The following is a 120785-nucleotide window of genomic DNA, read 5'->3' on the forward strand; positions in this document are numbered from 1 at the left end:
CTGTAGAGAGCAATTAGATCTTCCCTGAACCTCCTCTTCTCCAGGCTAAAAATTCCAGTTCCTTCAGCCACTCCTTATAAGTCTTGTGCTCCAGATCCCTCACAGCTTTGTTGCTCTTTGAGGTACATGCTCCATAGTGTCAATATCTTTCTTGGTGAGAGGGGCCCAAATGTGAACACATTACTTAAGTTACAGCCTCCCTAGGGCTGAGCACACAGGAATGATCTCTTCCATGCTCCCGTGGGCAATGTTACTTCTAATACAATCCAGGATGCCATTAGCCTTCTCAGCCACGTGGGCACACTACTGCCTCATGTCCAGCTAAGTGTCATCCAATATCCTCAGATCCATGTTGTCTACACAGTCTTACAGCCACTCTGCCTCAAGTCTGTTTCACTGCCTGTGATTGTTGTGCCCCAAGTGCAAAACCCAGCACTCGATCGTGTTGAACTTCATCCCATTGGCCTCAGCAGTCAGTCTGACCAGGACCCTCTGAAGGGCCTCCCATATCCCAGACAAATCAACACATAATTCAAGCATGGGAATGAAGGCATCTGGGAGTATGGGAGGGTAGAAGCTACACTACTCTGAGGCAATTAGCTACTGAGTGCACCCTAAGTGAAAGGAAAGTAAGAAGTGAGTGAGAATAAAGTAAAGATAGCCTCAGTAAATCAGACCTTGTCTTTCCTACTACTTATGGCATGGCTTGGTCATTGCAGTTGATGTCACTCTGAATGCTGACACGGCTCACCCCAGACTGGAAGTATCTGAAGACGGAAAGAGTGTGAAGGATACCGGTGAGATCAGACAGGTACCCAACAGAAAGGAGAGATTTGATTCCCACATTTTTGTGTTGGCAAAGGAAGGATACACATCTGGGAGATGTTTCTGGGAAGTGAATGTTGGAAAGAGAAGAAACTGGATCTTGGGTGTTGCCTCTGAATCTGTGGCTCGTAAAGGGACTCTGACTCTGTCCCCAAAGAATGGTTTCTGGGTCATAGAGTTGGTAAATGGGCAAGAGTATTGGGCACACACAGATCCTTGGACTCGTTTGACTGTGAGTGGTAGACCACAGAAGATTGGAATCTTCCTGGACATCTCTGCCAACAAACTCTCCTTCTACAATGTCAGTAAGAAAAAAGATTTCCATACTTTTACCACTATTGGTGACAGCAGGCAGGGAACAAAATTTGTTCCCTTCTTCTCAACAGGTTCTGGTGGTGTTTCCGTGCTTGACACTGAGCCATTGAATATAGTACAGGGGTTTGATGATGATGACTGATCATGTAATTAAATAGACTTGGAGATCACGCTTATATGTTTCCAAAAAATTTCCAACACCACTGTCCCTGCCCTGTGACAGCAGAAAGAAGCCCTAGAGATCATGTAGATAAATGCAGCATGACACTCAGTATCCATGGACAGCCTTCAGTTTTTGTAAAGACTCGTGTAGAGAACTGAAATGTCAATTCAGAGCAGGTGGCCCAAGAAGTACCTTGCAACTTGGCTCCCCCCAGCTATGTTTTTTCTTGTCTCAATCACACAGAACCAAATTCTATATCCAGGAGGTGTCCAAAAGCAAATCACATCAGACTCATGTATTTGAATTTGCACTGGTCACATCATGCTCCTTTTCTTCAGTTCAGTTCATATGTATCTTCCATGCCTGTTCTGCAGGTGTGAAGGTCAGTTGTGATTGAAGTTCCTGGTACACTCCAGAGGCATCAAAGCATAGCAAGGGTTAATCAGTCATTCCTAAGAGTCTAAAATGTCCAAGATTAAAATTTATCCACAGATGCCAAAAAGAGAGATATTAGGATTTTTCTATTTCTCCTAATAAAGCTCAACTAACTGGTCTAATGACCCTTTAAAAACAGTGTGGAAATCAGACCTATGATCTTTTCTAGAGAGAAATCTGAAGCATGTGTGAGGGATATTATAGTGTTTCATTTCCCAACTGGTGATGAATGACCTATTTCACTTATCAGTATTAAGGTGCCAAAACTTCCTGCTTCACTTTGGGCACCGTAGGCCACTCCAGCCTTCCTGCTAATTACAATTGCACACAGTCAGTCAGTTAAGGCTTCCCTTTCTGAATCTTCATGGAGTGTCTTTCTCAAAAAGGATTACAAGTCCCAGTAGTTCCATGAAATTGAAAGCTCGTTTTTCAGTCACTTTTTACCTATTTTAGAAAGTAGTCTAAATTCTGTCATCGGAATTGTTTTAATTCAGATTTGATGAGACTTTGAACAACCTTCTATAAAGGAAAAGATGTCCATTCCTATGACATGGGGTTTAAACTAGACAATCTTTAAAGGTCCCTTCCTACTCAAACCATTCCAAGAGTCTATGAAATGAAAGCCTGTAAAATATAATAGGAAGCAGAGAACCAAACACTATATGAAGGAAGATCACAACAAGTATTCGATGAAAGTTTTCAACAAAAGAATAACAGTAGTTTTGGGAAAGTTAGGAGATAGAGATATTAGGCCAAACAGAAAAAAAAGTTCTGTTGTATTGTAACTTCTGGTTAGTATCTATAAGTATCTACATAAAACCAAGTATAAAAAGTCTACCCTGTAATTCAGTGTAATCACAGTTTAAATAGAAATAAATCATTTCCTTTCTGCTGTTGTTTGTCCACATCTTACTATTTTCCACTTATATTTATTTATGTCTTCATCATCCATGGGGTTTACCAAATGACTGAAGTTGTTAAGGAACCCCCACTGCTCAGTCAGAGATATCCAGAGCAGGGAAGTCCATTAGCCTTGCATAGGTGAACAAGAATCTCCCAGGAAAACTCAAAAAGGAAAAAAGATCAGTTTTTAAATAGGTAGGACATAATGTGATACTTGTCACACAGCATGGTTCTGGGGTTAGACAGAGGCAGTAAACCCTCTGAGTTGAAATAGTTTACGGATTTATTTCATAATCAAACTCACTGATGGATCAGAGGGGAGGCTGCTTTCTTTTATTGACTGCACCATCTGATGTCCTTGAAGGTGGACACAATTGTAAGCATCAGCAAAGTGAGTTCTTTGTCTCTGTTGGTGCTCATTCTGAAGATGCTGTTTAAAGCCTGCTCATCAAAGTCATACTAGGATACAGAGACAGAAATTCACAGCTATATCAGATGGGTATCCACAGGACATTATATTCTTTTACATATGGATATCATACAAAATATAGAAGCAACATTAAAGAGAGAATTAAATCCATAGTTTATTCCTTTGTAATTGTAACGTATTCCTAGTACCTTAAAAATGGGCTGACCTCTGTTGTAAAGCCTTTGGTGGGGCAGAAAGTAAAATTATTAAAGACATATCCTCTTACATTTTCTAGATGTCCAGTTTCCTGCAGCCTAGTCCACGTTTTCTCTCCAACCCAAAAAATCTCTTTCCCAGATGATATTTCATCTGACTCAGCTGATTTCACTTGGTTCATATGGTTCAATTGATTCACTAGTTGTATGCCTGCTAGAACTCCTTGCTTTTCAAATTCATAGTCAAGATTTGGTCTGAGACAGGTCACAACATTGGCAACTGCCTTAATCTGTGTTTTGAAGTCTGAAAAAGGATGTGGCGTTGTGCTTCAAAGAATCATTGGATACTTATAAACTTTTCATCCAGTAAATTCTCCATTTCCTCTTGTCTGGCTCTAATCTCAGCCATCAGGCATTCTTCCATCCTTTTTCCTAAAAGTACCAAAACACACTTGACAATTCCAGGTGATAAGAAACATATGTTGTAAATTAATGAGTGTGTTGGACACTCCTTCCAGCTTTGTCTCATCAGCAAACATGCTGAGGATGGACACTGTCTCTTCACTCAGGTGATTGATTGTCAACAGTTTGCGGGCCAGTTTGGCCTGGTTCTGTGACTAATGGGATGGGGGACCCGCAGACCCATCCCTGGGAAAGGGGAAGGGGGGAAAGGGAGAGGGTAGGGAGATCGGCCTAAGAAAATCTTCTCAACTTGGAGAATTTCCCCTTTGGCTCAAATCTCATCTTGGAAACTCTCTCTACAAAATAATATTATTAAGAGCTTGGTAAACACTAGCCAAGTCCCAGATAAATCATACTTCCTCACGTCTATCTAAGCTGCAGCATCACTGACTCAAATATTTGCTTGGTTTCTCGGGATTCCACAGGTGTCAAGAGTGAAATCCCATGATGCTGGGGGTCCCCATGCTTCTAACATTTTTCCTAAACCTCTCTATATTCCCTGCTACTCAACATTCTCTGGTTTTGGATGAAACTTCTTCCAGAGAAGGTAAATAATGAAGAGGAATGCATTCAGAGAGATTAATAACATGATCACTAATTTGGCATTCCAAAAACACATAAGGAACTGAAAAGAGAACCTGAGAACAGGTCTGAACATGGTGCTGTTTCTAAAATTAGCTACCCCCTCTGGGCTGTGACTGTCAAAATTCTAACCACACAGAATTGTATATAAGTATCAGGCAGGTGTCTCCATCAGTGCCTTTTATTGGTTGTATACATATACAACTCCAAAACAGAACATGATGAACTTAATAATAAAAAATAATATGTTCCACAAAACCCACAATGTTTTGTAATCCTTTATACAGTGCTCCAAAAATGCAGAACAAATTCAAAGCTGGCAGTTGCTAACAGAAGGAAAAAAAAACCAACACAAACAACTCAGTAGAGTGTCCAGAGTCTGGAAGATCACCCGGAATATAATCTAATCTATGAAGTTCAAAGCAAGCTACAGTGCTCTGCAACTCTCCGACTTTAAGAATTCCTTCCTTCTGCTAAAAGTAAAATAAAAATTCAGATTCAGACAGCCCGCATTCTCCACCAAAAATGTCAGTGGCTTATGGGCCAGTTTGAAAGAGTGCATCAAAATTTACCCCCCAAGTGTTTGACTGGCTGGGCTAATTATTTGCATGAAATCTGGTGTATGCTCTGATTGCATCCTGTAGTCTGATTATTTACAGAGACTGGTGTGTCTTTCTTTTTAACACATGTACAAGAGTGGCTAATTTCTTTTTAACACATGTACAAGAGTGGCTAAACAGCATTACTTCATTCTTCCTTTCCCCCTCTCAGAGCACGGACAGAGATTTAAGCCGGTGTGCTAATTCACATGTCCATCAAATTTTGCAGCAAGCAGTAGGGAATTTTTCTCCCTTGCATACTCCATCATAACTTCATGGGATTATGTTCTTCTTAGGTCATTCAGATGGAATAGTTAAGGAACTGTTTTCTTTGTCTGGACAGTTTTACCAGTGTTTTATCATTATTATTATTATTAATAATAATATTTATTTATTTATTTATTTATTTATCGTGTGTGTGTGTATGTCTTTGTGTGTGATGGTTTATGCGTGACTTAGAATTCACACCCAACCTTGAGAATAGTCTCAACCAAAGTGCAGTTAATAGAGACTGTTCATATTCTCACGTGTGAGAGTAAATAATATAAAAGCTTTTTCACTTCAAACTGAACATTTTTTTCTTACTTCAAGACACTGAAACTTTGTTCCATTTGTCTTTCTCTCTCCCATGTTTTTCTTTTTATTCTTCACTCCTACTTTTCATATTTGATAATTATTGATATCCTATGATGTAGTTACCTCTCATCCCCACCTCCCTGAACACTTTAAAAGAAAAAAAAAATCAGAGAACTTTGATTTCACAAGCCATTTAATTCAAAATTTCCTTTTACAGTGGCTCCAAAGGGGCAGGGGTTAGTACCACCCGGATAACTGGTGTGTCCACCTCTCCCAGTTTGGATAAAAATGGAAAAAACATTTCTGTAGGTTCCTTTCCAAGTCTTATTGGAATTTTTATCATGGTGGTCATTAGGTGAGCTTCGTAAAAGTTGATTCGTGCTTCCTCCAAGTCCAGAAGCACACCAATCACTGAGTAATTCATTTTCTTCTTCTCAAGCCTGATGTTCCCCTTGCTAGAGAAGATCTCCCCCTGGGATCTGTGTAGAGACCAGACGTCCTCCCCAGCAAGTGTCCCTTGCTCCTCTTGTTTCCCTTTCTGCCTCATGACCCCCAGCACCCAATCCTGTTGCTGGCCAACCTCCACTTCCCAGTAGTGCTTCCCAGCTGCAAATCCCTCCTTTGCCACCAGGACAGGGACTGTGGAGGGGCTGCTCAGTCCATCAGGTTCCTCAGAATCTGGAGCCCCTGGCACTTGGAGCTCGAGAAGCTGGCATTCAGCATTCACAGTAATGGGAACTGATGGGGAAAACAAAAATGATCCACTGAGTAGAGTACTTATGGGACCTCAGTGTTCACAGGAAGAAGCATTGAAGCATTCGAGCATCTGAGAAGTCCTGGCATGATTTGTCAAAGAATTGAAGCATTTTTCCCCAAATAGGGCATGAAAAAATCATGTAAGAACCTACATGACCTTGGAGATCTCATAGCTATGTTGTCTCTCTTGTAGGCAATTCCAGGTGAATTGCCTCCCTTCCTCCCCGCACCCTTTACAATTAAATAATCCAGTAGCCAAATCCAAGCCTCATTCCCTTTTAACCAAGCTAGGTGAAGGCTTACTCCTATGATTCCAGCTCAGCTGGTCAATTTCTAAGATCAAAGTGTTGTCATTTCATGGTAACTTGGAGAGAGAAATATATCATTTTGCACTCTCCTTCCTTTCACTTTTACCTGCATGGCTCCGGGCTTCCCAGAAATCTGCAGAAAGGAAAGAGATGATAGGGTTTTATTAATCCATTAGGCAGTTTAATATTTCTGAAACTAACACATTACTGTACAATTCTTGTCATCTCTGATTCTCTGTCAGTTTTTGGCTTTCCTCCTCTTAACTCATCAATTTTTTTCTACTAATTATCATTTTTAAATGACTTACCCAGCTGAGCTTTGAGTTTACCTGCAAGGGAAGATATTTCAATCAATTACACTTGCTTCTTTCTATATTTTCATTACAGTTTTATAAAGCAGAACAACCTAAGGCATGGAAGAGGAGAGAATTCTGGAAGTTGTAGTGATGAACATTTTTATTCATGCTATTTAAATACCAATATCAGTGCTCCAAGGGGAGGGACACAGAGCTTGTCTTCCACACTCCATCAGCTCTGCATTTACACAGCATACCTCAGATATGGCTTGAAAAACTGTTTAATAAAGTAGATAAGGCACAGCTGAAAGAAAACTCAGATGGGATCATCCCAGGAAAATTCTGATTTTATCTTTGTGCTTCACTGTGCTCTTCAAAAGATACATTCTTGTCCCCTGTCTGATCTGAATGTGTCTGTGTGTCCTAGCTGCTCTCATGATAAGGGTGTCTGATTTTCTGGGAAGGTCAAACAGATCTGGGGCATTCTTAGAAGGGTTAATCTACTTTGTGCTGAGTGGTCAGGTTATTTTTGTGGGCATTCTGGAAGTAGCAGAACCCCAGAAAAGCTCACTAACAGGCTTTGGATTTTCATACAATCCTGAAATATATTATTCAGAAGAGAGAAGGCCAAAAGGTGGGATCCTCTCATAAAAAGTGATTTGGGCTAGTTTTCTTCTCTGCTACTTCACCAGAAAAGGTTGGAACTGATCTTTTTGGCTCTCCAGGAAATGGATTAGCCCCCCAGCAGTGAAGCACCTACTCGCTTTTCATGAGCTTTCTGGAACACATTCAAATCAAAGGGCTGTTATAGCTGACAGGGAGAAACTGTTGTCTAACTTGCAGCACTCCCTGCTATCAAAACCTTGGCATGTCATACCAGTGTAGTTTCTAACTGGAATGTGACCAATTTGACTGAAGCAGATCTAAATATTTTTCATGGCAAATGGTTCAAAGACTAAATAAAAGACTCACTGTCTCCTTAACCTGTGAAGACAGGTGCAAAAAATATGAAATAAAGTGAAAAACAAATGCAGGTAGTATGGAGATCAGCTTATTTATAATATATATTTTATGAGGACTTCTCTGAAGGTAACATCCCCTATTTTATTCTGTTGGCCCACGATGTCATAGGCCGATGTTGGTGAGATGGCAATAGAGGTTGAACCTTCCCAACAATTCATTTTGTTGCTGTGTGACAGATGGCAGTAGAGGGTCACTCTTACAAAATGGAGTCTGACATGGAAGTGTGTGTGAACCAAAGGTGTGTAATTGAATTCCACCCTACCAACCTACACTGGCTCTTGCTGAATGTTTGTTGAGACCAAATGGTGGATGTGAGTGTGGTCAGGTGGTGGGTGGTTCATTTCAACAAATAGTGACCGTGGGTCACCTCTACTGGTACTAGGATTAAACCCATTAGATAATAGTGGTATCTAAAGCTTTGTTTTGAAGTTAGGTATGGATAACTTGTGGCCAAGCAAAGGTAGTCTAGGCTAGTCATACAGTAAAGCAGCAGGACAGAGACCCTGGTGAGATATTTTCTGATGAAAAGAGCAAGACCTTGTAGGTGGATATTTCACCATATTTGTTCAATTTCGCAATCAAGGATGGCATTGACAAACTCACCAGAAGACTTGTATTATTGTTTCTAAGCTTGACAGGATTGTAAGATGCATATAAAATGTGTTGTCTTACCAAAGTGGTCTTTGAGTTTGGATTTTTCTGAAAAATAAGAACATAAATGAGTGATACAAAAACTCAAGAGGGAAAAACAACAAAACAAAACAACAGAAATCATTTGTGGTAAATACATTATAGTTACATGCCTGCTCATTTCTTTTGAGAACAGGCAGAGCATTCCCTCCAGTTGCAAGTAGAGTGGTAAGTATCATCAATCTTTTGGCCATCTAATCATCTCTACTAACATCTCCGAGAAGTCATTTAAGCTAAAACCAAGTTAATTAAATAAAGCAGTTTATTTCATTTTATCTAAACCACATCCATCCTCAGTTATTTAAGAAAATGAGATTTACCTCTATGATTCATGGCTTTCTCTTGATCTAATCAGCACAGAGAATGAGAGGAAAAAAAACCAAAAAATGTAAATGGGGTAGTTATTGGATATAAACTGAAAGCTTAAAGTTACTAAGTGGACTATTACATTTTATACATATGGACTTTCCATAAAGCTTCACTTTTAAATCCGTGTAAATATCTAGAAAAAACCACTCTTTCTGTTAGACTGTTTTACAACTAAGCACACCTGCACACACCCAGAATCTGCAGTGCTTAGACCTTCCTTAATATCTCTGAAGATTTTCACATGAAAATAATAACAATTCACTTGAATCTTGAGTTTATATTAAAGAGTGCTATCAAGGCTAGTAATCATACTACAACCAATCAACAAACAAAAAAAAAACCAACAAAAAATTCTCTAAATGTTCACAACTTCAAAGCAAAGGCACAATATGTAATGAACAACAACGTCTTACCTAACATTGACTTCAGTTGTTCATTTTCTAGAAAAGACAGTACACAGACACCAATGAATCCTCTGTGACAGAATAGTTCAAAAATAAAAATATGCAAACTGCAGAATTGTGTAGTATCTGTTTCCTTGGAGTTTGTCTGCTTTCATTGTGCTGTTAACTGCATTAACTAAGTGTAAATCCAGAGGAAACCCAATAAAGCGACCCCTGAATAAATCACAATATTTTAACTTTATTATTTGTAGGTAACTGATTAAGCTTGAGTGAGGTGGAAAGACATCTTATTTGTACTATTGATAGATGGAACACCTCCCTATGAGGACTGAGCTGTACAGTCTGGAGAAGGCTCCAGCGAGAGCTAAGATTGGCCTGTATTTATCTAAAGGAGGATATAAAAATGAACGGGGCAGATTCTTTAGCAGGGTGTGCTGTGACACAACTAGGGAAAATCATCTCAAACCATAAGAGCATTAGATCTAGGGAAGAAGTTATTTACAGTAAAGCTGGTGAGGCACTGGAACAACTTACAATCATTTCAAATGCAAAGGGATTTTACCTTTTTCCATTTTTGTCTTCAGTTTTACTAAAAAAAAAAAAAAAACAAACCAAGGAAAAATGGATCATCATGTTATCTGTGCTTGTAAACACCATTTATCCTACAACTGTGAACTCTATGTGTGAATAGAAATAAATCGGATTAAAACTTAAATTTAACCCAGTATATTTTCCAACGCTCCTTGTTAGCTCAGAGAATTCCCACTTTTCCAAACCAAGAGGTATCTCAAATCTAATCGAGTTCACACACACACACACAAAAGGGAAGACTTATGAGAAGCTGCTAAAATCATCTGGTTTGTTTAGACTAGAGAAGTGGAGCCTGAGGGAAGACATCATCACTCTCTCGTTATTTCCCTTTCAAAGACTCAGAGGAATGCTTCTGATCCCTTAATTAACTCTCGCATGATTAGACAGGAAGTTTGAATAGGAATGGTAGAAACTGTCAGTCAGCATATAGTAATGGCTACAGCTCAACAAAAGCAGGAAAAAGTGTTTATAAAATACAGATGAAAAAAAACTCATGCAGGATATTGTTACAGTGTGGGGTACAAAACTATAGGGAAAACTGTAAGACAATTTTGCTATAAGTAGAGTTGCTAAATAGTCCATAAATATTTATTTTATTTAAATATAAATAACCTATATACTTTACAAACTGTCATACTCATCATCTTCATCATCTCTTACCTGAATTAATTGCTTTCTTGTGGTTACCTGGTTAACAACAACAAGGCAAGCAAAGAAGAACAAAATGACTTGTAGTGTAATATTGCAAAATATCATTTCTCTGATTTGTCTCTAGTGTCATGGGTAACTCACAGGAATTACATCCCTAATGAATATAGAGAGGGTCTTAAACAAGTAGTTAAGCTCATAGAGCCCCTCCTGTCAGACCTGAAGTTGTCTGAGGTGAGAATATTCAATTTCTCTACTTGTTCACCCTATGTACTTCCCCACGCTTTTTTTTTTTGCTGTTCCACTTCCTGAATTCAGTCATGAAATAATCACTGGTCATTTTGATTGTAAGCTTTTGTTGCAATCATGAATTTCAAGATGATCTGTTACAATAGTTCTATATACTAGTTGACAGAATATATGAAGAAGTACTTACTTCTCAGCTTAAAAAATACAGCACAAATTACGATTGTGATAACACATAATAATATCAGATGGATAATCATCCATTTTGAAATGGAGGGAAAGAAAGTATCTGTAAAAGTGAACAAAAAGTATTGTTTTATGTTAATGAGTTAAATAGAAAGACAATTGTAACCCAGGATGTAGTCAAGAAGATGGTGAATTCGTATTTCTCTTTAATTTTCCTCGCAATATTGAAAAAGGGTTGATCTAGCACATGGGCAGCAGTAAAACAAGGAGGTTATTTCTGTGGGTACCAGATCTCTAATGTCAAAAATGATGCATGTGATATGTAGAAAGGTTTGCATAGTTCACAGATCTTAAGAAAGGCAGACAGCAGTACTATGTCTTATTTTTCCCCACAAGTATGTTACCTTTCATAATAAACTGACTATAAAGATGTAAAGAAGAAAGATCATCTTGCTCATCAATGCTGAGCAAGAGAAAAACATTCACTCTTAATGTATTTGACAAAAGAAATATCTGACTCATGCTGCAGGGTATGGTGCTTAAGCCTGGAAGAGCAATAGTATTTCAGACATTTCCCACTTTCGTTTATTCTTATTGTCTCTTTCCAAGTCTCTTCACATTCAGTTTTCTGGGATCTCTACATGCCATCCTGAAAGGGAGCTTACTTGCACATTTCTTCAAGAGCACTACCCTTCACTCTGGTTCCCATTCCAGACTGCACATTGGCTTTGTGGTAGTGAATTTCTTCTTGGGGTCCAGCCCTGGGAGGCTTGCTTGAAACTACCTAACGCCTGTCTATTTGCCCAACAGAGAGATGTGTGAAGTGCTACAGACCATAGGAAAACATAACATGATCCACCTTATCATTATTTAACAGTAAGGTATCTATATAAAAGAGTAAAGGTAAAAAACTAGAGTAAAAATACTTGCAAGCTTTTGAAACTATTACATTAACTCTTCTGAACACTTTATTTTTCAGGTGTTGATTTTTTTTTTTCCCACTGTGAAACCCATCTGTATATATCTTATTAAATGTTCTGGTATATAGGCTAGATAATAAAATCTTGTAGAATGTTCAGCCATAATTAAGGAAATATGTCATTGTCAAATACAGTTGTATTTTTTATGTGTTGTAATTCAGCTCCAACCATAAGTTCATAAGTTCATAAGTTCATAAGGTTGGAAAGGACCTATAAGATCATCTAGTCCAACCATCCTCCTATCACTATCTCTACCCAACTACTAAATTAAGTCCTTTAGCACCTCATCTAAACGCTTCTTGAACAGCGCTAGGGATGGTGCCTCAACCACCTCCCTAGGCAGGCCATTCCAGTGCCTGACCACTCTTTCAGAAAAGAAATGCTTCCTCAGGTCTAATCTAAATCTTCCCTGGCGCAACTTGTGGCCATTCCCTCTCGTCCTGTCATTACTTATCAGGGAGAAGAGGCCTACCCCCTCCTCACCACAACCCCCCTTCAGGAAGTGGTAGAGTGCAATAAGGTCTCCTCTGAGCCTCCTCTTCTCCAGACTGAACAATCCCAGCTCCCTCAGCCGCTCCTCATAAGACTTGTGCTCCAGGCCCCTCACCAGTTTTGTTGCCCTTCTCTGAACACGCTCCAGGGCCTCAATGTCCTTCTTGTAGTGAGGGGCCCAAAACTGAACACAGTACTCGAGGTGCGGCCGTACCAGAGCTGAGTACAGGGGGATGATCACCTCCCTGCTCCTGCTGGCTACACTATTTCTAATACAGGCCAGGATGCTGTTGGCCTTCTTAGCCACCTGGGCACACTGCCGGCTCATGTTGAGCCGAGCATCAACCAACACCCCCAGGTCCTTTTCCTCTCTACATTCTTCAAGCCATTCTGCCCCAAGCCTATAGCATTGCATGGGGTTATTGTGGCCAAAGTGCAGGACCCGGCACTTGGTCTTATTGAACCTCATCCCATTTAGCTCAGCCCAGCTGTTCAGCCTATCCAAATCCCTCTGAAGGGCCTCCCTACCCTCAGGCAGTTTGACACATCCTCCCAGCTTTGTGTCATCTGCAAACTTACTGAGCATACACTCAATTCCCTCGTCTAGGTCATCAATAAAGATATTAAACAAGATGGGCCCCAAAACTGACCCTTGGGGGACACCACTCGTTACAGGACGCCAGCTGGACTTAACTCCATTAACCACTACCCTCTGGGCACGGCCCTCCAGCCAGTTCTCCACCCAGAGAAGAGTGAACCTGTCCACACCACGGGCTGCCAGTTTCCTTAGGAGAATACTGTGGGAGACCGTGTCAAAGGCCTTGCTGAAGTCCAGGTAGACTACATCAACAGCCTTTCCCTCATCTACCTGTCTGGTCACCCAGTCATAGAAGAAGATGAGGTTGGACAAGCACGACCTGCCCCTGGTGAACCCGTACTGGCTGGGTCTGATCCCTTTATTGCCATGCACGTGTCGTGTGATCTCCCTCAATATCATCTGTTCCATAACTTTCCCTGATACCGAGGTCAGGCTGACAGGCCTGTAGTTCCCCGGGTCTTCCTTACGGCCTTTCTTGAAGATGGGAGTCACATCGGCAAGCCTCCAATCTTGTGGGACCTCTCCAGATAACCAGGAATGCTGATAGATGGCAGAAAGTGGCTCGGCAATCACCTCTGCTAGCTCCCTCAGCACCCTTGGGTGGATCCCATCTGGCCCCATGGACTTGTGGCAGTTCAGATGGAGGAGAAGATCTCTGACCGTCTCTGCTTGAATCACAGGGGGTGCATTATGCACCCCGTCCCGGACTTCCAGGTCAGGGCAAGTACCATGTGGATAACTGTCCTGTCTATTAAAGACAGATGTGAAGAAGGCATTGAGAACCTCAGCCTTTTCCTTATCATCTGTGGTTATATTGCCTGCCTCGTTGAGTAAAGGAGGGAAATTTTCCTTAGTTTTTCTCCTGCTGTTAATATATTTGTAAAAGGGTTTCCTGTTCTCCTTTACAGCAGTAGCCAGCCTAATTTCAAGCTGGGCTTTAGCATTTCTAATTTTCTGCCTGCAGATCTTGGCCAGTTCTCTGTAGTCACCCCAAGTAGCCTGACCCATCTTCCAGAGGACATAGACTCTCTTTTTCTCTCGGAGTCTCAACAAAAGATCCCGGTTCATCCACACTGGTCTTTTGCTCCTCCGGCTTGAAACCATTGAACCATTGACTTCTCTAAATGTGAATCAGGGAACACACAAAGTTTTGCTACTATCTGACTATTTAAAGGAGAAAATGATTCACTGGATACTACCAGGGACTGTCTATTGCACCAACAGTGGTTCTGGGACTACATGGGTCAGCCCATGACATAAAGATGGGACCGATATCATTTTTCCTTTCATTTTAATCTTAAAAGCAGGTGACTGCTCACTCACCTGAAATCAGTACTCGGGATTCACTCATTGTCTTTAGCAGATTGTTAACTATCCTGCAGGAGACTTCCATGTCAGCTCCTGGCATTAGGTTCATGGAACTTTGAACACTGTATAGGCCTGAAGGCATCATCATCACTTTTGTGGCTGGTTGTTCCTTCCTGATCTGTCCTTGGCCATTCAACCAAATCACCTCAGGTTCAGGAAACCACCCATCTGCATGGCAGGTGAGTCCAATGCCCTGTTTCTTGGGTCTCCTCAGGAAAATGGAAGGCACACCACCTTTAGCTAAGAAGAAAACACACTTAATTCTCCATTTCAATCAGTACTGATAATAGGAAATTTTCTGGTTTATAAGGACATCATACGAATTCAACACTTAATATAAATATATTCTTATATATTACATGATGTATTATATATATATATAAATATATATGTGTCTAGAACTATGAAAGTACATGGAAAGACTTTTCTCTCTTTTCTCTCTTTGACAGAGACTTGGAACCTGAAATTAAGTTCTTCATGGTCATCAATTCAGTGTCTTTTAGACTAAGAGTAAAGAAAGACTTAATGGAGATAACAGCATACAGGACTATCTGGGGACTGCAGGTCCTGAATGATGTTGCCAGTGGAATTGCCCAGTAATTGGTGAAAAATATAAATACCTCATAAATTAAGATAATTAAGTACGTACAGGAAGCCTGTAAACAACTAGTGCGATCTGTCCATGAAAAATATATATATATTAGTCTCCAGTTAGTTATTTCAAGTAAAATTCTTACTGACGGAAAAAAAATTATATTGTTTATATTCAAGAAGTCAGATCACTAAATTTCCATCTGTGTTACACAGATGATGATCCTTTTCTTCATCTAGAATTAACTATGAAGACATCTTTCAGTAAAATCTGACTGTAATGTGGGAAGACACTATGCCTATTTAAGAGAAATAGGAGCCAGTGTAGCAAAGAAAGAAAGAAGAAATGTGCCCAGTTCTAAGCCAACCACATTAATTAAGGCTACCTGTGAAGTTGGTGTATACTAATATACTGAAATGGAAATAGGTGTATTGTCCACTTCTTTGTTTTCCTGCTAAGGGCAAACAGAAAGGGAAGTGAGGTGTTGGGATGAAACCAGTTGATCATACCAATCCCAGTTGATATAACCATAGAGAGAGACTGGAAAATAGGTTCAGTAATGGTTTACTGCAGAGTAGAAACCTAAATTTAGCTGAATTAGAACAGAGTTTTCTAATCTTGCTGTTCAGGCTTCCACTGAACTTGAAGGGAGATTGTGCTTCGAGGTCATATAAAAATACATGGTTTTGGTACCTAAATATACGTATCTCAAGATAAATCTGTCCTCACATAGTCGTATACAGGCATTCATTTAGAGAAAGTAAACACAAATCAAATATTCTTCCACAAAGATGGTTCATCAACCCAAAAATCTTAAAATTGCATTTCCCTCAGTCAGTGGTGGATATACATTTTTCTTTTCATCTCATCTTTGAATAACATGAGAGAATGGCCACTGACCTGCTACTTCAAGTTCAATCAACACATCATGGTACTCATCATTGAAAGAGACCATACAAGTATATAGTCCTTTGTCAGAACTCCGGATGTTCTTCAAGTGCAGAGACATGTTTCCAGCTTTAAACTCACTTTGGAAGAGCTCTGTTCTGCCTTGATATCTCTCATCTTGTTTTTCCTTTTTATTTTTTCCATTGTGTGAGCTCACTGTTATTTTCTGGGACTGACCATTAAATATCCACTGGACAAAGAATATCTCAGGAATGTTCTCTGCTACCACATAACAAGGCAAAACGACCCCTTGTCCAATGACTCCAGTGATGGTACTACTAGGAGGATAGCTAGTAAATTGACCTGTGAAGAGATAAAATGCCAGCTGTTTTCATTTGTCCATTTCACATTTTACTTGGCAGTACATCAGACAATGAACTAAACTAATATCATTATCAACAGGAGAAGGATCCAGTAGAAGAGTAGAAAGAGTAGCATGGCAGAGTGCTTAGATGAACGATATTCCCATTCATCAGTTTTTTGAAGATGAGCTTAAGAAAGTACATGAACATTAAGTGATAGAAATTTGGAAGTCACAGAAAAGAGATGAAAATTGAGAAGACTGTAAAAGGTCCAACATAGGATGCACAATCTATAAAGCAGAAAAATATAGGTAGAATTCAATTTTTCAGACGATGGTACTTGGTATCATTTAGAAAGTGATAGTGTATGCATCTGATCTGCCTTTTCCACATCAGTCAATTGAATTCCTTGTTCTTGGAGATCTAGCTCATGGTTCCATTCATTCTACAGTCAGCAGTGAATCTGTTCATTGGATGCAGCAGATTTTCTTGAATACCCATATTTCATGACCTGAGACATTGGGACTGGTAGAAGTGACTCAGGATACATGTTGGTTGTATAGAGATACACAGATCATGGCCTGAGTGGGTGACTAGCACAGAGAAAGATCTTGTATTATCTTGGGCACACAAGTAAACTGCCTCAGCCTGCACTTCAATGTGTAGCTATAAGAAACTTGATTATGAGAAACTGCTCCATAACTAAGAATCCCTGCTTTCAGTAAATGACCTTGCTTATCCTGTTGCGTGCTGCTTTATTGTCTCCCACTGTTATATATACGGCCATGGCACTAAGGTGTGTGTGGACATGTTGCTGATTGACCACCACATGTATCTGCTGGAGGAAATCCCGGGGTAGACACTCTACCAGCCAGCCACCCCCAGTGATGAGTACTTGGTGGAGACTGCACCATTTGACTCCCTCCGTGTGACTACCTCTCTATTAAACTGATGAATATCAACTTGCTTCTGTGTACTTTCTTCAGGATTAATAAACACTACAAAGAAGAGCTGGAATTTTTCCATTATATTGAATCTATTTTCATTTGGAGCATCAGAGCTCAAGAAGAGGAGCCTGCAGTATGCAGAATGTCAGTAGATGCCAATGGATGGGTAAATGAATGGAATCCTGTATGTTGAGCTTGCATGCACACATCTGCTTTTAGAGAGTTACAGGCTGATGTTATCTTCCAATCTTGGATGCCTTAGCAGAAATCAGACTGCACCATGGTGTTTTAAGCATCTGAAGTTAACCAAGTTAAAAATAAATGAAATGTGTGTTGATTATTTATTACTTGTGTGTGAACCTAGGCATAATTAATCTATTTTATTAAAATATATTTAAGATTGAACTATTTTACCTGTAATCGAGAATGATAAGTGTTGAAAAGTCAATACATGAATAAGTGTCAACCTCCAAGAGGGGGAACCCAACATTATCCAGGTTTCTTAACCATCAACAGGACCAGAAGTAAATCTTCCAGATGAAATTTCTGTGGGGCTCCTTTTGTCTCTTCACATGTTCAATGTAAAATAACAAGCATACATGTAAATGTAATGTAATGAGGAAAAACATTAACAAATGTTAAAACACTGTGACAGAAGTGGTCAAAGGCAAATTTGAAAAACATTTGTCTTCCTTTACACATCTCCCTATGAAATTTAACTACTTATTGTAAATTGTTCAAAAGAAATATGGTCTCTGTCTGCTCAGTTCAATTGTCCATGCTTACCTTTGTCTTCCAGATGCTCTGTTACCTTCTTCAGCAATATTTTCTTCTCACTGAGGTGTTAAGAGTATTTCATTTTTACTTTTGTTTTTAGCAAAAAAAGCTCTTTTTTATTTCTTAATAAAAACAAAACAAAACAACCCTCATGGATACATTCCTAAGCAAAGCGTTACTATACAAATCTCCCTGTTGACTTCCATGAGCATTTTAAGGAGAAATTTGTGATTCAACAAAGCTTTCCAACTTCCTGAAAAGAACTTGTTTTCAAAGTCATTGCTGAACGAATCCAAACTCAAAATATGCTCACAATAAAGAGCAAGTGGTATTGTGTCCTTATAGCTCACTAATTAGAGACAAAACATTTCCTGCTCTTCTCTTTTCTGTGTTTTTTTTTTTTTCTTCTTACATCTCCAGTAACTAATGAAAGCAAGTGCTGTCAGAGGGGGACATTCCCACCCAAATAACACTGCATCTACATCAAGCAAGTTCTTTCCTGTCAGTGCAATCCATTAAATCTACAGCAATTAATTCCAGTATCATTGTAAATGCAGGGGATTTTCTTTATGGTTTTAGAAAAAGTGTAATTCCTTACCTGAATAGAACAAACCTTAAGACTCCTGTAAGGGGTATGATTGTTTTGAACCTTTGTCCTTACACCTTTACTACCAGAGAAACTAGTGATTGCATTTTTAACATCCAATAGGATAGAGAGACTTGATCAGTGTGATTGTGAAAGATGTAAATGTGAAAAATCACACTGTGATACAGAAATATATCTTGCTTCCCCATATATTTCCATACACTAGGGTGAACAAGGTGGAGATATTCCTTCTCATGCTCTATGCAAACTTTCTGTCTCTTCAACCAGCATTTAGCCAGAAAGCATACAATAAAATTTACAAGTGTGTTATGAACATATTATTTCATTATTATTTCATTCCTTGTATGTTGTATTTTGTTTTCCTATCACACATTTGAGTGATGCCCTCCCTCTGCAGACATGATGATATCTTGGTAGTATGTTTTCTCATATAACTATTTTCATGTTCTATTCAAGATCTGCAAACAATTGCATATGAACTTTATTCATTTCTGGACTTCAGTTTTTCAGACTTTGAGGTTTTTGTTTTTGTTTTAATTTCTTTACTCATTCTTCAAGCAGAAGCATGGCTGTGGAAATCAAGATTCTGAACATAAAGTGCGTTGGTTTCCGTCATCTTTCTGGCTTTCTAATCCTTGATCAATATTAACCAAATCAGATCTAGCAGCAGAATTTTTCAGAAATTTATCCAAATCTGGATTTGAATAAAGCTGGTTTAATCAAATCACTGCATGTCTAGCATACTTTCGTTTCCTACCTGTCTCAGACTTCTGCATTCATATTTCTGATTACAAATCACTCTAAAGGATAACGGACTTAGGCAACCATTTACTCTAGTTTCTTTGTCTCCTGTTGATGCTGTTCCATTTTAATGCAGCAGTTGTCAGAAAACTACAATGGAATATAAATTGCACTGCACAGGTACTAAAGTGTTTGAAACACAAACCTATTGCTGCACTTTGGATCTAGGTGTGTAGGGAAATCAGATCTTCAGGTATCTTCTACAGTCCCTTGGACCCAAGGGCAATAATATGCAAGGGGTGAAAGTTCAGCCTATAATATTTGTTGATTTCAGACAGCAAACTCTTGAAATCTACTCTCTGTATAGGGAGAGAAAATGAAAGTCCATACGTTCAGGGACTACAAGACAACTGCGAAGTGACAAGGACTCCTCTGTTCTGCAATGCATACTGAATTTAAAATGGATAACTTGGATCTTGCTATCCAGGTAAGGAATGAATGACTGGCTGAAACAGTGCTGAGCACATAGGTGCTTCTGGAATATTGAGGCAGCTGTTTGCTCTTTACAGTCTCCAGGAAATGATTTCAGCCCAGGATTAAAATGGCTTCTTTCTTGGGTGGATCCCTGGGAACCCATTTTGTTCTTCTGTGTGTGGTGTTTTAAACAATTTGCTAAAGGTTCTTTCAGGTCCTTTCTTTCCACTACCTTAATGCAAAGACTAAGAAAATCTGCTTTCTTAAGAATGGATGAGGCATAACTCTAATCTGTAATGGTAGTAGTTCTACATCAGAAACTACCTGCTAGCAACCTTTACTAAAGTGCTTACTCTCCAAAATGCTCATTTATTTGCTGAGTTGATCAAAAGAGAGTTTTGTTAAATTCATCTTATGATCGGGGCGGCATTGAAGTCTGAAACATGCTGATTCTTAAACGTATTTCCATGTATGGGATAAATTTAATTAGTTCTTTTTGTGTCAGAAATATAGACTTGGTTGGTGTTTTTATGGTAGACATACACAAATATGATTCATTATACAGAGCATGACCTAGATTATCTTAGTTAATGAAATAGAATCTTTTCTGATTATTTTTCTGGATGCTAAGTGGTCCCATTCAGTGATAGTTTTTCTTTTTCTTTCTTTTTCTTCTTCTTTTTCTTTTCCTTTTTCTTTTTCTTTTTCTTTTTCTTTTTCTTTTTCTTTTTCTTTTCCTTTTCCTTTTTCTTTTTCTTTTTCTTTTTCTTTTTCTTTTTCTTTTTCTTTTTCTTTTTCTTTTTCTTTTTTTCTTTTTCTTTTTCTTTTTCTTTTTCTTTTCCTTTTCCTTTTTCTTTTTTCTCTTTTTCTTTTTCTTTTTCTTTTTCTTTTTCTTTTCCTTTTCCTTTTCCTTTTCCTTTTCCTTTTTCTTTTTCTTTTTCTTTTTCTTTTTCTTTTTTTCTTTTTCTTTTTCTTTTTCTTTTTCTTTTTCTTTTTCTTTTCCTTTTCCTTTTTCTTTTTTCTCTTTTTCTTTTTCTTTTTCTTTTTCTTTTTCTTTTTCTTTTTCTTTTTCTTTTTCTTTTTCTTTTTCTTTTTCTTTTTTCTCTTTTTCTTTTCCTTTTCCTTTTCCTTTTCCTTTTCCTTTTCCTTTTCCTTTTCCTTTTCCTTTTCCTTTTCCTTTTCCTTTTCCTTTTCCTTTTCCTTTATCTTTTTTTTTCCTTTTATTTCTTTTTCTTTTTCTTTTACATATTCACTCCTTCCTCCATGAAGAGAAAAAAATGGGTCACATTATTTTTCACGAAGTAGGAATGAGTTAAGAGAATCCACATAAGGAATATCAGTGCAGACTAGGTATTTTCTAGATGGATTTAGAATTGAAGGGATGCTTTGTGTGATATCTGTCATCCTTAAAGTGCCCCCTGCCAACGGTGACAGTCATACATCCTCCAGGGTTTATATTTATACTCCCTTCATCTGTAAAAAATGACTCAGAGTGTCATATGGAATCATAGAACCATAGAATCACGAAGGTTGGAAAAGACCTACAAGTTCATCCAGTTAAACCTTTCACCTACCACCAATAGTTCTCTCTAAACCATGTCCCTAGATCCTCCAGGCCCAGGCCTGTAAAACACTCTTCAGATCCATCCTAATGTCCTTCTAAGTCTGTAAGAAATACCTCTCTCTTTTACACACTTCAAGTGTACCTCTTAGAAACTTAACATAATTCATAGACTTCCACCCTGAAATATATATTAATTTGTTTTATTTAATTTCCTTCAAAGAAACATAAACACTTTTAAGAATTTATCCTTTTGTCACTCCGTTAACAGTGTTATCTTTATAAACATATGCATTTAATTCTCAATTCAGTCTTCTAATTTTCTGTTCCATACTTGAAAAGGTTACCGGAGTATGGTAAGATTTGTTCTTGGTTATTGAAGATTTCCAAACCTGCATGGTAATGGCTTCCAGATTTCAGCACATGATGATTCTTCACATTATACTTTTCCTACAGATAGTTCATTTGGTCAAAGGTAAGTCTGGGTTTTGTTTTAACCCTAATTTGATTTAAATCATATTATAATTTCCAGAGCTGCTGGATTGACCTAGAATTTAAAGAAAAAAAAGGAAAAAAGGAAAAAAGAAAAAAAGAAAGAACAAAACCAATAGATTAATGTATTTTCGTATGGGATTATATAGATTTGCTGACTTCCATGATTATTCTTCAAGGATCTTTCTTTGCTTTGGCTTCTTTTCTCAGGTCAGCTGGCCCTGTCACTTTTGCAGGCTCAGAAACCCAGATTTCATTGAGTAATGCCCAATTCTGAGTGATGGAGTATGGCAGTGAGATCTGTAAAGGTCCATTAGCATTTTTTTTACCACTAAAAATCAAAATGAAGTATGACTATTTTTCATGAATGACCCTGTTTCAACAAATAGATTACATTTGAAATGAAATCTGCTTGCTGCAGTGTGTTTCATCTCAAAATGCAGCTACCCAAGTGAAAATACAATGGGCACTGGATATTAGGTAGGCATAGTCTTGCTTTTTGAGTTAAAGCTTTACAAAATGAGCTTATCTTTCTGCACGGTAGGTGTGCCATTTCTATCTATGAACCTGTCTACAAAATATGCTCCATATTTTCAATAACAATTTCCTAAGGTTACACTGCCTTCTGAGTAGATAAGCACTGGTGCTGAAGAGTGGCAGAGGATAGAAGAGTTTTTAAGTTGCAAAATTAATATGGAATTATAGAATCATGGAATGGTATAGGATGAAAGGGACCTGAAACCCCATCCAGTTACTACACCCTGCCATGTGCTGGTTGTCACCTACTAGATTGGGATGGCCATCCAAACTGTCCTTAGGTAACTCCACTATTTCTGTTGGCAGCCAATTCCAGCACCTCATCACCCTCTCAGTGAAAAATTTTCCCTTGACATCTAACATCTTTTAGTTTAAAGACATTCTCCATTGTCCTATCACTACCAGACTATATTCAAAATTCAATCTCCCTTCTGTTTATAAGCTTCTTTTAAGTGCTGAAAGGTTGGAATGTAGTCACCAAGGAGTTTTTTCTTTTCCAGGCTGAAGAAACCCATCTCACTCAGCCTGTCTTTTTATAAGATGTGCTCCAGCCCTCTTCTATACTCACCCCAACAGCTCCACTTCTTTCTCATGCTGGGGATCCCAGGCTTGAATGCAGCACTCCATATAAGACCACACAGGGGAAAAGTAGAAGGGGGACAATGCCCTCCCTCTCCCTGCTTCCACCTCTCAGTTGATGCCATTTAAGATGCTGTTGGCCTTCTACTGCTAAAAGATCATACTGCTAACTTCCTGTCCACCAGAACCCCCAAGACCTTATTGTATTTCAATTTTTTTTCTCTCCCTCTGTCTATTCACAATGATCCCTGATTTTACAGTAGCGAATTACGGAACTCTTGATATAGCAGTCTGATCCACAGCATTTTTTGATGCACTGATTTTATCAGAGCAGGAGACCCACATTCACAAATCTGACATTACTACTGCTTCCTATACAAAGTGCTAATGAAAACATCTGTCTCTTTAAATCTATTTACATCTATCTCTTCTTGCAGGCCAGGTTCACATTATACCTCCTAACAATCCTGTGGTTGGAGTCTTTGGAAAAGGAGTTGTCTTACCCTGCCAGCTGGAAGCTAAGACAATTTCAGATGGATTATTTGTTCAGTGGATATTCACTGGAAAATCCCCAAACATTGATGTGACTAGCTATGATGGAAAAAACACACTAAATCCAGTCAAGGAAGATAAGACATACCAGGGCCGGGCAAATTTCTTTCAGACTGAAATTAATAAGGGAAATTTATCCCTTCACTTGAAAAATGTCATGATCTCTGATAAGGGGAAGTACATTTGCAGTGTCACTTTGGAAAACTGGTATGATGAAGTGGTGGTTGACCTGGATGTGGCAGGTGAGTGGAATGTCGGGTGTTCTTCTTACTCAGAGCAGTTGCATCTCGTTGGTAAGGACTGTGGGGCACTGTCAGTCATGTGGAAGACCAGCCTCCACTCTGTTAGGCCATCTTTATTGCCATCTGAGCCTCTAAAAATATCTTTATAACATTGCCTTACTCGTGAGTATGAAAATGTGTAAAAGGAGCAGAGTTGAGTGTCACTACAAAGCAAAGCCTATTTATATGAAAGTGATGTGTCAGTAGACTAACTAAGAGGGTATTTTGTATTTCAACCCTTTTTTTTTTGTCTAGCTTAAACATCATTACTTTTGTTCAGTATTCCAACTTCAATTGCTTAATGGTGTCATCAAAACCTACTTTAGCAGCAAGTATTCTGTCAGTGCAAAGTTATGATTTTTTTTTCATTATTTCAAATTACTTACTGATATTTCAAAAATCTCCTGAAAGCCTTGTCTTTGTCAAGACTTGCTGCATACAAGCATCCATATCTGCTCAACTAACACAGTGTATTTATAGACAAATCTGAGAAAGATCTTCCTGATGTGCACTGTCCAGTCAGTAAATATCTCATAGTCTGTTTCCTTCCTTTTCTATAGCTCAAGGTGATGAGTCTGCAGTTTTCCTGGATGGTCCCATGGGTCAGGGCATTGGCCTCAATTGCAAGTCACAGGGATGGTTTCCACAGCCTGAGGTCGTTTGGCTGGACAGCAAAGAACAGACACGGAAGGAGAATGTGGTCACACAAAACACAAAGACTTCTTTGGGCCTTTTTGATGTTGTCAGTTCCATGACCTTAGAACCAGGATCTGACATGGAAGTCTCCTGCAGAATAGTCAATGATCTCCTCAACACAGCATCTGAATCCCGAGTCCTGATTTCAGGTAAGTGACCTCCAGGGCTGATATTTGTAAGAACCAGTTTTTAGGCTGCTGTCCTACATCTCTCCATTTTCCCAGGGGAGATTCTGGATATCCAGCAAAGGCAAAAATGGCAAGTACTATGATGAATAATGTTTGCCAGCAAAAATTCATATTATTTGTTAAGTTCAAGATGCATCTCAGTGAGAAATATCAGTCAGTTTTCATTAACCATTGCCTCAGATCACTGAAACAACTTGGAAAGGGAATGATTTCATGTGCCTGTGGGAAATGATGAATGGCAGCTCCCATCTCCTTTCTCTTCCTGACAGCAAAAATGCTTACTCTGTGCTTCAGCAAGCTCCTCCCTCCCATTTGGAGCTTAATTTCAAAAGTAAAGCAGAGGAATCCTTCTTTTCTCCATCTGAAGTAGCACTACAGATGATTCTTCTTCCCCAAAAACTTCATCTATGAGGACAATAGTTAAAATAATGTGTCCTCAGATGGAAAACTCAACAATTTTTTTTTCATGTTGGCTTCTCCAACATCTGTCCATTTCTCTGTCTGGCAAAGCAATACAGGGAACTGAAGGACATTTATAACTGTCATAAGTGGGAAGAAGATGTTGAAAGTTAAATATTGCAACAAAAATGATGGCATTAAATCCACATGCTTAAGACACAGAACATGGCCTATCTCTTCCACAAACATTCATTGAAAGGAACACTGCTTATATTTTACAGATGCCTTCTTTCCATCCACTTCACCTTGGATGATTGCCTTCCTTGTAATTCTATGTTGCACCATGGCTGTTATTGCTGCTACAGTCTACAAGATGAAGAGTGAGTATTCCCACACACAATGCTGATATGGAAGTTATAATCACACCACAAAACACAGTTAATAAAATCTTAAGTGTTTCAACACCAGTATCAGAAAGAAACAGTTAGAATGAGATGGAGAGAGGAAAAAAATGATGGATGCGTGAGGGTGGTATGCGTGTGAATGTACAATATGTTCTTAAAGAGGAGGTCATTGGTGAGATAGAATTTTATGTGGTCACAAATGTTAAGCAGGCACCAAACATGTGTTTTAAGAAGAGTGGATTTTTGAAAGAAAACTCATATTGAAATTATATAAATGGGCTCTTGGGTAAAATATTAAAAATTGTTCTTCCTTTTCCAGTTAATTTTACAAGAAGACAAAAAGAAGGTGAGTAATGAGGAAACTAAATAAACCCAAAGATACCTAATTTGGGAGAACAGTCTGTACTTTTGAGCTGGCATCACTCTCAAAAGTGTTTTCCTGAATTATGGTTTTGATGATAATGCAGTAACAATCAACACTGAGGCATTTCATTTTTGTTATTCACCAACGTGAAGCGTTTCTCTTTTTCATCATCTACAAGTACTGCCACTGATTCTTCAGCAGGTAGTTTTGCTTCCATCACTCAGGCAGATCTGTTTGTCAGCACTGATATACTGTTCTCTCTAGTATCACAATGATGTGACTCTGCAGCTCCAGAGACAAGAGCAAACTGTGTTCATTCAACTGGTCCCAGAAACAAGAATTAGTTACATACTGATGTGTCAACATCAGCTAATGAGAACAGTACAAAGAATTTGCATTAACCAGCCTGCTTACTTGTGTAAGGAAGTTCACCCTGCCACTAATATTTCTCCAGATAGGAGGTAATAGAATGGCTTCTTTGGTAAATGTTTGGCAAGATTCTTGTTCCAGTAGATCATGTTACTTCAGGTATTTGAAAGATGCTCCACTACTGAAACAATCGCCTGTTTAAATGACTTTGTTCTTCTGCAGAACTCATATGTTCAACTTGCAGCATCCATTTTAGATACTTCAAGTCACTTGTATTGTTTTCAGATGGTGAATGTTTAAGTGAATTATGTCACAATTTTTTCTTTTCTGCTGTTCTCAGAAAGAAAGAAGGACAAGCTCAAAAATGGTAAATACTCCTTCTCTTCTATAATTAGATGTGTTCAAAGAGTGAATAGATTAAAGCTACGTGAGAAAATTATTGCAGGTGAAAAGAGCTGGTGGGAGGAAGAGTCCGTGGATTTTCTACTTGTAATCTAAGGGACATGCAAGAGAACTAGATGAGATTGAGATGTTCAGTGGGTCGGTGCCTTAAAGGGGCCATATGAATGTCAGTTCATCTCTCTAACTGAATATGAAATTATGTGTTGAGTTATTATTTGGCTTCTTAATTGGCAAGCAGCTTCCCTCTTTTCCTCACTGGATAGATTAGACTAATCACAGTCGGTCCTGTGGAAAATTAGAAAGGAAAAATCAGCATTCAAGTACAAAGAGGAATATTTTTATTATTTCATACTGTAGCAGATTCAATAATAATCATATGATTATTTCTTTCATCATTTCTTTCAGACAAAGATGCTTTGGAAAAGGACTTAGGTAAGAATATGGTACTGATGATTCTTTGAATCCTTATAGAATCCAGGCTTTGTACACCTCCAGAAGAGCAAATGAGACATAGAACATTGTGATATGAAGTTCTTCATGGTGTATCTGGTCCTTTAATCAAATGTTATTGTGTCTTTTGTTGATGTTTGATTCTAAATTCAAAGATTCAAAATATCCATATGATCCATTTTCCATGAATATTTTGGAGCATGTTATTGAGGACAATGGCATAATTTTAAAGAATTTCTGTTAATCCTTTGAACTTCTAGAAAAAAAAAAACTGTTCAGATCAGTAATATTTGCTTTTTCTTTTCTTTTTCCTTTGTTATTTGTTGCCTGTTCAACAAATTAGACACACAAGGGAAGACATTCCATGCAGGTAAATAAATACGGCAAGACAGAGAATTTTTACGCAAACTTAGATGTAAATGAGAATGAATATGACTTATTACATTAAAAATCATGATAATACATTCGTAGTTAAATGCTTAATACTTCCATTTCATGGTTATTACTTCTATTTCATTTTCAGTCACTGCTGGGATTATTAGATAGCATGGCTGTACTTGTAAGAATCCTGTGCTATTTTCCTTCCTCTCTGTAATCCTTAGGCCTTGAGTATTGGAGGCCAAATGAGAGATTCTTGAAGTCCTATCTTACAGCTCCTGTGCTTTCTCACTTCCTGGTCTAATCTTTAAAATATGATGGACAATATTTGCATAACAAATTTTATAGGAAACTTCATTGCACTGTTTTCACATTGCCTGAATTATTTGTGTCATACCTAAACTCAAAACGATTGCCTCCTTGAGATTCCTTTTCACTTATTAATACCATTCTTTTGCAGACAATTCAGAAATGAAACGTCGTCTTGGTAAGAGAATGTCTTCTGTAAATCTTACTCCTGAGAGGATTTATATCAGTGTTATGGAGCTGTGCATCAAGAAGTAGGGATTGCACAGACCTCAGGATGGTCCAGTTCTCTTTCCTCCTTCAATACAGATGTCAAGAGTCATGTGGTAAAACTAACCTGTCCTTTGAACAGTCGTCCTTGCCAGAAGCTGCTATACCTAAAACTAGAACAGATGTACAGGCACCCATAACATCTTAAGAGTTGCTTCATTGCAAATGATAACTTCCTGAATCATGGGAATGACTGAAATGAAGGAATTCATTTCCTTTTCTCAGCACAGTTGGCCTACATAACATCCTCTGAAATCCTCTCTAAATGTAATCAAGTAGCGACCTGATCTAGAGGCTGCTATGTGACCTTGACCTTGCAAAAAAGCCTCCAACATTCATTTTGCTCTAATTCAATAATTCCTTGTATTTGTTTATTATGTAACTTGATGTTCTATGTTATGGGTTTATCCAGCATTGAAAATATGAACCATAACAGAGAAAACTCTCAAAAAATTATTTTTGTGATTATTGCCTAGAATATCCTTTCAACAAAATAAATTTTAATAATTACAATATCCTCTTCTTTCAGGTGTCCTAGAACTTGAGTTGGGTAAGTAGTTTGAAAGGTTTTTTTTTCTTGGAATATATTGTGCTGCTTTAGGTAAAGTTGGGCCTTGGGCAGAAACTCAGTGGTGTCGGTAACTGAGGATCAGAAGGCAAGAGAAGACAGGCTGACAAGTACCTAACAGCACAGGAGATTCACAAAACCCTTCCCTCTCTTTCCCTTCTGCAGGTTTCTGGAAAGCCCGGGACAAGGCAGGTAAGCAGTCAGGAGAATGAGTAGGAAAATGGTGTTTTCCTCTGTCCAAACTCTCCTGAAATAATAATGCCACGATCTTAGAGATCAGCCAGCTGAGCTGGAGTCACAGGTATAAGCTTCACCCAGCTTGCATAAAGCAAAATGAAGTTTAGATGTAGCTATTGGAAATAGTGAGAAAAGGGGTTGCTGAACAATGTTAATGTAAGGGGTATAGATCCTTGAGAAGATGGATAGAGAAATGGAAAAGGGAGCGAGAGTAATGATTGTAAAGGATGTGGGGTGGGAAGAATCACCTGCATTTGCCTGCAAGAGAAACAACATAGTTATGACAGCTCCAAGGATACTGAACATTACTACATGACCGTTGCTTGCACTGTTGGGGGAAATGTTTTAATACACTGTCAATTCAAGTCAGGATTACTGAAACTCTGAAATGCTCCAACCCACCTTTCCCTGCAGAGAGAGGTTCCTGAAGCTCTCTACTCATTGGATCATTCTCATTTTCTCCTCCAGTTCCTATGACTGTGAGCCCCAAATGCCGTCTCCTCGAGCTCCAAGTGCCAGGCTCTCCAGATGCTGAGAACAACACATGTGAACCTGCTGGAGTAAGCAGCCTCACCACAGTCCCTGTCCTGGTAGCAAAGGAGGGGTTTTCAGCTGGGAAACACTACTGGGAAGTGGAGGTTGGGCAGCAGAAGGACTGGGTACTGGGTGTCATGAGGCAGAAAGGGGAACAAGAGGAGCAAGGGACACTTGCTAGGGAGGACTTCTGGGCTCTGCACAGATCCCGGGGAGAGATTTTCTCTATCAAGGGAAAAGTCAGGCTTGAGAAGACTCAAATGAGTTACTCAGTGATTGGTGTTCTTCTGGATTTGGAGACAGCAGAAATCTACTTTAACAATACAGAGCAGAACACCCCCCCTTTCAGAATCCCTATGAGCCATGAAAAAGAATCTGCTGCAGAGTTTTACCCTTTCATTTCAAAAGGGGAGGGGAGGTTCAAGCCTGTTTGCTATCAAAATATTCCTGTTCCATTTAAGGACCCATAAGAAGAAAAGAAAATTGAATTGGAAAAGACAGTCCTTTCAAATGTAGAAGGGAAAAATTATGAACAAACATCTGCATATGATGAGAAATAAGAGAGAAAGATGTAACTGGGAAAGGCAGAAAATTTAGAATGGCATAAAAGTACCAGCTACTGTAAGTAAGACTGTGGAGAGATTCTGAAAACCCTGGTTATTTGTTTGAGTTCTCACTGCAGAACGAGTAACACTCAAGTTTACAACAGATTTGCTTGCCTAAAGAAACAACAGTAATTTAGGAGGTGCTACATGACCCCTCTTTCCTCCACTTTGCCTCAAGAGGAGTTGCATCATTGCTTATTTTTGTGACATAGCTCTAGCTGAATTTAGCTTAAAGAACCTATTTCTTTAGACAATGTATACTTCCTGCTTATGTTTGAGTACAAAGCAATCTATTCAGTCACACAAGTCAAACACCTCTGTATTTGTATCAAGAAAAGAAATAAACGGGTTTTGAAGAAAAAACAACAACATTTAAAATATCTGTTATTTCTATCTTAAGATCATTAGAATATTTACAGTCAGATACATTGATGTATAAAATGTGATGACTGACATTGGACTCAGAAAGGGTCCTACTGTCAACATGTGGAGGGCTTCATCGACTCTAAGCCAAGAATGCTTGCTACTGGGATTGTTGTGAGTGGACTGGGTCCAGCTACTGGGGTTGGTGTGAATGGACTGGGTTCAGCCTCTGAGTTAAGCCAAGAGTGTAGGCTACAGATGTGAGGTCTTCTGCAGGAGCGGGTAAGGTCCTAGTGATGGTGGTTGAAGAGCTGTCACAAGGAATTGAGAGGGCCACGTGGTCTCTAAGCCCAGTGCCAGCAGCTCTGGAGATCCATGTGTGGACTGGGAGTCTGTACTGGAGTCATGCTGAAGCTGTAGGCTGCAGACCGCAGCACAACTACTGGAGTGAGTGGGGCCCTAGTCTCAAGTACTGAAGCAAGAGGGATCTTAAACTCACAGCTATGGGATAGGACTGGTATGCTTTGCCAAACGGAATATTGATCGGACAGGTGTGAGTGAGGCAAGTGCCTACACACCAGAGGCAGGAGTAGGGCACTGGGCCACAGTCCATGGGACAAGTAGCAGCCGCTGAGGACACAAAGTGTACGCCCTCTCCCCCAAAATACTGTGCATGCAATGTGTGTGAATATTGACTAGGGAAGTTTAAGATGGAGCAACCAGTAAGTAGTGGGGACCGCAGGTCCCGACAAAGATATTGGGTGATTGGTTTGTGTGTGCTGGTACACCCAGGGAAATGTGTAAACTTGGTATGCTTGAGGGAGAAGTGTGGGTGTGCACATTTTAAGTGAATTTCAAGATGGGCTAGGTCACAAAGCAGGCAACCCTTAATTCCCACAACATATGGGATTCAAATCTCTTCTACTTTCTGGATACCCTTTTGATGTTTCCTGGCAGTGGGATTGGGTGCTGGGCGTCATGAGGCAGAAAGGGAAACAAGAGGAGCAAGGGACACTTACTGCGGAGGACTTCTGGGCTTTGCACAGATCCCAGGGAGAGATTTTCTCTATCACGGGAAACATCAGGCTTGAGAAGACTCAAATGAGTTACTCAGTGATTGGTGTTCTTCTGGATTTGGAGACAGCAGAAATCTACTTTTACAATACAGAAAACATTCCTCCTTTGATAATCCCTATGAGCTTTGAAAAAGAATCTGCTGAAGAGTTTTACTCTTTCCTATCAAAAGGAGATGGGAGATTCAAGCCTGTTTGCTATCAAAATATTCCTGTTCCATTTAATTACCCATAGAAGAAAAGAAAATTGAATTGGAAAAGACACTCCTTTCAAAGGTAGAAGGGAAAATTATGAACTAACATCTGCCTAAGATGAGAAATAAGAGAGAAAGACGTAATTGGGAAAGGCAGAAATTTCAGGATGGCAAGAAAGTACCAGCTACTGTAAATAAGACTGTGGTCAACCCTGTTTATTTGAGTTCTCACTACAGAAGAAGTAGGTCTTTCATGGTGTCATATCCGCGACGGTGACAGAAGGAAAACCAAGAAGGGAGAGAGAGAAAGGAAAGGAAAAAAAGACTACACCTTCAGTGGCCGCGCAGCTGCCTGAGCAGAGCTGTGCACTCTGAGGGGGAGGGGGAAACAGAGGGAATAGATGGGTCTACCAAAAAAAACCAAAAAACAACGGCACGACTTGAGAAGGAATGGTAACTTTACTAAATCTAATAAAATTGAACAATTGAGAGAGAGACAAAGTTTCCAAACCAAAAACTGGGAGCTTACCTTAGGGAGGAACTGCAAGGGAAGCACACGTGCTGAACTTCCATGGCAGCTCAGAGAGCGTGCCCAGAGAGAGCGGGCCTGGCATCCGGTGCGGAGCTCCGCCCCTCTGCTGCTCCCCGACAGCATTAACTCCTTAACTGCCTGCATGATGTTCTGATGTGGAATACCGGCATCAAAACCACAAAACCACAACAGATGTATGAGCTGTGGTACCTGCCAGCAGATTGAACGAGGGTCCTAGTGGCAGCAGGTGGACTCGTAGCCCAGAGTGCTAGCTACTGGTTTTGGTGTGACTGGACTAAGTGCAGCGACCAGAGTTAGGCCAGGGGTGTGGGCTGCAGATGTGGAATTCAGATACAAGAATTGGTATAGGTCCAGTGGTTGGAGAGCTGTCTCTAGGACTAGGGAAATCCCCATCGTCTCTGATCCCAGAGTGCCATCTTCTGGGAGATCGATGAGTGGACTGAGGGTCTGCTACTGGAGTCAGGCTGAGGTTGTAGGCTGCAGTACCTAGTCTGCAGTGTCACTACTGGAGTGAATGGGGCCCTAGTGTGAGGTAGTTGAACAAGTGGGGGTCTTCTACTATCAGTCATGAGATAAGACTGGAATGTTTTTCCCAAAACAGGTACTGGGGGGACTGGTGTGAATGAAGCAAGTATCTCGACCACAGAGGCAGGAGAAGGGCACGGAGTCACAGCCCACAGGCCTGGTCTCAACTGCTGAGGTTCCCAGCTGCATCGCTCAGTGTTTAAGTAAAGCTGCCCTCAGCCCCTCTGATATTTGTGGACAACCTGGAATTTGTAGAGAGAAGTAAAGACATTCCTGCTCTGCCAGATGCTATTCTGAAAACTGTGCAAAGAAGACTGTGTTCTAAAATGACAGTGTACTTGAGGATGTATTCATTCTCTCCTGAGGAGAGAAAAAGACTAAATGTGTGTATCTAGAAATAGCAGGAAGGGCAGAAGAGGTCAACAACAAACTCATTGACAAGGAAGCTTAGCTATCTTCATGTGTGAATTCTGCCCCAACCCCCCCCCCCCCCCCCCCCAAAAAAAAAAAAAAAAAAAAAAAGAAAAGAGGATATTAGTACCTTGCAAATTCTCCTGAATATTTTTAGACCACACACCAAAATTAGGAAGGCTGGCCCATATTCCACACCATTTCAAGTGAGATTTTCTGTCTCTACACAACAAACACCAATGGCAAGTCAGTCAAGTTGCCTTCAGTAGACACCTCATTTTTGTAACTGACATAGAAGGATCTGCCATGACTGGTGACCATCTAGTAACAGAAGTCAGGGGAAATTTTAAGTGGCGTGATTTCAGCTCTTAAGAAAGCTCCCATGCTAGCACAGTAGCTCACTTTTGCACAAAGGTGTCATTAATGTTTCCTGTGATGATCAGTGCATAGAAAATTAAAAAAAAAAACATGCTCTTTTTCACACCTGATGGAATGACTTATACACATACATACACACAAAACAACAGTTAACAGTTCCTGGGCTTAGAAAACATTTGTTTGTGTAGGTTCATAGAAACACCTCGAGGGTCTCTCCACAAATTGACTAGAGGCCTGAACTCAGATTTCCTATAGAAATGGCTCATGGAAGGCTTAGAAATAATCGTTAAAGAATTTTATATGAATTAACTGCTTAGTTTCAATTTGGTGGCACAAAGCATGAGGTTCAGTATAGTGTAGTCTGACCTCAGGCTCTGAATTTCTGTCATAAATTAACCATGCATTCTCACTTCAGCCATTCACTTATCATCCAAATCCAAAGGAATTCTGAGAGGCTCAGTGTCAGACTTGGTTGCAGATGAACCTGATGAGAAGAAGGGAAATAGCTTCACATTCTGGCTGTGATGATTAACAAAGGTAAAAGTGTACAACATTTTTTTCTGATGAACACTGAAAAATGAGAGCTTGTTGGCAGAGATGTCCAGGAAGATCCCAATCTTCTGTGGTCTACCACTCACAGTCAAGCGGGTCCAAGGATCTGTGTGGGCCCAATACTCTTGCCCATCTGCTAACCCTATGACCCAAAAACCATTCTTAGGGGACAGAGCCACTGTCTCTTTTCGTGTCACAGTCTCCTGGGCAACACCCAAGTTCCAGTTTCTCTTCTTTCCAACATCCACTTCCCAGTAATACATCCCGGATGTGTAACCTTCTTTTGCCAACAGAAAAGTGTGGGAATCAAATCTCTCCTCCTTGCTGGGCACCTTCCTTATCACACCAGTGTCTGTTACACTCTTCCCATCTTCAGACACTTCCAGTCTAGGATGAGCTGTGTCAGCATCAAGGGTGACATTAACTGCAATAACAAGGTAATTTCTTAAGTACTCGATAACAAGTGGTCTCTTTCTTTCAGACTTTTAATTGCTTTATCCTATAAATTAATACCCCTGCCTTGCCTTGATCTCCACTATGATAGGCCCTAGGAAATTTCTTTGCACAGGATACCTCCAACTTTTGACAGTCCAAGTCATCTCCCTTCTCCTTTGTGTCTCATCTCTGGCATACTGAGAGACACCAGCATGCAACAATAGCATGCAAAACTAAGGAAAAATGTGAGGAGATTACAAGCTTTCAATTAAGGAGTCATTCAACTGTAAGGAAGTGACCAGAGAATAAGAGCCATGCTTTGGAACACAACTCCTCTTCAAACAAAAACAGAATCACAAAATCTTCTTGCAAGAAAATGGGGAATAATTCCACTTACCAAAACTGCATGATAAATTCAGCAGATTTGTTGTACACTTAGTAGTAGTATTGCTCTATCTGAACACCCTGAAACAAACTTCTCTGTCTTATAAGACCAAACCTTTACTTTTGAAAATGAAACTATTCTGTTTTATATTCTGGAAGAAGAAAATGCTCTTGAGGTATTCCTAGGTCAGCAAATGGATAATTGAAGAGTTCAAAATAAGTTCTTGCTGTTGTGAACAGAGCAAGAGGCCTGAGGACAAATTACAGAACAAGAGGCCTGAGGACAAATGGTTACTCAATAACTATATTTATGTTTTAAGAGGTGGGATTCAAAATGGTGTTTTTCTTACCTTTGAATCTTTGTGCGTACCGCAACTCTAAGAAAGCAAACAGAACAAAAAAAAAAAAAAAAAAAGAGGAAGAAAATAGTGTTTTCAGAAGATCAAGAGTCCAGTGACCTAACAGCCCATGCTGCTAACAGAGGGTCAAGCACCTGTGTTATTGCTTGCCTGTTCTGCAGGTAGGAAAGCTATGCTATGATGATTATCTTCCATGACAAAGGACAAGAAAAACTGAAACCAGGAAAACATCAGCTGATTACATAGAAGTGTGCTATACTTAAATAGTAAGTACAAAACCACCATGAGAATCCCAAACACCTAAAAGGAAGAGGCGAAAGCTGTTGTGGACAGAGCCCAGAGAATCTAATTCTCTGGAGATATTCACGTGTTAAAACATCCCAGTAATTCTGCAAATTAGAAATGTGAGAGAGAACAGTGCAGGAAAGCACAAGAAGCAAATCCTTCACATATTTCTCCTTCACATAGGCACTCATGGACATTCAGCATACCACAATTCCAAAATGCAATTAACAATATAACACAGAGATTGGGTTGAAAGAAAAGAAAAACAGAAAAAGTACTGTAACTGTTGGATTGGCGGGTCAAAGATTCAAGAAGCAGAAGTCAAAAGCATCATGAAAGGGACCCAAGGAATCACCTAAACCATGCCAAAACTGAAAAGTACCGTCTGGAACACTGAGACTAAGGTAGAAGCAGAATCACACAGAGAAATCTCTGGGGGTAGTTGTCGATGCTGGAATAGCCCTCCTCACCAGCATTAACTTAGGAATTTCACACTGGAATATGAAATGTACCAAGATTTAAACCAAGATTTTCTATATAGTCAAGGACATGGCATTCATTTTCCTTGAAGCTATCTGTTGCAATGGGCATTGAATTTATGTCTTGACTCCTCAGCAGAAACATACAACATTCACACTGGAGTCCACAAAGCAATGAAGACCAAAATGGTAAGAGAACATGTCTGAGGCAAAACTAAGAATCTTGAGATCAAACCATGAGATGACAAGGACAAGCTGAAACAATGACACTGGTATAGTAGACAGTTCACTCACAGACCAATCTGAGGACAAATTGAATTGTTGCAATAGCCCTCCTCATAATCCACAAGGCCTTATCCAAACAGGAAATGCCAGATGGCAAGCAGAAAGACTCACCACACTCTGTACGGAGTTCCTCTGCCCGGACAATGCAGACAACACAGAAAAAGACACAAAGTCAGAAATCTAAAGGTCAAGCCCCATTGCCCTCCATGATACTCATTACATTTTAGGGACAAGGCACTAAAAGGGTCTGAGAGAGAAAGAAATCATTAATAGAATATCCACAGTCATACTGCTGAGCCTACCCTCCAATGTAGAAGTGGTCACAGCTTTGTGCAACTGGTAAGGAGCCCTAGCTTCCCCATGGATGGCATTTCCTTTATTTTAAAAAATAGATTTTTTACGAGGACCACTCAAAATTCAGAATTCTTTTCCAAAGAAAAAAAACGACATGCTCTAGCATGTTTCTGAGTTTTTCACTGGGGATGGCATTCCTTTCCCACGTGGATACTTGTTTCCTCTAGCTACTGATTTAAGTTTTGACTGGAAATTTGACATTGGCAGCTCCTCAGCATTAGCAATCCAAAGGCTAAAAGAACATCCCGGTAGTTCTGGTCATTCATAGTTGTGTCCAGGAACAGCCCATGAGACCAAGATTAGTAAACCCCAAGAAAATTCCTCCTCCTCATACAGTACTGCCAGCACAGCCAACAATGACATCATACCATAAAGGCACACTTACCAATCTGCTTCTGAAGTTGTGCTGCAAGGGAAGGAAATCATTAATAGAATATCCACAGTCAGATTGCTGGGCCTACCCTCCAATTTAGAAGTGGTCACGGCTTTGTGCATGTGGCAGGGTGCGCTAGCTTCCCCATAGATGGCATTTCCTTACTTTTGGGATTCAGCTTATCATGAGGAAACACCCCAAATTCAAAATTCCTTCCACATGAGAACACGGACTCAAAACATAAGAAAACATTATATCAGTTCAGCTATTTGTAACACGTTGCTGACAACAGCTGAGGTGAAGCAAGGTTTTGGCCAAGACTTTCCTCAACAGTCTGTGTCACTACGTGAGCGCTCAAGGATATGACATAATTAACATTCACTTACCAGTCTCAATTAGTAAGTGTTCGGATAGGTAAAGAAACTATTATTAGGAGATACGCAGCTGCTCTGAGGAGCCAGCAAGTGAAAACAAAGAACACAATTGCATTGTAGCAGAGGCCTTAGGAGATAACATTTTCTAAGCCAAAGCTGGAGTGCACCTGCTGGAGCACTCAGGATGGGGTAGTGGCTATTTCACTCAGGGACCTCTCTAGGGACACTTGACTTGTCTGGAATCTTTGCTATCTCCAAGGCCGTAACCCAGGAGGAAACGCAAGAGGGCAAGCAGAAGGACTCACCATTCTTTGCACGGAGCTCCTCTGCCCAGTCAGTGCAGGAAACACGGAAAAAAACATGAAGTCAGTGAGAAATCCAAACATCCCAGAGCACTGCCCGCTTAGACTTCCCAAGAAAGCATGGATTGACAAATGCTTTGGGAGGTGCCTTGGCTCATGCCACACCATGTTGCTCCACAATACCCCTCGCGAGAGAGCCAGAATAGTTCCACCAGTCCATGCCACATCGTCCCAGCTGTAGCCATCCCATATCAGCCTTCCCTCCACACTCCCATATGTACTCTCGCCTACTCCAAAGACTCCTCCACACACATCATCAGCTCCAGCACAACTACCTCACCCAAAATCCTGTCTATCGCTGACATGGTTGGTCAGCAGTGAGACAGCTCCACTCACCATTCTCCTTCTCCAGGGATTCTGCCAGAAGAAAGGGAGAAAGAAGGACACTTTGCTTAGCTCCCCGTCCTCCATAACAAATAAAGTATGGTAGGCCTTCTGCCAGGCACATTCACACTACACCTACATCTCATACATGAGCTTCCTCAAGCACAGTGGCCATGGGGAAATGTCCAGCAGGCACTCACCTTTCCCTCCATCCTCCACTGCTCTTTCCTGCCCCTGGAGCTCCTCTGAAAAAGATGTGTGGCAACAAGAGTGAGACATCACGATCTGGGCCGAACAGGAGGTGTTGCCCACATTGTGGACAAGCAGTAAGTGGGCTCGGGGCACAGGAGCACCCAGCATTCTGTGCTGCGTGAGCCCCTATGCCCTTCATACTGCTCACTACTGCATGGGGACAGAGGCCTACAAGGGTCCCACAGCCACAGCCATTATTAGACGTGAGCAGCTCACATACACGGCATCTCCTCCCGACCAGCACAGCACAAGCCAGAAGATGCAGGAATTTGCAGGCCACTCCCACAGTTATCTCAGGACATTTCTCATGGCTGGAATAGCACTCCTCACCATCCACAAGTCCTTACCCCCATACAATATGCTTGTGGACAAGCACAAGGACTCCCCAGACTTTGCACACAGCTCGTCTGATTGTTCACCACAGGCAACAAAAAGGAAGGCAATCAGTCAGGACCAAGAACCACAGGTCCCAGGGCACTGCCAACAGGGATTTCCCATCCCTGCCAGTAGCAAATGGTTTCCGTGGAGGGACATTGGATCATGCCCTGACACACTGTCACCCACATCCACCTCCATCTAGCTAGCATCACAGGGAACACTATGGGAGGCATTCAACAACAGCCCAAAGTGAGAAGCGGGGTCCCTCAGCTCTGGTCTCATCAGCACGCAGATGCAGAGCTGGAACACAGTATACCCTCCATGCAGCATCTCGTCTCTTAGGTATTATATCCATGTACTACCAAGCTCGGAATAGCCCTCCCCCAACAGAAATACACTTACACCTGCTTTCCTAGATCACACCAGCAGCTCTAGCATGTTTCTGAGTTCTTCACTGGGGATGGCATACCTTTCTCACGTGGATACTTGTTTTCCCTAGCTACTGATTTAAGTTTCGACTGGAAATTTGACAATCGCCACCCCTCAGCATTAGGAATCCAAAGGCTAAAAGAACATTCCAGTAGTTCTAGTCATTCATAGCTGTGCCCGGGAACAGCCCATGAGGCCAAGATTAGTAAACCCCAAGAAAATTCCTCCTCCTCCTACAGTCCTGGAAGCACGGTCACACAGCGACATCATACCATAAAGGCACACTTACCAATCTGCTTCTGAAGTTGTGCTGCAAGGGAAGGAAATCTTTAATACAGTATCCACAATCAGATTGCTGAGCCTATCCTCCAATTTAGAAGTGGTCACGGCTTTTTGCACATGGCAAGGAGCCCTAGGTTCCCCATGGATGGCATTTCCTTACTTTTGGGATTCAGCTTATGATGAGGGAACACCCAAAATTCAAAACTCCTTCCGCATGAGAATGCGGACTTAAAACTTAAGAAAACATTCCATCAATTCTCCTCTTTGTAACTGGTTGCTGACAACAGTTGAGGTGAATGAAGCATGTCTTTGGCCAAGACTTTCCTTCAACCGGGAAGCAGAAGGACTCACCACTCCCTACACGGAGCTCCTCTGCCCAATCAACGTAGACATCAGAAAAGAAGAAACCAAGTCACATCCAGACTCACAGGTCCCCAAGCACTGCCCATTGGAGCTTCCCACCCCAGCCAAGATCACCAAAGGCCTCTAGGAGTGACTTGGCTCCCATCCATTCATACTCCCCCTCTCAGCCCTCAGGTTCTGGATGAGATCACTGCTAGCTGCCCCAATCACAACTTCCCCATCATAACACAGGACTAATCAAGACCTAGGCCAACACCATCTCCAGCACAACTGCACCACCCAAAAACCTGCCTATTGGTGACAGAGGTGACCAGCAGTAGTAAAGTTCCACTCACCTTTCTCCTTCATCAGAGTCTCTGCAAGAAGAGAGGGAGAAAGGAAGGACACCATGCTTAGAACCCCATTCTCCTTAAAGAACAGGGAAATAGTATGGGAAGCCTTTAACAAGGCACACTCACACTACAACTACACCTTTATTACACTTGAGATTCCAAGATTAGTAAACCCTAAGAAAATTGCTCCTTCTCCTACTGTCTTAGCAGCATGGTCACACAATGACATCATACCACGAAGAAAGACTTACCAAGCTGCTTATGAAGTTGTGCTGCAAGGGAAGGAAATCATTAATAGGAAATCCACAGTCAGATTGCTGAGCCTACCCTCCAATTTAGAAGTGGTCACAGCTTTGTGGAAGTGGCAAGGAGCACTAGCTTCCCCACAGATGGCATTTCATTTTCTTTTAGGATTCAGCTTATCACGATGAAACACCCCAAATTCAAAATTCCTTCCACATGAGAACACGGACTCAAAACTTAAGAAAACATTCCATCAATTCAGCTATTTGTAACACGTTGCTGACAACAGCTGAGGTGAAGCAAGGTTTTGGCCAAGACTTTCCTCAACAGTCTGTGTCACTACGTGAGCGCTCAAGGATATGACATAATTAACATTCACTTACCAGTCTCAATTAGTAAGTGTTCAGATAGGTAAAGAAACTATTATTAGGAGATACGCAGCTGCTCTGAGGAGCCAGCAAGTGAAAACAAAGAACACAATTGCATTGTAGCAGAGGCCTTAGGACATAGCCTTTGCAAAACAAAAGCTGGAGTACACCAGCTGGAGCACTGAGACTGGGGTAGTGGCTATCTCACTCAGGGACCTCTCTAGGGACACTTGACATGTCTGGAATCTTTCCTATCTCCAAGGCCTTAACCCAGGAGGAAACGCAAGAGGGCAAGCAGAACACTCACCATTCTTTGCACGGAGTTCATCTGGCCAGTCAATGCAGGAAACACGGAAAAAAACACAAAGTCAGTGAGAAATCCAAACATCCCAGAGCAGTGCCTGCCTAGACTTCTCAAGAAAGCATGGATTGACAAAGGCTTTGGGAGGTGCCTTGGCTCATGCCACACCATGCGGCTCCACAATACCCCTCGCGAGAGAGTCAGAATAGTTCCACCAGTCCATGCCACATCGTCTCAGCTGCAGCCATCCCATATCAGCCTTCCCTCCACACTCCCATATGTACTCTCACCTACTCCAAAGACTCCTCCACACACATCATCAGCTCCAGCACAACTATCTCACCCAAAATCCTGTCTATCGCTGACATGGTTGGTCAGCAGTGAGACAGCTCCACTCACCATTCTCCTTCTCCAGGGATTCTGCCAGAAGAAAGGGAGAAAAAAGGACACTTTGCTTAGCTCCCCATCCTCCATAACAAAAAGAGAAAAAATATGGTAGGCCTTCTGCCAGGTACACTCACACTACACCTACATCTCAATTACGCTTGAGTTTCATCAAGCACAGTGGCCGTGGGGAACTGTCCAGCAGGCACTCACCTTTCCCTCCATCCTCCACTGCTCTTTGCTCCCCCTGGAGCTCCTCTGAAAAAGATGTGTGGCAACAAGAGTGAGACATCACGATCTGCGCCAAACAGGAGGTGTTGCCCACATGGTGGACAAGCAGTAAGTGGGCTTGGGACACAACAGCACCCAGCATTCTGTGCTGCGTGAGCCCCTATGCCCTTCATACTGCTCACTACTGCATGGGAACAGGGGCCTACAAGGGTCCCACAGCACAGCCATTATTAGACGTGAGCAGCTCACATACACGGCATCTCCTCCCGACCAGCACAGCACAAGCCAGAAGATGCAGAAATTTGCAGGCCACTCCCACAGTTATTTCAGGACATTTCTCATGGCTGGAATAGCACTCCTCACCATCCACAAGTCCTTACCCCCACACAATATGCTTGCGGACAAGCACAAGGACTCCCCAGACTTTGCACACAGCTCATCGGCCTGTTCACCACAGGCAACAAAAAGGAAGGCAAACAGTCAGGACCAAGAACCACAGGTCCCAGGGCACTGCCAACAGGGATTTCCCATCCCTGCCAGTAGCAAATGGTTTCCCTGGAGGGACTTTGGATCATGCCCTGACACACTGTCACCCACATCCACCTCCATCTAGCTAGCATCATAGGGAACACTATGGGAGGTGTTCAACAGCAGCTCAAAGTGAGAAGCGGGGTCCCTCAGCTCTGGTCTCATCAGCACGCAGATACAGAGCTGGAACACAATATACCCTCCATGCTGCATCTCGTCTCTAGGTATTATGTCCATGTACTACCAAACTCAGAATAGTCCTCCCCCAACAGAAACACACATGCACCTGCTTTCCTAGATCACACCAGGAGCTCTAGCATATTTCTGAGTTCTTCACTGGGGATGGCATACCATTCCCACGTGGATAATTGTTTCCTCTAGCTACTGATTTAAGTTTTGACTGGAAATTTGACAATAGCCACTCCTCAGCATTAGGAATCCAAAGGCTAAAAGAACATCCTGGTAGTTCTTGTCATTCATAGCTGTGTCCGGGAACAGCCCATGAGACCAAGATTAGTAAACCCCAAGAAAATTCCTCCTCCTCCTACAGTCCTGGAAGCATGGTCACACAGCGACATCATACCATAAAGGCACACTTACCAATCTGCTTCTGAAGTTGTGCTGCAAGGGAAGGAAATCTTTAATACAGTATCCACAATCAGATTGCTGAGCCTACCCTCCAATTTAGAAGTGGTCACGGCTTTTTGCACGTGGCAAGGAGCCCTAGCTTCCCCACAGATGGCATTTCCTTACTTTTGGGATTCAGCTTATCACGAGGGAACACCCAAAATTCAAAACTCCTTCCGCATGAGAATGCGGACTTAAAACTTAAGAAAACATTCCATCAATTCTCCTCTTTATAACTGGTTGCTGACAACAGTTGAGGTGAATGAAGCATGTCTTTGGCCAAGACTTTCTTTCAACCGGGAAGCAGAAGGACTCACCACTCCCTGCACGGAGCTCCTCTGCCCAATCAACGTAGACATCAGAAAAGAAGAAACCAAGTCACATCCAGACTCACAGGTCCCCAAGCACTGCCCATTGGAGCTTCCCACCCCAGCCAAGATCACCAAAGGCCTCTAGGAGTGACTTGGCTCCCATCCATTCATACTCCCCCTCTCAGCCCTCAGGTTCTGGATGAGATCACTGCTAGCTGCCCCAATTACAACTTCCCCATCATAACACAGGACTAATCAAGACCTAGGCCAACACCATCTCCAGCACAACTGCACCACCCAAAAACCTGCCTATTGGTGACAGAGGTGACCAGCAGTAGTAAAGTTCCACTCACCTTTCTCCTTCATCAGAGTCTCTGCAAGAAGAGAGGGAGAAAGGAAGGACACCATGCTTAGAACCCCATTCTCCTTAAAGAACAGGGAAATAGTATGGGAAGCCTTTAACAAGGCACACTCACACTACAACTACACCTTTATTACACTTGAGATTCCAAGATTAGTAAACCCTAAGAAAATTGCTCCTTCTCCTACTGTCTTAGCAGCATGGTCACACAATGACATCATACCACGAAGAAAGACTTACCAAGCTGCTTATGAAGTTGTGCTGCAAGGGAAGGAAATCATTAATAGGAAATCCACAGTCAGATTGCTGAGCCTACCCTCCAATTTAGAAGTGGTCACAGCTTTGTGGAAGTGGCAAGGAGCACTAGCTTCCCCACAGATGGCATTTCATTTTCTTTTAGGATTCAGCTTATCACGATGAAACACCCCAAATTCAAAATTCCTTCCACATGAGAACACGGACTCAAAACTTAAGAAAACATTCCATCAGTTCAGCTATTTATAACACGTTGCTGACAGCACCTGAGGTGAAGCGAGGTTTTGGCCAAGGCTTTCCTCAACAGTCTGTGTCATTACGTGAGCGCTCAAGGATATGACATAATTAACATTCACTTACCAATCTCAATTAGAAATTGTGCTGAAAGGCAGAGAAACCATTATTAGAAGATAGGCAGTTGCTCTGAGGAGCCAGCAAGTGAAAACAAAGAACACAATTGCATTGTAGCAGAGGCCTTAGGACATAGCCTTTGCAAAACCAAAGCTGGAGTACACCAGCTGGAGCACTGAGACTGGGGTAGTGGCTATCTCACTCAGGGACCTCTCTAGGGACACTTGACATGTCTGGAATCTTTCCTATCTCCAAGGCCTTAACCCAGGAGGAAACGCAAGAGGGCAAGCAGAACACTCACCATTCTTTGCACGGAGTTCATCTGGCCAGTCAATGCAGGAAACACGGAAAAAAACACAAAGTCAGTGAGAAATCCAAACATCCCAGAGCAGTGCCTGCCTAGACTTCCCAAGAAAGCATGGATTGACAAAGGCTTTGGGAGGTGCCTTGGCTCATGCCACACCATGTTGCTCCACAATACCCCTCGCGAGAGAGTCAGAATAGTTCCACCAGTCCATGCCACATCGTCTCAGCTGCAGCCATCCCATATCAGCCTTCCCTCCACACTCCCATATGTACTCTCACCTACTCCAAAGACTCCTCCACACACATCATCAGCTCCAGCACAACTACCTCACCCAAAATCCTGTCTATCGCTGACATGGTTGGTCAGCAGTGAGACAGCTCCACTCACCATTCTCCTTCTCCAGGGATTCTGCCAGAAGAAAGGGAGAAAGAAGGACACTTTGCTTAGCTCCCCATCCTCCATAACAAATAAAGTATGGTAGGCCTTCTGCCAGGCACACTCACTCTACACCTACATCTCAATTACGCTTGAGCTTCCTCAAGCACAGTGGCCGTGGGGAACTGTCCAGCATGCACTCACCTTTCCCTCCATCCTCCACTGCTCTTCGCTGCCCCTGGAGCTCCTCTGAAAAAGATGTGTGGCAACAAGAGTGAGACATCACGATCTGCGCCGAACAGGAGGTGTTGCCCACATGGTGGACAAGCAGTAAGTGGGCTCGGGACACAACAGCACCCAGCATTCTGTGCTGCATGAGCCCCTATGCCCTTCATACTGCTCACTACTGCATGGGGACAGAGGCCTACAAGGGTCCCACAGCCACAGCCATTATTAGACGTGAGCAGCTCACATACACGGCATCTCCTCCCGACCAGCACAGCACAAGCCAGAAGATGCAGAAATTTGCAGGCCACTCCCACAGTTATTTCAGGACATTTCTCATGGCTGGAATAGCACTCCTCACCATCCACAAGTCCTTACCCCCATACAATATGCTTGCGGTCAAGCACAAGGACTCCCCAGACTTTGCACACAGCTCATCGGCCTGTTCACCACAGGCAACAAAAAGGAAGGCAATCAGTCAGGACCAAGAACCACAGGTCCCAGGGCACTGCCAACAGGGATTTCCCATCCCTGCCAGTAGCAAATGGTTTCCCTGGAGGGACTTTGGATCATGCCCTGACACACTGTCACCCACATCCACCTCCATCTAGCTAGCATCATAGGGAACACTATGGGAGGCGTTCAACAGCAGCTCAAAGTGAGAAGCGGGGTCCCTCAGCTCTGGTCTCGTCAGCACGCAGATACAGAGCTGGAACACAATATACCCTCCATGCTGCATCTCGTCTCTAGGTATTATATCCATGTACTACCAAGCTCGGAATAGCCCTCCCCCAACAGAAACACACATGCACCTGCTTTTCTAGATCACACCAGGAGCTCTAGCATGTTTCTGAGTTCTTCACTGGGGATGATATTCCTTTCTCACGTGGATACTTGTTTTCCCTAGCAACTGATTTAAGTTTTGACTGGAAATTTGACAAAAGCCACCCCTCAGCATTAGGAATCCAAAGGCTAAAAGAACATCCCAGTAGTTCTGGTCATTCATAGCTGTGTCTGGGAACAGCCCATGAGACCAAGATTAGTAAACCCCAAGAAAGTTCCTCCTCCTCATACATTCCTGCCAGCACAGCCACACAATGACATCATACTATGAAGACACACTTACCAAGCTGCTTATGAAGTTGTGCTGTAAGGGAAGGAAATCATTAATAGAATATCGACAGTCAGATTGCTGGGCCTACCCTCCAATTTAGAAGTGGTCACGGCTTTGTGCACGTGGCAAGGAGCCCTAGCTTCCCCACAGATGGCATTTCCTTACTTTTGGGATTCAGCTTATCATGAGGAAACACCCAAAATTCAAAACTCCTTCCACATGAGAACACGGACTCAAAACTTAAGAAAACATTCCATCAATTCAGCTATTTGTAACATGTTGCTGACAACACCTGAGGTGAAACAAGGTTTTGGCCAAGGCTTTCCTCAACAGTCTGTGTCACTACGTGAGCGCTCACGGATATGACATAATTAACATTCACTTACCAATCTCAATTAGACATTGTCCTGAAAGGCAGAGACACCATTATTAGAAGATAGGCAGCTGCTCTGAGGAGCCAGCAAGTGAAAACAAAGAACACAATTTCATTGTAGCAGAGGCCTTAGGACATAGCCTTTGCAAAACCAAAGCTGGAGTACACCAGCTGGAGCACTGAGACTGGGGTAGTGGCTATCTCACTCAGGGACCTCTCTAGGGACACTTGACTTGTCTGGAATCTTTGCTATCCCCAAGGCCTTATCCCAGAATTAAACACAGAAGGTTACGCAGAAGGACTCACCATTCTTTGCACGGAGCTCCTCTGCCCAGTCAATGCAGGAAACACAGAATAAGACATGAAGTCAGTGAGAAATCCAAACATCCCAGAGCACTGCCCGCTTGGACTTCCCAAGAAAGCATGGATTGACATAGGCTCTGGGAGGTGCCTTGTCTCATGCCATGCCATGCCATGCTGCTCCACATATCTATCACATGATAGCCAGAATACATCCACCAGTCATAGCCAAATTTTCCCAAGCAGGAGACCATGTTGCTCGGGGCACTGCTATCTGCGGCCATCCCATATCAACCTTCCCTCCACAGATCCCTCTGCACTCTCATTGGCTCCAAAGACTCCTCCATACACATCACTACCTCCAAAAGAACAACAGCACCAAAAGCCAGCCTATCACTGACATGGTTCCTTACTTCTCAGGGAATTATACTCTATTTCCTTCGAGTTTTCTCAATAGTTGTTCTACCTCACCAGTTAGTTCAGCATTAATTACAGTGTTAATTCTGAAGTCCTACAGGCCCTGACAAATGCATATTTTGGCAGGAGAACAGCCTTTCCTCAGAAATGAGGACAACCATTCAGAGATCTCGCTTTGGTCCATCAAGTAAAGATACTTCCTACATACTCAATAAACCAATCCACTCACTCCAATTGAACTCTTCCTTCTTAGTTTTGCGATACCTTACACTCATCAGGACCACTCCCAGCCAAGGATTGGGCATTTTCTGGAAGAAGGGAAATCTGTGTGCAGATGTAAACCTGCCTATCTTATTGTACTTTGGAACTCTCTCCCTCAAGATGATCTTCTGGGACAGTGGTTTGAAAGGAAAGCAGCAAAAGTTTTTCTCAAAAATCTCTCTCAGCATTGTGGTTGCATTACTATTCAAGATTTCTTCTCAGAAAAATCCATCTTAAGAGCATACTGCTTAAAACTTTGATATATATCAAACTTTTGTATCAAACTGGCAGTTTGACAGAAACTGCAATATCACTTCCAAGTGCTATAAATTCTTTCACACCTAAATGTGAACTACACGTCCGCACTTAAAAGGCATAAAATGAAACAAGAAAACTCACCTGTGTCACTGAATGGATGCCAGATGATACTGTTGAAAATCTGTAGTACAATTCCTAAAAATGGAACAACACGATTTAAAAAAGCATGGAATGCTATGGTACAAAGGAAGTCAGATTTCCATTCATTTTCTCCATATTTATACAAAATTATCCAGATCTCACTTCATGAAGAAATGCCCTAGAGGCTTTCTTAGGGTTCTCCAGAGTCATTGGCATTCTCAATATGCAGAAGCAGATTCTTTCTTCTGCTGCATATGGGAGACAAGTTTTCTTCTTTTCTCCAGGTAATATTAAGCTTGCAAAACTATATAATTTCAATTTCTTTAGAATATTTAAGCATGTAAATTGATTTTGGTGAATTGAATATATTGTGAAGGAAAAGTAAGAGAGTGAAAAGACACCCAATTCATAATATCTTAACAGATAGATGCCAAGTTAACAATGTTTCTGTAGTTCATTTACTAAGACAGAAAAGAATAAATAAATAATAATGGTATGAAAAGGAATGATGAGAATGAAAAAGGTACTATCATTTAAGAAAATCAACGTCAAAATGTCTAGGTGCTAAAAACACAAAGGTCTGGAAAGGCAAAGGAGAATATTGTGTGTATTGGGGGGGGTTCTTGGTCAGGTTTTCTATCATATTCAATCTGTCTTGAAAACCCTGGCAAAAATATTGTTGCTCATAATTTACTCTGGGAGTAGCAGTGAAGTGGGAAGATGTTTACAATCGTGACTTTGTTTTTTTGTCTGAATATGAGGGAGGATGTTGATTGTGGAGGATGAAGAGTTCTGGAGTATATTTGGAAGGCTGGAACCGTTCTTGAGAGAATTAATTAACAAAAGGATTCTCTTGAAGAAATCTAGAGCTGTGTGTTTCTTGGAAAGAATGAGTTATCTCCAACATAGAGTGTCTATGCCACTTGGGAGGACAATACATGGTTGGAAATTCTGGATGACAAGGATATTGGAATCTCTCTGCAAAGAAAAATTGCAAACGGGGGACTCTGGCATGGAGGAACAGCTTACCTATTACAATAATGAAGCAAAAGAGATAAAGAATCCAGACCCAGTCATGGTTTCCTGAAAAAAAAAAAGGGAGAAAAAGCAATTTAAAAAGAATGACAAATTATTTCCTGCAATATAATACAGATAAAAAGTGGCAGTGGAGGTCATATAATGCATACCATTTGGACATGGTTAACAGAAGAATATTTTTTAAAATAATTACTCATCTGGAAGAGTGATAATGAGTGCAATATATTTTAAAGAAAGCTTAGACATAGCACTGATGTTTTTGTATTATATCACTACTTAAAAACCTTGGAGATGAACTAGGAAGCATGATTTTTTTTTTCCTGGTAATTCTTAAATAAATATTTATCTTGCACTTGTATCTACATTATTATTCACGAGCCTGCCTATTTCACAGACTATTTCTGAATATAGTAATGTTACTGTAAGAGATACCATAAAATCACTTTATCTTAAATTGAATTTCAAAGCTATGACTAAATAGAAGTTACAGAAGATGACCTGAGTGATCTTTTTCAGTCTTAATGATACCATAGTTTTATGATGGTAAGGGATATCATCTCTAGCCTTGCTGCTCAATATCATCTTTCAGTCAGAATAATTCTTTAAGTGTTTAATACAAAAGATCTGTCATCACTGAAAAATAGATGTTCATGCTGGGAAATGGGATTGAAGTACTTAGCTAGAAAACCCACTGTCTTCCTGGCTTTCCTGGCATCCCCAGGTGCTCTTCTCTTCTCAGACAGAAGTTGGGTAGTAGGATACCATTGCTACAGAGTCACTGATTTTCTCAAAATATTGAACAATATTTGTCTGAATTGATCCAGCTGTTGAGTGTTGTTGGAAACAGGCTGAAATAATTCATAGTATTAGGCCTATTCTTCTTAGTAGGGTAAGATAATGTGAAAAGAAGGCATTTTCTCCATCAGAAAAGGTTTAAGTACAAGAAATAAATCTTAATTGCTGCATACCTGACTGCTGAGCAAAATGTAAGTAGGTTTCCCAATTAGCTGTCAAGCCAGAAGGTGGTGGTTGTCCACAAAGCATCTCAAGAGAGAACTCTATTGCAAAATTATTGTCTTTCTCCTCTAGAATGCTTGTCTTGGCCAGTGAATATAGACCTTGTACTTCAGAAATAGCCAAAATAACTTTGGGATTTACATAGTCACCTCTTATTCGGCTCCTGTATGTACAAGTATGTGCAGTGCTTGGCTTTTGCACAATCATTTCATTCAAGGAACCTGTAACAGAAGCAAGTGATCACACTTGCATTAGGCCCAACACAAAAATAGCAAGTACACCACAAAAGAGATTTCACAGGTTACCCACAGCTTTGTTGCTGCTTCATCTGCCATCAAAATCATCTGGCTTTTGAGCATTTAGTTCTAAAAGTTTCAGAAGCGACAGGAAGACTTTTCATTTTTCTCACTTGAAAATGTGTAAATTCCTGCCTAAACCAAGATGTATTTTCCCAAAAAGCTCTCTAATAAATTCAGTACAGAAGACAAATTAATGGATAGGTATTAGGAAAGCAGCATTTGTCATTGATCACCATGACTGAGGTGGCATTTACAAAAAAAGAAAGACTCATCTGGAATCAAACTCTTTATCTTTTCCCCAGTTTCCTGAGTTCGAGAACCTTGCACTCACAAAACAACACACTCATTCACACTATTAATCATGAGGGAAATCTCTGAAACCCCTAATCTGTGGGTGGCAGCCCTGCCCACAGCAGAGTTGTTGGAAATACACGGTCTTTAAGGTCCCATCCAACCCAAGTCATTCATGATTCTATGAACCTACCAGTTTGGTTTATCTTTTCTTTGGTGAGTGTAACGATACATTTCACATCTACATCATCACAAGGAACTGTCATGATGCTTTTTACTACAAAAAGATCTGCCTCACTCCAGGTGACACTGCTCTTGATCTCCATGTTTTTTTTGCCTCCTCCATAGGTTGTCCAAATGACTTGAGGCTTTGGGTACCATCCTTTTGAATTACATGTGTAGCGACACAAGCTCTCCTCCTGCTGATCCTTTACCAAAGCTGGCTTATTCCCTATTGCTGTAATGGAGTTATTCCAATGAGGGAGAGAATAAGTAAGCTCTATAAAAACAAAACCAAACTGAAACAAACAACGAAACAGATCTGAAAGTATCAATACACTGCTCTAAATATTCATGGCACATAGAAACTACCATACATGGCCAGAACAAAGGGCTATTTACTGTGACTCTTACAAGGAAAAATGTGGTGGCCTCATATCATGCATAGACAGTGAACCATAGTGAGATGGAATGGTGAAAAGTCAGGAAGGCTACGTGGGAATTTGAGAAAACAGATAAGAATCTCCATATTACTGAGAGGCAATGAAATACAGACCAATTCAAAAAGAACAGTGGGGAGAGAACAAATAATAAGATGTTCCCTGTCTTGTCTAGTAACAAAATAGCATATGGTAGGATTATAAATAAAATATTTATAAATACCTTCACATATAAATACATACACACATAAATACATACATACATAAAAAGAAAGAAAGGAAAGAAGGAAGGAAGAAAAAGGAGAATGAAAAGAAGTAGAAAAGGAAAAAGAAAAAGCTTCACAAATTCCACAGATAATGTGGAATGTGAAATACACTAATGACAGATGTGTGGATGCTAGAATGCTAGATGTTTACATGCAGTCAAACTAAGCTCTGGTGTTACTTGTCCAACAGGAGTTTGGATCCAATAAAATGCTTTCTGGAAATACTTTGAGGTTTATAAGTGGGATAGGTCTTCTATGATGGAGGATTTCTAATGAAGAGAGAAAACAAGCCCTTAGCAGACCATTATGTTCACTGCATATTGGTAAGTACCCTTTCAGGTAGCTCTGATTGTTATTCAGTTTATAAAGTCAAACTGCCACAAGTGCAGAGGCTGAACATTCATAATCCCAGAGCAGAAAATAAATAGATAAATAAATAAATAACCTATCAGTACTGATACAGGAATACTCAGCATTGTAATGCTGTTCTCTGTTGCACTGTTTTCCCACATGACAAGTCACAACACTTTGCCCCTTCTGTACTCAGCTTTTAGATAGTCAGAACTGAAGCAAGATATTCCAGCATAAGTCTTGCCTTAATTCCCTATGGGGAAGATCTCAACTGTTGAACAAGGAATAGTTAGAGCAAAAGATTCTTGATGGGAACTGAATTCAGCATGGTCATAGCAATCTCCCTGTTTACCTATAACATCAAGGTGAGTGACAGCCTCCTGGGAGACAGTGTTGCCACTGACAACACAAACGTACACCCCACCATCAGCTATTTGCACTTGTTGGATAATCAGGAGAAGTCTTCTTCTCTCCCAGCGCCCCTTAATCCTGCACTTTTCTCCATCCTGGCACTGCTCCACTACTCCATCCAGGCTGGAAGAAGAGCAGAGTGGAGCATCTCTTCCCTTTTCCTCTTTGTACCAAAACACACTTGTGTTGGAGGGTATGCTGGGCGCCAGCTGGCAAGTCAAAGTTACTTGCTCACCAACAGAGACAACAGAAGGGTCAACAGTAATGGTGACAGGAACTTCATCTGCAAGAAAAAAAGTGGAAGCACTGTTTTTCTCTGCAAATATCATCTTCCTACTGATGGAACAATGAGACAAAAGTCTCAGTGTTAGGTTAATCCAAAACAAAAATATGTTCTAAGCTAGAATTTTTCAGTCCCCTACAATGATGGGGACAGTCTTGAGTCAATGTTACTGGTTCCTTTAGACACATACATACATTAGAATTTTCACCTTTCCAGGTTTTATACACATCAGCCATGCTAGATAATCTTGGAGAACAGGGGCATTTGGGGCAGGAGCTTTTTTTCAGGCAGACAATAGGTACATTACTGGAAGGATTATAATTGAAAGCTCACTAACCAAGGAGCAATTAACCAATACGAGATGCAAAGATCTCTGCAACAATCTTCATACCCTGAAAGAAATCTGAAAGAAATACAGGCTCTTGCTCTTCACTCACCTATGGGACATGTGAGAGACTGACTATGCCTTTTTCATGTGTGTGATAAGAAAACACACCTACTTTTACTCCCTGAGAACTCAGAGCAGGACTGGAGCATCTCTCATCATTTGAGATGGCCAGCACTGTCCCAGCCCTGGTCTTGAATGTGTCAGATGGGGCTGACAGTACATTTATTCTTTCAGAATATGGGAGTATGAACTGAAGTGCAGGTGTCATATCTTAGGATAACTGGTGCTGAACTGAACACTGAGTTATGTCAAAGTAATGAGCAGAACTTGGGTTTCAGAAAGGTGGTTGCTCTTGGCATTTTCCTGGTGGACACAACAGCAGTGTGTGTCTTGGTGAGCAAACTGGGGCTTTAACAGTAACAGGCACTGCCTTGCTTCTTCATTATTGCTTGAAAGACTCATTTGGAGACCCACCTCAGAAACTTCACCACAGCAAGTTTTAATGTGGCTCAAATCAGTGGTTTAAACCAAAACCAATTCCTGAGCACAAAGAACCAGGCATGGGTTTAAGACAAATATCATAAAGGTGACACAAACAGGGCTGAAAGAAATCTCTTTCTGGAAGTATATGTCTACGTTAAATTATGCTAACTGTCTCTCCCCAAGGGGCTTTTCACCCTGGACAACAATCGGCTAGTGATCAGTGACTAAGGCAGTCCACAGAAAAGATATTTAGCATGTGGCACTCTCTTTTATATGCCAGTACAGGAAAACAGGGGTTTTTTCCCCTTCTTCCTTTTTTTTTTTTTTTTTTTTTTTTTTTTGTTTGTTTGTTTGTTTGTTTTCATTTACATGCTTAGAGGAAAAGTTTGGTTGAGAGAAACTGGAACTAGAACTCAGTTCCAGCTTACTCCGTAGATTCTGCTTTCTTCATTTCTTTGCATGCCACTGATCTTACATATAATTTATCATACTCACTAAATTCTACAGCTAAACTGGATATAATAAGTCTTCTCTTACCTGTAAACCATGTTGCAATAAAAAAACATGCTGGAAGACTCAAGAACATGAGTACTCGGATCTTCTGTCTTGAGCATATGCTGAAAATATCTTTCAGAAGTGTCATGTTGGTCAAGTTGTTCAAAATCCTCCTGGAAATGGCTGACCTACTATGAGAAAAATAAGAATTCCTGAGAGGAATCACGCACAAACAAGTGGATCTCCCTAAAACAGAAGCACTTTCTTTAGCAAAGCATTGAAGTCTTCATTCCTATTTAGCAGGTAGAGAGGGAAATATTCACTTCAACTTCTGCTGATATTCATCCAAAGTGCAAAATATGTGGTTTGAACAGAGGTTGAATAAAGAAAATTCCTTAGGACTCATTTGGGCCTTTCCCCTCTCTGTTCCACTATTTTCTACGAGACAACAAGGAAGAGGTAGAAAAGAATCATATGCAGGATGGAACAATGCTGCCACTTGGTTGAGCTCTTTGTGGACATATTTCTAACCAAGTGAATTACTACTCTGTTACATTGTTCGTAACCTAAGCTCAGACCACAACATGGGCCTCACCAAGGATTTAAAAAGATTTAAATCATGATGAAAGATTTTTGCATTTTCCCTGTTGGCCTAGGAATCGCAAAGCATTTAAGCCACCTGAAAGTGATTTTTGTATTGTCAAGGATCAACTTTATGACCATGGATCTACTATACAGAACAACTGCATCTCCTGAGACCAAGCTTTTGCAATTTCAAGCAGGTAATACATTTTTTTTTGCATCTAAACTGTGTAAGCAAAATACACAACCTATAGAACAGATGGAGTTCTTCCCTTGTTGTAGCTGATGATGAATTTACTTTGTCATAAACTACAGACTCTCTTTTTTTGATCTCTGCTGAGAGGATTTTTGCAGCTCTGTACAATCCTAAAAGGAAATCCATGAGCAAGATGGGGAATACGGACAGACTCTCAGTACCTTCCACCTGGCTGCAAACTGTAATCACTGGGGTTCTTTTTGGCACTAAGAATTGGGTTGGTCACATGGTGTTCTCAGTTTTGTCATTTTCAGTGCTTTAAGGGCAGTAAGAAGCCTTAATGACCCTGAGCACCCTCACCTTTCTGCCCATTGCACTTCGAAAGTCAAGTCTGTGCACTGCACCCCTGTACCTAGCTCTCCTTTCTTGACAGACCTTGGACCTGTGCTGCTGGTAGCTTGTGTTCTGGGTAGACCTTGAACCCACACTGGAGCCCTCTGCCAGCTCCTTGATAACACTGCTAGGCTCTCCTACTATGCATGGCCTGCATTACCTCTCATGTTGGATTCATCTACAGAACTGAGCTGAACTTCATGCTTCCTCACCTACACTGATTCTGCAATGGTGTGTCAGGTTCTGGTACAAGATTCTCAGATCAAGGAGCCAGTGGTGACTTACTTACCATCAGCCATTCCTTTTTTACAGTTGCTCTATTGTCTCATTAAACCAATCACCCTATCTCCCAGCATGCCTCATTTCCTATATCTATAATTATGTTATCTCGCACCTGCAATCTATCCTATCTGCAATAACTTTGTACTCTTGTTCTCTTTCAATGAAAAATACCAGTGAAGTTCTAAAGGGTAATAAAAGTATGTTAGGGCAATAAAGCTAAGTGTTGTAAGGAAGCACCTGAGGAATACAGCATAACTCGTTAGAGCACAGAATTCAACTTAAACACACAGAAGAAAAGGCGACAATGCAAGTATCCACAGCATCACTTACGATACTAATTGCCCAAAATGCATGTTAGAATAACACATTCCCAATTAATTCCTTCATGTTGTTTCATCAAGCACCAAAGTTGTACTCAGCTGCATGCTAAAAAGATTAATGATATACAGAGAGGCACATTTATCCACATTCTGATTACCAGTTTGCATTTACAGTCTTCTCTAAGTTTATCTATATTTCCAAAGTAGTAGTCCAATGAAATAAATTAAAACTGCAGTATAAATCTCAAAAAAATGCTTGATTAACTTAAAATAAATATTCTGAGGCTTAGTTATCACAGTACTCATTCCTTAATATTGCTAAGATATCCTCTACGTTTTTCCTTAACGTTACTACAACTCCCAGCACCTCTCCTGTGAAGTAGTAAATAGAATATATTGAGCTAAAATAGCATCCAAGTTATATTATTTTGCTGTTTTCAATATGTGTCTTTTATAGCATTGAAAATTCTTGTGCTCTTACCTATCAGCAGTCTCTAGACCCGTTGTTAAAAGGTAACAGGAAGAAAGAAAAATGTCTCAAGTTACAGAATGAAGTAGGAGGAGCAATTTTGCAGAGATGGGAAAATGAAAAAGAAACGCCTCTCCCTTGTTGGAAAATAAAATCAAGATGGCTGTAAAGTGATAGATAATTAAAAATAAAAAATAAAAAAAATAAAAAATCAGATTAAATTAAAAAGATATTACAAACAAAACCCTTTCTTTTCTCTGTGTTGTGTGCTTTTAGCAAGGGTATAGTAGCCAAGGGGGCTCAGGTGTGACCTCATAGAAGCTAGTACGGTTCTGTGTTTTTGACTTAGGATGTGAATAATGGTGATACAACACCAACATTTTTGTTGTTGCAGAGCAGTGCTTACATTGTGTCAGAGACATTTCGACTCCTCTCACTGTCCTGCAAAGATGAGCTGGGGAAGCACAAGGAGTTGGGAGGGTGCAAAATGACAACAGTTGACCTAAATTGGCCAAAGGGATATTTTCATATCATGTAACATCATGGTGAATAAAACTGGGAGTGCTGGCTGGGGGACTGCAGCTGCTCAGAGACTGGCTGGGCACTGGTTGCTGGGTGGTGAGCAATTGCTCTGTGAAGGAGTGTTGGTTTGTTTTTTGCGTTTTCCTTCTCCTCTTCGCACTTGTTTTGTAAAGATACATATATTTACTATGATTTTCTCTCCCTTTTCTGTCTTAGTAAACTGTCCTTATCTCAATCCAATACTTTTACCTTTTTTTTTTTTTCTTCTGATTCTTCCCCATCCCATCTGGGAACAGTCAGCATTTTATAGCTTCACTTCTGAGCTCTGTCATGACTTGTCTGTAACATCATGTAATTCGGGTAACTTACTGATATCTTATTTCTCCAAGTCCATTCTCAGTTGATGTAATTTTTTCTATCATCTTCAGTACTGTTTGCAAGGCTATCCTATAACTATTGCTTTCGAGGATTTCTTTTTTAAATATGTGCATGACCTTATGGACCATCCTTCTGATTTTTTATTTCTTTTACACTGTTCCTATGATTCCCTAAATTTTCCAGGGATTTTATATTTAGACAAATTTCATTACTGTGTTGTGACATATGTCTTACTTTAAGAGTCTCTTTGTCTGTATTTTTTTAGGTTATTTGGCCTTTTACAGAGTTCCTTCACATTGATTATCTGTGTGCTGAACTTACCTGACTTGCTTTGTCAACTGCAGTGTTAAATATGATTGCTTTGTGGTCACAACTTTGGAGTAGATCACCGGGTTGCACTTCTCCAATGAGGTTCTGCCCACCAGACACCTGCAGTTTCATTTTTTTTGTGTCTGTCTGTTTGTTTTGTGGTGGTCTCTTACCATGTCCATTAACTCTACCAACTCTAATGATGGAGTAATCATCTCATTCCTATAGAGATCTGGATTTACATTTGAACTACCCTTCTGGATGAATTACTGTTTCTCCCATTTCAGTGTCAAGGAGTCTTAATAATTCATCTCATAAATAATTTCAAGGTTTTCCATCTCTCAGCACTATTTTCTTCATACAAAAAATAAGACCATCCAGTTAACAACGTTGTTTTCTGCCCATGGGAACTAGTCTGATTCAGGTTTTATCTTGAAGAATTTTGGAGTAAGTTTACTGCTGGAGTAGTTGATTGAATTCATTGCTTTTCACCAGTCAGTGGATGCTAGAACTAAGATGGTTTCTCCAAAAGTAATGCCTTCTATTTATTATGTTGACCGTCAATATCAGAGGCAGATGTTCATAGGATGGCAGAAGTAGAACATTCCTGCCAATATTCCATTAAATTTTGATGCTGTGTGACAGGTGGCAACAGAGGGTCATTCTGACAAAATGGCATTTGACATAGAAGCGCTCATGAAGCAAAGGTACATAATTGAATTCCTCCATGCAGAAAAAAATTGCACCCTTTGTTGTTTATCAACATTTGATGAATATTCATGGATACCAAATGGTGGATGTGAGCACAGTGAGGCAGTAGGTGCTACATTTCAGCAACACCTTCATAGCAGCTGTGAAGCAGTGGATCACCTCCACTGGTGAAGATTTTTATAAATGCAGCATAAAGACTCTTTTTTGTTGTTGTCAAAAACGGAAAGCTAATGATGTTATCTATGTTAAAACATAGATTTTTGTAGCTGAGAATTTGCTCTATCAAACAGCGTTATTGTGTTTTTTGTAGCTGTTATAGTTTCCATTGAAATAAATAGGGGGCATTACTTTCAGAGTGACCTATGTAGATGATTTTTAAGATCTCTTCCAACCCAAGCCATTCTATGTTTGGTCATTTTCAGGAAAACAGAGCCCACTCCACACTCACCAGCTGTTCCCCTCCCTTTATTTTCATGTCTTTCACTTCTCAGTTGGACATTTTATCAAGACATTGAGCTCATTGGAGTGGTTGGCCCATATTGTACCTGGATGTGTTTCATGGTACTAACTCAGTATCCTGAGAGTTCTTCCAGTTATTCAAACAAGTTTTATTTAGGAGAGTTTTAAACTGAGTGAAAGTGTTAGGATTTAGCTAGCTTTTTTGATATTGCCTTAGTCTCTCTTTGAACTGAAGGTACAAATTAGGGCATTTAATTCTAGGTGCATACATGTGACCTCAAAAGGCATTAAGCTTCCACATTCAGTCAGCTGAATACTGCTGTTGTTTATAACTGACTATAACTGAGTTTGGGAGATAAAAATGAATACAGAGTAAATACTACAAATGCTGAAATAAATGATAGCACTTAGGCTTTTTTGTGTGTGGTTTTATTTGTTCGTTTGTTTATTTGTTCTTAATCCAGGCAGAATAAAATACAATTGCAATGTTTCATAGGTTTCACTTTTTACAAAATAAACTCTTACAGCATGATGACTCCCTCTGAACTATTGCAGGGACTATTTCTTATTTAACCATGGCTTTTTAAGATGAAAATACATTTTTTCTTCCTCTGCGTTTTTGCATCCTCTATCATTCACCACATTGCTCATTCATTAAACTCCTTCTCACTTCTTACTCTGTGGAGGAGGGCAATAGGTTTTACAGGACGTACCCCCAACCACTTGCCACTTGAGTCCGGACTGAAGAATGGATACAGATTCCCCAAAATGTCAAAGTAGACAGACCCAAGAGGGCACTTTTTTTCAACATCATAGAAAGAAAGCTCAGCGTTTACCGTATCCAGGAGAACGCCCACCACACTGCACTGTTCACAACTGTTTACAACTTCCCCACCAGTTAAGGTGTATTTTCCCTGTGAATACTGTAGACTGAATAAATCATTCACTGGGAGAAAATTCTGCTTGTCGTTCATAATCATATTCCTAACCTTCTCACTCACCACACCCAGCTCCCACTGTGAGTGGTCCTTCACCTCCACTTCCCAGTAATGTTTATTATTTGAAAAACCTTCAGTAGCTACCACTATTGCTTTGAGGTCAGTCTCTTCCTTGTTTGAGGACTTCACCCTATTTTTCTCCTCGTGAATGGAGAGGTTGGGGTGTTTGCATTTCTGATCCAGAGTGATACTAACTTGAAAAAGAAAAAAATGAAGCAAAAAAATAATTATTTCGGATTTTCAGGAAAATAAACAAAAAATTAAGAGGAAGAGAATACAGAGGATAAATGATAAAATAAATAAGTAAATGTATGCATCAGGAATGTACCATAGTTTTCTGGGACAAAAACTCAGTAGGAAAAACAATCTGCATCAGGACATGCCTTCTCTTTGGCTTCATCGCGGCTTAATCAAACCATCTGTACTTACATTGACTTATCAGTTTGCTTTTTGAATAGAACACAAAGCTGAATCACTGGAAACCACATAACATTTAGAATGGTCTTAGTTGGAACAAAAATGATCCACTTCAAATCATGATTTTGAGAACTGCGTAAATGGGAGATGCCTACAAAACACTGTGTGCCTGTTTCAACTTATTGGAAATTATTACGTCCTGTGATTTTTTTGTTATTATTATTTTTTTTTTGTGGCATGAATGATAGATACTTGCATGTGCATAGTAGAACATCAGGCTAATAGCAGGTAAGTCTTGGCTTACCTGCATTGCTACGAGCTTTCCTGAATCCTGCAAGAAAAAAAAAATGATTAATTTAAATTACTGTAATGTTAATGTACCTGATTTTGGAGCTGTATAGTGTTACAGGGGCGTAGATTTTAAAGAAGCACAGAATGTTTGAGGTTGGATGGGACCACTGGGTCCATCTGTACAACCCTACTGCTCAGCCAGAGCAAATTGCCCATGCCATAGAATCATAGAATCACCAAGGTTGGAAAAGATCGCTAAAATCATCCAGTCCAACCATCTCCCTATCACTAATATTTCTCACTAAATCATGTCCCTCAGTGCAACATCTAAATATTTCTGGAACACCTCCAGGGTTGGTGAAACCCCCCACTCTGTGAGCAGCCTGTTCCAATTCCTGACTGCATTCTTGAAGAAGTATTTCCTAATGTCAAACCCAAATCTCCCCTGGTGCAACTTGAGGCCATTCATTCTAGTCCTATTGCTAGTTACATTGGAGAAGAGACCTCACCATGTCACTACAGCCTCCTTTCAGGGAGTGGTAAAGAGTGATACAATCACCTCACCTCTTCTCCAGACTAAACAATCACAGCTCCCTCAGACACTCCTCATAAGACTTGTGCTCCAGACCCCTCACAGCTTTGTTGCCCTTCTCTGGATACTCTCCAGGACCTCAGCATCTTTTCTGTAAGAGAAGGACCCAAAACTGAACACAGAACTCAAGATGAGGCCTCACTAGGGCTGAGTACAGAAGGACAATCACCTCCTGTTCTTGCTGGCTGCACTATTTCTGATACAAGCCAGGATGTCATTGGCCTTCTTGGCCACCTGAGCACATGGCTAGCTCATGTTCAGCTGAGTATCAATCAATATTCCCACATCCATTTCCTCTATGCAGTCTTCCAGCCACTCTGCCCCAGGCCTGTAGTGCTGCTTGGGGTTGTTGTGGCCCTAGTGCAGGACCTGACCCTTGGTCTTGATGAACTTCATCCTGTTGGCCTCAGCCAAGCAATTAGCCTGTCCAGATCCCTCTACAGGGCCTCGCTACTCCCAGGCAATTGGACACTTCCTGCCACTGGGTGTCATCTGAAAACTTACTCAGGGCACACTCAATGCCCTCATGCAGGTCATCAATATATTAAACAGGATAGGTCCCAATACCGAGCCCTGGGAAGGACCCCTTGTAACCGGCTGCCGGAGATTTATCTCCATTCACCACCACTCTCTGAGCCCAGACCAGACAGTTCTTCACCCATTGAAGAGTGTATCTTTCCAAACCATGGGCTGAAGCTTCTCCAAGAGAATTCTGCGGGAGACAGATGACTTTCAAACATCTCCAAGAAGGGGAGACTCCACAACTTCTCCAGGCAACCTGTTCCAGTGCTCCATTTTGATTTAAAAAACGTTGATAATATTTTAAAAATTGATAAAGTTAATTTTCTACTTTCAACTCACTTAGTTCATTCCGGACATTTTCTGAAAAACAGAGAAAGTTATGTTATAGTTATATATGGCAAGGATCTCTGTAGAATCTCTGCTAATATTAGTATTTCCAGTACTATATTATTTAAGTACGACTGGCCATTCCTCTGGACAGTCTGACAGGTCCAATTCTCTCCTTTATGGGGGACACCACATCTAGACACAGTACTCCAGGTGAAGTCTGACAGCACAAAACAGAGAGGCAGGATCACCTCCCTCACCCTGCTGGCCATGCTTCTTTTGATGCAGCCCAGGCTACAGTTGGCTTTCATGGCAGCAAGAAGGCAGTACTGATTCACATCCAGCTGCCATCCACCTGTACCCTCATGTCCTTTTCAACAGGACTGTGCTCCCTCCTTACATTGATTGTGTATATTGTAATAATAATTGTAATAATTGTAAAATATTGTAGCTTATATTGATTGTGGAGGTTGCCTCAACCCACGTGCAAGACCTTGCACTTGGTTTGACCAATTGTGAGGAGGAAGGCCTTGATGTCCAACTAGTTAGGTGAACTGAATTGCTTGCAAGGATTTACAGGAGCTGTGGATATGCTTCCACACCACAACAAACTGAAGTTCTGCATATCCAAGACTCAAATTGCATATAAATATGTGTATGTGGATATATATTATTCTTCTTTCCCAAAAATTTAAATTAGTTAGTAGAAAGATAAATAATCTTCTCTCAGCTACAGAAAAAAAAAATGAACCTTTAATTGTTTCCTTAAATGATACTTCCTTACTATGGAAACAGACATTCCAGAGAAGAAGGTCTGGTAAACTCTTTTTTTAGGGACACCTAAGCTTCAAAGTGTGAAAAAGAAAGTGATGGGAGTGCTGTGATGAGCCTCCAATCTTTGAATGATCTCAAAATGCATGACTAGTCAATTCTAAAATAGTATTTCTGATCACACAAAACTTAAATTATTGTTAAGGACTTTTCAAAGTTAATATTATCCTTACCAATTATTTTCTCTGTATCCTCATTTTCTACAAAGAAACAAAATTAAAAACCCGTGAAAATTTAGACAGACTATAAAAGGTGAATTATGCTGCACTCACAGAATTGTAGAATATTATAATTATAGAACACTTTATGTATGGGAGTACTCTGTATGTATGGAACGTCTAAATAGATATTTATATTTAGTTACATACAGATATCTATCTTTAGTTAGTTAGTTAGTTAGATAGATAGATAGATAGATAGAGATAGATAGATAGATAGATAGATAGATAGATAGATAGATAGATAGATAGATAGATAGATAGATAGAGGGTTGGTGTTTGCACATATAACCTTTGCAAGTTATAAATTCTAAGAGCATTTTCCAATTCTGTTATTCGAAATTGCATAAAACACCACTGTTTTGTTAGAATAACATGTGATACCAAATGAAAAGTAGAAAAAAATCGTTAATTTACCCTTCCGAAATTTCTTCTTTTGCTCTTCTGAAGAGTAAAGAAACAAAGAAGAAATAACAGTGAAATTTATTTTTCAAGACAAAATTCACAAAAATCTGACTGAGAAATTCAGCACTGAAGAGTGTTTTCATTTGAGGAAATGAGACCTCATATTAAGTTCAGAAGAACATTTAAGGTGCATAAGTATGTCATCAAAATTAATAGGGTAAATTGTCTGCTAGAGGCACTCATCTTTATCAGTTTACTGTAGAAGGAGTCTAGACGATTAACTTAGATTAGATATACAAAATACATTGGCTAAAACCAGGTGGCATTAATATTAATTGCTATTACTATCTTCAGTTAATTTAAAATATGGATTAGAAGGACATTTTCAGTATGGTCACTCTCTCATGACCCCTTCTTAATTAAGAAAGTGTACTTCTAACTAACAAACTTCAAAAGCAGCATAACAAATAGAAATTGAAATATACTCTTACCTAGTTTCTGTGTGAGTTCATTTATATCTGAAAAAGATTTGATTAAATATTAAAACACTAATTATTGTCCTTCTCTGACATATTTTGTATACCCAGCGAACTTGCTGTCCAGGTTCAAAGAAATACTCTGGCTTTATATTTGTACAATGTAGTCCTGACCAGTAATGAAGCTCCTAGATTTTCCAAAAAGAGATTAGGAAACTATATATTTTTATATATATATATATTTATATATACATGCATATATTCTATATGTATATAGAAAACTATATATATGTATATATACATATAAAAAATATATAAATATTTGAGTGTTTTTTGAGGCTCTGGAGCTTAGATCTTGTTCTTCTTGTAAACTGAAACTAATCATGAACCATAATTCCAAATTCAGAACACATTAAATTTTACGAATTCACTGACAGAGCAATTTTCAAGCTCAAATAATGACCAAAAATACGTGTGAAACCAGATGGTCTAAGGAATTTATCTTTACACGAATAATATAAAATGCAACTTAATGACTTTTTACATTTTATTTTGCAAAAACAGTACAGCTACAAATATTTCCTGAGCTCAACTTTCAGCTGTTCCCGAAGAATTATATATTTGAGGGAAATCAATAGGAAAAAAACAGAACAAACAAACAAACCAACAAAAAAACGCTGTCAGACTTACCATGTTGAATTTGATTTTGTGCATTTTCTGTGAACAAAGAGAAATATGCTTAAATCCTAAAATGTAATAATTCTTCACACAATAATTCTTCAGTTTTAAAGACTACACAGGATTGATTAAACACAATAATTTGTGTGGATATTTGCATGAATGTATTTGCATGTACATTTATATAGATATGTACATAAACCATTGGTTGGATTTGCTAGGGAAAAGACTTCAAAACTAAATTATTTCTTCATAGGCACAGTTTGAACCATTGCAGTCACTGGTTGAAACAGAAATTGTTTTCCCAAGTTAAGCTTGCTTCATGCAGTGTTTGAAACAAAGCAGTAGATGTCAAGCACAGCAAATCTGACATCAAATCTGACATGTTTTCTCTGCTGATGAACTCCAGAGGTCCTTCCAATCTCTTTGATTCCATGAAAGTTGATGAAAAACTTTCCAGCTATGTCTGGATAGAATTTCTAATTTCAGTAGGTTAACTCCCAATTTTATGTATCTAAAACATTCATGTTTGTAAGCAAATTACTAAGTTTGGCTTCTGAGTAGCAGTCCAACCCTTCAAGTATGGCAGATAAATATTTTCTTCTATTTACACTTAGCATTAGACATATCATTAGCAGACACTGGATTTATTCTTCATTTCTTCTGTAAGTCAGAAGTCCTAAAAAAAAACTCATGTTGAACACTGAAACAGCTCAGAAACTGATGAAAGAGTTCATCCAAATCATCAGGTTCTTATTCTTAAACCAAACAAACAAAAAATGACCCAAAACAACAGAAAAAAGAAACAACAACAAAACATACTGCCTAGCATTATGAATGTTTGGATTGTTCAGAATTCACAGTGCCTGCTTTCAGATCAGGAAGCTTAATCTATCTTTACTGTTCCTGTAGTCATTATATAGTAAATATTTTCCCCAGTACAGCTCAGAAGGATAAGCATGGTTCCTGCTCTGAACTGCATCCTGATTTCCATCATTATCGGTGAGAAAGATGTAATTGTCCAAAACAACTCATATAATTTTCTCTTCTCCTTTGGAATGACTTGTGTTCACATGAAACACATTTTTTTTCGTTGAAAATATTCTACTTCAAAGAACCTGGACGTGACAGAGAGGGAAATAGTAAAAAACTCATTTTTCTGGAAGTAGAAAGCTTCTAGATAGATGGTTGTTCACAATAAGGAAGTCTGCCAAGGCTACGAATGCAGGGTGATGCATAACAGAAAGAATTTAACTGCTTCTGGCAGACAGTAGATAGATTGGCCAAACCTAAATTCCAGTCTTTAGAAAGCTTTCATTAAATAGCTTTAGGAATACTAGTTAGCCCTGTTGTTTATAACACTTGTTAACTATATTCATACTGCAGACTCTATTAAAGTGTTTACGATAAATATTACTTACGTGCACGAGTTATTTCCTTATTGTTATCTGAGAAAGAGAGTGAAATGGGGTAGAGAAGGAGAAAGAAAATGTTATCCAACTTTCTTCCTTGTTTACTTGTAGGGTTTCATATGAAATCTTTGATACTCTATAGTGGTCATGTATACTGTTGGGTAAAGAAATTTATTTTTAAAATATCTTGGTTTATAGTACTTTCCATTAAAATTACAAGAAATTTTGCATACTTTAATGAATCAAATTAGTGATGTTGAAAGAAAAGCATCAGACTTAGTACACTTCTTTGAGAGCTGATTGTGTGGCAGAACTGTCTTAGGAATTAGCACATAAAGCAGTAAAATAGCTTACAAATAAATGGAACCAGTGGATATTCTCGGGAACAGTAACATACTTCAGGTATTTCCAAGAGCTGTTTTATTTCAATAATGAGATTAAGTTGATGTCATTATTTCACTACAGTAATGTGTTGATTTAACTTGTAAAATGTGATTGTATATGTTTATACTCTAATATTTTGGAGTAGTTAACAGTTGCTTAAAAAAGGAAATACTATGTAAGTAGAAATTCAGCGAATAGTCAAGGCTGAAAAGTCTCAGGTGTGATTTCTCATAACCCTGCACAGTTCCCATATAACTATGAATATGGTGGCAACTTTTCTCAACCAGATTGCATTTGGCATTATGAGTAGAACTTACCTCTGATTTTATAAATGGCAGCAAGGACCAGGAATATGCTGAGGAGCAGGATCACAACAAAAGCTGCCAGCCAAGGAGAGGTGGAAGGAAAGAAGGCATCTGCAAATTATTTAGGAGATCAATTCTCATTTTTCTTGCAGAACCAGCAGTTGACATACCCTCTGTTCATCTTTGATGCCTGATTTCAGTACTCCAGAGGCCATTTTCAACAAGGCAAACCGTCAACATAAGCCTGTAAACATCCTTGAGTGTATCAGGATCCAGAACAAGATGTGTTCATGGTTTCACTTGATGGCATCTCGAAGTTGTACTGTCAGGCTCTTTATATAAGATTTAACAAGGCTAAAGATACAGTGAGTTGGTAACTGCTTGTGCAAAACCTGTTGTATGTGTAATACATAGTATTTCTGTAACAATATGTTGTATTTTATTTTACTGGGAAGCACAGAATAAAATAGTGAATATTAATAAATACTACTGCTGCTATTAGTACTAGAAATAATGATTAATAATAAGGTTAGCCATGTTCCAAATAAATTAGTCATCTCTGTCAACAACAACTAATTTACCATTATAATTTCATGTTCTAAGCTCTGAATCACTTCTGGAGAAGACTGTTGGACTCCATCGGATGTAAAAAACAAACAAACGAAAGAAATTTGTTTATATGTCTAAAGTGACACAAAATGAATTTGGATCTAAGTTCCATTCACAGACACCTACAAGAGCAGTTCACCAGGTCTTTTATATCCCTGAGCTATTTTACTGTGTCATCAGAGGTTTGTCTAAACCACAACATCGAGTATTATAGCAATAGAAAAAGAAGTGGAAGAGAGGGAAACAGAGAGAAGTGGAATAGTAGCCTTCCCCATTCCTGAAAATGAGAATATGCACCATCTGACAATAGGAGTTGATGTTCCCCAGGCAGCATCATACCAAAGGAAGGATATCTTTGTGTTTTCTTTATTCACATTTTTACTGTTTGTCGCATGAGGAATGGCTGCTCAGAGGAAAACAAAATACAAAAATAACAGCAGCAAAAAACTGAACCAATCAACAGATAAAAAATAATTAAAGAAGAAAACTCTTTACTGTTATGTGTTCCTGGGAAAATATGGTCTATATGCATTAGCTCAATGCAAGCTGGAGGCTCATACTCACCGGCAATGACAACTGAAGATTCTGTTGATGTTTTCAGCAGTTTATCTATAATTTTGCAGGACATAGAGTTTCCAGATCCTGCTTTGAGGATGATGGAGCTGCTAACACTGGAAGTGCTGGTGTCAGCAGAGAGAGGAGTTCCAGTGATATTATCTCCTTTACTGTCTGTCCACAACAGATGAGCTTCAGAAAACAACCTTTGAGATATACATTTGAGCCGAATACCACCATCCTCATAATCCTCCACAATGATCAATGGATCATGGCCAACACCTATAGAGGAGATCGATAAACTGTTGATTTTAAAGGGATTCTTTGAGAAGTTTTGTGTTTACAAAGTCCTATCAACACTTTATCCATTGAAGCTGCAGCCCTTATCATATAACATTAGTACTACCACAGCTCCGATTATCCAGACTGTCTAGGGCAAGTTCAAGAATTAAACAAAAGATCATAGGTTCATAGGTTCATTAGGTTAGAAAGGACCTACAAGATCATCTAGTCCAACCATCCTCCTATCACTATCCCTACCCACTGAACTACTAAATCCAATCCCTTAGCACCTCATCTAAACACTTCTTGAACAGTGCTAGGGATGGTGCCTCAACCACCTCCCTAGGCAGGCCATCCCAGTGCCTGACCACTCTTTCAGAGAAAAAATGTTTCCTCAGGTCTCATCTAAATCTTCCCCAGTGCAACTTCTGGCCATTCCCTCTCATCTTGTCATTATTTATCAGGGAGAAGAGGCCCACCCCCTCCTCACCACAACCTTCCTTCAGGAAGTGGTAGAGTGCACTAAGGTCTCCTCTGAGCCTCCTCTTCTCCAGACTAAACAATCCCAGCTCCCTCAGCCGCTCCTCATTGTGCTCCAGACCCCTCCCCAGTTTTGTTGCCCTTCTCTGAACACGCTCCAGGGCCTCAATGTCTTTCTTGTAGTGAGGGGCCCAAAAGTGAACACAGTACTCAAGGTGCGGCCACACCAGAGCTGAGTACATGGGGATGATCACCTCCATTTCTTTCTTTCTTTTTCATCATGAATGAATTTGAAACAGTAGTCCTTAAAAGCTATCCCTTTTTAAATGAGCAGATTCATGTACTGCTGCACAACTGCCACAGTTACAGTTAAGATAGGGTTAATATTAGTGCTATGATTTTGGGTTTAGAATTACAGTTCAGGTTGGGGTTTGATTTAGGGTTTAAGATTAGAATGCCGGTCTTCTATCACCTACTCAGATACAACTGAGCACTAAGATGCTCAGTTTAAATACCCACAGAAAATGCATCTGTGTTGCCTGAAATCTAAAGATATCATCTAAAATTGGACCTTCTAGAGAGAAAAAGGGTTGAGGGAGTCATCCAGTGTATTTATAGAACTACAGAAGAATTCAGCACAGTGTGAAACTAATCCATTATAGAGCAAAATTACCTGCAGTGGGCTGCTGTGTAGATACCAACACCAAGATGAAGACAGCTGCTGTCAGCTCCATACCTGTATGGTAGAAAAAAGTCAGTGTCTAAAGGAAAAATAAAGAATGTGGGCTTCTACACAGCTGAGAGATTTGGGATGGTTCTTTGGATAGCAAAGACTATATTGGTTAAAGCAGAACATAAAATCTGCAATATTTAGAAATATAAAGATGTGATATGGGCACTGAAAAGTCTCTTAAATCCTTTATTTTTGAAAATAGAACATATATTATTTCAAGACATTGAAATTCCAAACCCAGTCACTCTTCTTGTTTGAAAGGCCAACTCTACTATGGAATTCCATAAATAACCCTAACAAAAGATAATATAAAAAGAAAAAATCTGAAATAAAGACACATTACTATTGGCATTTTCTTCAACTTTTCTTGTTTGAAATATGAAATGGAACCTCTCAAGTTCTGCCCCATCCAAAGTCCCCTGATGATTTTTTAGAGTTTCCCTTGTTCATAATAACTAAAACAACCAATACTTGTTCAACACGCTATAAATTCACTTTTATAGCAGAAAAAATCTTTATAACCAGAGGTAACTATTTTTCTTAACTGACTGTAAAAGGAGACCAGAAAACCAAGCTAGCCTAACTTTTAGCTACCTAATGATAAATGATATGAGTCCTACTTTTTACACTTCTTGAAGAGAAACGTAAGTCCATTCCTAAAACCATAAATAATGTGAAGGTTTGACACATTTTTGACTGGTTTTATTAAATTATTTTTTTTCTCTCCTTTGAATGTTCACACACCATTTTAACATCTTTCTCTGTTGTCAAGGCAACCAATGATATCATTTCACTCTTCTTTTTTTGTATTGAATTTAATACATATATTTTTATATCATATCTACCTATTGTATTTATCAATCTAATTGAAACACGGGAAGTGAGATGCTTGGGAGGAAACAGGAAAGGAAATAGTACAATATATTGGGAAAAAAATCAACAAAACAATGAAAATAAACAACACAGGTTAAAGTGCCTACCAGGTCATCCCTCATGACTAGCCTTCCTGTGGCACTGTCATTGAAAGGACAGCAATGAAAACCCTAAAGTGCACCAGATAAAAGCAGTGGCAAAGAGATGGATGAACATCAAAAATGAAAGTAATACCTCACAGCAAAGAAAGACAACATGGTGGAGAGGATTAAGGGTTCCTTTCCCATTTCATGCTGTCAGTCACATCTGAGTCTTACCAAAGGGACTGTACACCCACATCTCACTTGATGAGTGTGGATTTCACTCTGCTAAACTTGATTTTGAGTCCAGAACTAACTCAAAAAGGAAGCATGTCTTCAAGAAAGACTGTCAATAAAGTATGTTTGAGGTTTTTACTGTGCCTTTCAAACAGTTCGCCATAGAGAAACACCCACAAAACATCGTTCAACAGCTCCCAGATGTAATCCCAAGAGATTTTTCAGGGTAACATCTGAAATATCTGCCAACCAACACAAATCAATACAACACAAGAGCAGTAGGAGACAGGGAAAATATTCAGAGCTCTTACCTACAGAAGCAAATAAATAAACTACCAATTATGTCAAAGAGAAATACAGACCTGCACTTCAAAAGTACTGCTTTAGATTTCCACAAATGCAGCTACACCTTACAGAAATCCACATGCAGGTTCTTACATCTGTCGGCAGCACTCAGAAAGATTCTGGCACCTTTGGACTCTACCAATCACAGTTTTCCCGACCATAAAAATAAAGCTTTTATTTCCAAAGGTTAGTTATTAACCTTTGCAGTGCAGTATAAAGAAGGCAAGAATAAAAATAGGTGTGACAGGAAATTTACATTGTTTGTGGTCAAGTGCTCTATAGGAAGCAAAGAGACGTATAAAGACTTCAGAAAAAAAAGGTTTCTAAAATGTTGTGAAAAATTAATTCCAAGCACACTCTGCTGGCTTATGTCCCACTTTTCACCCACCAGAACCCCAAGTCCTTCTTTGCAGTGCTGCTCACAATGAGTTATTCTCCTAGTCTGTACTCATATCTGGGATTGCCCTAATCCAAGTGCAACAACCTGCACTTGGTCTTGTTAAACCTTATTATGGAGTCTTGTGCCCACTTTTCAAGCTTGTCCAGGTCCCTCTGGGTGTCATCCCTTCCTTCTATTCTATAAGCTGCTCTACTCATCTTGGTATCATGAGCAAATTTGCTGAGGATGCACTGCATCTCATTGTCTAGATCATTAATAAAGATGTTAAAGAGTGCAAGTCCTAGGATGAACCTCTAGTGGACACCTTTCCTCACTAGCCCACACATGGATGTAGAATTTTTGACCACAACCCTTTGGCTACAACCATCTGACCTATTCCATATCCATTGAATAGCCCACCCTTCAAATCCATCTCTCTTATTTAGATATAAGAATGTGATGTGATGTGATGAAGAAAACATTTACTTCTTTTGAGTACCTGAAATGAAACCAATGCTGTTCTATTCTCAAGAACCTAAGGTAGCAGAGAGGTACCTCAGTCAAATCAGTAAGAGAGACAGCTACTCCAAAAGAAAGAACTGATGAGTATATTTCTTTAAAGGGAATGTTGGCAGGGTGTATGCATATGAAACAAATTCAATAGCAGAAGTAGTGGGAAAGTGTTTCATGCAGAGGAGCACAGTAAGATGTATTAGTACTTTAGGAAGTTAAGCTAACTGTTGAAAAAAGATCACAGATCATACATATGAAATAAGAATTACATGCAACAATTGAAGTAACTTATACTAGGATTTTTTTCTGTTTTTCTTTTAAATGAGCTATTTGTTCAACAAGTAACTTCCGCAAGTGGAAGAGAAAACCAAATATTTAGATGATAATATTTGTCCACGTAATAGTTTACCTATATCGTCTTTTACAAAAGAGCAGCTATTGAATAAAGATGGCACCTGAACTTAGAAGAAAGATGACAGTCATCAAAGCATGGCTGAAAATGTTGCTCAACAAATGTTTACAATTGAAAAGGCAAATGAATTGCATAGCTCTGAAAAGAAACTGAAGAAAGTCGCAATCATTGATGCAGAATTTACACAAGTCTTAAGAATTGGGTCTTTGTTAATTCTTGGCAAAGTTGTGTTGGTGCTTTATCTCAGGCACGAACTAGACAGATTCAGCAAAATGTTGTCATTAACAAACAATTTATGTCAAAACTAGTACTGATCAGTTCCTATGTCTTTCATCACCTTCCCAAACTTGTGATGTTTGTAGAGCTCATACTTTCTTCGAGACACTGTGTAAGGGATATAGTCTCTGAAATGACTGATGTCAAACAAAAGTGTATGCATTAGAACCTGCTGTTTTAACATGAAGGTTCAAGCATCATGTACTAATCAAATAACTTTCTGAATGCAAAGTATTTTAAAGAAATTAATATCTTAAAGTTATTTTTGCAATTGTAGTATAGGACTTTAACTTCTTCATGCACTCCTTTTGAGCCTCATATTGCCAGAGATGCAGAAAAGAGGAGTGAAAACAGCTGAAAATTGTTGAGATGGGAATAGTTGATGGGGAAGATAAACATGTCCTTGTGTGCATCCTCAACAAGACACTACCAGCAAGGCAAGGACTTAGTGGGGTATCTCATCAACAAACGTTATTTGAAAGTGGTTAAAGAATCTCTAATTATTTCAGGGAGATACAGTCATGTATTATACTGTGGATCATTCTCAGGCCTAAAAGAAAAATGATAATTTCAGTTACCCTAATATATAGAAGTCTATGAATACAATATTTGCAAAATCCTTGTGTACTGTTTTGCAAAAACTTTCTGGCTTTCTGGCTTTCTGGCTTTCTTGTTTGCCAAAGGCAAACAAGGGGAACACAGCTTTTACATGGAGCCAGGAATTCACTGGTAGTTTAATACAAATTTTAATAGTTAATTGAAAATACAAATATTACTGTAATCACAATATTATAATCAGTTATAGCCATGATTATCCAATTGCTACAGGAAAAATAAAACTTACAAGTGATATTGAGAAGAAAATCCTATAATCTCTTTTTTCTCTGGGGTTATGCTCTGATTTTCATATCTCTCTGGGTCTCGCATATATGGTCAGCATTGAACTACACAGTCATCCCTCGACCCCAATGAAAACACAGTGCTGATTGATTTTCTTATGCTTTTCCCATTTGCTTACAGCTTAGCTATTTGAATTCCACCAACTGAAAGTCATGTGAGCACTAGAAAATAATTGTCGTATCTCTAACAAACTGTTGTAGCTATTTGTCATATTGCAGATCTTGTGGCCTGAATTGGCACATTATCACAAAAGCTGTGACCTTTTCCTGGTCTGTACCTCCTGGAACTACAGTGTTACAGTGTACAAATATAACAGCTGGATAAATCAAATGAACACAGTCTATAAGATATTAAATTGTTGGTTGATTCAGTGGCTTTGATTTACAAAATGGAGAAAACACCAACAAGAAGGGACAGGATGCCTGCCTAAGCTGAACTGTGGCTGTAAATTCTCAGATCCAAAAGTTAAGGGAGAACAACACTATGAGTGCTGGATAAAACAGGAAAACCAGGAAATCAGTATCTACACTGCTGCTGGTATCTGCAAGGATAGTAGAATGTAGTACGGTTCTGCAAATAGTTTGGATTATTTATTTATTTATCCATTTTTGTCTGCTAAAGTTGAGTTGGACTGACCCAGACTCCACGTTCCCCCTCCATGCTTTCACACCATGATTATTCTAGAGGAGCTGCACTGAGGTTTTTTGTCTAAGGTAGCACCAGGTGAACATGATCATAGTGAAGGAAAATCCATTCTTCACTGTGGTGGAAAGGTGAAGGCGCACACTACACTTTCCTACTTTTTTCTTTTTTTTAATATGCACACAGCAGTAGCTCAAGCTTTTTGTATGTGCTCTGTATGCGTGTTTATTTGTATCTATATGCATTAACATATACACAGTATATATGTATATACACATACACACATATCCTTGATGTCAGAACCTCTGCATGAGGTCATCTTCCCGCATTTACCCTCCGTGGCAGAGGAGAATGAAGAAAAGGATGAATTTAGGAAAGAATGAAATTAGGAAAACCATGAGCAACTTTTCACAGAGAACAGTACACAAAATAAATAAATAAATAAATAAATATGCTAGTGACCTGAATTCACAAGATCTCAGTGACAGTTTCCAAGGAGACTAAGAAACACATATCACTGGGAATTCCAGAAGTGGTGGCTGCTGGGGCTCAGCTTATACTGCCTGTCTCATGGTGAGGCCAGGCTGACCTTGCCCTGAAAGACATTTTGTTTGCATTAATTCAGCCTCTTTGTGGCTTTTGCTGATTTAATGCACAGCTTTAGGGTCAGGCTTTGTCATACCTACTCATTGGCTTATGTGAGTGCCAGAGGGCTCTGCAAGAACCTCAGCATCTGCAGCAACGAGAATGGAAATATCTACAAAGACAAGCCCACTGATACGCAACATACCCATAGGAACTATGTTTACCCCGCAATAACATCTGTATGGTGTCCATATCCTGTATTTCCAGCATAGTTTTCCTCTCCAAAATGGGCTGTAGCAAACCCCAAAATGTGTGATTTCTGTTTCAGCTGCAATGCTAAGAATGCAGCCCTAATGTTTAGGGTTACCTGAATTGCCTGTAGGGTTTTGAATAGGGATAAGGTATGGATGCTATTGTTCAAGATAAAAATGTTGATGAAAATTAATGCATGTACTAAAAGCTGGGGATCCCCATGGAGCTAAGACTTGCAGCTAAAATGGGAAGTAGGGGGACAAGTTTCTAAATGCTTAGATTACTGTGAGCAGTGCTACAAGTAGTCATGGATCCGGAGAAGGTTATATGTCTGTCTTAAAGTTTTAGAGGAGAGAATCAAGAGATCTTAAGTAACCTTGACAGTACACCCATGTGGGAGCAAAGGAGTGCAGACCACCAGCACAAGAAGAGATTGTGTACATGTAGATGAGAGCAGTTGTCAAAGAATCTCCATACAGATTCCATTAAAGAAAAGTCTGCATATAGAATAGACAATAAAAATCAGTGGTGCCATATCACCGTAAGGTCAAGTGTCTAGGTTTTTATAAGAAAGGGATGTTCTCTCCTTTGAATACGATGGAAGATACTATAAAAGAGAGTTAGAAAAGTTTTTTTCAGTCACAAAGTTACACAACAAAACAACTTGACTCTACTCTACCAAATATAAATACCAACTGGTATGTCTATGCGCTAGTAGAATATCCACTCCACTTTCACAAGAAAGGGAATTCTTCAAATACAGTAAATTTCTTCATACATGGTATGCACTGTCAGATCCTGAGGCAACGGTGAATACAAGAGTTTAGGAAGAGAGATGAAGATGAGACATAGCACCTCTGTTGGTCCAGCCTAATACAGATCAAACCAGGTGTTGAGTTTTAATTAAGCAGTATCAGTTGTATATTATATCACATGGATTTAGAAGTTCAATCTAGTCTTTGCACACACACACACAAAAAGTTGTATCACAGGACAGGAACTGCCTGTGAGTGTGGTGCAGTCTCTGTTTTCCTAAAAATAACTGAACACAGTGTGGCTTGAGTTGGAAGAGATCTTAAAGACCATCTCCCTCTAACTCTCTTCCATGGGTAGGAACACTTCCCACCAAACCTGGTTACTCAAAACCCCATCTAAACTGGCCAAAAGCTTCACAAATAAACTTTTATAGACATTTTAACATTAAACTCCACAGAAAGACTTTGGGGGAATCAAAGAAATAAAAAGATCTTTACAGATCTCGGCTTAGAGATCATTCTGGGATTTGTGTTTCCCCAAGCCTCCAGAGAGGCTGTAGGAAAACCTAGCTCTTTCCATGTGCCAAAATATAGATTATTAAAAAAACACAGCATTATTTCCTAGGACATCCAGACAGATACACCTTGGCAAGGCCTCAGGTTTGGCCCAATACTACTGAATCTGCTCCATCCCTGGAGACATTCAAGGTCCGGCTGGATGGAGCCCTGAGCAGCCTGATTCAGCTGCACATGTCCCTGTTCACTGCAGGTGAGTTGCACTAGATGACCTTAACAGGTCCCTTCCTACTCAAATGATTCTACTTGGTATATCCACTAAGGATTCATTGATCTATGAACAGTGAGTGCTGCCTTCCATATTGGTTGAATTAACCCATCCACAGTGTGATCTTGAGCAATGCTCTGTTCTTATGCACTAAAATCAGATATGTTTATTCGTATCACACACTTCAGATGTTTGCATTCAAGCTAAATGTGTCTCATACTATGTCTAGCACAGTGCTTCTTTCCTTTCCAACCTGTTCATAGTGCAAATGTAGCTCAGTGCTGCAGCAATTTGTTTCAACAGATTGTCAAATATTCCTGAGAAGACATTAAGAAAGGGTGCAACAGATTCCACTCCAAAAATGTGGAGGGACAGTAAAAGAGTCAGAACATTTCCAAAGGCAGAGGGAGATATAGGAGCAAGGGCATGCAGAACTGCTCCACTGTTTGGCCAACGGCCAACTGGTTTCAGTGAGGGCGAAGAAAATATATAGGGTTATATTAAAGGTCAAAACGAATAGGATTGAAGGGTAAACAAGGAACTACAAAGCCAGTTGAAGTAAATAGTAAACAGCGGGTTCAGAACATAAGCTGAAGGAACAATAGCTGCTTAAAAAAATAAAAAAAGACATCTTGATTGAAAATGTGAAATAATAATGTAGAGTAGGGAGTTTAATTGGCACCTCTGACTAAAAATCTGGGCATGAGGACTTAGTGGCTCTCTTCAGAGACATGTAAGGAATTGCTGATATTTCATCCAGAGCAGAAAAAGTTTGTCCATTGTTGTTTCAATACCTTGTTGGATTTTCTGTCTTGGCTCGTGGTTTCTCCAATATGGTCCCTTTCCATTTTGGTTGGTTTTTATTTTGAGACAAACCACGAAACAGACCAAAACTGAATACAGAACCCCCTTGGATCATGCAGGTATTTAGGAGGTTCGATTTATTTGGTCTTTTTAATTTTTCTGCAATCTGTATATGAGAGTATGGAAAACTACTAAATGGAAGAGGAAGTATATTTGCACAGAAAATTATCAAGAGGTGGATCTTATTAAACCACAAGCCACAAAGAGAACAGAATAGATGAGCTGACTGCTTGAAGGGAGGCTTGGAACAGTGTGGGGCAAGGAGTACACAAACAGTAAGATGACGTTGAAATACATGGATTTATTTCTTCAGAAGAAGAGAAAGCAAAAGATGATGAAATGGCATCATAGAATCACTTTAAAGTCAGCAACAAAGATGACAGGGCCAAAAGCTTCTTGACAAGAGAGGGCAATAAAACAAGGGGCAGTAACAAACTGCAACTTGAGAGGCTGAAATTCGAGGAGAAAAAGTGATGAATGGTGGTACAGTCCTCAAGCTCTCATCAGAGAGGCTGTGAAGTTTTTCAAGATGCAGCTGAAGAAAGTCACAGTGAATCTGATTTAGAGTAAGCAGCAGTAGTGTTTCGATCAGTGTTTTTATTAGAAACCATCCCTAGCACTTTCTAATCAACATCTCTGTAACTCTGTTAAACCATTAAACTAGATCCAAAATTAGCCATCCTTGTAGTCTCTAGCTGTGCTGTTTAAACTCTGAATGCCTAAGTTTGTCTCAAGCTATGAAGCAGCTCTCACAGCTCTCATTGCAACTTATGCATCCTGAGGTTCATCTTGGACATTTTCTAGTCAAACATCCTGCTCAATCAGAATCCCCTAGACCTAGACCATGCCAAGTTGGATTTGGGATATCTCCAAGGGTGGATACTCTACAATATTTGTGAACTGCCTGTTCTTGTGTTTGACCTCTCTCACAATTAAAAAAAAAATAAAGTTTTTTCTTCCTTTTCATATGCTCCCCATTCCTAAACTTCTAGACAGCACTTAAGAACTGAACAGAGGCAGACATATTCCCTAAGAATTCCTTAACTCTTCCCTAAGAAGTACTTCGAGTTTCCGAACAAGACTGACACTTTTTATGAGATCTGATCGTGACAGGACAACGGAGAATGGTTTTAAACTAATAGAAGTGAGACTGAGATTAAATATCAGGCAGACATTTTTTTACACAGAGAATGGTGAGACACAGCTGTGGATGCCCCATTCCTGGAAGCATTCAAGGCCAAGTTGGATGGGACACTGAACAGCCTGATGTAGTGGATGGCAACCAGTCAATGGCAGGGGGGTGGAACTGAGTGGGCTTTAAGTTCCATTCTAACCCAAGCTATTCTATGATACTAAGTCTTCCCTGGGCACTGCCCATTCACAGGTAAGTCCTGCAAGTAGAATGATCGTTTCAGTCTCGTTCAAGTCTGATTTTTGCTAAAACACTGACTGAGGACAACAGATTATGTTCTTTCTAGCATGGTTTATTTTTCCTCAATATGTTGACAAATAGAAGAGCATGGGAGGAGAGAAGCACTAAAAGGAGATGCAAGGAAGCAGAGGTGGTTAGTGCTCTGTCAGGTGAAGAGGGAGAGGCCAATTAAGGGGAGGAGTCAGAGCAAGGAATATTTGTCATTTACCTCCGTCTTGGTCCCTACTGTATTTTCTTCTGTCACCCAGCCTGTCACCAAATTTGAGCTCTTTATCTTTCCTCCAAGGACGACATTTCTGCTCTACATTGCCAAGCCAAGTCTGCAGGAATCGTATTGTACAAAGTTTCTGCTGCTACCATGAGACCACCAGGAAATCTTTTCCCATCTAGGCATATCCATATCAGCAGTCTGGCTGTCTTTGCTGGAATCAGAATGGAAATGCTGTTTTTTCTCCTGGTATGCATTTGGGGTAAGTTTCCTCCTTGTTCCTGGAGAATGGAGTTCCATATATGGTCTGATGTATGGTGCTCATGACAGATTGACCCTTCTCATATCCTCGCTGGTGTTTTTTAGTCTGGAGAAAACAAGGATCTGGGGAGAATTTGTTGCCACATTTCAATACTTAGACGAGACTTATAAGATGGAGAGAGACTTTTTACAAGGACATGTAGTGATAGGAAAAAGGGTAGTGTTTTAAATTAGAAGAGAGTAGATTTATGTTTGATATAAGGAGGAAGCTCTTCACTATAAGGGTCACAAAGCACTGGAACAAGCTGCTTAGAGAAGCTCTTGGTGCTCCATTCCTGGAGGTGTTCAAGGCCAGGTTGGATGAGGATTTGAGCAATGTCTTCTAGGAGATGTCCCTGCCTGATGGCTGGGGGTTTAAGCGAGATGGTCTTTAAGGTCCCTTCCAAGCCAAGCCATTCTATGAGAAATTAAATTTCTGGTACAGAAAAAAAGGGCATGGCCTTTCTGAGGCAAGAAAAGACAACATTAGACTTCATCATTTGGCTTCCAAAGGTCACATGGAGATTTAGAGGCATTATGAATGCAAACACTCAGATACAAACCCTGAGAACAGATGAATGCATGCGTAAAGACAGAGCTTCCTTTGATAGATTTCTGTAATCCAGAATGATTTCTTTGCCTCCCTTCTACTGTCAAATAGGCTGGATTTGAGCCAGGACCTAAGAATAAATAAGCATATCATGCCTCTCTGTCAGTGTCAGTGCTTAGTGCAGCTGTATCTATATCCTGCAAACCAGCACAGTCAAATCCTTAAACAAAAAGAAGTAAAATAATTGGATAAGGATTATCTGGAGACAGTAGCTTTGGTGTTTTTTTTACATTGTCTGGCACAAGTTAAGGCAGCTTCACGGACTCGGATGGAGAAAGGTGGGGTCAGAATTGTAAATGATCAAGGTACATAATTTGGCAACTTAAAGCTTGTAAGGAAAATATCTGTGCTTCCCAGTAGTGTAGAAGAGTGGACCAGGCTAGCCTTTATGTAGCTGTTCTTGTCATAAACCCTATGGTGGAAGTATATGTGTGAAGCAGCACCAATGAGCAAAGATATAGATGCAATTTAAGCACCAAAAATGTCTGACTGAATAAGGGGGAAACTTTGGCAACCTCTGCCAGGTTTGGATCCCCATAGTAACCTGGAATTTTCTTACACTCACGACTGTTTAGGACAGTTCTGGCAAGTGTTTTTGACAGAAATCTTACACATGTTTTATTTGATGTTGAAATCCTAACTTATACTCTGATAAGTGAACTAAAAGCTTCCTTACATAACTTGCACAACAGATGTAACCCAAGAGGAGCACTCATGGTCTTGTACATGGAGGTCCCTGCTGCGCAGATGGTGGACAGGAATGATGCCACTGTTGCTCAGGTTACAGGGACATGCTGTGACTTCCACCTTCTTAGGGACCATATCCAGAGATTTTCTTCTCATGGTAAATAATACAGACTACAGTTTCTGTGGTGTGGAGCTGTCACATCATGTTAGATGGTGTGCTGGGACTGTTTCATAGCTGGAAAATTGCCTGAGAAGGACAAGTTACTAGGAATGCCACGATTATGTCTGTCCTGAAGAGCTTGCAGCTTCTTGTAGAGAAGCAGAAATTCATTAGACATCCTAGTGACATCTGTGCAAGACATTTGCAGAACAAATTAGCCAGCAAACATTTATTTCCATGTTCCTGCTGAAAGCACCAATGGTTAGTATGTCAGCAATACTACCACAGCCAAATCTAAAATGGCATTACTCCTACAAGCACAAGGTGTTCTCCTCTATCAGCCAAAACCTGTTTTGTGTTCATTTTCTACCTTGACTTTTCTTCTGATTCAGGTGTTGCCAACTCAGCTCCTGTCAGACTTGTGGACGGCCCCAACCGTTGTGCGGGGCGGCTTGAGGTGCTTTGGAAACAACAGTGGGGAACAGTGTGTGATGATAGCTGGGATATATCTGATGCCATGGTTGTGTGCAGGCAGATGGACTGTGGGAAAGCACTGTCTGCTCCTGGCTTGGCTCATTTTGGTCAAGGAACTGGTCCTATCTGGCTGGATAACATGAAATGCAATGGTACAGAAGTTGACCTTTCTGCATGCAGGACCAGACCTTGGGGGGAGCATAACTGCAATCATGGAGAAGATGCAAGTGTTGTGTGCACAGGTAACTCATGTTTCCACCACTCCCTGTAGAGTGCTGTGTAGAATGAGGATTTCAAGCCTGTCTGCAAAATTTTCAGTGCCACTCTTAGGATTCAGATTATATACAGATGGCTGTTTCAGAACTGACCTGACCCATACCAAAGACACCATTATCAATCTCACTTCTTTTGGCAGTTAAACTGAGTGGTGGTGCTGTTGCTCCTCATTTACTGCTGTGCTGTGCTGTTTCTTATTCCATCAGCGATAGGGTAAATGAGGAAGAAGACTGAAATGAACCTTGTCTGGATACACAAGTTTTCCGTGCATGTATTTTACAGCTAAAATTAGTCATGAGATTTGAGCATTTGTGACATGTTTCTATTTGTATTTTGTGGCAACACTACCAGTAGAAACGTTATCTAAAATGATGCTGAGATGAGAAATTCAGTTGTGGGCCATCTGTTCCTTTGTCTTGGCCAGTATGTGATAGCATGGTGTTAATGCAGGCTGAGCAACAGAAACTGCACTCATAAAGCAACAAAATATAATGCAGTATTGGTTGGAAGGTTCAGACTCTGCTTCCATGCCACCAACATCAACCTCTGATGTTTGGGGCCAACATAAGAAAATAGGAGGCATTAATTTCAGAAAAAATGTCATAAAATTTCAGCACCAATTTCTAGAGGAGAAACCAATAAGTGTGTAAGACATATGGGTGTCACGATCTGCTGTCAGTTGCCACCCCTGGTGTAACATAACAGTATGGATTGCAGTCCTGCTTTACGAAGGATTCCAAATCCATTCTATTAATCTCTTTGACTGGGAAGTCTGAAGTCACAGAAAATAATTCAGAACATATTCCTCATCAGTATTTTCAAGTTTTAGACAGTATCAGTGGAGAATTTTTCTTTTCTTCATTCCCTAAAGGCTCTCTCCTTGTGAAAACCCTGATCCTATTTTTTGTTGGTGGTGGTTGATTTGCAGACCAGACCCAAACCGCAGGGAAGTGTGCTGTCTCCCTGGGGCTCGAATCAGGGACATTACTAGAAGACTCCCGGACTTGATTCGCCCCACCGACTACTACCCATTACTAGTAGTTCAGGCAGACTGCAATGAAATATCCCAGAGAAGTCTGCGAACTATGAAAAGAGATTTTAGGGGATTAGGGCGATTAGTTCAAGGGGTGGGAGCACAAGTGGTGTTTGCTTCCATACCTTCTGGGGCGGTGAAGGACACAGAATGGGCTAGGAAAACACAAGTGATGAATAACTGGCTGAGAGGTTGGTGTAGAGATAGACACTTTGGGTTTTTTGACCATGGGACAGTTTACTCGGCTCCTGGCCTGTTATCTGTTGATGGGACACACCTATCCCAAAGGGGGAAACGAATCCTAGCACAGGAGCTAGCTGGACTCATTGAGAGAGCTTTAAACTAGCTGTGACGGGGGAAGGGGATAAAACAGGGCTCTCCAGTAAAGCGCCTAAGGAGGCTGCCCTGGAAAAAGGGGTGAGGCAGATATCCCAGCTGAAGTGCATCTATACCAATGCACGCAGCATGGGCAATAAACAAGAAGAGCTTGAAGCCATTGTGAGGCAGGCTAACTATGACCTTGTAGCTATTACAGAAACATGGTGGGACCTCTCCCATGACTGGAATACTGGGATTGATGGCTACAAGCTCTTCAGAAGGGATAGACAGGGAAGAAAGGGTGGTGGCATAGCTCTCTATATCAAAGAGTGTTTTGATGTTGAAGAACTAGTGGTTGGAAATGACAAAGTAGAGTGTCTATGGATAAGGATCAGGGGGATAGTCCTTAGGAGTGACATCGTGGTGGGGGTCTGTTACAGACCACCTAGTCAGGATGAAGAAATAGATGAGATGTTCTATAAACAACTCGTAGATGTTGCACGATGGCCAGCACTCGTTCTCATGGGGGACTTCAACTTCCCTGACATATGCTGGAAATACAATACTGCGCAGAGGAAGCAGTCCTTGAGATTTCTAGAATGTGTGGATGATTGCTTCCTGACTCAGCTGGTGCAAGAGCCTACCAGGGGAGATGCCTTGCTTGACCTACTTTTCACTAACAGGGAAGGACTAGTAGGGGATGTGAAGGTTGGAGATTGTCTTGGCCAGAGTGACCATGAAATGGTGGAGTTTGCTATTCTGGGTGCCGTCAAGAGGGTGACTAGCAAAACTATTACCTTGGACTTCCAGAGGGCAGACTTTGACCTGTTCAGGACACTTGTTGCAAGGGTCCCTTGGGACTTGCTCCTGAAGGGTAAAGGGGTCCAGGAAGCCTGGATGCTCTTCAAGATGGAAATCTTAAAGGCACAGGAGCAGGCAGTCCCGGAGTCCTGTAAGTCAAGCCGGAGGAGCAAAAGACCAGTGTGGATGAACCGGGATCTTTTGTTGAGACTCCGAGAGAAAAGGAGAGTCTATGTCCTCTGGAAGATGGGTCAGGCTACTTGGGGTGACTACAGAGAACTGGCCAAGATCTGCAGGCAGAAAATTAGAAATGCTAAAGCCCAGCTTGAAATTAGGCTGGCTACTGCTGTAAAGGAGAACAGGAAACCCTTTTACAAATATATTAACAGCAGGAGAAAAACTAAGGAAAATTTCCCTCCTTTACTCAACGAGGCAGGCAATATAACCACAGATGATAAGGAAAAGGCTGAGGTTCTCAATGCCTTCTTCACATCTGTCTTTAATAGACAGGACAGTTATCCAAATGGTACTTGCGCTGACCTGGAAGTCTGGGACGGGGTGCATAATGCACCCCCTGTGATTCAAGCAGAGACGGTCAGAGATCTTCTCCTCCATCTGAACTCCCACAAGTCCATGGGGCCAGATGGGATCCACCCAAGGGTGCTGAGGGAGCTAGCAGAGGTGATTGCCGAGCCACTTTCTGCCATCTATCAGCATTCCTGGTTATCTGGAGAGGTCCCACAAGATTGGAGGCTTGCCGATGTGACTCCCATCTTCAAGAAAGGCCGTAAGGAAGACCCGGGGAACTACAGGCCTGTCAGCCTGACCTCGGTATCAGGGAAAGTTATGGAACAGATGATATTGAGGGAGATCACACGGCACGTGCATGGCAATAAAGGGATCAGACCCAGCCAGCACGGGTTCACCAGGGGCAGGTCGTGCTTGTCCAACCTCATCTCCTTCTATGACTGGGTGACCAGACAGGTAGATGAGGGAAAGGCTGTTGATGTAGTCTACCTGGACTTCAGCAAGGCCTTTGACACGGTCTCCCACAGTATTCTCCTAAGGAAACTGGCAGCCCATGGTGTGGACAGGTTCACTCTTCTCTGGGTGGAGAACTGGCTGGAGGGCCGTGCCCAGAGGGTAGTGGTTAATGGAGTTAAGTCCAGCTGGCGTCCTGTAACGAGTGGTGTCCCCCAAGGGTCAGTTTTGGGGCCCATCTTGTTTAATATCTTTATTGATGACCTAGACGAGGGAATTGAGTGTACCCTCAGTAAGTTTGCAGATGACACAAAGCTGGGAGGATGTGTCAAACTGCCTGAGGGTAGGGAGGCCCTTCAGAGGGATTTGGATAGGCTGAACAGCTGGGCTGAGCAAAATGGGATGAGGTTCAATAAGACCAAGTGCCGGGTCCTGCACTTTGGCCACAATAACCCCATGCAATGCTATAGGCTTGGGGCAGAATGGCTTGAAGAATGGAGAGAGGAAAAGGACCTGGGGGTGTTGGTTGATGCTCGGCTCAACATGAGCCGGCAGTGTGCCCAGGTGGCTAAGAAGGCCAACAGCATCCTGGCCTGTATTAGAAATAGTGTAGCCAGCAGGAGCAGGGAGGTGATCATCCCCCTGTACTCAGCTCTGGTACGGCCGCACCTCGAGTACTGTGTTCAGTTTTGGGCCCCTCACTACAAGAAGGACATTGAGGCCCTGGAGCGTGTTCAGAGAAGGGCAACAAAACTGGTGAGGGGCCTGGAGCACAAGTCTTATGAGGAGCGGCTGAGGGAGCTGGGATTGTTTAGTCTGGAGAAGAGGAGGCTCAGAGGAGACCTTATTGCACTCTACCACTTCCTGAAGGGGGGTTGTGGTGAGGAGGGGGTAGGCCTCTTCTCCCTGATAAGTAATGACAGGACAAGAGGGAATGGCCACAAGTTGCGCCAGGGAAGATTTAGATTAGACCTCAGGAAGCATTTCTTTTCTGAAAGAGTGGTCAGGCACTGGAATGGCCTGCCTAGGGAGGTGGTTGAGGCACCATCCCTAGCGCTGTTCAAGAAGCGTTTAGATGAGGTGCTAAAGGACTTAATTTAGTAGTTGGGTAGAGATAGTGATAGGAGGATGGTTGGACTAGATGATCTTATAGGTCCTTTCCAACCTTATGAACTTATGAACTTATGAACTTATGATTGATTTTTTTTCTTGTTTGCTACCTTTTAATGCAGGAAATAATAAAATAGTTCAACTGCGACTGGTGAATGGTACAAATCATTGCTCTGGGAGAGTGGAGGTGCTTTATGGCCAGCAATGGGGAACAGTCTGTGATGACAACTGGGACCTATTTGATGCTGAAGTTGTATGCCATCAGCTGGGCTGTGGGACAGCCCTATCTGCTCCTTCCTCAGCTTATTTTGGAAGAGGATCTGACCCTATTTGGCTTGATGATGTTATGTGCAAAGGAACTGAAGCTGCCCTGTCTGAGTGCCCTGCAAAACCTTGGGGAAAACACGACTGTGGGCATGGAGAAGATGCCAGTGTTGTATGCTCAGGTAACTCTCACTCTGAGTTCTGTGGGATTTGGAGATGTGCTGGAGATTCTGTAGCAAACTCTTTTCCCTTTGGTGCAGAGAAAACCCTAACACTACAGAGAATCACAAGGTAAATGTGGTTTGTACTAAAAGGATCTTGCATCTTCTTGGTAGTAAAAATTTTCCACTGCAAGGGCCACTAGTAGAGCAGTGCTGGTTCAGTAATTATTTATACAGTCCCACACTATAGCACACGGACAGTGATGCTTTTGTAGAGAATATTCTCTCACTGCCTTCAGTGGGCCCACTGTCTCACTGTCCTATAAGTGGATTTAGTTCTTTCCTATGTTCCCCAAAGTGTTGCATGGCCCATATTGTCTCTCCAAGTGTATTAATATTAGGTCCTCAAAGTAAACCATAAGCCCAAGGTTACACCTTCAAGATTCAAAGATCCACCCACTGCATCCCAATTCTCCAGCTGTCTGGCCAAGCAGAGGCTATGTATACCACGACCTTTTTACCATTAGAAATTTGCTGGTGGGCCAGTTACTACCAATATGGTGATTGCTTGGGCAATACTGGAGGAAGAGGAGTGTATATCCCACTGCCTTTCCTGCAACAAGGCACTAATTAGAATATCAAATTCATAGCAACATACACATCCCATGTCACAATCCACAGAATGAAAAACAGAAGTGAAAGTCACTATGTTGACTGACAAATGGAGAAAAGAAGAGTCTGCACCAGACACTTTCTTGAATTTTCTTGCTTTTCCTTCCTGTAGGTTTTGCAAAACCAGTCCCACTCCGATTAGTGGATGGATCAACCCACTGCTCTGGGAGAATCGAGGTGTTCTATGGCCAGCGCTGGGGAACTGTGTGTGATGATGACTGGGACTTGGCTGATGCAGAAGTCGCGTGCAGGCAGCTGGGCTGTGGAAAGGCCTTGTCAGTTCACCATGGTGCTCACTTTGGGCAAGGATCTGATCCTATCTGGCTTGATGATGTCAGCTGCACAGGGAATGAAACTGATCTCTCCAAATGCAAAGCCAGCCCCTGGGGAAGCCATAACTGTGGGCATGGAGAAGATGCTGGAGTGGTGTGTGCAGGTACCCTTAACTCAGTGAACGTTAAGGCGTAAGCTGTCTTAGGTCACCCTGGGGCCCAGGTCCTTTAGTACTAATAGATGCTTGCAAAGATAGCAGTACAGAGAGCTTTAAAATAATATGGCAAAACCCATAGGCAATTATGATAGTCTTTTTAATGGGGTGCTTCTAGGGGCCAATTTGCTACCACAAACAATGAAATCATTATTCTGAGGAGTGTTCTTGTATCAGCTACTCTTCATCCCAATAACTGGGTTATAAGCCAGCCACAGACCTGACTGTCCAAGCTCTACCATTCTTCTTTCTCCCATTTATCTTCCTTCACACTTTCCCCAAAACAATCCCATTAGGGATGGCTGAAGGTCTTCCAGTCCACTGCTCTGCCCAGCCAATCCTGAGCATTTCCCATCAGTGACTTCCTAGCTTGAGGAGGAGGAATTTATTGTTCAGGCATCACACACAAAAATGCAGATATTAAATCTAAAAATGCAGGTTGACTTCACATAGGTGAAGGAAGTAAGAACTACTGGTGAAATTAGTCTCCCTTGTCTCACAGTTGTCCCAAAAGAGATGCTATTCCCTGCTGCTAAGATTTCTTAACACAGCCTTAATGTAGGCATGCGAGTGTACCTGTAGCAATGTTATTTCACTGGTTCCTTCTATGCTCAGCTCAGCAGCCCATATGACTACCTCTAGTTTGCAGGCTGCAGGGGTAACTGTCATCTTCTGACTGTGTAAGGGTTCAAACAGTTGGCTGATATTTAGGTGGGACTAGACAATGAGAGAGCTTACTGGAGACCACTATTCTGTGGGGCAGAAGTTGTTGCAAGAATCTACTGGTCTGTTATGGAGAAAAAAAAAAAAGAGCAATCTCCATGCCATACCTCTGCTGTCCAGACTTGATCAGCACTGACAAAAATATGAAGGAAAGCACAGAGAATTGATGCTTTCACTATATCTCAATTACAGGATTTGCTGAGCTTCTTCCAGTCCGGCTGGTGAATGGTTCAAGTAACTGCTCTGGAAGAGTCGAGGTGTTTTATGAGCAGCAATGGGGGACAGTCTGCGATGACAGCTGGGATTTAACAGATGCTCAAGTGGTCTGCAGGCAGCTGGGCTGTGGGACAGCAACGTCGACCCCTGGCTCTCCTCAGTTTGGAGAAGGGACTGGCAAAATTTGGTTGGATGATATGAACTGCGCAGGATCTGAAACTTCCCTCACTGAGTGCCGAGCCAAACCCTGGGGAGATCACAACTGTAACCATGCTGAGGATGCTGGAGTGGTGTGCTCAGGTACCACTAATGAATGCCATTGGATGTGGGGTATGATGGAGCCCATGTGTTTGTAGTGGGTGCTGGTAGATCTGGAGTCCCCTCAGATTAAGGAGTATGTGTGCTCATCATGCAGTTGTAAGCTGAGATGTAAGGAGAAAGGTATGTGGATGGTGAGGTTGTATTCCACGTGGATGGCTTGGCTCAATAGCTAAGGGATGTGAGCCATGGAGAAGGTCTGTGATCCCTCCAGGGAGCAGCTTGAGCTCTCACAGGGTCTAAAGTGCTGTGGACTTGGATACTAAACCCTGATGGTTGAGTATGTCAAGGCTTATGAGTTGGGATTCAATACTACCAGCACTCTGGTCCCACCCTCATTTCTGTGCCCTGTTGTTGATGAAGAAACCAGATGTTTGCTACCAGAGCCCTGTGAGGAGCTTTTGGCTCCTCCACAGCACTCTGAAACATGCAATGCTCCTGAAGATTTTGCAATTGTTTTTGGTCCAGGTGCTGCTGAACCAGCTCCCATCCGGCTTGTGAACGGTCCAAGTCACTGTGCTGGAAGAGTCGAGGTGCTTCATGACCAACAGTGGGGAACTGTGTGTGATGACAACTGGGATAAAGCTGAAGCCAATGTTGTGTGCAGGCAGCTGGGCTGTGGGGCAGCACTATCAGCCCCTGGCTCAGCTCGCTTTGGGCAAGGGTCTGACCCCATCTGGCTGGATGATGTCAATTGTGTAGGGACAGAGGCTGCCCTCTCCCAGTGCCAGTTCCAGGCCTGGGGATCCCATAACTGCAAACACAAAGAAGATGCTGGTGTGGTGTGCACAGGTAACTCCCACCTATGTCTCTGTGTGACAGAGAAGGATTTCTTTTTCCATGAGGATTATTTGTGTACCAGCACAGTTGCAGACTTTGTCTTGATGATGATACTTGCCTGAATTCTTGAATATATTGTGAGCTCTGACATCAGATTGGATATTTCTTTTAAATTTCTCCTTTTCTGGCTGTTGTGTTGTTCTTTTATCCAGAAGTTGTCCTTGACAAGGAAAGAATATAGAAGGGAAGGACTGGACTGTGCTGGCCTAGAACAGACTGGACTAGACTAGACTAGACTAGACTAGAATAGAACATAATATTTGAGAAGCAAGGCAGTGACATCTTAATCTCCTTTTCTCTGAAGTATATTACTCCAGTGACCCCAGCCACTGCTTGCATGCCTTTCAGACTTTGTAAGAGCTTTACTGCCCTACTTTGGATGCACTCAATACTCTAACCTTCTTCTTATATTGTGGAGTCCAGAGTTGTACACCATATTTCAAGTGAGGCTCCACAAACACTAAATATAGCAGGAAACTCAATTTAGTGTCATCAGCAAATTTGCTGAGGACACCTTTAATGTCTACCTTGAGGTAACTGATAAAACTGTTGACTGGGATTTGCCTCTAGGATTGAGTGGTGGGGAACACTGGTGGAGACTATCGGATGTAGCGCCTATCACTACAACCCTTTGAACTCTATCATTGAGGCAGTTTATCACCCAGCACAGCAGGAACTTGTGTATCTCACAGCTGGACAATTAGTCCAGAAGGATGCTGCAAGTGGTAGTAGCAAAGGCCTTACTAAAATATGGACAGATTATATCTACTGCATTCCCTTCATCCACCAAGCAGGCAACCTTATTATAGAAGGACAACAAATTACTAAGGCAGGACTTTCCTTCGTTAAACTGTGTGGACTATGCTTGATAATAGCTTTTAAATGCTTTTCATTAGCACACAGGAATAGCTTCTCTGTAACTTTTCCAGGGTATGAGGTTAGACGTACAGGTCTGTTGTTTCCTGGCACATCTCTCATCCCCTTCTTGGAGATGGGTATAACATAACCCAGTTTCCAGTCATCAAGGACCTCCCAGGACTCCCAGACCTTTGATATATTATACTAATTCATACTGTATTTCAGCTTATATTCTGCAAAGTATGGTACACAGTTAATTATGCTCACAGTTCTGAGCTGGCAAAGACATCCCAACATCAGGCAACAGAATAAATGCATCCTAGATTTCACTTGACCTTTTAATCACACCAGCAGCAACTCCATAACACATGTCCCTGCCCTTGCTGTTTTCTTCAGATGTACCAAGAGAAGCTCCACTGCGCTTAACAAATGGGCCAAATCGGTGCAGTGGGAGAGTTGAAGTTTTTTATGGCCATCAGTGGGGAACTGTGTGTGATGACAACTGGGACATAAGTGATGCTGAAGTTGTTTGCCGCCAGCTGGGCTGTGGGAGAGCTGTATCCACTGCAACTTCCTCTTCTTTTGGAGAAGGGTCTGGCCCTATCTGGCTGGATGACGTCAATTGCACAGGAGCTGAAACTGCCCTTTCCAAATGTGAGACCAGTCTGTGGGGAGTCCATAACTGTAAGCACGGAGAAGATGCTGGTGTTGTGTGCTCGGGTAAGTCTCATTTATGTTGTTTTCTGATCAAGGCTTAAGGTATGTAGAAGGATGCTTGAAATGCCACAGGGTGCCCTCTTCCCATCATATAACTCTAAAACCATAGCACTAAACAGAGAAAGTGCTTCAAGCCAGGCTGTGCATAGATCCAGCTGTGCTGCCCTCTCCTCCCCATTCCAAAACTCACCATAGTACCATGGTGCTGCAGTCCAGCACTTGCTGCGCTGAAGAATTTAATTCTGGGACTCTTTTAAACTTGGGACCCTTTTCCTGTGTGAGCTACAGATAAATCTGATAGCATTGCAGGACTGCTGTGATTCACCTTGTTACTGAGAACACCACACAGTCTCTTGGGGTTTCCCTCATTTCGCTCTAAAAAAATCAAGACATGCTCTCCATTTACTCTCTTTCCTCAAGACAAATACATTAAAAACTCTTGCAGAAACCGTTATTGTGCTTGCCTTTCTCCTCTCCTTGGTAAAACCATCTTCAGGAGACCAAAGTATTTCCAGTCCCTTCTCTGAAACTTCCACAGATGAGACAATTTCCTCAAAATTGCTGCACTGTCCTTAGTTGATACTAGAAGGAAACCCTGAACTGAGTCTCATTTTCTAGAATGCACTGTATAGTCACTTGTTTAATTGACATGCACATTGCTACTTACTCTTAGCTTCTGCCTTTTGATAAGAATGTTATATTCCTTCTCAGCCCATTCATAACTCCCTCTGGAGAAATGTTTTCAAGCCTCTTATCTCCCTCCTTCTTCTCTGTTTCCTCCTTGGCCACTGTACATATATCTTCTGGTCTCCAATCAAGCTGGGGCTTTGGCAGTGCTGAATCACTCTGAAGTCTTGGTTTGGATATCTTGTAGCCAGCACTCCCTTTTATACTTAGCCATATCTTTCTTGGAACAGCATGATAATTAAAGGTGTCGCTCTCAATCCTTTATATTACTTTGTGAAGAATTGTCATTTAATTAACTCTTCATTCCATGTTCAATCATCTTATCTCCCCAAAATGGTATACTTTTGAATTGCCCTTACTGGAGCTAATCTGTTTATCCGCAATTTCTTATCTACATCTGGAAAGTACCTTGTGAATTAGCTGTCTAAGCACTGATGCCTCTCTCTGAATTCATCATTGTCCTTTTGCAGTAAGCGAAGACTTAACACAGTCCATAGCAGGACTTTCCCCATCCTGATGACATGCCAAAAGCACATTAAAGAAAGTGCAGCCCAACAGTGCTTATTTTCTTTCTACGACTACAAAAGAAAACAAGGGTCCTCAATGGAGTTGTAAAGGGAGGGTTTCCTCAAGAATACAAATTGTTTTGTGTCATTTAAGATGTTCTGTGGTGTCCCAACCAACTCTAAGCACAGATGAAGAAGAATGCTTATCTCCCAAGATCCTATATCAAGTCTGCCAGACTCATTGGGATGTCTGGGATTCCCCAGGCTTCTCAAATAGCACTAGGCATCAATGCTGAGGAAAGCAAACAAGACACTGTAAGCTAGAGTCTGAATGAGGTGAATCGTGCCTCAGTTTTCACACCGTGCTTCTGTATAATGTATTTTCCAGTGCCCCTGTGGCACTGGAGTTACATGCATTTGCTATCTGCATACCTTCCTGGTAAGACATGGAGAGAAAAAGGCTTCAAACATCTCATATTTGCCAGTGAGAACCAACAATACACGTATTTTCCTTAGATTTAGGCAGTGGTGTTTCTTTACCTTCGGGTCATGTATGAGGAAAAGCAATAGCATAGAACCCTCCTCCTAAACCTTGTCCTTGGATGTCATGCTAAACCAACTAGTGCACACAATGCTTTCTGATGTGCCAGAAAGAGATGTCTTAGCCAAATTAACGTACCTGGTCTTTCCTTTGTGTCTCAGGTGTTCCTGAACCAGCCCCAATCCGGCTGGTGAACGGTTCAAATTTCTGCTCTGGAAGAGTCGAGGTGTTTCATGAGCAGCAATGGGGGACAGTCTGCGATGACAGCTGGGATTTAACAGATGCTCAAGTGGTCTGCAGGCAGCTGGGCTGTGGGACAGCAACCTCAGCACCTGACTCTGCTTGGTTTGGACAAGGAACCGGACAAATTTGGTTGGATGATGTGAACTGTGCAGGATCTGAAACTTCCCTCTCTGAGTGCCAAGCCAGGATTTGGGGAGACCACAACTGTTATCACGGAGAGGATGCTGGAGTGGTGTGCTCAGGTGCTGTTAATTCAGAGTCATAGATTTGCAGAGATTTGAAGGGACCTCTGGAGATCCCTCTGCTAGAGGAGTTTTTCTACAGTAGGTTGCATAGGAAGGCATCCAGGAGGGTTTTGAATAACTGCAGAGAAGGAGACTCCACAACCTCTCTGGGCAGCTTGTTCTGGGGCTCTGTCATGCACACAGTAAAGAATTTCTATCTCATGTTTAGATGGAACTCCCTGGGTTCCAGTTTCTGCCCACTGCCCTGTGTCCTGCTGCTGGGTTCAACAAAAAGAGTCTGGTCCCAACCATTGCAACCTGCTCATTATATGTTTAGAAGTGTTGATAAATGCCCCTCTCAGCCTTCTCTTCTCCAGGCTGAGCAGACCAAGGTCTCTCAACCTTTCCTCACAGGAGAGATGCCCCAGGCCCTAGTCATCTCTGTAGCCATGTAGACCCACATGCTTCACTGTTATCAGCTAGTGATGTGCAGCAGCCTGTCTTTGAGTTATAAAGAAATGTGCATTCAGTAAATCATGAATGTGCAGCATCAAAACAAAGACACAATGAGTGGGGAATATTCCTGAGAAGACAATATGGGGCAAATAAACAGAAGACACAGACTGCCTTGGCCAACCCAGACCTCTGCAGAAAAGGGGAGTGATGTGATCTGCAATGTTGTTTTTTTTTTTTTTTGCACCAAAAAGACCCCCCCCCCCTCCCTTCTCTTATACATAACTCCACCTAATTCCCCCATAGTCTCCTCCTTCCTTCGTTCCAAGTCACTTTGTCCTTCTGTGCTTGTGTGGGCTGTTGCTAGGGGTTGTATTCTTCCCTCTTGGGGGTCGTGAGGGGGAAGATAGGTCATCTTCCTCAATGTCCTTCTATTCATCCTCGGTTCCAGGCATGTGCACATTGGGTTAGTTGTACAAGGTTAATTGCTCAAAGTTTGGGCTTAGTTAAAGTATGCTGATACAACATTTTCTCTGGCTTATTGGGGGTCCACACATACATTCCGTTCTCTGTTTGTCTCTTTTCTAACCTATAAGGGAGTGTTTAGGCATCTATGATTAATGCCCATGTTATCTCTAGTACAGCATCATCCATGAGTATGCCCAGTCTGCCCCTCCTTCCTCACCCTATTGACATAAATAATCTATCATATCTCACACTACCTTCTGAATTTTCTCCTGATATCAGGACTAAATCTCCCCTGTTTTGGTTTAAAGACATTCCTCCTTGTCTTTTCAACTTCAGACACTGCAGATGGGGCCTGAGGAGGGCAGAGCAAAGGGGGAAAATCCCCTTCCTCTCCCCTTTGCCACCCTTCTGTTGATGCAGCCCAAGGTCCCTGTGATTTCTTGTGTTCTGTGGTTTTGTACTTTGTGTTTCTGTGACTGCTCTCTTTTTTGGGCCAGGTATTGCAGAACCAGCTCCCATCCGGCTTGTGAATGGCCCAAATCTCTGTGCTGGTAGAGTCGAGGTGTTTCATGACCAACAGTGGGGAACTGTGTGTGACGACAACTGGGATAAAGCTGAAGCCAATGTTGTGTGCAGGCAGCTGGGCTGTGGGGCAGCACTATCAGCCCCTGGCTCAGCTCGCTTTGGGCAAGGGTCTGACCCCATCTGGCTGGATGACGTCAATTGTGTAGGGACAGAGGCTGCCCTCTCCCAGTGCCAGTTCCAGGCCTGGGGATCCCATAACTGCAAACACAAAGAAGATGCTGGTGTGGTGTGCACAGGTAACTCCCACCTATGTCTCAGTCTACAAAGCGTTGGGAAACGTGAAATAACGATTTTAAGCCTCAGTAAAAGGTTTTCTCTGAGTTCAGGCTGCTCCTAATGTCTGCTGTCAGTCATGGTGGTGTATAAACTCATTTTTGTATGAGGTATGTAATCTCATGGCCCTGACTATGATCAACAGTCACCACCAGAATTATTATCATCCGCAAACCTCTTGATAGCTGAATCAGGCTGTGTATCCTATACCTCAGCTTCTGAAGGCTCCAGGACTTGTTGAAACTGGTCCCAGGAAATACTCATTCCTTTTGAGGTTCAGGGAGCCTAGTGCCTGAACCTAGATTATATAGTACAAAAAGCAATGCTATATGCAACATACAATATTGCATAGGATGCTCAACAGAATGTAGACACCTGCATCAGATTCCCAGTCTTCTGACATGAGAGCTGAAGAATGGCAAAGATTCCTCAAAGTGACTCAGATGGGAAATGACAACTAACTGAATGTTCCCAAATGTTTCCATTTGCAAGTGTTTCATCTGTTATGTCCATAGAAAACATCAGATTATTAAAGAGCTTGGCCAAGTGATTGCTGTTTATATGGAGCAGGAATGGTGTCACAAAGTAGTTCAATAAACTGTCGGAAACATGTTTGCTAGGAACAGATGAATCAGTATTCTTACACATTGTGCTGTAAGTCAAGCAGGAATTAATCTTTCTATAAGTCCCTGTATTTGGCTCCCTTAGATACAGCAAACCCAGACTTTTGATGACCACACTTGAAACTGTTGGAAGTGATTAAGTAAAGGAACTTCTAAACATAATTTGGGTACTAAGCTTGTACTCTAAGATGGGAACATAATGAAATTATGTATGAGTTTGAGGATAACTATGGGAGGAGTCCTGCCCTTCTGATGGTTCTCTTCATCCATCCTTGGTTGGCACTAGGACACATAGTTCTATGTGTCTGCTCTTAGTAGGGTTTAGATGCAAGCTATCTATTTGTGCATTCATTCCTTTGGTTGCCTGGTGTTTATGTGCACATTCACCCTTTTGGGTTGTAGGGTATTTATGTGCACACTGATCATTTTATCTTGCTTTATATGCAGGCATTGCAGAAGCAGCTCCTCTCCGGCTGGTGAATGGCCCTAGTCGTTGTGCTGGGAGAGTCGAGGTGCTTCACAGCCAACAGTGGGGAACAGTCTGTGATGACAACTGGGACCTGAGCGATGCTGCTGTTGTGTGCCAGCAGCTGGGCTGTGGGAAAGCCATGTCAGCCCCAGGATCCGCTTATTTTGGGCAAGGTTCTGGCCGTATCTGGCTGGATGATGTGAAATGCTCCAGCAGGGAATCAGCACTCAACGAGTGTGCAGCAAGGCCTTGGGGAGTCCATAACTGCAACCATGGAGAAGATGCAGGCGTCGTATGCTCTGGTAACCTTCATGCATGCCCCACTCTACTAGGCATTAGTAGTTACTAAGCCTCTAATCTGGGTCTTGGGGCTGGGGGCTCTTTATCCTTTCACAGTCATAGAATCATCTGAGTTGGAAGGGATATTTAAAGTTCATCTAGTCCAAGTCCCTTGCAATGAATGGGAACATCTACAGCTGGATCAGGTTGCTCAGATTCCAGTATGACCTTCAAATGTCTCCAAGGACAGAGCATCCACCACCTCTCTGTGCCAGTGCTTCACTGCCTTTGTCATACAAAGCTATTTTCTGATATCCAATCTAAATTTCCTCTGTTGCAGTTTGTTCAATCCAACCTCTGTCTCACATAAGTGCCATGGGTTGATGATGGAGGTGTGAAGTTGGAGCTTGGCGTTCTGAGGGATGATTCCCATCTCTCCACATGGCTGTTCGTTCTTCCTTGTTATGCTTTTTAACTATCACTAGAATATTACATGCTCGTATTGCCTGGAGAATCTGTGAATGCCCCACCCTTGGAGATGCTCAAGGCCAGGTTGCATCACGTCCTGGGCAATCTGACCTGATGGGTGACAACCCTGCCCATGGTAGAGGTCTGGAGCTGTATGAATCTCTTCCAACCCAAGCCAGTCTATGATTTTATGGTTCTATGATTATACAATTACATAATCCTATTTTTCTATGATTGATTCTGTGATCTTCATTGTGCCTTCCAACTCATGTCACCCTATGATTCTATGATCTTTAAGGTGCCTTCCAAGCCAAGCCATTCTGGGATTCTAAGATTTGATGATTCAGTGATTCTCATATACATTTATATGCATACTACTAACTTGAAGTGGCCTTGCAGGATAGAGCAAACCAGTCTTACAGGTCTGGATTGCATGCATTTCTTTCCAGGTGGGATCTAAACATCACAGATGCTTCAGAGTGGAGAAGAGAGATGACACTGCCAGCCAACATGCGTATGAAATTCATTCAGCCCAAACAAAAGCCATCTTTGAAGACCAATGAACACGCAGTACAGAAGCCAATCACTAACACACAGATCTATCTCACTGAATTGCAAGATCCAAGTTGATGTGCCAAAATCAGGAGCATGAAGGGCCTCTCCAGCTAATGAAGAGAGACAGGCAGTCACACAGGGCAAATCAGACCAGCTTTTGTCTGAATTGCTTCAAAAATTTCTCTCTCTACTGACTGTAAATTAAGTTACTGCCTGACACAAATCAAGTTTCCAGACATATTCTCTCTGGGATGAAGGAAATATTTGCTTGATACAAGTGGGTGCTTGAAGTCAGCTTGCATCTCTGCAGCATCTCACAACAGCCTTCTCTGCCCGAAATGTCGCACAGTTCCCATGCCACTTCATCCTCTGCCCATGATACTGCCTCTAGTCCATAAAAGCTTTCTTGTGCTGTTTGCAGGTATATATTATATCTTGAGGTTCTCTTGTGCAGCCAGCACCCTCCTCCAGAAGAGGTTTACCTGCTGTCATAAATTCCTCATGCAACCTTTCCTCTGAGCCTCTTGGCCTCTCTGCAACATTCCCTCCAAGCCTTGAGCCATTTCTGTGCAGTTTCTTACCTTAATCCCCCCCCCAAATATATTTATAGATAAGTGACATTTCTGTCCTGCTTCTGTGAGTCTATCTGATGCTCTTTATCATGGTCTGATCACCATCACCTTCACCTTGCTTCTGCTCTGATGATGACCAGCCTGTCCCCAAGCAGTGCTCACTCTACCAGCCAACTACCCACCCAGTATGATCATTCAATGTGAGATTGCGTGATATAAGACATCCCTTTGGCCAATTTGGATCATTTATCATGGTTCTATCCCACCTTCGCTCCCTGTGCACCCTCAGTTCCTTGTCTAGAATCTGAAAAGTACTTGGCATAGTGTAAGCACCACTCAACGAAACCTAAAACATTGTTGTGTGACCAACATTATTCCACATCACCATACAGCTACTATGAAGAAAAGGAACTCTGTCCCAGCTAAAACCAGTACAGCCTGTAATGTCACCTGCCCAAAAAAACAGCCTCACTTGGCTGATCAGCTTGGAGGCACTCTATGTCAGCACTGAAATGAAGACCCTAGCTCTTTGTTTTCTTGGGATAAATCATTAATGCTGTGCTAACGGGAACAAAGCACACTGCAACAAATCACTACTACTACTACTACTAATAATAATAATAATAACAACCTGTGTTAGGCACCGAGTCTTGATTGGACATTCCCAGAATGGGAAATTGTCCACCTATGAAGGGCTTGCTTCAGCCTGTAGGAAGAATGAGAGAGGAAAAGGGGTGAATTCTTCCGTAGGAGGGCAGTTGATCCTTTATAAGAAGGGGCAAACAAACCTACAAACTAAACTTGAACAGAGTGATGTGCAATACACTTTTTGATGATTTTATGGATGCATTCCTTACAAGACAGACTCTCACTGGAAGTAAATGTTTCTCAGCATAAACACTTCCATTACGTTGGTATTTGTCATGTTGGAGAAATATTCCTCTTGCCAGATGTGTGCTCAGTATCCTGAAGTCCATGAGCAATGTATGAGATAGACAGAAGATCAGATTTAAGGGAAGTTTATTGATACTTTGTGATGTTTTCTTTTTGTGGGAATGACATCTTTTCCATCAATGTAGTTATACCCTAGTGTGTTGATCATACAAGGGGTAAGGAAACGGTTTTGCCAATCCCTGAATCCCATTATGGCTCCAGAAAGTTTCTGTAGTATCTTTGCCATTCTCCTTGTCAGCTGAACTTTGCTGGCCCACCTCATGAGACAAGATGAACACAGTCCAGTGGGGCCATTGTGGCACTCACGATCCTTCTGTCTCCTCCAGGTTCTTGTTAACTGCGAAAAAAGGGAACAGGGTAAGTGAAATCTCTCAGGAATTCTTCTGCGTTTGAATTACAGCCAGAAGTGATATGGGAATTGGTCTGCAAGGTCTACAGTTTAGATTATACCCATATACGTGTGGATACTGTCAAAGAAAACTGGACACTGGAGTTTTGGACGAGATCCTATGGAAGCTGGAATGTGGCTGCATGAAGACCAGGCTGTCACTCTGGTGCACAACACTCTGCTTGATCCAGAGCAGCATGTGGTCCTGACTGCACAGTGTGGGTCTGAGAAGACCCTACAGCCCAGCAACTAGCCAAAGACCACCAAGGATTCTTTCTTTTGTCCATGTAGGGCCTGTCCTAGATTCTCTCCTGAGAGAAAGAGCACTAGAAGTGAGGAGTTATAGAGGCTTCAAAGCATTCAACTTAAATATTTCTTGAGTATGGATAATACAGAGAGGTATCTCTCCACAAACAAAATTCCAACTGCCTTCCTCCTACCTTCCAGGGATGCTTGTTGTTGCCTCCTATCCCATGGGCATCCTGGTGGCCAACAGGTTGGCCATGAGCCAGCAGTGTGCCCTTGCAGCCAAGGAGGCCAATGGCATCCTGATGTGCATTAGAAAGAGTGTGGCCAGCAGGTGGAGGGAGGGGATCTTTCCCCTTTACTCTGCTCCAGGGAGGCCACATCTGTAGCACCATGTATGGTTCTGGGTTTGCCAGTTCAAGGCAGACAAGGAACTACTGCGGAGAGCCCAGCAGGGGGATACTAACATGATCGGGGCCTGGAGCACCACCCTGGTGAGGAAAGACAAGAGATCTGGTATTGTTCAGCCTGGAGAAGAGAAGACTGAGGCAGGATCTTATCATCATGTATAAATATCTAAAGAGAGTCAAGCAGATAAGGCCAGGCTCTTCTAAGTGGTGCCCAGCAACAGAACAAGGAGTAACCAGCAGAAAACCAGAACTTAGGAAGTTCCATCTAAACATGAGAAAGAGCTTTCCTTTGAGAGTGACAAAGCCCTGGGACAGTCTGCCCAGAGTTGTTGTGGAGACTCCTCTGGAAATGTTCAAAACTGGCCTGAATGCTTTCTTGTTCAACTTGATGTAGGGAACCTATGTCAGCAGTGGTCTGTGATTCTGTTATCCATCCCATAGTCAGGTTGTCAGCAATGTCTTTGTGCTCTGCTGATGCCAATTGGTCCACCACATTCATCTTAGGCAGATGTTTCCTATTCCTTATGTTTCCCTGCTATACTCCAACAGCACCATCCTGAGGACAGCCTTCCCAAGATTCCCTTGGATTTCCCTTTTGTCCCTTGCACTGCAGCCTGCTGGCTCTTCCAGAGATACTTCCCCCTGGGGAATAGTCAGTTCAGGTGTCACAGGGATGGGTAACTACCTGTGCAGAAAACAGAAGCGTCCTCTCCGTGATAGCAGTTGTGCTCACCCCACGGCCTTGCCTTACAGTCAGAGATGCTTTCTTCTGTCCCTTCGCAATTCACATCATCCAGCCAGATGACATCTGGCCCTCGGCCATAGCGGGCACCTCCTATGGCTGACAGTGGTGACCCACAGCCCACCTGCTTGCAAACCACCTTGGCGTCCTTCATGTCCCAGTAATCATCACACACACTACCCCAGCGATTCTCGTGGAACACCTCGACTCTTCCAGCACACTTGTTTGGGCCATCCACAAGTCGAACTGTTCCCATCTCAGAAATATCTGTCTCTGCACAAATGCCAAGAAAATAAATGTTAAGGGAGCATCCCTCACTGCCCATGGGCAGCATGGACAAGCCCTCAAACACAATGAAGATAGGCCAAGGGATTCTTTATAAGAGCACCTGGGCTTTTATGGGGTGGAGAACAAATTGCAGAAACCTCAGAAAAATGCTATGGAAAAAGGGCAGAAGGAGGTTTTCCTGGTATTCATGGATAGCTACAGGCTCTGGGGGACAGAGATGGAACAAGGCACCACAATGGTCTCAGAGAGGAGAAGATTTCATGTCACATCTGTGTGTCACCACTGCAGCACAAGGCTGGCTGTCAGTGATGGGATGAGTTCATCAGCTGTCTCCCTATTTCCACCAGCAGATATATGCAGAACTGCACTGCCCTTTCTACAGGGGCTTAAAATGTGCCCTGACTCAGGCTGATGTATGGTGGGTTCTGCCCATCCCACTGCTCAGAACATGCAGTACTGGGGTCTGAGGTGGTTACCTGAGCACTCCACACTGGCGTCTTCTACGTGGTTACAGACATTCTCTCCCCATGGTTTTGCTTCACACTCACTGAGAGACCCTTCTGTCCCCGTGCAGTTCACATCACTCAGCCAGATTTGGCCTTTTCCTTCTCCATATTTTGATTCTGGCAGGGCTGATAGGGCTGTCCCACAGCCCAATTGTTTGCACACCACTTTGGCCTCCCGTAAATCCCAGCTGTCATCACACACAGTCCCCCAGACATTGTTATGAAGCACCTCAACTCTCCCAGAGCAGCGGTTTGGGCCTCCCACCAGGCGAACAGTAGTGGAGATGGTGATACCTGAATCTGTAGGCAAATCCAGAGAGGGCATGCTCAGGAAAGCAGAAGGTTATTCATATACATGTTTATGCCCCTGCTGCATAATATCTCCCTCCCATGCTTATGGATGACCTTAACCTCAAGCTTGGGTTGGAGAAAAATAACCACAGAGCACCACAGTGAGAAAACCTACCAAACTGAAACCTTCTATGGTGCAAGCACTCCAAACCAACAGCACCAGCAGCTGGGGAGTGCTTCATATGAAGTCCTTTTTCCTGTCCACAACTGTACCCACGCTCATATGAAGTGCATCCCAACATGCTACTAGAAAAAGGAGGAGAATGAAAGGATTACCTGAACAAATTGCACTGGCATCTTCCCCATGGTAACAATTGTGGTCCCCCCATGGCCTTGCCTGGCATTCAGAGAGAGATGCTTCCAACCCGGTGCAGTTCACATCATCCAACCAGATGGTATCAGTTCCTCGCCCAAATTTGGCTGCAACTGGGGCCAGCACTGCATCCCCACAACCCAGTTGCTTGCACACAACTTGAGCATCATTGATATCCCATTCATCATGGCACACACTGCCCCACTGCTCTTCGTGAAGAACCTCAACTCTTCCAGCACATCGATTTGGGCCTCCCACCAGCCGAACTGGCCCTGGTTCAGGTATTTCTGTTCCTAGAAAGGAATAAATAAGTAAATGAACAAACAGACCAGGGAGAAGTTTGGAGAAGTCTCTCTGCCCCTGATCACCTGGAGAATGCAAAATCTCCCACAATGTACCAAAACTCTCTCTGCTCACTCCTAACACTTGTCAAAGGCTCCCCTTCTACCTTCTGGCTAAGAATATAAGTTTGTGGAGAAATAAAAACAGGGTGGCGGTTGTCAGAAGAGGGAGAAGACCAAATGTGTCCAATCCCAGCTCTGTAGGACATATGATACAGCTTCTCTGGATCAAGGTAGTAGGACACTAGAGCTCAATGAAGTACTTCTGAATCCCTAACTTCCCAATTGGATGGCTCAGAAATTGCCCCACAGCATTCGTGAGGCAGAAGAGACACAAAGTAGAAGAGATTTGGAGGTTACCTGAGCATTCCACACTGGCATCTTCCACATGGTTGCAGATGTTCTCTCCCCATGGCTTCGCCTTGCAGTTGGAAAGGGACCCTTCTGTCCCTTTGCAGTCCAAATCACTCAGCCAGATCTGGCCTTTCCCTTCACCATATTTTGACTTCTTGGGGGATGCTAATGCTGTCCCACAGCCCAGCTGCCTGCATACCACCCTGGCCTCCCGTAAATCCCAGCCTTCATCACAAACAGTCCCCCAGACATCATTGTGAAGCACCTCGACTCTTCCAGAGCATCTGTTTGGACCATCCACCAGGCGAATCTCAGGTTTGCTGGTGTCTACATCTTCTGGAGAGAAAATATGTCCAGGATGAAAGCAGGGAATGAGAAAGACGGTTCTTCCTTCCCACAGAGCTTTTATTTAATGGCAAATCAAGTGGTTTATTGCCAAAACTAGCACATAAAATCTTTATTCGATTGGAACCTGGTTTTGATTGAGAATGGCCAAATGCTAAATATATTTATATGTCCAGAAGTCCATCCTGAGAAACAAATCACAGGGTCCATTTTCAGCTCTAATGAGAGAAATGTAGCCACCCCAAAACTTCCTTAGTGTTCTTCTTATTGGGTGAGTTTCCCCAGGGGTGAAGACCAGACGCTGCTACAAGGCACTGGGCTGCTAGCAGGGAAGAGGGAATTGAGAGTTTTTCACCCTTTCCCGAAGGATGAATTTCCTCAATTAGGGGGAGAGATTGCAGGTACACAGCTATTACAGACCCGAATATGGTCAGCTTCCAGGATTGGAAAGGATCTGCTCAATTACTCAGTCCTGGTCCTGTTACTGAACCCAGGAGGACATTAATACTTCTCGAAACCTGCCTCCCTAGTTGCTAACCCTCAAATCATGACGTCTGCCATGATCTCTATCTCTTGATAGAGAGCATCTCTAGATACCATCATCCCTTTGAAATGGATCTGGGGAGAATAACTCAGGGACCAAAATGAACAAGAGTCTGAAACCTGAAACACCTTCTTCCTTACTCATGAAGGAGTTGATTCATATGACTGAAATCAGACTCCAACATTGAGGATATTATAAATTTGCTCAAAGAGCCAGTGTTTTCACACCTTACTGTTCCCTTCACCCAGAGATCTGAAGCTGCACCTCATAGAGAGAAAGTAGAGTCAGGTCTTCTCCATTGGCTGAGCAGGAAAATATGGTTTCCAGACACAAAATTATTGGCCACAGTAGCAGGATTTGGACCAAGTTCTCTTTGTTCTGAGTATCACATTCAAATCTCTTGATTACACACAGTATCATTCTGTGCGACATTTTATGATAAAAGTGAAAGCTTCCTCACAGTTCCACAGAGTGATACAAATACTGACCTGCCAGCAGGACTCCTGCAAGGGAAGCTGAAACAGAAGAAATATAGGATGTTGGTATGAGTCTAATTGGCTCACAAAGCATGGGGATGGGGGAAAGTATGACATCAGGCAACAGATGAGCTACTGAGAGCAGCACTAGAACTCATGAGTATTCTCAGCCACCCAAATCCTGATGCCAAAGGGTTTTCCCCTTCTCAGTGCATGTGATGGTTGTGATCGAGAGATCAGATCAGGAAAGAAAATGTGAATGTATATATACAAATATATATATATGTGCACACTGGGAAAAAGAATAATTATTTGGCAAGTAATCGGGAAATAGAGCAGTTGGGATTCTACTCATCCACGTTCTATTGTCCAATGACAGTGAATCATTTTCCAGGCTGCTAAATTATCTAGGCTTCTTCAGTAATCAGTGGAATGATACATACTCCTACCATCCTAGGGTATGGGGTACCCTAGCTGTCCAGGGACAGCCCTGGGTCTAATCATGGGGCAGTACAAATAAGTGTTTTTGAGAAGGAAATCTGTGCAAAGTGGTTTTTGCTTCATCTGGGGACTGGTTAGATGCTGAAGCAAACCCTGTAAGGGAGTTTGCCAGGATCTATTTGTCCTGGGAAATCAGCAGAAGGGAACTTTGTATGTACTGTGTAAGGAAAGCAGAAAAGAAGGGCTCAGTGCAAACAACTATTTCTGCTCCAAAATTTGTCAGTCTGGCAAGGTCCCAAGCAATGACTAAAAGCCTCAGGCAAGGACAGCACTGATGACATAAGTGGCATTATAGTCCATTTTTCCACTTGAATTTCTTTTAGATATTAAGATTTCTAGTTCTGCTCCCATCTCTGACCCATGAAGTCTACAAATGTTGTGAATCCAGAGAATAGAAACAAGGGCAGGGATTCCCAATGTGTGCAGTTTTCTCATAAGAGCTGGGATTCAGTTTCTGAATGAGACACTTAAGGTGTCCAGAAAGAACAGCACCCAGCTGTCCAACTGTGGATGTCCATGATTCCAGAGAGGGGTCTGAGCATCTCAGGAGGGAATCTGAGCTGTCAGATATGAATGAGTAATTGCAGACAGCTAACTCAGAGAAGGAGGATTCAGCTCACTATAGACACCACTGGTTGCATTTCACTTCCTTGCAATGTCACATTTGCTTTGTGCTGTAGAACAAAGCAACAGTGGAAGAGGAGGACTACTGGCAAAGGTATGCCAAGCCAAAAGCAAAGAGAAGAGAACCCCACTTACCCCAAAGACACAGCAGGAGGATGAACCTCATGTTGGTTGCAGAAAGCACTGCAGGGAGGGAGCAGGACACACACCCAAGGGATGGGGTATTTGAGAAGTCCCCATGGCCCTGGCTCCTCCTCTCCATCTCAAAACCTCCCTCTGTGCCCCCTGGTTCAGCAACTAGGAAAAGCCAAACCTCTGCCAGGAATCTTGTGCCATTAGCATCACGTAGGCAGAAGGATTGTGAAATTGAACAGTTTCGGGAATCTGATGAGTAAACAAGTCCTCTCAGCTCCTGTGAGGCTCAGAACAGCAGGATTGAGCTTTCCCTGTTCATTGAAGGGGAGTTGGATGAGATGACCATTAAGAGCCCCTTTCAACTCAAATGATTCTGTGATTCTGTGAAAGTGCTGAAGTAGATTTGGAATATCTCTAGAGAAGGAGACTCTAAAACATCTCTGGGGTGCTTCTTCCAGTGCACTGTGACCTCAATGTAAAGAAGCTTTTTCTTACATTCAGATTGAACTTTTTGGGTACCAGATTGTACCCAATGCCCCTTGTCTTTTATCTGGGAATGACAAAAATAGTCTGGTCACATCCACATGACTCCCTTTAGTTATTAATAAATGTTGTTAAGATCCCCTCTTGGTCTTCTCCAGGCTGAACGGTCCCAGGGCTCTCAGTCTTTCCTCATAGGGTATATGCCCCAGGCCCCTATCATCTTTGTGGCCTTCTGATGGACTCCCCACAGCAGTTCCCTGTTTGCCTTGAACTGAGGAGCCCAGAACCAGACACAGCATTCTGGATGTGGCCTCCTAAGGGTAGAGGGGAAGAATCACCATGTTCTATTTAATGCACACCAGAATACCATTGGCCTTCTTGGCCACAAGGGCACACTGTTGGCACATAGCTACAGTGACACCCAGGTCCATCTCCACAGAGCACCTTTCCAGCAGGTCATCCACTAACCTGTATTTATGTGTGCAGTTATTCCTCCCCCACTGTAGGACCTCATGGTTGGTCATGTCAAAAATCATAAGGATCCTCTCCACTCAACCACATAAGGTTCCTCTCCCAGGTCCCAGATGGAAACGGATCACCCATGACCATGCTCAGAGTTCTGTCTCAGCATTTGAAGACTGCTCAAGGGTTTGTCCTTCCACCAGACTTTTAATCTCTCCATCTCTACCCTGTTTCTTATGCTCTGATAGCTGTTGCTGCCTCCCTAATGGTCAGTCTCAAGCACGCCAACAGTTGGACAAGACCTTTCTTGAAGTTTGATGCCTACACTCAGCCACTGATATGCAGGAGGGGTCTTAGAGCTGTTGAGAAGATGAGGATCACACATTTTACTCACAAATGAGACTTCATGTTACAGACATTTCAGGTGAAGTTTGTTTTTTCGCAATACCCGTATGTTATTGATTCTGCTGTGCTCTGATACTGATCCTTAGCTTCTGCCTGCCTGTTAGAGTCTGGCCAGGAATTCCTGCTTTGTGTTTGTAGAGTTGATTGCTTGCTTGATAGTTAAATTCAACAAATCAATGTTTGTTAATGACTCACAGCATGTTAACTTTTGGGTAACTACAAACAGAAGCAGTGGCTTTCTGCTCAGTATTTTCCAGGAACTGAATTTAGACTAAATCTTCCAAGATGGAATGTCCAGGAAGTAAAGCTGTGGGTATTTTACAAGCTGTATTTTGGCATCTGCAAAGAGCTGTGTTTCCCTGTAGGCTCTGTGGAGCCTACACACATCACAGATACACACATCACAGCTCTGCATCTAAGCCAAGATCCACAGAAGTCCTTTCCTTTCTTTGATTTCCCTCAGTCCTTCTGTAGTGTTTGACATTAAAAAGTTTTTATAAGTCATATTACCCGTGATGCACTTGGCCACGATCTTTCGGAAGTTCTTGTTCTGCAGCACATTTTTCCCACTAAATAACAAGCCTGAGCTATTTCTTTCCCCTGATACAGCACACAGCTGGTTTTGCTTCATTAAAACTCATCACTTGCTCTAGTCTCTATGAGGATAGATCAACAGAAGTGCAATGGCAACACTGTCTTGTACAGATGCTCTTTCCTATGAATTTAATGATGTGCAAGTCCCACACCTGGCTGTGTATGTCATGCTTTGATAAATCCTGTAGTTTCAGAGATCCCACAGGGAACAAGAAATAGTAAGTATACACCTGCATTCATCCCCCTCCCCGTTTTCTCTGTTGCTCTCCTGCAGCCCAAGGAAAGATCTCAGCTAGTTGCAGCTACCAAATGAGATGGTCTGGTCCATGTTGCAGCCAGGTATGTGCGTATGATGGATAGGAAGTTTTTTATCTGTGTGCTCTTGGGGTGTGCTACCCTCCTCTGCTACGAGAAGAGGAATGTGCCAGAAGTCAGGGAGATGCAACTGTGGGGGAAAGGCAGAGATATTTCAAGGCAAAAAAAGGCTTGAGGGATGGGACAAACAAGAGATGACAATGCTGAAGGAAGCCCTCAGCTCCCAGGCAGAAAGGGTGCTAATTAATTGCTCGCACTTTGAGGTTTAGCACCATTTGTACACCTGGATCCAACTCTCTGTGTCCAACAGCAACCAGTTACCCCAGTTGCCAATAGATGGTTTATGCCCAGTGCTTAGCTGGCCTCAGATAGCCCTGGATCCTGATTTCTGTCCCATGGAAAGGCCATGTTCAGTCCCTGCATCCTTTCCTGGTAGATTCTGTTGAAGGTCTCACTCTGTGCCACTGTGAAATGGTTCTTCCAGTCCCCACAGATGCCTGAGGAAGGAATATTTCTGTTTCAGAGTACACATCACTGCACAATTCTCCCTCCTGCTCAGTTTTTGGGTGCAGTTCCCACCCTGAAGTGCTGTCCAAAATGAGTAGCCATCCCCATGGACTCAGTTCTTTCCACCAAAATGCATGCGCTGCTGTCCTCCTGAGGCTCTCAAGTTTCCCATGGGGACACAAAACCCAGCACTTTGATGGGGCCTGCTCTACTTACCCTTCCTCAGAAACTGGCCTTTGGTTTGATCCATGATGTCTGCTGGGAGCAAGATGGAGCTGCACATCGGGTTCTGCCTCATGGCCGTGAAGGAGGCATTTCGGACTACTGAGGAGATAGCATCATCATCCAAATCCTGTCCCAAAAAATGGCAGAGGCGTCTCACGCTGCCTTGCAGGTCCTTAGGAGCACAGAATAAGCCTGTTACCATTTACAGTGATACATCAGCACGTTTGGAGCTGGTGGGTCTGCCAAGGTCATTACCTGTTTCAGCTCTTCATAAGTGATGAAGAAGAAATTCTCCCTATCCTTCATCTGCATCCATCCTCGGACATGTTCAAACCAGGAGCCATGGGGCACTGGTGGAAGACAAAAGGCAGCAGGTCTGTGGGGTGATCAGGGTAGGGCATGAGGTGTGCAGGATAGATGAGGGCCCTCATTAGGCCGGGAGAAGGAAGACATGATGCAAGATTGAGCAACAGCATCCAGAAAGCAGGTGGGAATGGGAGGTTCAGCTCCTATCAGAGAAGACCCCATTGCAGATGAGCAATGGAGTCTTCTCCAAACACCTTTCTGATGATGTTTCCTTGCTCAAACAGATGTTGACACACAGGAGTAAGAATAGACTCAGACCATGGTGGGTAGGGGCTGGGGAAGGAGTGTTGCCTGGGTCCTGGATCACGGCTCTAGGGGGTCTGCTGACCAAGACTTCCTGAAGGTAACTGAACTAGGTAGAAGGCAGGGAAATAAAAAAATGAATTTGTGGGCTTTCTAGTGTTTTGCTGAGAACTTCATATCTCTCATAGACATAGTTCGGTTTCTCAGACATCATCAGTGGACCATAGAAAAAGATTCTAGAGATAGAGGTGGTGGGGAGCCCCCAGCACACCTCGAGCAACCACAGATCACACTCACAGTCTCCATTGAGAAAGTCCCTCAAGAACTGCTCAAAGGACACGGGGTCCTCATAGCTGTTGCACATCTGGCAGAAGTAGAAATAGGAGACAACGACATCTCGAGGATCCCGTAGGGTGTAGATAACCTGGGGGAGAGCGTGAACAAGAGTAAGATGCTCAGAGTAGGGGAAGACAAATTGCAGACAATGGCACTGGGGTAAATCTGCGAATGGAAGGGTCTGTCAAAGAAGGATCAGTTCTGTGCTAGACTCAACAATGTAGACCTCGGGCAAGGGTTGAGGAACACACAGGCTCTCCCTGGAACTACTGGAGATTTCCCAGAATATCCAAAGATGTGAGATAGGAACTTGCATATTTGGAAGGTGTGTAGAATACCCTAATAGGGTCCCCATCCAAGGTCTCAACCAGAGGATGAGCAATGGTCCTCTCAGCCTCCCCTTCAGGCACTGCATGAATACAGATATGGTACATATAGTTGGACCTGAGTTAGATTCTATGATCCCACCTTGGCAGTGGAATGGGAGAAGGACTTGGGGAAGATGTGCCTGGGGAGGTGGCAGGTCAGCAGGCGAGGTGAGGGGTAGCTGAGGGCTGCCTCCAAACCCAGGCGGGTTGAGAACCAAGGCATGCGGTCAGAATTAAGGACAGTCTGGCTCCAGCTGGGCTGACCACGGCTGTGAATGAGGCTCAAGATCTCAGTCATCCACACAGTGCCTACCAAGGACAGCAGAGATAGAGACAGGGATTTGCCCACAGCTTCAGGATGCATGAACCTCAGCAGCAATGTCACCAACCAAGTCTTTTCCCCCTGAAGAAACTGCCTCATTGCCCATGCACAACCACTGTGCTATAAATATATATGTGTATAACCCAAAACATTCCTGTTCCCATCTCAAGAGAAGATTCACCTACTGAACAACAGTTGTACAGCTTCCAAAACCCCATAGACCTTCTGCCATAGATCTCCTCACATTACTTATCCTGAACAACACACCCAGCCTCTCTGTCCTCCCTCGGCCATCCCTGTGGTACCAGATTTAGGGTAGGTGATGTTGAAGACGTCATCATCTCGCACCAGGAACTCATTGTGGGCAAAACTCAAGCTGTGCACAGAGTTGTAGGCAGGAGGGAATTTAATGCCTTTGTATGTCACGTAGTGCACTGGCATCGTGCGTGGATGGGAACTGGGTGCTACAGCTCTGTGATCCTACAGTTAGGAGAGAGAAGGTCAGGGCACTGAATTCAAGATAGGAAACTTCTTCCTGCACAACAAGTCCCACAGATGAGCAATTCCATCTCCCAAACATCAAAAGAGCTCTGTTATATCTGTGTTAACATTCAGATATTCTCCAATCCTTCCTTATTAGGATCCAGATGATAAGACTGCTGTTTATAGGGCATTTAAAGAAGAAAAATCTCTGCTAAGGGGTCAATCTCTCCTCCCCCTCCCTTGCTTCCCCATGTGTTTACCTGCCCTCACAGCTGGGGTGGGTGTGTAGCAGCGACCTTAGCAAGATCCTGGACAACCAAGGAGACACGAGGCAGCTGGAAATCCCCAACTCCCTGTTTTCTACATAAAATACAGCTTTGCTCTACTTTCAGAAGGTGGAGAGAGATTAAAAAGGGGAGGAAAACGCTTTCCTTGTTGCACCATTCTGGAGCAATGATTAATGAGATGCAAAGTCCTACAGCCACACCTTCCCTGCAAATCAGTGAACGAAGCTAGTCCCATGTGTCCTCTGCCCTGAATGCACTCCAAGAACCATGCTTTTCTTCTATGCCCTTATGTTTTCCCATTTTCCCTCTCCATTTTCCTTCAAAAATATAAAAATATAAATAAATACACATATATATATATAAAACCATCTTCCTCCTGCTGTATCTGCATTTCTTATCATTTCTGTTTCCCACAGCTGCTCCCAAAAGCCCACAGTCACTTCAGCCTCCCTGCTCCCATGAGATGAAGTTCGTTTCCCTTACGTCAAATGAGAAACTTTTGGAACAGCATTAAAGAGAGAAGAAGAGGGGAATTTTTTCCCTCAGTGTGGCATTATACGGCCTCTGCAGCTCCAAGTACAGGGCTGTTAAATGCCATTAACTAGAAGCAAGAAAAACCAAGCAATACTTGTAACAAGGCAGACACATGGGCACATGTTAAATTAAAGGCATTTTCTAAATTGAATGAATAGAGGAAGCTTTTTCTTGAATGAAAAAAGGTACTTTGACAGCTTGGTGTGATAAAATGCACTGATTAAGTAGGTTAAAAAAACACAATCAAATACATAATGTGTGTGAAAAATGTTGGGGAAGCACTAAATATTTTCTTCAAGTACACAGGGCAGATGGTTTTCAGGACAAACAGTTAAAACAGTGATTTCCCTTTTGGCTGCTTTTTGTTTTCAAAGCAAACTGGAGAAAGTGGGATTAAGAAATGTTTAAACACTTCAAAGAGGAATGTTAACCAACCACAGGCACAGTGGGAGTAAGAAGAGCAATTAACCCCTTTGTTGCTCGGAGTTGAGAAACAAGTTCAACCAAACTAAAAGCTACAAGGAAAGCTGCAAAACATTACCAAGAACATCATTACCTTTCCTTTTATATTCGATGGACAATTAACTGTAGGTTTGCCTACTTCCAAACAGAAAATATGCTAGCTTAATTGATCATTAAAGAATTGGGCACATTTGTTAAGCATGAAGTATTTTAATTTTGAATACATTGTTAGTTTAAAAATAAAGTCATCATGTCTACTCCAGAAATACATGTTTCATCATGTTTGAAAGGCATTAAAATACTATCAGCAGTGTTTGGTGAGTTAAGGGATAGGGAACACTGGAAGAGACAACAAGAAGTTGTAGATATTTTGAGTTTTTCTTAATAAATCATCCACACTACTGGAGCAAATGAAACAGAAAGGAAAGGGTATGAAACTGCAGCCAAGTCTGTCTACGTTGAACTTAAAAGCAAAAACAGTAAGTGTCAAAATATCAGCATGAAACTATTTGAAATTATGCTTTTTATATCACAACTAATAGAAATTGAGAAGCATTTAAGAGCTATGTATGATTTAATGCCTGCTCGCATTTAAGAATGGTATGAAGATGTGGTAATAAAAAGTTTAAGAATTGAGAAAGAAACTGCAACCATGTCCAGTGAGACCTGAATTCAATATAATGCAGAATTCATTTAAATCAGTTAAGGGAGTTAACTTAAATAACCACTTTAATATAAGTTTAATTAATTAATTAGTGATAGAGGAGTCAAGTCTCATGGAAGAAAAAGCATTCATACTAGAGGGAAGCAGAAATCACACTTGGAAGGAGCCTGTGCAGTCACCCCATTGCTTCTGTTCCAGAGAGGTCAAGATGAGTTGAAATTTAAAACAAAGAAAGCACCAGAAATGTCAATATCAGGTTTGGAACTGAAAGGAAAAGTGATTTTTTTATTCCTTTTTTTTTTTTCCCACAGATCTCTCCTAAATGTGACACAATGTGGGTTGTTAAGAAGACGCTGTTGGTTTTGAAGGCACAGTTACTGCAGTTCCAAAAACATTAAGCAGCTGAATTGCCCTAGCTGGTCTTTTGGATGTTCTTTCTCCTAATCTTAGGTGGTTTGCTTTCAAGATAAACCTGTCAGGATTCAGAATCCTATTTCAGATTCGTTTGCAGTCAACTGTAGCCACAGGATGGCACCATCAGCCCAACAAGGGGACATGGAATGTAAGGGACGTGTCCTGCTGCCCTGATGTATCTGAGATTTGGGAAATGTGGCAAAAAGCCCTGCAACCCCTGGAGGAAGGTTTGGGGGTCTTTGTGGATGAGAAAAGGGTACAGCCCTGATCCAGGACCAGAAAAGGGGTACAGGGAGCAGTGTTTGCTCCTTAATGCCTCCACCCTGCTTCCTGTCACTCATTTTCCATGCTCTTGCACCAAATACTCTTTTTTTTTTTCTTTTTTTTTTTTTACCTAAAGTAGACAAACCATGCAGTACTCTCACAGCTTGCAGAGATGAGGGATCAAAAATTGCACAGAATTCCAAAGAACACATGGAGTGACCACGCTGCCCTACTGGACACCAAAGCACAACGAACCTGATCACAGCACAACAAAGCACATCCAATCTGCAGCCCAGCACAGCTCGCCATGGGGTCACCCCAAGCCCCACACTATCATGGCAGTGGATCTTCCCCACTCCAGGCATCCATTGATCATCACCAACCCAACTACAGTGTGCTCTTAAGGCTGTCAAGGCTGAAACCAGGGCATGGGCAGGTTCTGGTAAAAGAAGGTTTCAAGACTGCCAAAGAAATCATCAATTTTTGGTACATTTGCAACTTCATTTTCAGTTGACATAAAAACACCACCTATGCATTTTCTAATGGAATGTGCAGAGCTGTAATCAGATATTCAACTCAAAAATCTGGTCACATCTTCCCAGCAGACAAGAAAGAAATATCCCTCAAGAAAGAAATATCCCTCAATTCACTTTACCAACTTATTCATGCCACTGCTTTCAGCAGCACACGTATCTCTGAGCAACTGCTGTCAAAGATGAAGGACAGGAAGAGTGATATATCACCAAAAATCTCTGATGAGCACCTTGAGAATTCACTAAGAACTGATACTGCTTCTATTGACCATGACTGATACGCAAGTGCCATGAACACAAACATCACACTAGCTTCAGGTTTTTGTTGTTCTCTTTTTTTTTGGAAATATTAAAAACAGAAATAAGGTGTATTTTTTTAATTATACACATTAATTATATTCTATATTTTACAAGGGCTGCTCCAAAAGTAATATTTCCTGTTTTAGTATGTTGGCCCGTGACATCAGAGGTGGATGTTGGTGCAGCAGAGGGGCAGTCTGACACAATGGCATCTGATGTGGAAGTGTGTATGAAGCAAAGGGGTGGAACTGAATTACTAAATGTGAAAAAAAAGGCACTCACTGACATTCATTGATGCTTGCTGAATGCTTATGGAGACCAAATGGTGGATGTGAGCACAGAGTGGCAGTAGTGCATTTCAGCAGGGATGACAGTGACAGCAGTCACATCTGTTGGTGTAGATCTTTATGAGCATGGCATGCAGGCTCTTGTTCATCACTAGTGAAAATGCATAGCTGATGGTGATGACTGTTTTGAAAAAAAAAGTGATTTGTAGCTGAGAACTTGCCCTACCAAGCAGTGATATAATGTTCTTTGTATCATTTCCATGGAAATATATAGGAAGCATTACTTTCAGACCAGGCTTTGTGTATGCGACCCAAGACAACTCTTCTTCACTCAAGATGTGGCCCAGGCAAGACAAAAGTTTGGACACCTGTGAAAGTTAAGCAAAGTATCTTGAAACAAGCACACATCCCCTGTGCAACACCTCAACCTGTACAACTGCACAATTCTTGCACTGACTTTCTTCTTCTCATCCCCTCTGAAATGTTTTGGATCCATCTTTTCTTCAAAGCTTCAGGAGTTTTGCATTTGAAACAAATGCAACAGTTGTGCTGTATATTAAGTAGAAGTTGTCCCAAATAGGCAGGAAATGTATTTCAATCCCCTCCAGCAGCAAGAGCAGAAACCAAGAAGCAAAGGTGCAAAAGAAGAGGCTGGGGTAGCCAGGCTTCATCCCTTCCCCCCTCCCTTTATATTGTCTGATAGCCAAGGGGAATGTTTGCACTGAAAGAGTGTTTGTGCCTCATCAGTGGAAAACTATGTGAAACAGTTCTCCCAGCAAGTGCTAAATTGACACCCAAAATTTCAGGGGAACAGAGGAGGAAAAAGGAAAATATTAAAGTGATGCACCCTCCCACCCAATGAAAACGAGTATAAGTAGTTTTTTATAAATACTTCTTTTAAGAAAAATGCTAAACACTCACATTGAGGCAGTGATAGATGCAGATTTGCAAGGACAGCTGTTGGTAACCTGAGCAGCTTTATCAGAGCCGTGCAAACAAAGACTCCTTGTTTGAAAGCAAACACAAGGACTGGTTTCCTCATTCACTTCTTATAAGGAAAGCAGTCAGAAATGGAACTTGGAAATGCAGCCTTCCTGCCTTGGGTGGCTGCAGCTGCTTTGTTCCCCCTGCTTTTTCACCACAAAACCTGTACAGGTCTGTTGCCCTAATGCCTTATCACAAGGATGGGGGAGGGAAATAGAAAGGGATGGGCATGAGAATTTGTCAGTTGAGATAGAGGTTACCAGGTAAAGCTGAAGCAAAGCATAATACTGAATTAATTCACTCCTTCTCATCAGAGGAAGTTTTTCAGCCATTTCCAGGAAAGCAGGACCCTATCCCGCATAGTGATTAATGTGACAAACACAGCAATTTCAAATGTTCCTCCCTTTCTCCTTTTCTTCACCCTTTGTTGCTGAGCTCATCATATGGTATGGAATATCTCTTTGAACCATTTGGGGTCATCTGTTGTGGCTGTGTGTTCCCAACTCCTGCAGCATGACACGCTGAAGAGTCCTTGACTCTGTGCAAGCACTGCTCTGCAACAGCAATGACATCTGTGTGCTTTCATTTCACATTTTAATTTTTAATATTTTTATTAAAGGAGTGAAAAAAAAAGTACAAAAAACCCATGAAACTATTGGGATATTTGACCTTGTGTTTGCAGCACTCACATTTCAGTTTGGGTCGACAGCAGTGGTTGTCATTCTCAGTGTGTTCACACAGTGCTCATTCGAGATTTTTGATGAAATCTCACTCTTCCTGTGCTTCATCCTTGACAACAACTGCTCACAAATGCACAGACTGCCAAAAGCAATGAAATGAATAAGGCGTGACTGAGAAGCAAGGGATATTTTTCTCTTAAAACAGTCTGGTAAAAAGACACGATCAGATTTCTGAGTTGAATATCTGATTGAAATTCTGTACATTCCATTTGATAAATGTATTTATGTTGACTGAAAATGGAGTTGCAAGTGTATCGAAAAAAATGATTACTTTTTTTTTCCAATTTCCTTTAGCAAAACAGAAAGCACAGCTGTGTATTTTTTGCTGTTCACAGGAATGAGTTTATTCAATGCATCATAGAATCTAGGGGTTGGAAGGGACTTCAAGAGATCGCCGAGTCCAACCCCCCTACCAAAGCAGGTTCCCTACACCAGGTATAACATTAGTTGCCATAAATTGATTTGGCACAGCCCTTCACCCTCCCTGTGCCATGGTTTCAGCTCAGACAGCATTAATAGCACTCTGAGGGCTTTGCTGGTGCTGAGCAATAGATGCTTGCCCAAGGCCAAGTCAGGCCACCATCATGATGGTGTGGGGCAGTGGGCAGCCCCACTGCAAGCTGTGCTGAGCAGTCCAAGGGCAACAGGTTGGCCATGCCTGCCCTAACCCGAACTAACGTATGCAGTTTTTCCTCCCCAGGTTTAGGACTCTACACTTCCTGACATTAAACCTCCCCAGATTCTTCTCTGCCTGACTCTTGGCCTGTCCAGGTCCTGTTGAATGGCAGCACAGCTTTCCAGTGTGTCAGCCACTCCTCTCAGCTTTATGTCATCAGCAAACCAGATGAGGGTGATTCCATCCATTCATCCAGGTTGTTGATGAAGATACTGGACAAGACCAGACCCAGCACCAGTCCCTGGAGAACACTGCTAGCTTCAGATCTCCAATTGGACTCAGTGCTGCTGATCACAGTGCTCTGAGCTCTGCCAGTCAGTCAGTTCTCAGCCCACCTCACTGCCCGTGCATCTAGCCTACACTTCCTAAGCTTCATTACACATATGTTGTGGGAAACAGTGACAAACACCTTGCTGAAATCACAGTATATGACATCTGCTACTCTTCCCTCATCTACCCAGCCAGTGATGGCATCACAGAAGGCTACCAGACTGATCAAGCATGATTCCCCCTTGTTGAATCCATGCTCACTACTCCTAATAACCATCTTATTTTCCAATTGCTTGGAGATGGCATCAAGAACAAGTTATCTCATCCATTCTCTAGGGACAGGGGTGCATCCAGAACAAGTTATCCCATCAGCTCTCTAGGGACAAGGTTGCTCAGCCACCTCTCCCACTTTCCAAGACTTCTAAAAGATGACAGAGAGCAGTTCGGCAATCACCTCTGCCAACTCCCTCAGCGCACATGGGTGCAACCCATCAGGGTCCATGGATTTGGGTACGGTGATTTTGGCTGGATGTTCTCTGACCAAGGGGAAGCCTTCCACTCTCCAGACTCTCTCTCACCTCCAGCATCAGGATTTCCCACGAGCAGTCTCAGCAGTGAAGACTGAAGCAAAGAAGGCATGAACATCTCCACCTCCTCAGCATCCCCTGCTCCCCGGGCACCCAATTTATCCAGCAGCAGAAGCAAGAAGGTATTGGGAAAGATGCTCTAGCATCGCCGTCTACGTTCAGTTAAATAAAAAGTGCTTAGCATGACGGAGAGAGAAGAACGACTTGCTTATAATCCTAAATCCACACTTACATTAAGCAGAGCGTCCGTTTCCCCTTTAAATGCGCGCGCCGGGACTGCAGCACTGCCCATCCCGCTGTCCGTTCTGCGCATGCCCAGCTCTCCCGTCCCGTCAGCGTGCTTTGTGCGCATGCGCTGCCCTACCCCCAGCGCAAGTTGTGCGCATGCGCCCCACCCTTCGCGTCTCACGCTACGTTACGCTCCTCCGCCACCGGAAGTGGCGTTACGCTCGGTGCAGCGCGCGGCCGGAAGTGGGTACGGGGGAGAAGGCGCCGTGCAGTGGTGCCGGGCGGATGTGAGGGGGGGGGAGTCGGCGGCGGGGCCCGGCTGGGGTGGACCTGGGTGAGTCCTTGGGGGGCGGTTTTAAACTCTAAAATTTATGCTGGGAGGGTCTGGTTGTAATGTCGGGGTGGGAGCAGTGAGGTGAGAGGGGCAGTGTTGATATTAGGGACAAACTGGGCGGGTCTGGTTGTAACGGGGAGGGGGTGAGGTGAGGGCCCGCGTTGGGACTGCGGGGTTGGGGCGGACAGGGGCGGTGTGACTGTAATGGGATGGGGATGGCGATGAGGTGGGGGCCCGTGTTGATACTGGGTGGGAGGGGGACGTGCAGGGACGCTATGATTGTAATGAGGTGGGGGTGGGGGTGACGATGAGACCCATGTTGGTGCTGGGGGTTGTTACAGCTCCGTCAGATTGGGGTGTGTGAGACTTCAAAGTCACTCCTGCCTGAATGAAGGTGAAATGGCACAGGCAATCAACTGTTTATTTGTATCCCACTGTGATCCTTCACACAAGGTGTGGGGTGTGTATGTACATATACGAGATTTACTCATTGCTGTTAAAGTTGGACTCTCTGCATTCCAAACATAGGTGCTTACTTACTTTAATTTTGTGTACATGTATAAAAAAAATCAACTCTTCTGGTACACAGAAGAACTGAATGAAATGCACTAGCTGCAAGTGACATCAACTCTTGAGCATCAATCACAGGTAGCAGTAATAGAGCCTTAAGTTGTGCCAGAGGAGGTTCAGGTTGGATATTTGGAAAAACTGATTCTCAGGAAGAATGTTTGCACATTAGAACAGGCTGCACAGGGAGGTGGTGGGCTCATGGTCCTTGGAGGTGTTCAAGAAAAGTGCAGATATGGCACTTAAGGACACATATAATTGGCATGTTGGTGATGGATTAGTGGTTGCACTAGATGATAGAAATGTGTTACAACCTTAATTCTATGAAAGGCCTTGTAACAGGACTTGGACCAAGTTCTCTTGGTTCTGAGTCTCAAACTTGAATCTCTTGATTATATGCAGCATTGTTCTGTGTGATATTTTATCATAGAAGTGAATGATCACTCACAGTTCCACTGACTGATACAAATACTGTCCTGCCAGCAGGACTCCTGCAAGGGAAGGTGAAATAGAAGAAATCTAGGATGTTGGTATGAGACTAATTGACTCACAAAAATGGGGATTCGGGAAAGCAAGACGTCAGGCAAGAGATAACACACTGAAAGCATTGCTACAAATCATTATTTGTTCTCAGCTTCCCAAGCACTGCTGCTAGTGGATTTTTCCTGTCTCAGTGCATGACATTTCTGAGATCAAAAGATGCCATAAGGGAAGAAAAAATATGTGTGTGCAGTGGGAAAAATATAACAATTTGGGCTAGTAATGAGGAAATATCCGAACAGCACAGTTGGGATTCCCCTCATCCATATTCCATTGTTCAATGACAGTGAGTCGTTGTCCAGGCTGCATAATTATCTAGGCTTCTGCAGTAATCGGTGAAACACTGCATACTCCTCCCATCCCAGGGTTGGTGAAATGCAACATAGACAGCTCTGGGCCCGACTGTGGGGTTGGGCAAAGAAGTGTCTTTGAGACAGAAACCTGTGCAAAGTGATTTTTGCTTTATCTTGGGGTTGGTTAGATGCTGAAGCACACCCTGGAAGGGAGAGCTTGCCAGAATCTGTTTGTCCTGGGAAATCTGGAGAAGGGGACTTTGTACACAGTGTAGAAGGACAGTGGCAAAGAAGGGCTTAATCTGAACAACCATTTCTGCTGCTAAGTGTGTCAGTCTGGCAAGGCCCTAAAAGTACTTAAGGTGTCAAAAGGGGCAGCACCCAGCTGTCCAACTGTGAATGTCTGAGATTCCATAGAGGGGATCTGAGCATCCACACTGAGCTGTCAGATATGGATGAGTAATTGCAGGCAGCTAACTTAGAGAAGGAGGATTCAGCTCACTATAGACACCACTGGTTGCATTTCACTTCCTTGCAATGTCACATTTGCTTTGTGCTGTAGAACAAAGCAACAGTGGAAGAGGAGGACTACTGGCAAAGGTATGCCAAGCCAAAAGCAAAGAGAAGAGAGCCCCACTTACCCCAAAGACGCAGCAGGAGGATGAACCTCATGTTGGTTGCAGAAAGCACTGCAGGGAGGGAGCAGGACACACACCCAAAGGATGGGGTATTTGAGAAGTCCCCGTGGCCCTGGCTCCTCCTCTCCATCTCAAAACCTCCCTCTGTGCCCCTTGGTTCAGCAACTAGGAAAAGCCAAACCTCTGCCAGGAATCTTGTGCCATTAGCATCATGTAGACTGTAGGATTGTGAAATTGAACAGTTTCAGGAATCTGAGGAGCAAACAAGTCCTCTTAGCTCAACTGGTTCTGGATCATCAATGGCAGGGATGGAGGCAAACAGGGATTTTATGGCTGGAATAGAGTACTAGTTCTAGGTGTAGCTAGAAAGAGGAATTTGGTCCTTCAGCACTATGCAAAGAAACCTTTTTTCCTGGTGTTGAATGCAGAAGTTAATCTTCCTGATCTTGGCAATGTTAGGTAGGCAAGCAACAGGCTCCCACAGTATCACACAGAATCTTAGGGGTTGTGAGGGACTCCTTAAGATCATCTAGTCCAGCTTTCTCAGTAATGCAACATCGATAAGGTATGTTGTACTGAAAGTGTAATGCAGATTTTGAATATCACCAGAGAAGGAGACTCCACCACTTCCCTGGGGAACTTGTTCCAGTGATCTGTCATCCTCAAAGTAAAGCATCTTTTCTTTGTGTTTCTATGGAACTTCCTGGATTCCTGTTTGTGCCTGTTTCCCCTTGTCATGTTACTGGGCAACACTGCATAGAATCTGCCCCTATCCACTTAATCGTTCTTTAGATACTTTTAAGTCCTGATAAGATCCCCCTCAGTCTTTTTTTCTCCAGACTGAACAGTCCCTGGTCTCTGCCTGTCCTCACAAGTGAGCTACTCCAGGCCCTGATCATCTCTGCTGGACTCTCCACAGTAGTTTCCTGTCTGCCTTGAGCTGTGGAGCCCAGAACTGAACACAGTACTCCCGATGTGATCCCACCAGGGCAGAGTAGAGGGGGAGAAGAACACCCTTGCCCTTTTAGCTAACTTGTAATGCACACCAGAACACCTAAGCTGCAAGTACGCACTGCTGGCCACCAGGACACCCAGTTCTTTCTCTGCTGATCTCTTTTCCA

The 120785-nt window shown here is 41.9% G+C and overlaps 7 protein-coding genes across 7 annotated transcripts; 2 read left to right on the top strand and 5 right to left on the bottom strand.

The window, feature by feature from the left end:
* Positions 1–5695: 5695 nt before the first annotated feature.
* Positions 5696–18648, bottom strand: LOC136057484 (butyrophilin subfamily 3 member A2-like). Its single transcript, XM_065750208.1, has 13 exons — positions 18604–18648; positions 17643–17794; positions 15932–16282; positions 14395–14679; positions 11006–11104; positions 10582–10608; positions 9893–9919; positions 9340–9366; positions 8878–8904; positions 8540–8566; positions 6857–6877; positions 6655–6681; positions 5696–6222 (listed from the first exon to the last, which is right to left on the bottom strand). The coding sequence occupies exons 2-13, from the start codon at positions 17716–17718 to the stop codon at positions 5696–5698; spliced, it is 1521 nt and encodes a 506-aa protein (XP_065606280.1). The 5' UTR covers positions 17719–17794; positions 18604–18648.
* Positions 18649–19688: 1040 nt separating this feature from the next.
* LOC136057460 (butyrophilin subfamily 3 member A2-like) lies at positions 19689–29883 on the top strand. The gene is made up of 10 exons (XM_065750186.1): positions 19689–19840; positions 21731–21863; positions 23434–23790; positions 24390–24674; positions 25394–25492; positions 25836–25862; positions 26590–26616; positions 27057–27083; positions 28729–28815; positions 29329–29883. Exons 2-10 carry the CDS (start codon positions 21785–21787, stop codon positions 29862–29864), a joined length of 1524 nt encoding a protein of 507 aa, XP_065606258.1. The 5' UTR covers positions 19689–19840; positions 21731–21784; the 3' UTR covers positions 29865–29883.
* A 3960-nt stretch (positions 29884–33843) lies between these two features.
* On the bottom strand, positions 33844–56108 carry LOC136057461 (butyrophilin subfamily 1 member A1-like). The gene is made up of 16 exons (XM_065750187.1): positions 56065–56108; positions 53853–54001; positions 52103–52444; positions 50668–50931; positions 49836–50105; positions 48859–48912; positions 47830–47883; positions 46759–46779; positions 44753–44773; positions 44360–44380; positions 38075–38095; positions 37682–37702; positions 37015–37035; positions 36387–36407; positions 35894–35910; positions 33844–34530 (listed from the first exon to the last, which is right to left on the bottom strand). The coding sequence occupies exons 2-16, from the start codon at positions 53956–53958 to the stop codon at positions 33916–33918; spliced, it is 1869 nt and encodes a 622-aa protein (XP_065606259.1). The 5' UTR covers positions 53959–54001; positions 56065–56108; the 3' UTR covers positions 33844–33915.
* A 2769-nt stretch (positions 56109–58877) lies between these two features.
* On the bottom strand, positions 58878–68947 carry LOC136057485 (butyrophilin subfamily 2 member A1-like). The gene is made up of 11 exons (XM_065750209.1): positions 68887–68947; positions 67461–67733; positions 66300–66398; positions 65608–65634; positions 64199–64225; positions 63524–63550; positions 63045–63071; positions 62583–62609; positions 61591–61611; positions 60151–60177; positions 58878–59623 (listed from the first exon to the last, which is right to left on the bottom strand). The coding sequence occupies exons 1-11, from the start codon at positions 68945–68947 to the stop codon at positions 59079–59081; spliced, it is 1161 nt and encodes a 386-aa protein (XP_065606281.1). The 3' UTR covers positions 58878–59078.
* Positions 68948–78633: 9686 nt separating this feature from the next.
* LOC136057473 (deleted in malignant brain tumors 1 protein-like) lies at positions 78634–96960 on the top strand. The gene is made up of 11 exons (XM_065750196.1): positions 78634–78745; positions 80633–80956; positions 85356–85679; positions 86443–86766; positions 87733–88056; positions 88543–88866; positions 90169–90492; positions 92385–92708; positions 94109–94432; positions 95540–95863; positions 96758–96960. The coding sequence occupies exons 1-11, from the start codon at positions 78634–78636 to the stop codon at positions 96766–96768; spliced, it is 3039 nt and encodes a 1012-aa protein (XP_065606268.1). The 3' UTR covers positions 96769–96960.
* Positions 96961–98438: 1478 nt separating this feature from the next.
* Positions 98439–105009, bottom strand: LOC136057475 (soluble scavenger receptor cysteine-rich domain-containing protein SSC5D-like). The gene is made up of 7 exons (XM_065750198.1): positions 104954–105009; positions 103706–103732; positions 102335–102664; positions 101597–101926; positions 100940–101269; positions 100119–100448; positions 98439–98726 (listed from the first exon to the last, which is right to left on the bottom strand). The coding sequence occupies exons 1-7, from the start codon at positions 104982–104984 to the stop codon at positions 98692–98694; spliced, it is 1413 nt and encodes a 470-aa protein (XP_065606270.1). The 5' UTR covers positions 104985–105009; the 3' UTR covers positions 98439–98691.
* A 1864-nt stretch (positions 105010–106873) lies between these two features.
* Positions 106874–110091, bottom strand: LOC136057478 (sulfotransferase 2B1-like). Its single transcript, XM_065750202.1, has 6 exons — positions 109885–110091; positions 109358–109566; positions 108851–108977; positions 108200–108294; positions 107936–108116; positions 106874–107709 (listed from the first exon to the last, which is right to left on the bottom strand). Exons 1-6 carry the CDS (start codon positions 110018–110020, stop codon positions 107567–107569), a joined length of 891 nt encoding a protein of 296 aa, XP_065606274.1. The 5' UTR covers positions 110021–110091; the 3' UTR covers positions 106874–107566.
* Positions 110092–120785: the final 10694 nt, after the last annotated feature.

Source organism: Cyrtonyx montezumae, unplaced genomic scaffold (assembly GCF_038088225.1).
Source record: "Cyrtonyx montezumae isolate F1298 unplaced genomic scaffold, pur_monq_1.0 scaffold_67, whole genome shotgun sequence".
Taxonomy (NCBI): Eukaryota; Metazoa; Chordata; class Aves; order Galliformes; family Odontophoridae; genus Cyrtonyx; species Cyrtonyx montezumae.

Bases quoted from the DNA above. Each gene is read 5' to 3' on its own strand.
- LOC136057484 (XM_065750208.1), bottom strand. From the start codon at position 17,718: ATGTTGGGTTCCCCCTCTTGGAGGTTGACACTTATTCATGTATTGACT. The intron at 11,105-14,394 runs GTGAGTGAGCAG...TCACTTTTACAG, and splicing joins ATCCCGAGTACTGATTTCAG to ATACTTTCTTTCCCTCCATT. The intron at 8,567-8,877 runs GTAAATCTCATT...CTTATTTTTCAG, and splicing joins GAAAGCCATGAATCATAGAG to AAAAATCCAAACTCAAAGAC.
- LOC136057460 (XM_065750186.1), top strand. From the start codon at position 21,785: ATGGTAATGGCTTCCAGATTTCAGCACATGATGATTCTTCACATTATA. The intron at 26,617-27,056 runs GTAAATACTCCT...CATTTCTTTCAG, and splicing joins GAAGGACAAGCTCAAAAATG to ACAAAGATGCTTTGGAAAAG. The intron at 27,084-28,728 runs GTAAGAATATGG...AGAAGACAGGCT, and splicing joins TGCTTTGGAAAAGGACTTAG to GACAAGTACCTAACAGCACA.
- LOC136057461 (XM_065750187.1), bottom strand. From the start codon at position 53,958: ATGACACTTCTGAAAGATATTTTCAGCATATGCTCAAGACAGAAGATC. The intron at 46,780-47,829 runs GTGAGTTTTCTT...TTGACTGGGCAG, and splicing joins GCATCCATTCAGTGACACAG to AGGAGCTCCGTGCAAAGAAT. The intron at 44,774-46,758 runs GTGAGTCCTTCT...TTCTTCTGGCAG, and splicing joins GGAGCTCCGTGCAAAGAATG to AATCCCTGGAGAAGGAGAAT.
- LOC136057485 (XM_065750209.1), bottom strand. From the start codon at position 68,947: ATGGAGCTGACAGCAGCTGTCTTCATCTTGGTGTTGGTATCTACACAG. The intron at 64,226-65,607 runs GTAAGTAATATT...CTTTGTTCACAG, and splicing joins TAAGGAAATAACTCGTGCAC to AAAATGCACAAAATCAAATT. The intron at 62,610-63,044 runs GTAAATTAACGA...GTTTCTTTGTAG, and splicing joins AAAGAAGAAATTTCGGAAGG to AAAATGAGGATACAGAGAAA.
- LOC136057473 (XM_065750196.1), top strand. From the start codon at position 78,634: ATGAGACCACCAGGAAATCTTTTCCCATCTAGGCATATCCATATCAGC. The intron at 80,957-85,355 runs GTAACTCATGTT...CTTTTAATGCAG, and splicing joins TGCAAGTGTTGTGTGCACAG to GAAATAATAAAATAGTTCAA. The intron at 90,493-92,384 runs GTAAGTCTCATT...TTTGTGTCTCAG, and splicing joins TGCTGGTGTTGTGTGCTCGG to GTGTTCCTGAACCAGCCCCA.
- LOC136057475 (XM_065750198.1), bottom strand. From the start codon at position 104,984: ATGAGGTTCATCCTCCTGCTGTGTCTTTGGG. The intron at 101,927-102,334 runs GTAACCTCCAAA...ATTCCTTTCTAG, and splicing joins TGCCAGTGTGGAATGCTCAG to GAACAGAAATACCTGAACCA. The intron at 98,727-100,118 runs GTAGTTACCCAT...CTTTTTTCGCAG, and splicing joins CGCTTCTGTTTTCTGCACAG to TTAACAAGAACCTGGAGGAG.
- LOC136057478 (XM_065750202.1), bottom strand. From the start codon at position 110,020: ATGCCAGTGCACTACGTGACATACAAAGGCATTAAATTCCCTCCTGCC. The intron at 109,567-109,884 runs GTACCACAGGGA...TGTCCTTGGTAG, and splicing joins CATCACCTACCCTAAATCTG to GCACTGTGTGGATGACTGAG. The intron at 108,978-109,357 runs GTGGGATCATAG...GCTCTCCCCCAG, and splicing joins TCTCCCATTCCACTGCCAAG to GTTATCTACACCCTACGGGA.